General features: G+C 37.4%; 3 protein-coding genes and 1 long non-coding RNA gene across 5 annotated transcripts; 3 read left to right on the top strand and 1 right to left on the bottom strand.

The window, feature by feature from the left end:
* The first annotated feature begins 34245 nt into the window (after positions 1–34245).
* LOC139960422 (uncharacterized) lies at positions 34246–51882 on the top strand. Of its 2 annotated transcripts, none has more exons than XR_011790512.1 (5): positions 34246–34417; positions 44518–45012; positions 47024–47156; positions 48193–48385; positions 51238–51882. XR_011790512.1 is itself a non-coding variant. In XM_071958768.1 (5 exons), exons 1-3 carry the CDS (start codon positions 34493–34495, stop codon positions 47048–47050), a joined length of 525 nt encoding a protein of 174 aa, XP_071814869.1. In that variant the 5' UTR covers positions 34246–34492; the 3' UTR covers positions 47051–47156; positions 48193–48385; positions 51238–51882. The 2 variants fall into 2 exon arrangements, 1 of the variants encoding a protein (XP_071814869.1); XM_071958768.1 differs by having other exon boundaries at positions 34246–34495.
* A 5582-nt stretch (positions 51883–57464) lies between these two features.
* Positions 57465–61708, top strand: LOC139960559 (uncharacterized). Its single transcript, XR_011790561.1, has 4 exons — positions 57465–57801; positions 59918–60036; positions 60499–60660; positions 61490–61708. It is a non-coding gene; the product is annotated as an uncharacterized lncRNA (long non-coding RNA).
* Positions 61709–63219: 1511 nt separating this feature from the next.
* LOC139960058 (PRKCA-binding protein-like) lies at positions 63220–84668 on the top strand. Its single transcript, XM_071958093.1, has 9 exons — positions 63220–63378; positions 65470–65710; positions 66307–66463; positions 67024–67140; positions 69050–69183; positions 70926–71018; positions 76371–76471; positions 82237–82331; positions 83097–84668. Exons 1-9 carry the CDS (start codon positions 63326–63328, stop codon positions 83366–83368), a joined length of 1263 nt encoding a protein of 420 aa, XP_071814194.1. The 5' UTR covers positions 63220–63325; the 3' UTR covers positions 83369–84668.
* Positions 84669–94808: 10140 nt separating this feature from the next.
* LOC139960233 (GTP-binding protein Rhes-like) lies at positions 94809–141168 on the bottom strand. The gene is made up of 3 exons (XM_071958424.1): positions 140395–141168; positions 104375–104694; positions 94809–97682 (listed from the first exon to the last, which is right to left on the bottom strand). The coding sequence occupies exons 2-3, from the start codon at positions 104679–104681 to the stop codon at positions 97108–97110; spliced, it is 882 nt and encodes a 293-aa protein (XP_071814525.1). The 5' UTR covers positions 104682–104694; positions 140395–141168; the 3' UTR covers positions 94809–97107.
* Positions 141169–144179: the final 3011 nt, after the last annotated feature.

The following is a 144179-nucleotide window of genomic DNA, read 5'->3' as shown; positions in this document are numbered from 1 at the left end:
ACTCATGCCCCGGGTCAGGGCACTCCTGGGAGCAATAGTGGCTAAGGGGCGGCTCCACACTCCCCAGAACCTCAACTTTCCCAAGTCAAGGCCCCACTACTGGATGTAGTTTATAGTCATACCCAGGACAGAAATTATTGCAATAAAAACACCCTTACGTTATTACTCTTTTGCTCGGTGCAAAAGGCTGGGGAAGGTACCTGGTGAGTTGTGGAATGGCATGGTTGGTAGTACTGGTGGCTGGAACGTCTGAAACATCTATAAAATATAAACTAGAAATGAACAATCAGGCATTTCTTTAAGTAAATGATGCAATATGTTTTTTTTAAACACTCTTCAAATTGGCATATCAATATTTAAATCATTGCAATACCCTTACATTATTACTCTTTTGCTCGGTGCAAAAGACTGGGGGAAGGTAGCCGGTGAGTTGTGGAAGGTGGTGGTGGTATTGGTAGCTGGGAACGTCTGACACATCTATAAAATATAAACTAGAAAAGAACAATCAGGCATTTCTTTAAGTAAATGATGCAATATATTATTTTTTTAAACACTCTCCAAATTGGCATATCAATATTTAAATCATTGCAATACCCTTACATTATTACTCTTTTGCTCGTGGCAAAAGACTGGGGGAAGGTAGCCGGTGAATTGTGGAAGGTGGTGGTGGTATTGCTGGCTGGGAACGTCTGAAACATCTATAAAATATAAACTAGAAAAGAACAATGATGCATTTCTCTAACTAAATGATGCAATATATTATTTTTTTAAATACTATTCAAATTGGCATGTCAATATTTGAATCATTGCAATACAAATACCCTTACGTTATTACTCTTTTGCTCGTGGCAAAAGGCTGGGGGAAGGTAGCCGGTGAGTTGTGGAAGGTGGTGGTGGTATTGGTAGCTGGGAACGTCTGAAACATCTACAAACTATAAACTAGAAAAGAACAATCAGGCATTTCTTTAACTAAATGATGCAATATTTTTTTTAAACAATCTTCAAATTGGCATATCAATATTTAAATCATTGCAATACCCTTACATTATTACTCTTTTGCTCGGTGCAAAAGACTGGGGGAAGGTAGCCGGTGAGTTGTGGAAGGTGGTGGTGGTATTGGTAGCTGGGAACGTCTGACACATCTATAAAATATAAACTAGAAAAGAACAATCAGGCATTTCTTTAAGTAAATGATGCAATATGTTTTTTTTAAACACTCTCCAAATTGGAATATCAATATTTAAATCATTGCAATACCCTTACGTTATTACTCTTTTGCTCGTGGCAAAAGGCTGGGGGAAGGTAGCCGGTGAATTGTGGAAGATGGTGGTGGTATTGGTAGCTGGGAACGTCTGAAACATCTACAAACTATAAACTAGAAAAGAACAATCAGGCATTTCTTTAACTAAATGATGCAATATTTTTTTTAAACAATCTTCAAATTGGCATATCAATATTTCAATCATTGCAATACAAATACCCTTACGTTATTACTCTTTAGCTCGTGGCAAAAGGCTGGGGGAAGGTAGCCGGTGAGTTGTGGAAGGTTGTGGTGGTATTGGTAGCTGGGAACGTCTGAAACATCTATAATGTTACCTGATATTATTTCACCCATATTATTTCACCTGATATTATTTCACCCATAATTGGGACCCTAAGCAGGCACTCATGCCCCGGGTCAGGGCACTCCTGGGAGCAATAGTGGCTAAGGGGCGGCTCCACACTCCCCAGAACCTCAACTTTCCCAAGTCAAGGCCCCACTACTGGATGTAGTTTATAGTCATACCCAGGACAGAAATTATTGCAATAAAAACACCCTTACGTTATTACTCTTTTGCTCGGTGCAAAAGGCTGGGGAAGGTACCTGGTGAGTTGTGGAATGGCATGGTTGGTAGTACTGGTGGCTGGAACGTCTGAAACATCTATAAAATATAAACTAGAAATGAACAATCAGGCATTTCTTTAAGTAAATGATGCAATATGTTTTTTTTAAACACTCTTCAAATTGGCATATCAATATTTAAATCATTGCAATACCCTTACATTATTACTCTTTTGCTCGGTGCAAAAGACTGGGGGAAGGTAGCCGGTGAGTTGTGGAAGGTGGTGGTGGTATTGGTAGCTGGGAACGTCTGACACATCTATAAAATATAAACTAGAAAAGAACAATCAGGCATTTCTTTAAGTAAATGATGCAATATATTATTTTTTTAAACACTCTCCAAATTGGCATATCAATATTTAAATCATTGCAATACCCTTACATTATTACTCTTTTGCTCGTGGCAAAAGACTGGGGGAAGGTAGCCGGTGAATTGTGGAAGGTGGTGGTGGTATTGCTGGCTGGGAACGTCTGAAACATCTATAAAATATAAACTAGAAAAGAACAATGATGCATTTCTCTAACTAAATGATGCAATATATTATTTTTTTAAATACTATTCAAATTGGCATGTCAATATTTGAATCATTGCAATACAAATACCCTTACGTTATTACTCTTTTGCTCGTGGCAAAAGGCTGGGGGAAGGTAGCCGGTGAGTTGTGGAAGGTGGTGGTGGTATTGGTAGCTGGGAACGTCTGAAACATCTACAAACTATAAACTAGAAAAGAACAATCAGGCATTTCTTTAACTAAATGATGCAATATTTTTTTTAAACAATCTTCAAATTGGCATATCAATATTTCAATCATTGCAATACAAATACCCTTACGTTATTACTCTTTAGCTCGTGGCAAAAGGCTGGGGGAAGGTAGCCGGTGAGTTGTGGAAGGTGGTGGTGGTATTGGTAGCTGGGAACGTCTGAAACATCTATAATGTTACCTGATATTATTTCACCCATATTATTTCACCTGATATTATTTCACCCATAATTGGGACCCTAAGCAGGCACTCATGCCCCGGGTCAGGGCACTCCTGGGAGCAATAGTGGCTAAGGGGCGGCTCCACACTCCCCAGAACCTCAACTTTCCCAAGTCAAGGCCCCACTACTGGATGTAGTTTATAGTCATACCCAGGACAGAAATTATTGCAATAAAAACACCCTTACGTTATTACTCTTTTGCTCGGTGCAAAAGGCTGGGGAAGGTACCTGGTGAGTTGTGGAATGGCATGGTTGGTAGTACTGGTGGCTGGAACGTCTGAAACATCTATAAAATATAAACTAGAAATGAACAATCAGGCATTTCTTTAAGTAAATGATGCAATATGTTTTTTTTAAACACTCTTCAAATTGGCATATCAATATTTAAATCATTGCAATACCCTTACATTATTACTCTTTTGCTCGGTGCAAAAGACTGGGGGAAGGTAGCCGGTGAGTTGTGGAAGGTGGTGGTGGTATTGGTAGCTGGGAACGTCTGACACATCTATAAAATATAAACTAGAAAAGAACAATCAGGCATTTCTTTAAGTAAATGATGCAATATATTATTTTTTTAAACACTCTCCAAATTGGCATATCAATATTTAAATCATTGCAATACCCTTACATTATTACTCTTTTGCTCGTGGCAAAAGACTGGGGGAAGGTAGCCGGTGAATTGTGGAAGGTGGTGGTGGTATTGCTGGCTGGGAACGTCTGAAACATCTATAAAATATAAACTAGAAAAGAACAATGATGCATTTCTCTAACTAAATGATGCAATATATTATTTTTTTAAATACTATTCAAATTGGCATGTCAATATTTGAATCATTGCAATACAAATACCCTTACGTTATTACTCTTTTGCTCGTGGCAAAAGGCTGGGGGAAGGTAGCCGGTGAGTTGTGGAAGGTGGTGGTGGTATTGGTAGCTGGGAACGTCTGAAACATCTATAAAATATAAACTAGAAAAGAACAATCAGGCATTTCTTTAACTAAATGATGCAATATGTTTTTTTTAAACACTCTTCAAATTGGCATATCAATATTTAAATCATTGCAATACCCTTACATTATTACTCTTTTGCTCGGTGCAAAAGACTGGGGGAAGGTAGCCGGTGAGTTGTGGAAGGTGGTGGTGGTATTGGTAGCTGGGAACGTCTGAAACATCTATAAAATATAAACTAGAAAAGAACAATCAGGCATTTCTTTAACTAAATGAAGCACTATGTTTTTTTTAAACACTCTTCAAATTGGCATATCAATATTTAAATCATTGCAATACCCTTACATTATTACTCTTTTGCTCTTGGCAAAAGGCTGGGGGAAGGTAGCCGGTGAGTTGTGGAAGGTGGTGGTGGTATTGCTGGCTGGGAACGTCTGAAACATCTATAAAATATAAACTAGAAAAGAACAATGATGCATTTCTCTAACTAAATGATGCAATATATTATTTTTTTAAATACTATTCAAATTGGCATGTCAATATTTGAATCATTGCAATACAAATACCCTTACGTTATTACTCTTTTGCTCGTGGCAAAAGGCTGGGGGAAGGTAGCCGGTGAGTTGTGGAAGGTGGTGGTGGTATTGGTAGCTGGGAACGTCTGAAACATCTATAATTTTACCTGATATTATTTCACCCATATTATTTCACCTGATATTATTTCACCCATAATTGGGACCCTAAGCAGGCACTCATGCCCCGGGTCAGGGCACTCCTGGGAGCAATAGTGGCTAAGGGGCGGCTCCACACTCCCCAGAACCTCAACTTTCCCAAGTCAAGGCCCCACTACTGGATGTAGTTTATAGTCATACCCAGGACAGAAATTATTGCAATACAAACACCCTTACGTTATTACTCTTTTGCTCGGTGCAAAAGGCTGGGGAAGGTAGCTGGTGAGTTGTGGAATGGCATGGTTGGTAGTACTCGTGGCTGGAACGTCTGAAACATCTATAAAATATAAACTAGAAAAGAACAATCAGGCATTTCTCTAACTAAATGATGCAATATATTATTTTTTTAAATACTATTCAAATTGGCATGTCAATATTTAAATCATTGCAATACAAATACCCTTACGTTATTACTCTTTTGCTCGGTGCAAAAGGCTGGGGAAGGTACCTGGTGAGTTGTGGAATGGCATGGTTGGTAGTACTGGTGGCTGGAACGTCTGAAACATCTATAAAATATAAACTAGAAATGAACAATCAGGCATTTCTTTAAGTAAATGATGCAATATGTTTTTTTTAAACACTCTTCAAATTGGCATATCAATATTTCAATCATTGCAATACCCTGACATTATTACTCTTTTGCTCGGTGCAAAAGGCTGGGGGAAGGTAGCCGGTGAGTTGTGGAAGGTGGTGGTGGTATTGGTAGCTGGGAACGTCTGAAACATCTATAAAATATAAACTAGAAACGAACAATCAGGCATTTCTTTAACTAAATGATGCAATATGTTTTTTTTTAAACACTCTTCAAATTGGCATATCAATATTTAAATCATTGCAATACCCTTACATTATTACTCTTTTGCTCGGTGCAAAAGACTGGGGGAAGGTAGCCGGTGAATTGTGGAAGGTGGTGGTGGTATTGGTAGCTGGGAACGTCTGAAACATCTATAAAATATAAACTAGAAAAGAGCAATCAGGCATTTCTTTAACTAAATGATGCAATATATTATTTTTTTAAATACTATTCAAATTGGCATGTCAATATGTAAATCATTGCAATACAAATACCCTTACGTTATTACTCTTTTGCTTGGTGCAAAAGACTGGGGGAAGGTAGCCGGTGAGTTGTGGAAGGTGGTGGTGGTATTGGTAGCTGGGAACGTCTGAAACATCTATAAAATATAAACTAGAAACGAACAATCAGGCATTTCTTTAACTAAATGATGCAATATGTTTTTTTTTAAACACTCTTCAAATTGGCATATCAATATTTAAATCATTGCAATACCCTTACATTATTACTCTTTTGCTCGGTGCAAAAGACTGGGGGAAGGTAGCCGGTGAATTGTGGAAGGTGGTGGTGGTATTGGTAGCTGGGAACGTCTGAAACATCTATAAAATATAAACTAGAAAAGAGCAATCAGGCATTTCTTTAACTAAATGATGCAATATATTATTTTTTTAAATACTATTCAAATTGGCATGTCAATATGTAAATCATTGCAATACAAATACCCTTACGTTATTACTCTTTTGCTTGGTGCAAAAGACTGGGGGAAGGTAGCCGGTGAGTTGTGGAAGGTGGTGGTGGTATTGGTAGCTGGGAACGTCTGAAACATCTATAAAATATAAACTAGAAAAGAACAATCAGGCATTTCATTAAGTAAATTATGTAATATGTTTTTTTAAACACTCTTCAAATTGGCATATCAATATTTAAATCATTGCAATACCCTTACATTATTACTCTTTTGCCCGGTGCAAAAGACTGGGGGAAGGTAGCCGGTGAGTTGTGGAAGGTGGTGGTGGTATTGGTAGCTGGGAACGTCTGACACATCTATAAAATATAAACTAGAAAAGAACAATCAGGCATTTCTTTAAGTAAATGATGCAATATGTTTTTTTTAAACACTCTCCAAATTGGCATATCAATATTTAAATCATTGCAATACCCTTACGTTATTACTCTTTTGCTCGTGGCAAAAGGCTGGGGGAAGGTAGCCGGTGAATTGTGGAAGATGGTGGTGGTATTGGTAGCTGGGAACGTCTGAAACATCTATAAACTATAAACTAGAAAAGAACAATCAGGCATTTCTTTAACTAAATGATGCAATATTTTTTTTAAACAATCTTCAAATTGGCATATCAATCTTTGAATCATTGCAATACAAATACCCTTACGTTATTACTCTTTTGCTCGTGGCAAAAGGCTGGGGGAAGGTAGCCGGTGAGTTGTGGAAGGTGGTGGTGGTATTGGTAGCTGGGAACGTCTGAAACATCTATAATGTTACCTGATATTATTTCACCCATATTATTTCACCTGATATTATTTCACCCATAATTGGGACCCTAAGCAGGCACTCATGCCCCGGGTCAGGGCACTCCTGGGAGCAATAGTGGCTAAGGGGCGGCTCCACACTCCCCAGAACCTCAACTTTCCCAAGTCAAGGCCCCACTACTGGATGTAGTTTATAGTCATACCCAGGACAGAAATTATTGCAATACAAATACCCTTACGTTATTACTCTTTTGCTCGTGGCAAAAGGCTGGGGGAAGGTAGCCGGTGAGTTGTGGAAGGTGGTGGTGGTATTGGTAGCTGGGAACGTCTGAAACATCTATAAAATATAAACTAGAAAAGAACAATCAGGCATTTCTTTAACTAAATGATGCAATATATTATTTTTTTAAATACTATTCAAATTGGCATGTCAATATGTAAATCATTGCAATACAAATACCCTTACGTTATTACTCTTTTGCTCGTGGCAAAAGGCTGGGGGAAGGTAGCCGGTGAGTTGTGGAAGGTGGTGGTGGTATTGGTAGCCAAGAACGTCTGAAACATCTATAAAATATAAACTAGAAAAGAACAATCAGGCATTTCTTTAACTAAATGATGCAATATGTTTTTTTTAAACACTCTTCAAATTGGCATATCAATATTTAAATCATTGCAATACCCTGACATAAACACTCTTTTGCTCGGTGCAAAAGTCTGGGGGAAGGTAGCCGGTGAATTGTGGAAGGTGGTGGTGGTATTGGTAGCTGGGAACGTCTGAAACATCTATAAAGTATAAACTAGAAAAGAACAATCAGGCATTTCTTTAACTAAATGATGCAATATTTTTTTTAAACAATCTTCAAATTGGCATATCAATATTTAAATCATTGCAATACCCTTACATTATTACTCTTTTGCTCGGTGCAAAAGACTGGGGGAAGGTAGCCGGTGAGTTGTGGAAGGTGGTGGTGGTATTGGTAGCTGGGAACGTCTGACACATCTATAAAATATAAACTAGAAAAGAACAATCAGGCATTTCTTTAAGTAAATGATGCAATATGTTTTTTTTAAACACTCTCCAAATTGGAATATCAATATTTAAATCATTGCAATACCCTTACGTTATTACTCTTTTGCTCGTGGCAAAAGGCTGGGGGAAGGTAGCCGGTGAATTGTGGAAGATGGTGGTGGTATTGGTAGCTGGGAACGTCTGAAACATCTACAAACTATAAACTAGAAAAGAACAATCAGGCATTTCTTTAACTAAATGATGCAATATTTTTTTTAAACAATCTTCAAATTGGCATATCAATATTTCAATCATTGCAATACAAATACCCTTACGTTATTACTCTTTAGCTCGTGGCAAAAGGCTGGGGGAAGGTAGCCGGTGAGTTGTGGAAGGTTGTGGTGGTATTGGTAGCTGGGAACGTCTGAAACATCTATAATGTTACCTGATATTATTTCACCCATATTATTTCACCTGATATTATTTCACCCATAATTGGGACCCTAAGCAGGCACTCATGCCCCGGGTCAGGGCACTCCTGGGAGCAATAGTGGCTAAGGGGCGGCTCCACACTCCCCAGAACCTCAACTTTCCCAAGTCAAGGCCCCACTACTGGATGTAGTTTATAGTCATACCCAGGACAGAAATTATTGCAATAAAAACACCCTTACGTTATTACTCTTTTGCTCGGTGCAAAAGGCTGGGGAAGGTACCTGGTGAGTTGTGGAATGGCATGGTTGGTAGTACTGGTGGCTGGAACGTCTGAAACATCTATAAAATATAAACTAGAAATGAACAATCAGGCATTTCTTTAAGTAAATGATGCAATATGTTTTTTTTAAACACTCTTCAAATTGGCATATCAATATTTAAATCATTGCAATACCCTTACATTATTACTCTTTTGCTCGGTGCAAAAGACTGGGGGAAGGTAGCCGGTGAGTTGTGGAAGGTGGTGGTGGTATTGGTAGCTGGGAACGTCTGACACATCTATAAAATATAAACTAGAAAAGAACAATCAGGCATTTCTTTAAGTAAATGATGCAATATATTATTTTTTTAAACACTCTCCAAATTGGCATATCAATATTTAAATCATTGCAATACCCTTACATTATTACTCTTTTGCTCGTGGCAAAAGACTGGGGGAAGGTAGCCGGTGAATTGTGGAAGGTGGTGGTGGTATTGCTGGCTGGGAACGTCTGAAACATCTATAAAATATAAACTAGAAAAGAACAATGATGCATTTCTCTAACTAAATGATGCAATATATTATTTTTTTAAATACTATTCAAATTGGCATGTCAATATTTGAATCATTGCAATACAAATACCCTTACGTTATTACTCTTTTGCTCGTGGCAAAAGGCTGGGGGAAGGTAGCCGGTGAGTTGTGGAAGGTGGTGGTGGTATTGGTAGCTGGGAACGTCTGAAACATCTACAAACTATAAACTAGAAAAGAACAATCAGGCATTTCTTTAACTAAATGATGCAATATTTTTTTTAAACAATCTTCAAATTGGCATATCAATATTTCAATCATTGCAATACAAATACCCTTACGTTATTACTCTTTAGCTCGTGGCAAAAGGCTGGGGGAAGGTAGCCGGTGAGTTGTGGAAGGTGGTGGTGGTATTGGTAGCTGGGAACGTCTGAAACATCTATAATGTTACCTGATATTATTTCACCCATATTATTTCACCTGATATTATTTCACCCATAATTGGGACCCTAAGCAGGCACTCATGCCCCGGGTCAGGGCACTCCTGGGAGCAATAGTGGCTAAGGGGCGGCTCCACACTCCCCAGAACCTCAACTTTCCCAAGTCAAGGCCCCACTACTGGATGTAGTTTATAGTCATACCCAGGACAGAAATTATTGCAATAAAAACACCCTTACGTTATTACTCTTTTGCTCGGTGCAAAAGGCTGGGGAAGGTACCTGGTGAGTTGTGGAATGGCATGGTTGGTAGTACTGGTGGCTGGAACGTCTGAAACATCTATAAAATATAAACTAGAAATGAACAATCAGGCATTTCTTTAAGTAAATGATGCAATATGTTTTTTTTAAACACTCTTCAAATTGGCATATCAATATTTAAATCATTGCAATACCCTTACATTATTACTCTTTTGCTCGGTGCAAAAGACTGGGGGAAGGTAGCCGGTGAGTTGTGGAAGGTGGTGGTGGTATTGGTAGCTGGGAACGTCTGACACATCTATAAAATATAAACTAGAAAAGAACAATCAGGCATTTCTTTAAGTAAATGATGCAATATATTATTTTTTTAAACACTCTCCAAATTGGCATATCAATATTTAAATCATTGCAATACCCTTACATTATTACTCTTTTGCTCGTGGCAAAAGACTGGGGGAAGGTAGCCGGTGAATTGTGGAAGGTGGTGGTGGTATTGCTGGCTGGGAACGTCTGAAACATCTATAAAATATAAACTAGAAAAGAACAATGATGCATTTCTCTAACTAAATGATGCAATATATTATTTTTTTAAATACTATTCAAATTGGCATGTCAATATTTGAATCATTGCAATACAAATACCCTTACGTTATTACTCTTTTGCTCGTGGCAAAAGGCTGGGGGAAGGTAGCCGGTGAGTTGTGGAAGGTGGTGGTGGTATTGGTAGCTGGGAACGTCTGAAACATCTATAAAATATAAACTAGAAAAGAACAATCAGGCATTTCTTTAACTAAATGATGCAATATGTTTTTTTTAAACACTCTTCAAATTGGCATATCAATATTTAAATCATTGCAATACCCTTACATTATTACTCTTTTGCTCGGTGCAAAAGACTGGGGGAAGGTAGCCGGTGAGTTGTGGAAGGTGGTGGTGGTATTGGTAGCTGGGAACGTCTGAAACATCTATAAAATATAAACTAGAAAAGAACAATCAGGCATTTCTTTAACTAAATGAAGCACTATGTTTTTTTTAAACACTCTTCAAATTGGCATATCAATATTTAAATCATTGCAATACCCTTACATTATTACTCTTTTGCTCTTGGCAAAAGGCTGGGGGAAGGTAGCCGGTGAGTTGTGGAAGGTGGTGGTGGTATTGCTGGCTGGGAACGTCTGAAACATCTATAAAATATAAACTAGAAAAGAACAATGATGCATTTCTCTAACTAAATGATGCAATATATTATTTTTTTAAATACTATTCAAATTGGCATGTCAATATTTGAATCATTGCAATACAAATACCCTTACGTTATTACTCTTTTGCTCGTGGCAAAAGGCTGGGGGAAGGTAGCCGGTGAGTTGTGGAAGGTGGTGGTGGTATTGGTAGCTGGGAACGTCTGAAACATCTATAATTTTACCTGATATTATTTCACCCATATTATTTCACCTGATATTATTTCACCCATAATTGGGACCCTAAGCAGGCACTCATGCCCCGGGTCAGGGCACTCCTGGGAGCAATAGTGGCTAAGGGGCGGCTCCACACTCCCCAGAACCTCAACTTTCCCAAGTCAAGGCCCCACTACTGGATGTAGTTTATAGTCATACCCAGGACAGAAATTATTGCAATACAAACACCCTTACGTTATTACTCTTTTGCTCGGTGCAAAAGGCTGGGGAAGGTAGCTGGTGAGTTGTGGAATGGCATGGTTGGTAGTACTCGTGGCTGGAACGTCTGAAACATCTATAAAATATAAACTAGAAAAGAACAATCAGGCATTTCTCTAACTAAATGATGCAATATATTATTTTTTTAAATACTATTCAAATTGGCATGTCAATATTTAAATCATTGCAATACAAATACCCTTACGTTATTACTCTTTTGCTCGGTGCAAAAGGCTGGGGAAGGTACCTGGTGAGTTGTGGAATGGCATGGTTGGTAGTACTGGTGGCTGGAACGTCTGAAACATCTATAAAATATAAACTAGAAATGAACAATCAGGCATTTCTTTAAGTAAATGATGCAATATGTTTTTTTTAAACACTCTTCAAATTGGCATATCAATATTTCAATCATTGCAATACCCTGACATTATTACTCTTTTGCTCGGTGCAAAAGGCTGGGGGAAGGTAGCCGGTGAGTTGTGGAAGGTGGTGGTGGTATTGGTAGCTGGGAACGTCTGAAACATCTATAAAATATAAACTAGAAACGAACAATCAGGCATTTCTTTAACTAAATGATGCAATATGTTTTTTTTTAAACACTCTTCAAATTGGCATATCAATATTTAAATCATTGCAATACCCTTACATTATTACTCTTTTGCTCGGTGCAAAAGACTGGGGGAAGGTAGCCGGTGAATTGTGGAAGGTGGTGGTGGTATTGGTAGCTGGGAACGTCTGAAACATCTATAAAATATAAACTAGAAAAGAGCAATCAGGCATTTCTTTAACTAAATGATGCAATATATTATTTTTTTAAATACTATTCAAATTGGCATGTCAATATGTAAATCATTGCAATACAAATACCCTTACGTTATTACTCTTTTGCTTGGTGCAAAAGACTGGGGGAAGGTAGCCGGTGAGTTGTGGAAGGTGGTGGTGGTATTGGTAGCTGGGAACGTCTGAAACATCTATAAAATATAAACTAGAAAAGAACAATCAGGCATTTCATTAAGTAAATTATGTAATATGTTTTTTTAAACACTCTTCAAATTGGCATATCAATATTTAAATCATTGCAATACCCTTACATTATTACTCTTTTGCCCGGTGCAAAAGACTGGGGGAAGGTAGCCGGTGAGTTGTGGAAGGTGGTGGTGGTATTGGTAGCTGGGAACGTCTGACACATCTATAAAATATAAACTAGAAAAGAACAATCAGGCATTTCTTTAAGTAAATGATGCAATATGTTTTTTTTAAACACTCTCCAAATTGGCATATCAATATTTAAATCATTGCAATACCCTTACGTTATTACTCTTTTGCTCGTGGCAAAAGGCTGGGGGAAGGTAGCCGGTGAATTGTGGAAGGTGGTGGTGGTATTGGTAGCTGGGAACGTCTGAAACATCTATAAAATATAAACTAGAAAAGAACAATCAGGCATTTCTTTAACTAAATGAAGCACTATGTTTTTTTTAAACACTCTTCAAATTGGCATATCAATATTTAAATCATTGCAATACCCTTACATTATTACTCTTTTGCTCTTGGCAAAAGGCTGGGGGAAGGTAGCCGGTGAGTTGTGGAAGGTGGTGGTGGTATTGCTGGCTGGGAACGTCTGAAACATCTATAAAATATAAACTAGAAAAGAACAATGATGCATTTCTCTAACTAAATGATGCAATATATTATTTTTTTAAATACTATTCAAATTGGCATGTCAATATTTGAATCATTGCAATACAAATACCCTTACGTTATTACTCTTTTGCTCGTGGCAAAAGGCTGGGGGAAGGTAGCCGGTGAGTTGTGGAAGGTGGTGGTGGTATTGGTAGCTGGGAACGTCTGAAACATCTATAATTTTACCTGATATTATTTCACCCATATTATTTCACCTGATATTATTTCACCCATAATTGGGACCCTAAGCAGGCACTCATGCCCCGGGTCAGGGCACTCCTGGGAGCAATAGTGGCTAAGGGGCGGCTCCACACTCCCCAGAACCTCAACTTTCCCAAGTCAAGGCCCCACTACTGGATGTAGTTTATAGTCATACCCAGGACAGAAATTATTGCAATACAAACACCCTTACGTTATTACTCTTTTGCTCGGTGCAAAAGGCTGGGGAAGGTAGCTGGTGAGTTGTGGAATGGCATGGTTGGTAGTACTCGTGGCTGGAACGTCTGAAACATCTATAAAATATAAACTAGAAAAGAACAATCAGGCATTTCTCTAACTAAATGATGCAATATATTATTTTTTTAAATACTATTCAAATTGGCATGTCAATATTTAAATCATTGCAATACAAATACCCTTACGTTATTACTCTTTTGCTCGGTGCAAAAGGCTGGGGAAGGTACCTGGTGAGTTGTGGAATGGCATGGTTGGTAGTACTGGTGGCTGGAACGTCTGAAACATCTATAAAATATAAACTAGAAATGAACAATCAGGCATTTCTTTAAGTAAATGATGCAATATGTTTTTTTTAAACACTCTTCAAATTGGCATATCAATATTTCAATCATTGCAATACCCTGACATTATTACTCTTTTGCTCGGTGCAAAAGGCTGGGGGAAGGTAGCCGGTGAGTTGTGGAAGGTGGTGGTGGTATTGGTAGCTGGGAACGTCTGAAACATCTATAAAATATAAACTAGAAACGAACAATCAGGCATTTCTTTAACTAAATGATGCAATATGTTTTTTTTTAAACACTCTTCAAATTGGCATATCAATATTTAAATCATTGCAATACCCTTACATTATTACTCTTTTGCTCGGTGCAAAAGACTGGGGGAAGGTAGCCGGTGAATTGTGGAAGGTGGTGGTGGTATTGGTAGCTGGGAACGTCTGAAACATCTATAAAATATAAACTAGAAAAGAGCAATCAGGCATTTCTTTAACTAAATGATGCAATATATTATTTTTTTAAATACTATTCAAATTGGCATGTCAATATGTAAATCATTGCAATACAAATACCCTTACGTTATTACTCTTTTGCTTGGTGCAAAAGACTGGGGGAAGGTAGCCGGTGAGTTGTGGAAGGTGGTGGTGGTATTGGTAGCTGGGAACGTCTGAAACATCTATAAAATATAAACTAGAAAAGAACAATCAGGCATTTCATTAAGTAAATTATGTAATATGTTTTTTTAAACACTCTTCAAATTGGCATATCAATATTTAAATCATTGCAATACCCTTACATTATTACTCTTTTGCCCGGTGCAAAAGACTGGGGGAAGGTAGCCGGTGAGTTGTGGAAGGTGGTGGTGGTATTGGTAGCTGGGAACGTCTGACACATCTATAAAATATAAACTAGAAAAGAACAATCAGGCATTTCTTTAAGTAAATGATGCAATATGTTTTTTTTAAACACTCTCCAAATTGGCATATCAATATTTAAATCATTGCAATACCCTTACGTTATTACTCTTTTGCTCGTGGCAAAAGGCTGGGGGAAGGTAGCCGGTGAATTGTGGAAGATGGTGGTGGTATTGGTAGCTGGGAACGTCTGAAACATCTATAAACTATAAACTAGAAAAGAACAATCAGGCATTTCTTTAACTAAATGATGCAATATTTTTTTTAAACAATCTTCAAATTGGCATATCAATCTTTGAATCATTGCAATACAAATACCCTTACGTTATTACTCTTTTGCTCGTGGCAAAAGGCTGGGGGAAGGTAGCCGGTGAGTTGTGGAAGGTGGTGGTGGTATTGGTAGCTGGGAACGTCTGAAACATCTATAATGTTACCTGATATTATTTCACCCATATTATTTCACCTGATATTATTTCACCCATAATTGGGACCCTAAGCAGGCACTCATGCCCCGGGTCAGGGCACTCCTGGGAGCAATAGTGGCTAAGGGGCGGCTCCACACTCCCCAGAACCTCAACTTTCCCAAGTCAAGGCCCCACTACTGGATGTAGTTTATAGTCATACCCAGGACAGAAATTATTGCAATACAAATACCCTTACGTTATTACTCTTTTGCTCGTGGCAAAAGGCTGGGGGAAGGTAGCCGGTGAGTTGTGGAAGGTGGTGGTGGTATTGGTAGCTGGGAACGTCTGAAACATCTATAAAATATAAACTAGAAAAGAACAATCAGGCATTTCTTTAACTAAATGATGCAATATATTATTTTTTTAAATACTATTCAAATTGGCATGTCAATATGTAAATCATTGCAATACAAATACCCTTACGTTATTACTCTTTTGCTCGTGGCAAAAGGCTGGGGGAAGGTAGCCGGTGAGTTGTGGAAGGTGGTGGTGGTATTGGTAGCCAAGAACGTCTGAAACATCTATAAAATATAAACTAGAAAAGAACAATCAGGCATTTCTTTAACTAAATGATGCAATATGTTTTTTTTAAACACTCTTCAAATTGGCATATCAATATTTAAATCATTGCAATACCCTGACATAAACACTCTTTTGCTCGGTGCAAAAGTCTGGGGGAAGGTAGCCGGTGAATTGTGGAAGGTGGTGGTGGTATTGGTAGCTGGGAACGTCTGAAACATCTATAAAGTATAAACTAGAAAAGAACAATCAGGCATTTCTTTAACTAAATGATGCAATATGTTTTTTTTTAAACACTCTCCAAATTGGCATATCAATATTTAAATCATTGCAATACCCTTACGTTATTACTCTTTTGCTCGTGGCAAAAGGCTAGGGGAAGGTAGCCGGTGAATTGTTGAAGGTGGTGGTGGAATTGCTGGCTTGGAACGTCTGAAACATCTATAAAATATAAACTAGAAAAGAACAATGATGCATTTCTCTAACTAAATGATGCAATATATTATTTTTTAAATACTATTCAAATTGGCTTGTCAATATTTAAATCATTGCAATACAAATACCCTTACGTTATTACTCTTTTGCTCGTGGCAAAAGGCTGGGGGAAGGTAGCCGGTGAGTTGTGAAAGGTGGTGGTGGTATTGGTAGCTGGGAACGTCTGAAACATCTTTAATTTTACCTGATATTATTTCACCCATATTATTTCACCTGATATTATTTCAACCATAATTGGGACCCTAAGCAGGCACTCATGCCCCGGGTCAGGGCACTCCTGGGAGCAATAGTGGCTAAGGGGCGGCTCCACACTACCCAGAACCTCAACTTTCCCAGTCAAGGCCCCACTACTGGATGTAGTTTATAGTCATACCCAGGACAGAAATTATTGCAATACAAACACCCTTACGTTATTACTCTTTTGCTCGGTGCAAAAGGCTGGGGAAGGTAGCTGGTGAGTTGTGGAATGGCATGGTTGGTAGTACTGGTGGCTGGAACGTCTGAAACATCTATAAAATATAAACTAGAAAAGAACAATCAGGCATTTCTTTAACTAAATGATGCAATATATTATTTTTTTAAATACTATTCAAATTGGCATGTCAATATGTAAATCATTGCAATACAAATACCCTTACGTTATTACTCTTTTGCTCGTGGCAAAAGGCTGGGGGAAGGTAGCCGGTGAGTTGTGGAAGGTGGTGGTGGTATTGGTAGCTTGGAACGTCTGAAACATCTATAAAATATAAACTAGAAAAGAACAAGCAGGCATTTCTTTAACTAAACGATGCAATATGTTTTTTTTTAAACACTCTTCAAATTGGCATATCAATATTTAAATCATTGCAATACAAATACCCTTACGTTATTACTCTTTTGCTTGGTGCAAAAGACTGGGGGAAGGTAGCCGGTGAGTTGTGGAAGGTGGTGGTGGTATTGGTAGCTGGGAACGTCTGAAACATCTATAAAATATAAACTAGAAAAGAACAATCAGGCATTTCATTAAGTAAATTATGTAATATGTTTTTTTAAACACTCTTCAAATTGGCATATCAATATTTAAATCATTGCAATACCCTTACATTATTACTCTTTTGCCCGGTGCAAAAGACTGGGGGAAGGTAGCCGGTGAGTTGTGGAAGGTGGTGGTGGTATTGGTAGCTGGGAACGTCTGACACATCTATAAAATATAAACTAGAAAAGAACAATCAGGCATTTCTTTAAGTAAATGATGCAATATGTTTTTTTTAAACACTCTCCAAATTGGCATATCAATATTTAAATCATTGCAATACCCTTACGTTATTACTCTTTTGCTCGTGGCAAAAGGCTGGGGGAAGGTAGCCGGTGAATTGTGGAAGATGGTGGTGGTATTGGTAGCTGGGAACATCTGAAACATCTATAAACTATAAACTAGAAAAGAACAATCAGGCATTTCTTTAACTAAATGATGCAATATTTTTTTTAAACAATCTTCAAATTGGCATATCAATCTTTGAATCATTGCAATACAAATACCCTTACGTTATTACTCTTTTGCTCGTGGCAAAAGGCTGGGGGAAGGTAGCCGGTGAGTTGTGGAAGGTGGTGGTGGTATTGGTAGCTGGGAACGTCTGAAACATCTATAATGTTACCTGATATTATTTCACCCATATTATTTCACCTGATATTATTTCACCCATAATTGGGACCCTAAGCAGGCACTCATGCCCCGGGTCAGGGCACTCCTGGGAGCAATAGTGGCTAAGGGGCGGCTCCACACTCCCCAGAACCTCAACTTTCCCAAGTCAAGGCCCCACTACTGGATGTAGTTTATAGTCATACCCAGGACAGAAATTATTGCAATACAAATACCCTTACGTTATTACTCTTTTGCTCGTGGCAAAAGGCTGGGGGAAGGTAGCCGGTGAGTTGTGGAAGGTGGTGGTGGTATTGGTAGCTGGGAACGTCTGAAACATCTATAAAATATAAACTAGAAAAGAACAATCAGGCATTTCTTTAACTAAATGATGCAATATATTATTTTTTTAAATACTATTCAAATTGGCATGTCAATATGTAAATCATTGCAATACAAATACCCTTACGTTATTACTCTTTTGCTCGTGGCAAAAGGCTGGGGGAAGGTAGCCGGTGAGTTGTGGAAGGTGGTGGTGGTATTGGTAGCCAAGAACGTCTGAAACATCTATAAAATATAAACTAGAAAAGAACAATCAGGCATTTCTTTAACTAAATGATGCAATATGTTTTTTTTAAACACTCTTCAAATTGGCATATCAATATTTAAATCATTGCAATACCCTGACATAAACACTCTTTTGCTCGGTGCAAAAGGCTGGGGGAAGGTAGCCGGTGAATTGTGGAAGGTGGTGGTGGTATTGGTAGCTGGGAACGTCTGAAACATCTATAAAATATAAACTAGAAAAGAACAATCAGGCATTTCTTTAACTAAATGATGCAATATGTTTTTTTTAAACACTCTCCAAATTGGCATATCAATATTTAAATCATTGCAATACCCTTACATTATTACTCTTTTGCTCGTGGCAAAAGGCTGGGGGAAGGTAGCCGGTGAATTGTGGAAGGTGGTGGTGGTATTGCTGGATGGGAACGTCTGAAACATCTATAAAATATAAACTAGAAAAGAACAATGATGCATTTCTCTAACTAAATGATGCAATATATTATTTTTTTAAACACTATTCAAATTGGCATGTCAATATTTGAATCATTGCAATACAAATACCCTTACGTTATTACTCTTTTGCTCGTGGCAAAAGGCTGGGGGAAGGTAGCCGGTGAGTTGTGGAAGGTGGTGGTGGTATTGGTAGCTGGGAACGTCTGAAACATCTATAAAATATAAACTAGAAAAGAACAATCAGGCATTTCTTTAACTAAATGATGCAATATGTTTTTTTTAAACACTCTTCAAATTGGCATATCAATATTTAAATCATTGCAATACCCTTACATTATTACTCTTTTGCTCGGTGCAAAAGACTGGGGGAAGGTAGCCGGTGAGTTGTGGAAGGTGGTGGAGGTATTGGTAGCTGGGAACGTCTGAAACATCTATAAAATATAAACTAGAAAAGAACAATCAGGCATTTCTTTAACTAAATGAAGCAATATGTTTTTTTTAAACACTCTTCAAATTGGCATATCAATATTTTAATCATTGCAATACCCTTACGTTATTACTCTTTTGCTCGTGGCAAAAGGCTGGGGGAAGGTAGCCGGTGAATTGTGGAAGGTGGTGGTGGTATTGCTGGCTGGGAACGTCTGAAACATCTATAAAATATAAACTAGAAAAGAACAATGATGCATTTCTCTAACTAAATGATGCAATATATTATTTTTTTAAACACTATTCAAATTGGCATGTCAATATTTGAATCATTGCAATACAAATACCCTTACGTTATTACTCTTTTGCTCGTGGCAAAAGGCTGGGGGAAGGTAGCCGGTGAGTTGTGGAAGGTGGTGGTGGTATTGGTAGCTGGGAACGTCTGAAACATCTATAATTTTACCTGATATTATTTCACCCATATTATTTCACCTGATATTATTTCACCCATAATTGGGACCCTAAGCAGGCACTCATGCCCCGGGTCAGGGCACTCCTGGGAGCAATAGTGGCTAAGGGGCGGCTCCACACTCCCCAGAACCTCAACTTTCCCAAGTCAAGGCCCCACTACTGGATGTAGTTTATAGTCATACCCAGGACAGAAATTATTGCAATACAAATACCCTTACGTTATTACTCTTTTGCTCGTGGCAAAAGGCTGGGGGAAGGTAGCCGGTGAGTTGTGGAAGGTGGTGGTGGTATTGGTAGCTGGGAACGTCTGAAACATCTATAAAATATAAACTAGAAAAGAACAATCAGGCATTTCTTTAACTAAATGATGCAATATATTATTTTTTTAAATACTATTCAAATTGGCATGTCAATATGTAAATCATTGCAATACAAATACCCTTACGTTATTACTCTTTTGCTCGTGGCAAAAGGCTGGGGGAAGGTAGCCGGTGAGTTGTGGAAGGTGGTGGTGGTATTGGTAGCTGGGAACGTCTGAAACATCTATAAAATATAAACTAGAAAAGAACAATCAGGCATTTCTTTAACTAAATGATGCAATATGTTTTTTTTAAACACTCTTCAAATTGGCATATCAATATTTAAATCATTGCAATACCCTGACATAAACACTCTTTTGCTCGGTGCAAAAGTCTGGGGGAAGGTAGCCGGTGAATTGTGGAAGGTGGTGGTGGTATTGGTAGCTGGGAACGTCTGAAACATCTATAAAATATAAACTAGAAAAGAACAATCAGGCATTTCTTTAACTAAATGATGCAATATGTTTTTTTTTAAACACTCTCCAAATTAGCATATCAATATTTAAATCATTGCAATACCCTTACGTTATTACTCTTTTGCTCGTGGCAAAAGGCTAGGGGAAGGTAGCCGGTGAATTGTTGAAGGTGGTGGTGGTATTGCTGGCTTGGAACGTCTGAAACATCTATAAAATATAAACTAGAAAAGAACAATGATGCATTTCTCTAACTAAATGATGCAATATATTATTTTTTAAATACTATTCAAATTGGCTTGTCAATATTTAAATCATTGCAATACAATAACCCTTACGTTATTACTCTTTTGCTCGTGGCAAAAGGCTGGGGGAAGGTAGCCGGTGAGTTGTGAAAGGTGGTGGTGGTATTGGTAGCTGGGAACGTCTGAAACATCTTTAATTTTACCTGATATTATTTCACCCATATTATTTCACCTGATATTATTTCAACCATAATTGGGACCCTAAGCAGGCACTCATGCCCCGGGTCAGGGCACTCCTGGGAGCAATAGTGGCTAAGGGGCGGCTCCACACTACCCAGAACCTCAACTTTCCCAGTCAAGGCCCCACTACTGGATGTAGTTTATAGTCATACCCAGGACAGAAATTATTGCAATACAAACACCCTTACGTTATTACTCTTTTGCTCGGTGCAAAAGGCTGGGGAAGGTAGCTGGTGAGTTGTGGAATGGCATGGTTGGTAGTACTGGTGGCTGGAACGTCTGAAACATCTATAAAATATAAACTAGAAAAGAACAATCAGGCATTTCTTTAACTAAATGATGCAATATATTATTTTTTTAAATACTATTCAAATTGGCATGTCAATATGTAAATCATTGCAATACAAATACCCTTACGTTATTACTCTTTTGCTCGTGGCAAAAGGCTGGGGGAAGGTAGCCGGTGAGTTGTGGAAGGTGGTGGTGGTATTGGTAGCTGGGAACGTCTGAAACATCTATAAAATATAAACTAGAAAAGAACAATCAGGCATTTCTTTAACTAAATGATGCAATATTTTTTTTTTAAACACTCTTCAAATTGGCATATCAATATTTAAATCATTGCAATACCCTGACATAAACACTCTTTTGCTCGGTGCAAAAGGCTGGGGGAAGGTAGCCGGTGAATTGTGGAAGGTGGTGGTGGTATTGGTAGCTGGGAACGTCTGAAACATCTATAAAATATAAACTAGAAAAGAACAATCAGGCATTTCTTTAACTAAATGATGCAATATGTTTTTTTTAAACACTCTCCAAATTGGCATATCAATATTTAAATCATTGCAATACCCTTACATTATTACTCTTTTGCTCGTGGCAAAAGGCTGGGGGAAGGTAGCCGGTGAATTGTGGAAGGTGGTGGTGGTATTGGTAGCTGGGAACGTCTGAAACATCTATAAAATATAAACTAGAAAAGAACAATGATGCATTTCTCTAACTAAATGATGCAATATATTATTTTTTTAAACACTATTCAAATTGGCATGTCAATATTTGAATCATTGCAATACAAATACCCTTACGTTATTACTCTTTTGCTCGTGGCAAAAGACTGGGGGAAGGTAGCCGGTGAGTTGTGGAAGGTGGTGGTGGTATTGGTAGCTGGGAACGTCTGAAACATCTATAAAATATAAACTAGAAAAGAACAATCAGGCATTTCTTTAACTAAATGATGCAATATGTTTTTTTTAAACACTCTTCAAATTGGCATATCAATATTTAAATCATTGCAATACCCTTACATTATTACTCTTTTGCTCGGTGCAAAAGACTGGGGGAAGGTAGCCGGTGAGTTGTGGAAGGTGGTGGTGGTATTGGTAGCTGGGAACGTCTGAAACATCTATAAAATATAAACTAGAAAAGAACAATCAGGCATTTCTTTAACTAAATGAAGCAATATGTTTTTTTTAAACACTCTTCAAATTGGCATATCAATATTTAAATCATTGCAATACCCTTACATTATTACTCTTTTGCTCGTGGCAAAAGGCTGGGGGAAGGTAGCCGGTGAATTGTGGAAGGTGGTGGTGGTATTGCTGGCTGGGAACGTCTGAAACATCTATAAAATATAAACTAGAAAAGAACAATGATGCATTTCTCTAACTAAATGATGCAATATATTATTTTTTTAAACACTATTCAAATTGGCATGTCAATATTTGAATCATTGCAATACAAATACCCTTACGTTATTACTCTTTTGCTCGTGGCAAAAGGCTGGGGGAAGGTAGCCGGTGAGTTGTGGAAGGTGGTGGTGGTATTGGTAGCTGGGAACGTCTGAAACATCTATAATTTTACCTGATATTATTTCACCCATATTATTTCACCTGATATTATTTCACCCATAATTGGGACCCTAAGCAGGCACTCATGCCCCGGGTCAGGGCACTCCTGGGAGCAATAGTGGCTAAGGGGCGGCTCCACACTCCCCAGAACCTCAACTTTCCCAAGTCAAGGCCCCACTACTGGATGTAGTTTATAGTCATACCCAGGACAGAAATTATTGCAATACAAATACCCTTACGTTATTACTCTTTTGCTCGTGGCAAAAGGCTGGGGGAAGGTAGCCGGTGAGTTGTGGAAGGTGGTGGTGGTATTGGTAGCTGGGAACGTCTGAAACATCTATAAAATATAAACTAGAAAAGAACAATCAGGCATTTCTTTAACTAAATGATGCAATATGTTTTTTTTAAATACTATTCAAATTGGCATGTCAATATGTAAATCATTGCAATACAAATACCCTTACGTTATTACTCTTTTGCTCGTGGCAAAAGGCTGGGGGAAGGTAGCCGGTGAGTTGTGGAAGGTGGTGGTGGTATTGGTAGCTGGGAACGTCTGAAACATCTATAAAATATAAACTAGAAAAGAACAATCAGGCATTTCTTTAACTAAATGATGCAATATGTTTTTTTTAAACACTCTTCAAATTGGCATATCAATATTTAAATCATTGCAATACCCTGACATAAACACTCTTTTGCTCGGTGCAAAAGGCTGGGGGAAGGTAGCCGGTGAATTGTGGAAGGTGGTGGTGGTATTGGTAGCTGGGAACGTCTGAAACATCTATAAAATATAAACTAGAAAAGAACAATCAGGCATTTCTTTAACTAAATGATGCAATATGTTTTTTTTTAAACACTCTCCAAATTGGCATATCAATATTTAAATCATTGCAATACCCTTACATTATTACTCTTTTGCTCGTGGCAAAAGGCTAGGGGAAGGTAGCCGGTGAATTGTTGAAGGTGGTGGTGGTATTGCTGGCTTGGAACGTCTGAAACATCTATAAAATATAAACTAGAAAAGAACAATGATGCATTTCTCTAACTAAATGATGCAATATATTATTTTTTAAATACTATTCAAATTGGCTTGTCAATATTTAAATCATTGCAATACAAATACCCTTACGTTATTACTCTTTTGCTCGTGGCAAAAGGCTGGGGGAAGGTAGCCGGTGAGTTGTGAAAGGTGGTGGTGGTATTGGTAGCTGGGAACGTCTGAAACATCTTTAATTTTACCTGATATTATTTCACCCATATTATTTCACCTGATATTATTTCAACCATAATTGGGACCCTAAGCAGGCACTCATGCCCCGGGTCAGGGCACTCCTGGGAGCAATAGTGGCTAAGGGGCGGCTCCACACTCCCCAGAACCTCAACTTTCCCAAGTCAAGGCCCCACTACTGGATGTAGTTTATAGTCATACCCAGGACAGAAATTATTGCAATACAAACACCCTTACGTTATTACTCTTTTGCTTGGTGCAAAAGGCTGGGGAAGGTAGCTGGTGAGTTGTGGAATGGCATGGTTGGTAGTACTGGTGGCTGGAACGTCTGAAACATCTATAAAATATAAACTAGAAAAGAACAATCAGGCATTTCTTTAACTAAATGATGCAATATATTATTTTTTTAAATACTATTCAAATTGGCATGTCAATATGTAAATCATTGCAATACAAATACCCTTACGTTATTACTCTTTTGCTCGTGGCAAAAGGCTGGGGGAAGGTAGCCGGTGAGTTGTGGAAGGTGGTGGTGGTATTGGTAGCTGGGAACGTCTGAAACATCTATAAAATATAAACTAGAAAAGAACAATCAGGCATTTCTTTAACTAAATGATGCAATATCTTATTTTTTTAAATACTATTCAAATTGGCATGTCAATATTTAAATCATTGCAATACAAATACCCTTACGTTATTACTCTTTTGCTCGTGGCAAAAGGCTGGGGGAAGGTAGCCGGTGAGTTGTGGAAGGTGGTGGTGGTATTGGTAGCTGGGAACGTCTGAAACATCTATAAAATATAAACTAGAAAAGAACAATCAGGCATTTCTTTAACTAAATGATGCAATATGTTTTTTTTAAACACTCTTCAAATTGGCATATCAATATTTAAATCATTGCAATACCCTGACATTATTACTCTTTTGCTCGGTGCAAAAGGCTGGGGGAAGGTAGCCGGTGAATTGTGGAAGGTGGTGGTGGTATTGGTAGCTGGGAACGTCTGAAACATCTATAAAATATAAACTAGAAAAGAACAATCAGGCATTTCTTTAACTAAATGATGCAATATGTTTTTTTTTAAACACTCTCCAAATTGGCATATCAATATTTCAATCATTGCAATACCCTTACATTATTACTCTTTTGCTCGTGGCAAAAGGCTGGGGGAAGGTAGCCGGTGAATTGTGGAAGGTGGTGGTGGTATTGCTGGCTGGGAACGTCTGAAACATCTATAAAATATAAACTAGAAAAGAACAATCAGGCATTTCTTTAACTAAATGATGCAATATGTTTTTTTGAAACACTATCCAAATTGGCATATAAATATTTAAATCATTGCAATACCCTTACGTTATTACTCTTTTGCTCGTGGCAAAAGGCTAGGGGAAGGTAGCCGGTGAATTGTGGAAGGTGGTGGTGGTATTGCTGGCTTGGAACGTCTGAAACATCTATAAAATATAAACTAGAAAAGAACAATGATGCATTTCTCTAACTAAATGATGCAATATATTATTTTTTTAAATACTATTCAAATTGGCTTGTCAATATTTAAATCATTGCAATACAAATACCCTTACATTATTACTCTTTTGCTGGCAAAAGGCTGGGGGAAGGTAGCGGGTGAGTTGTGGAAGGTGGTGGTGGTATTGGTAGCTGGGAACGTCTGAAACATCTATAATTTTACCTGATATTATTTCACCCATATTATTTCACCTGATATTATTTCACCCATAATTGGGACCCTAAGCAGGCACTCATGCCCCGGGCCAGGGCACACCTGGAAGCAATAGTGGCTAAGGGGCAGCTCCACACTCCCCAGAACCTCAACTTTCCCAAGTCAAGGCCCCACTACTGGATGTAGTTTAGAGTCATACCCAGGACACAAATCATTGCAATACAAATACACAAACGTTATTACTCTTTTGCTCGTGGCAAAAGGCTGGGGGAAGGTAGCCGGTGAGTTGTGGAAGGTGGTATTGCTGGCTTGGAACGTCTGAAACATCTATAAAACTAGAAACGAACAATCAGGCATTTCTTTAACTAAATGATGCAATATGTTTTTTTTAAACACTCTTCAAATTGGCATATAAATATTTAAATCATTGCAATACAAATACACATACGTTATTACTCTTTTGCTCGTGGCAAAATTTTCTTTCGCTTTCCTAGATTTATCTGTCCAAGAATCGTTCTGGTCAATGGCAATAACACGCAAATTCTCAATTGAATTATTTTGGAGATTGAAGTGATTTGCAACAGGTTGGTAGATCTTTTTTGTTTTGATCGCCGATCTATGTTGAGTCATTCTCATTCTAAGAGTGTGTTTTGACTCTCCAATGTATCGTAAGTTACAAATATTGCAGTAGATGAGGTAAATGACATTTTTGGATAGGCAGTTAATTTTGTGCCGATTTGGAACGTGCGTTTGGTTTGGTTGCTCTGAAAGGCCCCGGTCGAATCGACAAGTAAGCACGTTTTGCAATTTTGTGTACAGGGCGATGATCCTGTAGTTTCTGTTTTGCTTTCCCCTAATGGGGTGTCATCCCGAAAGGATGCCCGAACTAAGATATCCCGTAGGTTGCTGGGTCTTTTAAAAGCGATGACAGGTAATTCTGGGAATACTGATTTCAGGCGTTCGGTGCCTTGAAGTAGGTGAAAATTCTTCTGAATGCCAGAATATTAGCCAGTGGTGGGAGACCAGGGTGGAATTCAGTAACCAATGGTACCCTTTTGGAACTGGTTTGACGAGTTTTGTACGTCAATGTTTCGGTACGGGGTTTGCTTTTAGCCTTTTTGATGGCATTTTCAATAGTACCCCGAAAATACTGTCTATTTAGGAGGTGTTGTGACAGTTCTTTAGTGCGTGAATCAAAATCGGAATATTTCTGGTACAGTGACGTGGATGGCAACTGCTTGGTAAGAGGTAGTTGTGCTTGTTCGTGGGTTTATTGAACAAGTCTGTTTTGAGTGAACCATTTTGTAGGGTCAGGGTGGTGTCCAGAAAGTGAACGCCATGTCCAGAAAAATCAGCAGTGAATTTGATAGTGTGATGAAACGAGTTTTAGAATTGCCTCACCATGGGTCCATATCATAAAGATATCGTCAATGTAACGTAACCACGTGTGTGGTTTCAAGTTTTGTCGAGATAAAAATTCTTTCTCGAGGTTTCCCATAAAGATGTTGGCAAAAGACGGTGCCATATTGGTACCCATTGCAGTGCCATGAATTTGGAGGTAGTGTTTGTTGCCAAATACCAGATTATTGTTGGTCAAGATAAGTTGCATTAATCAGTAGAGCTGATATTATTTCACCCATAATTGGGACCCTAAGCAGGTACTCATGCCCCGGGTCAGGGCACACCTGGGAGCAATAGTGGCTAAGGGGCAGCTCCACACTCCCCAGAACCTCAACTTTCCCAAGTCAAGGCCCCACTACTGGATGTAGTTTAGAGTCATACCCAGGACACAAATCATTGCAATACAAATACACAAACATTATTACTCTTTTGCTCGTGGCAAAAGGCTGGGGGAAGGTAGCCGGTGAGTTGTGGAAGGTGGTATTGCTGGCTGGGAACGTCTGAAACATCTATAAAATATAAACTAGAAACAAACAATCAGGCATTTCATTAACTAAATGATGCAATATGTTTTTTAAACACTCTTCAAATTGGCATATAAATATTTAAATCATTGCAATACAAATACACAAACGTTATTACTCTTTTGCTCGTGGCAAAAGGCTGGGGGAAGGTAGCCGGTGAGTTGTGGAAGGTGGTATTGCTGGCTGGGAACGTCTGAAACATCTATAAAATATAAACTAGAAACAAACAATCAGGCATTTCTTTAACTAAATGATGCAATATGTTTTTTTAAACACTCTTCAAATTGGCATATAAATATTTAAATCATTGCAATACAAATACACAAACGTTATTACTCTTTTGCTCGTGGCAAAAGGCTGGGGGAAGGTAGCCGGTGAGTTGTGGAAGGTGGTATTGCTGGCTGGGAAGGTCTGAAACATCTATAAAATATAAACTAGAAACGAACAATCAGGCATTTCTTTAACTAAATGATGCAATTTGTTTTTTTTAAACACTCTTCAAATTGGCATATAAATATTTAAATCATTGCAATACAAATACACAAACGTTATTACTCTTTTGCTCGTGGCAAAATTTTCTTTCGCTTTCCTAGATTTATCTGTCCAAGAATCGTTCTGGTCAATGGCAATAACACGCAAATTCTCAATTGAATGATTTTGGAGACTGAAGTGATTTGCAACACGTTGGTAGATCTTTTTTGTTTTGATCGCCGATCTATGTTGTGTCATTCTCATTCTAAGAGTGTTTTCTGACTCTCCAGTGCATTGTAAGTTACAAATATTGCAGTAGATGAGGTAAATGACACTTTTGGATAGGCAGTTAATTTTGTGCCGAATTTGGAACGTGCGTTTGGTTTGGTTGCTCTGGAAGGCCCCGGCCGAATCGACAAGTAAGCACGTTTTGCAATTTTGTGTACAGGGCGATGATCCTGTAGTTTCTGTTTTGCTCTCCCCTAATGGGGTGTCATCCCGAAAGGATGCCCGAACTAAGATATCCTGTAGGTTGCTGGGTCTTTTAAAAGCGATGACAGGTAATTATGGGAATACTGATTTCAGGCATTCGGTGCCTTGAAGTAGGTGAAAATTCTTCTGAATGCCAGAATATTAGCCAGTGGTGGGAGACCAGGGTGGAATTCAGTAACCAATGGTACCCTTTTGGAACTGGTTTGACGAGTTTTGTACGTCAATGTTTCGGTACGGGGTTTGCTTTTAGCATTTTTGATGGCATTTTCAATAGTACCCCGAAAATACTGTCTATTTAGGAGGTGTTGTGACAGTTCTTTAGTGCGTGAATCAAAATCGGAATATTTCTGGTACAGTGACGTGGATGGCAACTGCTTGGTAAGAGGTAGTTGTGCTTGTTCGTGGGTTTATTGAACAAGTCTGTTTTGAGTGAACCATTTTGTAGGGTCAGGGTGGTGTCCAGAAAGTGAACGCCATGTCCAGAAAAATCAGCAATGAATTTGATAGTGTGATGAAACGAGTTTTAGATTTGCCTCACCATGGGTCCATATCATAAAGATATCGTCAATGTAACGTAACCACGTGTGTGGTTTCAAGTTTTGTCGAGATAAAAATTCTTTCTCGAGGTTTCCCATAAAGATGTTGGCAAAAGACGGTGCCATTTTGGTACCCATTGTGGTGCCATGAATTTGGAGGTAGTGTTTGTTGCCAAATACCAGATTATTGTTGGTCAAGATAAGTTGCATTAATTCGGCCAATTCTTTCTTCGTGGGGGTTTTGCCACGTTTCGGTTTGAATGCTTTTGTGCAGGCCGAAATGCGCTCTTCGTTAGGGATATTTGTGTATGACGAAGACACATCCAAGGAAACTAACAGAGAAGATAAGGGAAGATTTTTTATTTCCCCAATTTTCCGGATGAAATCCGTAGTGTCCTGCACATAGGACGGTAGGGCCGAAACGAGAGGTTGGATGAGGAGATCCACGAATTTGGAAATTTTTTCAGTCGCTGTGCCATTACCCAATTTTATGGGCCTCCCGGGATTGCCTTCTTTGTGAATTTTAGGCAGAAAATAAAAGCGACCAGGTTTTGGGTAGTTTTCCAGGAGGTTTTGGCCTAACTTGCGGTCAATGGAACCGTTAAAGACTATCTTTTGGATGACTCTTTTCACGTTTTGTGTGATTTCTTGAGTAGGATCAGAATCTAGGAGTTTGTAGTGTTGAGGGTTGCCGAGTAGTCTGTTAGCTTCCTCTGTGTAGAATTGAGAATTTATATATATATATATATAAATGATACCACTACTACACCGTTGTTTGTTCTACTTCTGTGTAGTTCATAACCTGGTTCCTTTTGTTCTTCCGTCGATCTTTCGTCTTGGTCCTCGTCCGCATTGTCATCGTTCTAGAAGCAAACCAGTAGAATTGTACGTTAAGTTTCTCCTTAATTTTGTTTCGAGTATACCTTAAATTTAAATTGCAATCCTTGTAGGTTTCCTGGTCCCAGCAAACGTATCTAAGAAAGAAAGTCCCATAAAATAAGAAACGTTTAAGAACGTATCGTCAAAATTTTCATCTTCATGGATATATATTGACATTTTGCAACAAAATGAGAAATTTCTTTAATGTAATAAGTGAGGAATTTCAACTTTTCCTACAAAATTACTAACAATTGTCACTCATTGCAACATTTGGAAACAAAAAGACAACTTATGCTCACGTCAGAAACTCATTATTTCCACAATTTGCAGCAAAAAGTGATGATCTCCATTCAACATAGGCCTATTCAACAACATTTTTGATGACGCTTCCATCAGAATGCGATCAGTTCAACATTTTGCAGCAATTATCCAGAAAAAGATCTTAACATTTGACGGCACCTTTATGTGTTCAGGGCTGTGCCCTCGCTGGGCGGCACTGAGCCCCGCCCAGCACTAAAAATTACCGCCCAGCACTGTCTTAAAAATCGTGAATCCCACCCAGCACTATTTTCATCTAAAATCCTGACATTGTTAACAATATATTCAACATAAATTGAAAAATAAAATAAAAAAATGTAAATTGTTAGCAAAACTAGTACTTGTGTGTGCTGAAAAAGCTACACAAGGGCCAGGGTATTTGGCATCTGAGCCTCGCCCAGCACTAAAAATTAACGCCCAGCACTGTCTTAAAAATCGTGAATCCCGCCCAGCACTATTTTCATCTAAAATCCCGACACTGTTAACAATATATTCAACATATATTGAAAATATATTGAAAAATGTAGATTGTTAGCAAAACTAGTACTTGTGTGTGCTGAAAAAGCTACGCAAGGGCCAGGGTATTTGGCATCTGAGCCCCGCCCAGCACTAAAAATTACCACCCAGCACTGTCTTAAAAATCGTGAATCCCGCCCAGCACTATTTTCATCTAAAATCCCGTCATTATTAACAATATATTCAACATAAATTGAAATTTAAAAAAAAAATGTAAATTGTTAGCAAAACTAGTACTTGTATGTGCAAGCTATACAATTGACAGTATTTGGCATCTGAGCCCCGCCCAGCACTAAAATTTACCGCCCAGCACTGTCTTAAAAATTGTGAATCCCGCCCAGCACTATTTTCATCTAAAATACTGACATTGTTAACAATACATTCAACATAAATTGAAAAATAAAATAAAAAAATGTAAATTGTTAGCAAAACTAGTACTTGTGTGTGCTGAAAAAGCTACGCAAGGGCCAGGGTATTTGGCATCTGAGCCCCGCCCAGCACTAAAAATTACCGCCCAGCACTGTCTTAAAAATCGTGAATCCCGCCCAGCACTATTTTCATCTAAAATCCCGACATTGTTAACAATATATTCAACATAAATTGAAAAAAAAAAAAAATGTAAATTGTTAGCAAAACTAGTACTTGTGTATGCTGAAAAAGCTAAACAAGTGCCATTATTTGGCATGTGAGCACCTTCATAAATCCAAAAAACACCCCTCCCCTAAGACCCTCCCCCAGGACGGCGATCAGTATACCCGGCACTCAGGAAATCCTGGGCACATCCCTCTGTGTTCATAGGTTACTTTGACTAGATTAATCAACAGTAACTTAAAATTTGGTCATGTCATAACATATATAGACGTATAGCCTACTTAACCGCACGAACAAGTATGGTGAAAGATAACATTTTTTTCTTGTCTTTAATATGAATGGTATCTAAGAACATCAATTAATAGTAGAGCAGCCTAGCTAGAGTTTGCACTACTCTTTTAAAAGAAGGCAATAATCCTAAAATCATTCTTGGTTCATGTGATAAATGCAAAGCATTACTTCTCCAAACATATACTGTAAGCAAATATCTCATTTCATTTGGGAGATATGATACAGATTTAATGCTTCTTTACACACAAGGCTAGATAACTAATCAAGTTTACATATATGACATCATAGAGCCACTTGAGATTCATTGTTCTTGTATTGGCCATTAATTATTACATTTGTCATGTTTGTATAAATGATGGTTTTTGTATAAATTTGGGTTGAACAAATGTTGCATCTCAACACAGTCAACAGTTTACCTTGGGATTATTTCGAAAGAAAACCAAAGGGAAAGTATGATTGAAGAGAGTCCAAGACACAGATGGACTAAACACCATGGATGTATATGCTCTACTAATATATTTCTCCCCTTGCATCTTTACAAACAGTAACCCAGGAATACGTATATTAAACGAGCTCGGGTAAAACAAGCTAGCTTCTGTGACTACAACAGGGCCTATTCACACTTAGCATTACCGTTACGTAAAGGCCAAACACGTTGCACTTAAGATATCTGACGTATGCCTTCTGTTTACAAGCATTCATAGGCATAGGAGGCGGGGGGCTGGGGGGGCTGCAGCCCCCCCAACCAATTATTTTTGTGAAAATTCGGGCAATATGCTGAGAATTTTTCGGGCACCTACTGGAAGAATAATAATTTGCAGTGTGTTTTTCATTTTTTTTTTTGGTGAAAATTTGGCAATATGCTGAGAATTTTTCGGGCATCTACTGAAAGAATGATAATTAGCAATGTGTTTTTCAATTTTTTGTTGAAAATTCGAGCAATATGCTGAGAATATTTTTTGGGCACCTACTGAAAGAGTAATAATTTGCAGTGTGTTTTTCAATTTTTTGGGTGAAAATTTGGGCAATATGCTGAGAATTTTTCGGGCACCTACCAGTGGAGGAGCGTCCATACAGTCAGAGGGGGCGGATGCCCCCCTGACGGACTCAAACGGACTGCTGGCGCCCTTTTCAGCTTTTTACCACTTTCTACTTATTCGCGATTATTGACTTTTATATTGCGCTCTAAAATACCTATTGACATTTGTCACATTTTGTTGGTGCAATTTTCTGACAAATGGCGATGACACCTATTTATTCTTCGTTTATCTGCAAATTAGCTAGGCCTGGAAAGGGTTATTTCCGGCGATCTAGGGAGTATCTTTACTCAAAAATTTTTTGCACGCTCCGCGCCAACCCAATGGGTGCTCCGCTTAGATAGTGTCGAAAGCGCCCCTACAGACCATTCTCTCCCCCTGACCAATATACCCCTAGCTCCGCCACTGGCACCTACTGAAAGAAGAAGAATTTGCAATGTGTTTTTCAATAGTTAAACTTATATTATTATTATGATTGTTGTAACGACTTCCCCAATAATTATAACCAATATGGAAGGGTAATAACACAAAAAATTATTTTATGTTATTGGCATGTGATGTAATAAGCGATGAATGCCTACATGATATGCATATTAACATGTGGAACGCGCGCGGAGCGCGCGAAAACTTTTGGTTATATTTTTCGGGCAAGTCGTTACAGCCCCCCCAAATCAAATGAGGCTCCTACACCTATGCAAGCATTTGGTGTTATAATTATTTTACAGTTAAGATGTTTTGCATTCCTCAGCCAAAACAAAAGTAACTTAAATAAGATTACTCACCTTCACTGCAAAGCAGCCTGCATTCCCAACATTTTATGCCAATACTGACATGTTGATTCTCATGTAGAAACCCCACGTCTTCAAGCAGCCCGCATTAGTCTGTAAAAGGTTACACTGCTTCTCTTCCGATCCTAAAGTCTGAAATGAAGTTCCCGCCAAGCGCGTCTGTCGCGTGCCCTGCCTCATTAATATGGATGTTTTCTAGTCTTGTCTTTCATCGAAGTCGGTCAACCATACACCCTAAGCTCTTGGAAGCTCGACGTACCAGTTATCCCTTGTACGTTCTGAAACTGACTCTACTACATCTATACATATATATGTAGCCTATATAAAACAATAACAATTACCGTATGCATTGTGTAAGTGTAGCTTTAAATATCTTGTTTTAAAAAAATGGGGAACAAAAAAAAAAGAAAATTTGGCAAAAAAATGTAAAATATCAACAAACAGCTGAAATGAAATCGAATTGAATATTTCAAGATGAACAGTCGACGTTTCGAGATAAAAAGTCTCCTAATTTCGAGGAAGCCGAAACTTTAGAAACAAAATGTCCGCTGAATTTGAAGTTTTAAAGTGTCGGCCAGTCCCCTTTCATGTTTAAATACGTCATTGAAACCGGCACTCCTAATTGGTCCAAAGTAGTACCAGTAATTATTATTGGAAAGTATGGTAAATAGCCGCGATGAGACGAGACGGGAAGTAAGGTTGCTAAATGCCGATTATCAGTTCGAAATGAAACAAGGAAAGTTGTGGTGTCTAGTTGAAAAGAGATGTATTTGAAACCGGTAGACATTACTTTGGAGTTAATATTGAGTATGTTTAGAACTTCTCATTAAAAGATAGCATACGGAGAGGCGGTTGTACGTGACTTCGGTCAGCCTACAGATAATGGTATTAGCCTACTATCAAGATACTACACCTTGTTATATGTGACTAGGCCTAGGCCCGTAGTACTACGCCTAGTTAATGACTATAATATATAGGCTTGAGCATAGTTTAAGTACCGTAGGACTAGGCCTAATGTTATGCCCATACTTATTGCGAACTTATGAACTAGTACTAGTAGTAGAACATACTTGCGGTAGGGTTGTTTGCCTACAAAACTAGTGAACTAGACCGGTGTGAAGTTAGATACTTATTCCCCATTCCTCGTTCGACATTCACGAATGAGAAACAGCTGCTACCTGTTCAGTTATACTTATTCGACAATCATGGTATCGACGTAACACCTATGGCAAAAATGAAAGCATTCTTACAAGATGTTCAACATTTGGCCGTGGAAAGAGGTTTATCTATGGGTCATATGAACTCGTAATGACAATGTACAAGGGTACGATAATGCATCTTGCCCGGTCCAAAGAGTTCTTGACCAATTGAAATGACCACTACTTCATCAGTTCTTAAATTAATGTAACGGGACCTGAAAAATCACTTTATGCCCTAATCAAGACAAGCACGCCTTGGACCACCTAACCAATGGGTTATATGAACTCTTAAGACAATTGTAGAAGGATACCGTAATGCGTCTTGCCAGGTCCAAAGAGTGCTTGACCAATTAAAATGACCAACAATTTTTGGATGAATGTAATAGGATCTGAAAGAAAAACCTTTAGGTCCCAACTACAACAAGCACCCCTTGGACAACCTAACCAATGGGTCATATGAACTCTAAGGACAATGTAGAACAGTACCATAATGCGTCTTGCCCGGTCCAAAGAGTGCTTGGCCATTTAAACTTTACAATAAATCATCACTTTATGAATGTAACAGGACCTGAAAAACTCCTTAAGGCCCTAATCAAAACCAGCACGCCTTGGACCAGCCAACCAACAAAACAAAAGCAACACCTTTGGCACGCAAGTTTAATGCTATAATTGGTGCTTTACAATCATCAGCATACAAAATTTCCTCCCCATTCCGGATAAACACACACGCACTCTTGGGGGGGGGGGCGCAACTCCATTTCTCAGAATGAAGTGATTTCTGTAGACTGACAACGCAATGAAAACCACTTCTTTTATTCGTTCACACGTCACAGATTTAAAGAACAGAGAAGTTTTCTTGCCTCTCTCCTTGAAAGTGGTTGTGAACGCTGTTACCCCCTTCGTAGATTATGAAAGATTGTACTGCTACATTCTAGAGCTGACAAAGACAATCTCGGGTCAAGCGGAGATAAACTTACTTTGATAGTTTATTTAGTAAAATAGTCTCCAAGTGAAAAAGTTCTACCCAGACATAAATTTTATTCCAACTAAACATCGACCAGAGTTAGTATGAGGTTTTATTAAATTTCTTTTTATTCAGTTTTTCCTAAATATTAATTATAACTTCAATAATCTAGCCATTTTACTCATGTTTACTCAATTCAACCGATTAACAAAAGTGCCAGATTTTAGGTCAATTTTGCATTTGTTAAATTAAGTCAAAATTGCACTTTCTAATCACAGCTTACAAAATTTTGTGTTTAATGTATTAATTCTTCGGTAAATATAAATTAGGCTATATGCTGAGTCAGTTATGGAAGTATAGAAGTCAGAAGAAATATTACATGCTTAATATCAACCCCCCCCCCCCCTCCCCATTTATTCTCTGATTGGATTGAAATGTGATTGCAGCAGAGAAATTTTCATGCCAAAATTACTTTTGCCAATTACTTTTCATGCAAAAATTACTACCAAGCTAGTATTGATACACTTTTACCAATCTATGTGCAAAGATGTTCCATTTCACTATTACTCAATACTTCATTAAAAAAAAAGGTGAAGGAGCGGAACAAAGACCATGCGTTCTGATTGTAATTGAATGATTCACCCGGGTGTTTTCTAGAAGATTTCGAAAAAGGGCGCTTGAACATTAGGCTAGAACTAATTGATACCGATGTACCAACTGACTGCCTACCATGTCCATGGAATTACCTTAAAAAGGCTGAGAGTTCATGCGTGATTGCTCCCTTGCGTCGAACCATTAAAATTCTTAAGTGATAGATAACTGAAAGAATCTGCAGCATGTTGATAGTTTAATTGCATTTTGGCATTTGTGTTCCCAAATGAATTAAATATCGGAAATGGTCACATTTTCCTTCTTTCCTTCTACGAATGTCTCTGACCCACGTTAGGAGAGTTAAGGTGATATTGTTCAGTGTTTGAGCGTTACTGCATGTGCTGTTAATGCATGGTAGCCCTAGGGAATGGTTTATTACTTTGATTGTTTGTCCGGCTGTACAGCCGATTCAGTGTGAGCTTTTATGACAGTGCATGCCTGCTACAAGCCTGCTACAGCCTTGCTACAGCCCTGAAAAGATACTGTCGCTTTATGCCATTGTGTTCTAATAACTGCCACATTGCAATTTTCCCCTTTGATATGGCTGAAAATTTGTAAGTGATTTGCGTAAGTAATGTTATATATGCTGATATATCGATGAATTCAAAAGTCATTTAGTGGTAACTTTCTTAAATTGTAAAAACTTTCCTACAGAATTTGGCCATATATAGTCATGCAGCCATTATATTGGAATACACTTAAAACGAGTTCTCTTTTTTTCATTTTTTGAGGGTCCAAAGTACAGTTTGTAATGCTACCGGTTGACACTAAAACGCACGATACATAACATGAGATGGACGTTAATTTAAAAAGTGATGATGTAGTGGTCATTTTAATTGGTCAAGCACTCTTTGGACCGGGCAAGACGCATTATGGTACCCTTCTAATATGTCTTTAGAGTTCATATGACCCATTGGTTAGGTGGTCCAGGCTTGCTGGTTGTGATTGGGGCCTAAAGGTTTTTTTTTCAGGTCCTGTTACATTAATTTAAAAAATTGATGATTTAGTGGTCATTTTAATTGGTCAAGCACTCTTTGGACCAGGTTAGTCGCATTATGGTACTGTTCTACATTGTCATTAGAGTTCATATGGCTCATTGGTTGGGTGGTCCAAAATGCTTTTTATTCGTGATCCTGTTACAGTAATTTAAGAAGTGATGATTTAGTACTGTCATTTAAATTGGTCAAGCATTCCTCGGACCGGACAAGACGCATTTTAGTACTCTTCTACATTGTCATATGACCCTTTGATTAGTTGGTTCAAGGCGTTCTGGTTTTGATTAGGGCCCAAAGGTTTTTTATTCGCAGTCGGGTTACATTAATTTAAGAAGTGATGATGTAGTGGTCATATCAATTGGTCAAGCATTCTTTGGACCGGGCAAGACGCATGATGATACTCTTCTACAATGTCCTTAGAGTTCATGTTAACCATAGGTTAGGTGATCCAAGGGGTGCTGCATGGATAAGGGCCCAAAGCTTTTTCGTGGTCCCTTTAGACTCATTAAAGAAGTAATGATTTTAGTGATCATTTAAATTTGTCAAGCACTCTTTGGACCGGGCAAGACACATTATGGTACCCTTCTACATTGTCTTGAGAGTTCATATGACCCATTGGTAAGGTGGTCGAACATTAAGGTGGTAGAAAATTTTTGCCCTCCGAAGGTGGGCTAGACGCCAAATGGTGCAACATTTGGTGCTATATTTGCCTTGCATGTATCTCCAGGAATTGCTAGTTTTTAGGCAGTGTTTTAAATTTTCTCTTTTGTTTGCCAAATGAAAAAAAATAAGAACACTTCAAAATTGTTGCTGAAATATGAGTAGTAATGAATAGGCCCTAAGTCCAATGAAAAATTATTCTACACTGTGCAAGGCTAAACCCAACACAGCCTGTGCTTGACTGGGATAACTGCCAAGTTCAGGCATATCAACCAATTATCAGTCCTTATTACACAGATGCACACAATGAATGAAAGAATGATAAATAGATGATCAAATAACAAATTAGTCTTTATTTATTTCAACACCAACAGGATAACAATTGCAGTGAGACATGTCTCAGCATGTAGCATGTTATGCAGGTAGTCTAGCTATTGACTGTCATCAAATCCTCCTCCTCATCATCTGCTATCTCCTCTGGGGCATTCAGAAGCAAAACATGTAGTTTCGATCAAATTCGTCACTCTTTAAGAACGTTGCGGCGTGCGCTACTAAGCTATTTGTCACTGATTTGACAGAAGTTTCGTACCTCGCGGAGTCAGTGTTTATTTACGATATGTCATGTGTGTAGGTATTGGAGAATTTACAGGCATACGGGGGTGATGGGCAAATCGAATCACGGCCGCGGCAGAAACAAAACATGTTTTTTCGATCAAATTCATCACTCTTAAAGAATATGAGTGACTTCTAGAAAATGTTTGACGAGGTGCCAGACTGACTGCCAGAGTATTTTTTTTGGTCCGGGCGGCCGAGTTTTTCGTCCGGGCGGTAGCTTTATGTCCGGGCGCTAGCCAGTCTTTTCAAATTTTTTCGGGGCGGCGCACTCGGACGTAACCGGTAGTGGAGAACACTGGTCAAGCATTCTTTGAACTGGGCAAAACGCATTATGGTACTCTTCTACAATATCCTTAGAGTTCATGTTACCAATTGGTTTGGTGATCCAAGGCGTGCTGCATGGATTAGGGCTTAAAGCTTTTTTTTGGTCCTGTTACACTCAAGAAAGAAGTAATGATTTAGTGGTCTATTAAATTGGTCAAGCACTCTTTTGATCGGGCAAGACACATTGTGGTACTCTTCTAAATTGTCTTAAGAGTTCATATGGCCCATTGGTTAGGTGGTCCAAGGCATTCTGGTGTTGATTAGGGCCCAAATGCTTTTTATTAGTGATCCCTTTACATTAACTTAAGAAGTGAAAATGTAGTGGTCATTTAAATTGGTCAAGCATTCTTCGGACCGGATAAGACACATTTTGGTACTCTTCTACTGTACATTGTCATATGACCCATTGATAAGTTGGTTCAAGGTGTTCTGGTTTTGATTAGGGCCAAAAGGCTTTTAATTCTCGGTCCTATTACATTAATTTAAGAAGTGATGATGTAGTGGTCATTTAAATTGGTGAAGCATTCTTTGAACCGGGCAAAACGCATTATGGTACTCTTCTACAATGTCCTTAGAGTTCATGTTACCCATTGGTTTGGTGATCCAAGGCATGCTGCATGGATTAGGGCTTAAAGCTTTTTTTTGGTCCTGTTACACTCATGAAAAAAGTAATGATTTAGTGGTCAATTAAATTGGTCAAGCACTCTTTTGATCGGGCAAGACACATTGTGGTACTCTTCTACATTTTCTTAAGACTTCATATGGCCCATTGGTAAGGTGGTCCAAGGCATTCTGGCCTTGATTAGGGCCTAAACTTTTTCGTAGTCCCGTTACATTAATTTAAGAAATGATGATGTAGTGGTCATCTAAATTGGTCAAGCATTCTTTGAACCGGGCAAAACGCATTATCATAATGCATAATTTATGGTACTCTTCTACAATGTCCTTAGAGTTCATGTTAACCATCGGTTTGGTGATCCAAGGCATGCTGCATGGATTAGGGCCCAAGCTTTTTCTTGGTCCTGTTACTCTCATTTAAGAAGTAATGATTGAGTGGTCATTTTAATTGGTCAACCACTCTTTTGACCGGGCAAGACGCATTGTGGTACTCTTCTACATTGTCTCAAGAGTTCATATGGCCCATTGGTAAGGTGGTTCAAGGCATTCTGGTCTTAATTAGGGCCAAAGTGCTTTTTATTCGTGATCCTGTTACAGTAATTTAAGAAGTGATGATTTAGTACTGTCATTTAAATTGGTCAAGCATTCTTCCTACCGGGCAAGATGCATTATAGTACTCTTCTACATTGTCATATGACCAATTGATTAGTTGGTTCAAGGCGTTATGGATTTGATTAAGATCCAAAGGCTTTTTATTTGCGGTCCTTTTACATTAATTTAAGAAGTGATGATGTAGTGGTCATTTAAATTGGTCAAGCATTCTTTGAACCGGGCAAAACGCATTATGGAACTCTTCTTCAATGTCTTAAGAGTTCATATGGCCCATTGGTAAGGTGATCCAAGGCGTGCTGCATGGATTAGGGCCCAAAGCTTTCTCATGGTCCTGTTACACTCATTAAAGAAGTAATGATTTAGTGGTCAATCAAATTGGTCAAGCATTCTTTGGATTAGCCAAGACGCATTGTGGTACTCTTCTACAATGTCCTTAGAGTTCATTTGAACATTTGGTTTGCTGATCCAAGGCGTGCTGCATGGATTAGGGCCCAAAGCTTTTTCGAGGTCCTGTTACTCTCATTAAAGAAGTAAGGATGTATTGGTCAATTAAATTGGTCAAGCACTCTTTTGACCAGGCAAGACGCATTTTGGTACTGTACACTTCTACTTAAGAGTTCATATGGCCCATTGGTTAGGTGGTCCAAGGCGTTCCGGTTTTGATTAGGGCCCAAATGCTTTTCATTCGTGATCCTGTTACATTAACTTAAGAAGTATAGTCAAGTGGGGTAAAAAGACAATTTACCTAAAGTTTGCTCTAAAAATTGATGAGTAAGAGGTATTGTTACGGTTCCAATGTTCCAGTGTGTTTGGAGTGGGATTCTTTTAAAGAGAATCTAACAAAAATAACTTTTTTGTAAATGGAACTTGTGTCGTTTTTTGCGGAAAATGTTGGGTTTTTTTTACCCCCAAAATTTGCTCAATTCGGGGTAAAAAAAACACAATGCAGGGTTAAAAAAAACAATGCTAGTAAACAGCTATTTTCTTCATGAATGTATCTTAAAATCATGTTTGCATATAATTACATCTAAGTATGAGCTACTACCTTTACATGAAAAAGGAAAAAAATTGTAAATTGTCTTAATTCAAAATTATGGATGGCTTGTGTCATATGTCGTGCTCGGCCGTATTCATACTGTACAGTGTGTATATGATGCTACACAAACGTGGTGTAATATAGTAGAAACATTAGAGTTGAGCCAATTTCAGTTACTTCTGCCCAATTATTTAACATTTTTGACACATGACAGACATGAAAACTATTTGCCTATAGCCTCTAAAATCAACATTATGGAAAAATTTATCCATTCGGGCAAAATATGGAGTACATTGGAGCCGGAAAGTACTTGTTTTTTTTTACCCCATTCGCATCATTTTTTGGGGGTAAAAAAAAACAAGGCCCCCCATGAAGCGTGTATGAAGTTGGAGTAATTCTATCATGTGGGAGTGTAATATCACTATAACTGCTATGCTGTAACTGCTGGAATAATCTCCTCATCATATAAGCTGGGTATGAAGGAGAAAGTTTCGGATATGTGGTACAAACTTCAAATTTCGCTATTTTAGCATTCGCTTGATTTGATGAAGTGGTGATTGGCAGCGAAGTGACATACAGTAGTAGTCCAGAAATTGTATAATAATAAACTAGACATACACAGTAGGACTATCACCCAAAATAAATTAGAACTTTGGCTAAATATTCCCCTTCTATAAAGGGGTTGTTTTTTTTACCCCAACTGACTATAATAATGTAGTGGTCAATGGTCATGTAAATTGGTCAAACATTATTTGGACCGGGCAAGTTGCATTATAGTTCATGTTACCCATTGGCAGTCCGGTTACACTCATTAAAGAAGTAATGTAGTGGTCATTTAAATTGGTCAAGCACTCTTTGGACCAGGAAAGATGCATTATAAATGGTACTTTTCTACATTGTCTTAGGAGTTCATATGGCCCATGGGTTAGGTGATCCAAGGCGTACGTTCTGGTCTTGATTAGGGCCTAAAGTTTTTCTTGGCCCAGTTACATCCATCTAATAAGTGATGATGTATTGGTCATGTGAATTGGTCAAGCACTCTTTGGACTGGGAAAAACGCATAAATGGTACTCTTCTACATTGTCTTAAGAGCTCATATGACCCTTTGGTTAGGTGGTCCAATGCGTTCTGGTTTTGATTAAGGCCCAAAGTTTTTCATGGCCCTGTTGCATCCATCTAATTAGTGTTGGTGTATTGTTCATGTGAATTGGTCAAGCACTGTTTGGACCGGGGAAGACACATTATGGTAATTTTCTTCATCGTCTTCAGAGTTCATATGACCCATTGATAAAACCTCATTATCTTTGGAAAAATACACTAAAATGTACTTTTTCGACGAAAAAACCTTGATTATCTCGTAAGGAAGCAAAAGGCTTAAGTTTCCTAATAGTTATATCGAATCCATTATGGAATAAGTAACATGTGTACTACAGTTACTTATTTGCGAATGTCGAACGGGGCACGCAGAATAAGTATTTAACTTCACACTGGTGTAAACTAGCACTAGTAGTACTGGCACTCTTTGGACCGGGAAAGACGCATTATGGTACTTTTCTACGTTTTCTTTAGATTTCATATGACCCTTTGGTTAGATGGTCCAATGCGTTCTGGTTTTGATTAAGGCCCAAAGCCTGAGACGCGCTCGAGCAGTATTTTAATAAGCAAACTCCAGATAGAACTCGCGACTAAGTTATTAAACCCAGAATATCGCACTATAAATGATGAGGCTAGCAAATTCACGCTGTTACGCCTTTGAAAATAATTTCGAAAGTAGCGTGGTTTTAGGGCCAAATCGAGTGCTAGGGAGTTCGTATCCTAATAAAAATAACGTGTCTTATCTGTTCATGGCACTGGATGGAGAGAGAGCGTGGTGGTTTATATACAGTGAAGTGAGGCCAATTAAAGGTCGCGAATCATTCCATTATTACGACCCGTTATGTTGATTTGGACGTCTCCAAGCCAACATCTATAGTTAATGGAATCTTAAATCTACTACAGGCCTACTCTTTTGAAATGACTCTTGGCAATTATAATTTTGGGCCAGCTATTTTGCCAGAATTTCTGTGTACTGTATCCTTAATTTCATTAAATTAATATTTTTAAATAACCATTCATATTGTTGAAAAACATGATGAATGATCAACACAGTTCCTTTGTACACTTTATCAACACAGAAGCTGCAATTTTCTGCAGGGTGTATTTTTATATATTTTATAAATCCACATTGCAACTTGATCTCAAATGTTGTCTTTAGTCTTCCCACCACTGCTTTAGCCATAGACCCATCCAGCCGTTCATTAGACGGGCGGCGACCCCCAACACCCTCCCCCCCCCCATTTTTTGGGGGAGGGCTATAACAGTTACTACAGTACCACATACTACACCACTGTATCCATTCTCAATATTCAGTATGTTGGTGTGGTTAATGTGCACCCTTCTCCCTGGGACGTGAACTCATCTCATGGTGCGAACTGGACTCCCTATCAGCCATTTCTGGCTAAAGCCCTGTTTCCCACACTGACAGTCATACTGACTGATATCATCTATACAAGCACACTATTTAACTTCCAACACAGAATCATAAAGTCTCTTTGGCCCTTAAACTGTTTTGATTGTAGTACAGTAGGCCTACAATGATAGACCTGTAATGCACTATTAATCAATTCTATTGTTAGCGGGGCCTATTTTTATACAAAATCTAAAAAGGTGATTAAAAATTAATGATTAAAAAAAATTGATTAAAATCGGAATTTAAATCAGTGATTTTAATCAAAGTGAATAAAATCAAACAACCCCTTATTTTCTGCAGGATAACTCAAATGATCACAATGGGTTCATGTCATTTTGTATTTCGTTATTTTTTTGATCAATATTCATTATTTACCTGAGTGAAAAGTAATACATTCATCTTTCCTTTGTGAAAGTATTTTGCAATTAACCAATTGTTTAAAAAAAAATCATGTCATTTGATTTCAAAGACATATAGGAATTGACATAAGGAAATGCAAAATGATATGTACCTTTCATGGCCCTTTAAAGTTGTTATATTAAGGCATCATTTTGCTCAGAAGATGGCAGCCCTCCACATTAAGTTAAATTCTGCTTCGATTAACTTGCCTTTTTGGTCAGTGAAGTCCAATTTAAGCATTGCCATCAAACTCTGAGAGGACATGGCAGTCAATTCAAAGGGATCAACCATTTATTATTTCAATTATTATTATTGTACCTTGCAGAAAACTGATGCAACAAAGAAAGCAAAGTCTACTGCAGGACATGACATCATTGCTCAACTTCTGCAGCAGAGGGACAACACCCTGGATTTGGGTCAGGATGAAGTTGAGCTGGTCAACTTTGTAGAGGATGAAGTTATCCACCAACCACCAGCTCAGGCACAGACCCCACCACAGAAGCCACCATCCCCAACACCAGCACACAAACTACCAACCCCAAAACAGGCTTCACCACAACATAAACAACACAAGAAGCCATCAGCCTCAGCACATAGTTCACCAGCTCCATCACAAAAACCACAAACCCCATCCCAGAATCCACCAGCCCCAGCAGATAAACCACCACAACACCAACCAGCAGCACCGGCCTCACCACAACAGCGACCACCAGCCAGACCGCAGCCAGATTGGTTAAAAATGATGCGGAATCAACTGTGGAAGGCAAAGGAAAGAATCAAGGAACTTGAAGAGAGAAATGAGATTCTTTTGAGGAGTACAGTAACTAATCTGAAATTGATCAGGGTTTATGCTCAGTTAGCAGCAATCATGTTATAGTCAGATCTTGAATATTTTCATTTTGGTAATATTTGTGATGTCATTTCACTCTAGCTACCGAAAATCTTCTGGAGACAATGCAAGAATGATTACTATTGTGAGTTCCTATTTAATAGGGGTTTCCAGTAATGATAGTATATATTTGTATCCAGTTTCATATTAGCTGATGTTAAAGAGCTCATAAAATAACCAATTCCCAAAAAAATATATATGTGATAGAGAATTATAAAATATATATAGTCATTGGTCCAACTCCCATCATATTTTTTTATCCATTGTTGAGATATATATATATATATAATATTTTATTAGTTGCAAAAAAAGAAAAGATTATTGCAGCATAATCAACTATGATGTAACAAAAGGAACACTCATGAATTAAATTACCTTTGTTTTTCATGATTGTTTATAATTATTTTTGGCAGTCTTTATAGTAAAGTGATGTTACCATCCATGTATACCAACAACAGCGTGTGTTGCTACAATTAACCTACATAAAACTACAAGGCTTCTAATATAAGAAAGCAGGCAATTTAGTGAGTGTTCCTGCTGAATAAACAACCAATAAATTTAAATATTCCAAATCTCAGCAATGGATCATCAGAAAACTGCTCTAATGAAGTCACAGACATCGCTAATCATCATATCATTTGGGGCGCCTCAGTGACCTATGTGGCATTCTTGTGGTGTCAGTTAGTAACTGGGGTTGAATTTCCACAAAGAAAAAGTATAAATGCATTTCAATTTGTGTTTCAATGTCATTGAAGTCCACTGCACACGTAGATAATAAAATATGTTTCAACGGCGGATGATTTTGACCCCGGCGATATTTAGCTGAAATAAATGGACAACGCCAAAAAGAAAAAAATTGCTAGCTGGGCGAAATCAGTTTGCATATTATTGTACACCAAAATTTACACTCGGCATCCAGATGGCGGGAAAATGTAACATGCACGTTCAATGTGTTGTGTCGTTCCCACGGTGCGATGAACTTGGGCAAGTTGGAATGTCGATGACCTACTTATGTTCTGTGAGAAAAGTCAGTGGGAATTATGTGTATAACAACTCGGGTTTTTCCACGTGTTATAGAAGTTTTACGTAAGCAGAGAATATTTTGGGGTGGCTCGTTGATTGTGAGGAATTAGCACTCATCTAAGCATCAATATTTGTGAAAATATCGTAAGAATTTTTAGATATTCTCTTTGAATGTCCCCTCCATATATATCTCTCTTTCTCCCTCCACTCAAAGCTCGACATTTACGCTAATGCTGTTAGGGGAAAAATTATCGTAATTATCAAAATATCGCGATAATTTTTGAACTATTTATCGTGACGGTAAAAAGCTTATATCGCCCAACCCTACTTGTGTGTGAACTTATCAGTTTTGTTACTGACTTTCAAATATGCCGCATCCTACTTGCTTTTGTTTTTACTCAGGAAGACTAGCATATTGTATACATGATCGGTAATGAGCCTGCTTCTTTTATGATTAACGATGTTTGTTTACATATTTTAAAATAAATTTCATGTTTAAAATGTATTCGAAATTTAAAAAAAATAATTCCATTTATACGGGTTGTGATTTTCTAAACGGATAGTGCATTTGCGGCCGGTTAAACGGTCACACCCTTATATAGTAGCGATGACTTGGAATTTTTTAATGGGTCTAGGTCAGCCCCTCGCCCAGCCTGGATGTCCCTCTTTTATTTTTCACTGTTTTCTGATGTAAAGGTATGGCAATGGGAGTTGGACCAAGGAGTGTATAATTATTTAATTCTCTATCATATATAGATATATTTTTAATTGGTCATTTCATGGGTTCTGTACAGGTAACTGCTAGGTTTGTACGTGTCTCATTCAAAGGAACACACAACTTCTTTAACAATGATTAAAGATATAAAGGACTGTTCATATTTATTTAATTTGAATTATTTTATCATTCTTCACTTATTAGGATTACCTGCAGCCATTGCAAGGTTAGACAGGTGTCCAGTTTCTACCTCAACACCAAGCAGGGAAGCATTTCCAACCCAGACAGCCTTACAACTGAAAACAGTTTTAATGCTGACTTATTTGAGGGCTATGAGGTGTGTACTAATGTATCATTCTCGGTGGTACTGTAACCCCCACCCTTCCCCCCTCCTGTTTGATTAGGTTCATTCTTGGTACATAGTATTGCAGGAAAAGTAAAGGTGTCATAAGTCCAGTTTTGGCTAAATTGAGTTTTTGATGGGAAATTGTTCTTGAACATGATAAGGTGCCTTATCTTTTCCAAATATTTTCCTATGTGGAATGATAAACTGTTAGTATGTCCATTTTAGGGAAAGATAAACTGTCCTATGTCCTGGACATAGGATTTTTATTTTATTTCCAAAAACAAATGTGTATATATGTCATATTTGTGGAATATAAAAGTTCATTTCAGGCCCCCCTAAATACCCCATATAGCGGTCAAAATCTAAAATTTTGACAATAATGCAACCTTAATATATTTTAGCAAGTTGAGCATATTTTATACACGATTAAAATCTTTAAATGCAATTATCTCAAAATGGCAATTTTGGACATAGTACATCTTTACTTTCCTGTGACGATACGTTGACGGCATGAACATAATGTAGACTGTATAAGCCACAATTGTACTAGCTAGTATAGGTCCCCCCCCACCCATGCTGCTAAAGTCATACCTCACTAATGATGTATCATTGATGATGATTTCAGCATCATATCTCGGTGTTAGCCAATCCCCCCTCCCTTTTTTACAACTTTCTGGCAGGAAAACTGATGGGTGGAAACAGATTTTAGATTCCTTGCCGAAGGTTCAAGAAATCTATGCTGTCACAACATGTATGTGTGTATGATGCCAAGCTTAATGTTACCACTTTTTCTCAACAGTGCCACATTGCATTCATACCTGGTAAATATAAAGTTGTGCATATATTGGGCAGATGATCGTTATTGCTTTTGGTGCTGTTTCTCATGAATATTAATGCTTGGCCAGTAAAAAAGTTGTTACTAAACTTGGAAATGGACCATCAATAGATCTGTAAGGAATTACAACTGCCTCTTTTGGCTTCCTGGTTTCAGAGCTGCTCTAAACACATTTATAATTTGTCTTTGCAGCTAGAAGCCTTCAAAATTCCACAGGAGATCCTACACAGAGCTCTACAGGCCAAAAATGAAAAAAACTCATTTGCAACTTGATGAGAACACTTTTTACTAGGGAGCTCCATGGCAACATCCTCCTTAACTGGCAAATCACCCCACAGTGATAATAAGAAGCAGTTGCACAATGGGAAAAAAGATGCCATAACAAGTGAGTTTGATTTGAGTAGTTTATCCATGATTACATGGAAGGGATTTATGGCTAGGTGGCTCTAATTTTATGAGTAATCACTGAAAGTCATATTAATTTCAATTAATATATAATTCAGGCAAAAAATATTCAGATTAGTTAATGTTTTTTTACAGGTGATTGCTGAGGTCCGACAAAAAACTGCATTAGTATTCCCATGTTTTTGATAAACAATGACACGAGCCATTACATCTGCAGTGTTCTCCACTAGCTGTTTGATCCGGGCGCCGCGCCAGGCAAAATCTGAAAAGGTGCGTCAGCGCCCGGACATAAAGTTACCGCCCGGACAAATTATTCGCCCGCCCGTACAAAACCATTGCATTTACTATTTGGGAAAATTTTCCAAAGTGTTGCAAAATATATTGCCGTTACCGGCAAAATACCGGTATCGGCAAAATTATCCAAACTTGCCGATCCAGACCATCCGATATCAGCCCCTTGCAACCAGCTCACCTGTTAAAGCCTATATATTATAATCATCACTTTCAAATACAAGTGTATACATTTTCCATATTTTAAGTGTTCTTATCAGTGGCGTAGCTAAGGGTATTGGTCAGAGGGGGCGAGAATGGTCTGTAGGGCGCTTTCGACACTATCTGCGCGGAGCGTACAGATTTTTTTGGGAAACACACTCCCTAGATCGCAAATAAACGAAGAATAAATAGGTGTCATCATCATTTGTGACAACTCGGAAGTTTATGTGGGTGTTTATATGAGCATTTTGTCAGAAAATTACACCAACAAAATGTGACAAATGTCAATAGGTAGATGAGAGCACAATAAAAAAGTCAATAATCGTGATTAAGTTAAAAGTGGTAAAAATCTGAAAAGGGCGCTAGCAGTCCATTTGAGTCCGTCAGGGGGGCATCCGCCCAACCCCCCCCCCCCCGACTGTATGGACGCTCCGCCACTGGTTCTTATACAGTTCTGTTAAAGTCTTCTTTTACCTGTTATTAGTAACATTTAAAAAACATTTAAAAAGGTAATAACATAAAACTAATTAATTGAATGGATATACTTTGCAATCTACATTTTGAAGGTATATATTTTACAAAGTAATGACAAATTGCGCAATTGGCCAGCAAAACATGATGTCAAAACCTTAAAACAAACAAGTATGAGTATGATCTTTCCGATTGTGACATAAGTGTGCATTTTTTCTAACAATGTTATTATTATAAGTTAACAAACATTCAACGCTTAACTAAAATTTAAAACAAAGGTATTACAGTGGTACACGTAGGCTACAGAATTTGAGCATCTAACATTACATGCAGTAACGCAGAAATTCAAACGATGAAATGCTTTTGACATATTACCCTATCTAAGATCTTAAATGATACCAAATAATCAAACACTAAATTTATCGTAAATTGTAAACTGATCACTGATTGGATGGCATTATTTACATATGATTTCAGCCACGTGTGTCATAACTCATGACGTCAATATCAGTAATATCCTGGCCAATCACGTAATTGATTCAAATTTTAAGCAGCAATATATATCTGATATAATTGAAAGACAAACAACATTTGCCAACTTGGGAACAACCATTAATTTTAGCAAGTAAAGGGATCCTGGTTTCAAGCATGCCAGGGGTTATTTCATGGGTCACATTATGCCTATACCTATTCAAAATGAATACATCAGATTTTATCAAGTAATGTCAGGTGCTGGCAGCTTTTCTCCTACAAAGTGTTTTTACTGAAAAAAGTGAAAGAACTTGTGAAACATGAAATCTCAAAATAAAAAAATTGATGCAACTTATAAATGCCTGAAAAGTGTCATTTCCTGCAATCTGGGAGACATTTTTGGCTAAAATATTTGGGTACGCTACGTGCCAACCTATAGTGGCGCTCCGCTTAGTTATTACTGACAACAGCACCCGCGCTTAGTTAGTATTGACAACAGCACCCGGACAAAAAAGAGACAAGCGTAGAACACGTACTGCACCTATTATTATGAAAATGAGGTCACGATGTAACTAAAACTAGTTTTCAAAAATCAATTTAATGTTACAATTTGTGATAAAGTTCATGAATTCTGGGGTGTCGATTGGGGAGGGGGAAACTAATGTATGTTGTCCCACCACACTTTTTGTGACCTGAACCCCTAAAATAAGAGTGTTTTTTGAAGGGTATGCCCCTGGCAGTCAAACCTTGATTGTCGTTAGACAATTATAGTACCGGTAACCTAAATTTTCGAATATATATCAATATTTTCACACTAATTATCACCAAGATTTTTTTGAAAATTTTCTAAAGGGGAGGGGGAACTCCTTCAGGGCCTTTTTTAACATACATAATGGGGTCCCTTACACAGCCCACCCACTCAGCTCATTCCCCCCCCCCCTCCTCCCAGAAGGTCCACTTTTGGCATGTAAAACAAATAATGATAACACAAATCTAACAATTAATATACACCTAAATTCCCTACATGGCTTCTCCTTATCAAAATATGATTACCTTTAACTACCTGTGTAAAACAATGAATAAAGCAGAGCTTATAAAGTATCATAAGTCATTTTTCCTGGCCCTTCAAAGTGATTTTACCGAGTAAATTTATTTTGGGGGAAATGTTAATTTCTAAAACATGAGATCTCAAATACGGAATGTTTAGATGCAACTTCCAAGGCCTGGGACGTGCCATTTCCGGCAATATGGGAGGCGTTTTTGGCCAAACCCGCCAAAGGTGGCGCTCTGATAGTGTCTTATATAGTATCTGTCAAGCAAATGCCCCACCCTCCCACACTTTCAAAAGCAAATCAACACCCCTGCATTAATTGATCCATATTTTCATTTATTTTTCAGAGCTGGTAATGCAAAAGTATCCTGCCACTAAAAAGGTAATCATCCGGATGAAGATGATAGAAAAACTAAATGATGAGAGGAGAGCATGTAAGATGCAGAGCATGTAAGATTAATTAGAAATTACTGGCTTGTTTTTGGTTTCTTGCCATTGGTTTCTTGTACAGCCATACTTGGCTCCATGAAGAAAAACTTGATGCTCATCACTGACTTCTGAAAAACCCTGTCGCCAGGTACTTTTTTTATTTTATTTTTATCTCAAATCAACTTTTAGTGTGGTCTCACTGGGCCCAATCTTGTACAGTACTATAAATCGTGTATCCAGAATGTTCTTGTCAAGTTGACTTTCCATCGAGCATCAATTAGTCCGACACTCACTCAGCCATATTGGTACTGTACAACATGATCTCTATTACGAGAGAACTGTTTGATGGTGGGATTTGGTCAGTGCTTTCGGGCAATACATTAATTACTTAATTTACTTTCTTTACTTTATTTACAATATATTTTATTTAGTTATACCATACTCTATTTACTCTATTAACTCTATTTACATTTTAACTTTATTTACTGTATTTATATTATTACTTTGTTTACTCAATTTACATCATTACTTTTTTTACTCTATTTACATTATTATTTTATTTACTCTATTTACATTAATTACTTTATTTACTTTCATTTCTTTAATTACTTTATTTACTATATTAACATTATATACTTTATATAATTTATTCACTGTATACTTTATTTATATTTTTTTACTTTATTTATATTTTTTTACTTTATTTATATTTGTTTACTCTATTTATTATAATTAGTTTACTTTACTTTACTTTATTTTATTTATTTATTTTTATGTATATATGTATGCGTGTGCGTGTGTGTGTGGTTTGTATTTACAAAGAATTCTATCTATATGTGTGTGTGTGTATGCGTGTATGTGTGTTGCTTGTATATTCAATTGTATATAGAATGATTTATGTACTATCTATACAATTTTATATATATATATATATATATATATATATATATATATATATATATATATATTAGCCTTTGTCTTTCAATTTCATATAAAAGAGTCTTTTCGAAGTTTCTCTTTCGAGATCCGGCTTCTCAATACAGATCTCTAAGTAAGGCAATATTTGTCACCAAAACAGAACTCACATTGATCGATATGGTGACAAATGTGACTACGTTTACTTTATTTACTTTATTTGCTATATATTTTATTTACTTATACCATACTCTATTTACTCTATTAACATCATTACTTTATTTACACTATTTACATTATAACTTTATTTACTCTATTTACATTATTACTTTTTTACTCTATTGACATTATTTACTTTATTTACTTTACTTACTTTAATTACCTTATTTACTATATTTACATTATATACTTTATATTTTTCACTTTATTTACTTTATTTGTTTTTTTACTTTGTTTTTACTTTATATTTTACTTTGTATTTACTTTAATTACTTTATTTACTTTATTTTTTTTAATATATGTGTGTGTGCGTGTGGTTTGTATAAAACAGAATATACATTGTTCGTTACTAGTGACAATTGTGCCTACATTTACTTTATTCCTTTATTTACTTTAGTTACTTTGTTTACGTTATTTGCGTTATTTACTTTATTTACTCTATTTTCTTTAGTTACTATATTTACCTCATTTATTTTTTTTTTACTTAATTTACTTAATTAACTTAATTTACTTGATTTACTCTATTTACTTGATTTACTCTATTTACTTGATTTAATCTATTTACTCTATTAATTCTATATACTTTATTTACTTTATTCACTTTATATTTAATTTACTTATATCATACTTTATTTACTCTATTTACATTATTACTTTATTTACTCTATTTACATTATTACTTTATTTACTCTATTGACATTATTACCTTATTTTCTTAATATACTATATTTGTGTGTGTATGGCTTGTATACAATTGTATATAGGATTATTGATGTAATATCTCTTCAATTTTAATTAAATATTATATATTATATATATATATATATATGTGTGCGTGTGGTTTGTATAAAACAGAATAGGCATTGTTCGTTACGAGTGACAAATGTGCCAACATTTACTCTATTTCCTTTATTTACTTTAGTTACTTTGTTTACGTTATTTACTTTATTTACTCTATTTTCTTTAGTTCCTTTAGCTACTATATTTACCTCATTTATTTATTTTACTTAATTTACTTAATTCACCTTGATTTAATCTATTTACTCTATATACTTTAGTTACTTTATTCACTTTATATTTTATTTACTTATACCATACTCTATTTACATCATAACTTTATTTACTCTATTTTTATTACTTTTTTTACTCTATTTACATTATTACTTTATTTACTCTATTTACATTATTACCTTATTTTCTTTATATACTTTATTTGTGTGTGTTTGGCTTGTATATACATTTACATATAGGATTATTGATGTAATATCTCTACAATTTTAATTATATATATATTTATTTGCCTTTGTCGTTCATTTCTGATGACAAATGCCACAGTTGAATTCCGATCTCTGTACCGGTTTCGAACCTTTGGATATGTCCATAGCCTAGTGGCCATGCTGTCCGCTTATAAATCTAAATGGGGTGAAGATTGGGTTTTTAGTCCAGGGGTTTTCATGATTTTCACCACATTTTGTATTGCAATCTTATAAATTTGGGCAAAGTTAGTTTATCAAAGTATATGATTATTTTGTTATGTATAAAGAAGTTTACTTTCGTTATGTTAAAGATTGCACGATAACCGAAATAATTTGTGTGTGTTAAAATCATGAACACCTCCATGGTTTTCCCAGTCAATTAAAAACAGATTACCTCTTGTCTGTATGGTATAGGTAATAACTGTATCTCGTTTTCTTTACTTAGCATACTAAGATCTAAATTTACTTTACAGTATAATCCTTCGTTCTTTTATTCCTTCATATTTTCAGAAAATGCATATATTGTAATAGATATAGTACTTAGTAGGTATAGAGAATATATTCAGACACACACACACACGATATTTCCTCCATGGGTTATTGAATAGCGGTGTACCTAAAGTTGTGTGTGTGTTCGTTAACAGAGGTCAAAGTCCTAAAGCACTGTGAACCAAAATATCTCCAAAGTATCGTTTGTAGTGGAGGTAAAGGTCATTCCGTTATAGGTCTACTGGAGACTGGCTCCGCCAAAATACTTGAGATATTGAAATAATTTTGGGACACAGTACGAAAGATTCCTTGCTACGCATTCATCAAAGCTTGTATCCTGTATAAATGAAAATTAAGAAATAAAAATTTATATATATATATTTATTTATGTGTGTGTGTGTGTGTTTCTTTCTTTCTTTATTTCTTGTCAATGCGAAGTAAACCCATGCCACACTGCAATTTGGAAAATCTCAATGTTGCAGGAGAAAACAAATGTGCAGTGTTTGTTGCACGTGACCTTTCATAATCACCTCTTGTGTTGCAAAGGCCTTCAATTAGCTCAGGTCATCACATTCATAATAAGAATTAAACAATTATTTTTCCGATGAAATATGTTATATGCACATGTCTGGGTGAGAAGAATATGTATATATATATATATGTATGGCATTTACTGGACGGAACCAGGTTCTTTGTCAGTAGGGAATTCACGTCGCGATAAATCACTTACGTCCACCGTAGTACCCATATCTCCATATATCTCCATGTCTTGTGTAGTAGTAAAAAGATATCATCCACGGTATTGGCTCACGAATAGTGTTTAGGAAAACAAAGTTACTGCAATGAAATACATTATAAGGAATGAAACTTTATCAAAGTTGTCAGTGGCACAAGAAAAGTCAACTATGCAACTATGCCTTACATTGTTCGACTATAAACCGATATATGGAGTAAAACTGCACCTCCCTCCCCCACCACCACCCCATCCCAGACCCGTATCTATTCCCTTTTCAATGGATACCTCACTTGACTTAATTGGAATGTTCACACAAAGGCTGTTAAGGGTAAAGCCTGCCACAACTTTATTTCCTTAGAAAATTAAAGCAATGCAGAGTTAACTATACCATCATGAAATTATTCTACAAGTCAATCATCCAAAGTGTCATAGCGTCCAGTATTATATGTTTCTTTGGCAGTATGCCGAAGAAGTACAGGGCAGAGCTGGAACGTGGTCGGAAGTTAGCTAAACGTTGCATTGGTTCAAGTCTTCCGTCACTCTCAACCATATATGAAGAGAGTCTATTGAAGAAACTCAAAAATATAAAAGAAGATCACACACACCCTTTTCATAGTCATTTCATTTTCAACAGATCCGGGATACGATTACAGCAAGGAGTTGTTCCATAACAACTCCCTGATTACAGGTGCCCAATACTAAAACGTCCAGGTTCCGCAATTCTTTCTTACCTGAGGCAATACACTTATTTAACTTGCGTGCAAAGCGATTTGGCCACAGTGTGTGATCTGTCACTTGCAGCCCTCTGTGCTGCCTCTGTTACTGTTCTGGTTCTGCCTATTTAGTTTTATTCTCGTAGCTGTTCACTTATAGTTTGTTTATTGTATGATTGTGTTTGTATTCACTATTGTTTTATGTTTACTGTCGACGAGAAATAATTTCCATTTTCTGTTTTCTGAAATGGACAATAAAGTTTCTATCTATCTTTAAAAAGCGACAAAATCACATGGTTACAGTCTCGATGTAAGGGGACTGGGATTGAACGTGGATCAAGTTGTTTGGGTGATTTTTCTTTTTGACAGTTTGATGCATAAACATGTGGATTATATGTAAAGTATTAATTCCACATGTGAATTTTATTAAAGAAAACTATATTTAAAAATAAAATTAAATAACGTCAGGTAAGTATCTTTAATACACTTCTTTCTGCTTTTGTATTCATATTAAAGGGACTGTATATATATATATATATATATATATATATATATATATATATATATATATACCCAGTACGCATCACACTGGCGGTCCGCTGGCGTAAAAACGCTGGCGGTAAAACGCTGGAGGTCCGCCAACGGACCGATAGACATTGCTGCTTGGAAAAACCCAGCGTATTGCCGACAGCGGACCAACAGCGTATCGACGTCGTAAAAAAGCCGGCGGTTACACGCTGGAGGTCCGCCAACGGACCGATAGACATTGCTGCTTGGAAAAACCCAGCGTATTGCCGACAGCGGACCAACAGCGTATCGACGTCGTTAAAAAGCCGGCGGTTACACGCTGGAGGTCCGCCAACGGACCGATAGACATTGCTGCTTGGAAAAACCCAGCGTATTGCCGACAGCGGACCAACAGCGTATCGACGTCGTTAAAAAGCCGGCGGTTACACGCTGGAGGTCCGCCAACGGACCGATAGACATTGCTGCTTGGAAAAAACCCAGCGTATTGCCGACAGCGGACCAACAGCGTATCAACGTCGTAAACGAGCCGGTGGTTTCACGCTGGAGGTCCGCCAACGGACCGATAGACATTGTTGCTTGGAAAAACCTAGCAGAATTCCAACAGCAGACCGACAGCGTAACGCCGTAGAAAATTTCCCACAAATATTATGTTATGAAAGTCACTCAGCAGTTTACACAAGTTCACATACACATTGGCCATCGGGTCTGTCCAAAATCTTAAGTCTCTATGTGAAAGTTTAGTTAAAGATGAGTTTCTATTAAACTAATTTACCCGTGCTTTTTGTATATATTTGTTCCTGTGGAGAGAAAAATTAAGAATACTTGGATTTTGTGTAGTATTATAGGCCAGGTTCAGGTGCGGCTGCATGGGCTTATACGTTATTAGGCAACGGCTGGTGGTCCGCTAACGGACCGATAGATATTACAGCTGGCTTGTAAGTCCAGCGGAATGCCGACAGCAGTACCGCCGGAGGAAATATTGGATAGCTTTTGTGCAGAATTGGCGGGAAGTTACCTTACCAAACTGGCACAATTAACAGAATAATATTTTCCTAAAACCTATATTCGCCAATAACTATAGGGTAATTAAAGATTGAGCTAACTCAAAGTAGTTAAATTTTGCTTACCATCCAATGTTATATATATTATCATACACTACATAATATTTGAAGGGGAAAAAAATACTGATCGAACGAGTCTGACGGATACCACATGAAGAAATCTTGGCAAGCATTTGGGCAAAATGGGCGGGTAATACCCTTAAGCACAGGAACACTTACAAAATAATATTTTCAACAAATTCAAATTCTGAAATAAATATTAGCAATAACGTTATAAGCGATATTCAAATACTTTAATAAATTTCAACTATCCCAAGAAGTATTTATTAATCAACAATTTAGCGTAGTTGAGAGAAAACAGTTCAGAAAACATTTTTCACTGATCGAACGAGCCTAGTATAACTGGCATCCAATCGCTAAACCGCACTGCTCAGTGTCCTCAGATATAGCAGCTAGTTTGAAAAGCGGTCGCTTTCGTAATCCGTTACAACTCTTTCGATGTTGGATATCCTGATCAATTGTTTTGAAAGTACTTGCAGTCTGCAGATACAAATTTGCTTAAGAGGTATGTACCTGTTTTTTCTTACTAAGGGTTGACAGTTGTACATTTGATTTCGCAAGTATTTGAAGTGACTATTTTTTAAATAAACTTAGACGTAATCTAGCGTTAGGCTAGAATGTATCGCTTAATGAGAAGCCTTTCGCGGTGTATGAATTACACCTAGCCTACATTTGTAGGTGTTAATTGTGTTAGGCTGAGCAATAACGATCACACATAAAGGTAAACTAATGACCGTTGTTTGTATAATAGCTAGGTTATGCAATGTAATGCGGAAACATTTGTTTGCTGACTGTATTAGAAGAAAACTGTTATCTGCAGAAGGTTAATACTGTAAATATTACTAGATGACTATGGAAGGCTTCCTCCTAATTTTAAATATCATATTCTGAAATATATATTACTTTACTAGTAGTACAGTACTACTACTAGTTACTACTAGTAGTGGTAGTACACTAGTACTAGGGGCCTAGGCCTAGTTTTAAATCATTTGGTATGTTACAGTATTGAAAAATCATGGTCATCCATAACTTTTAAGAAATAATGTGCTGTTTTATTTGTTTATAGCTAGGCCTAGGCTAGTTAAGAAGGTAAAGACTCAATGTTAAAACCTTATTAATAATATAGGGCCTAAGTATGGTTGTTTTTAAATATCAGGAATGGGTTGGTGGTTAAATCTTTTTGGATTTCATGTTTAGTGCTTAGGCTTCAAAGTTTTTGTGACCAATTAAGCATTTTGGAGAACAATAGGTCATCGTCATCATAGTTTATGAGTACTCATGTGGAGTATAGTGATACCCAGTAGCGTAGGAAGGTACTTTTGAGTGGGGGGCTTAAGAGACTGATGGCCGGCCTGGGGGGAGGGTGCAATATGGCACACTTCAACACCCACTCAATTTTGTAAACTTAATTTTGTATTTTCACCTGGCCTTAGATGCAATTTGGTGCTCCAAGTGAGATTTTTTTCTCATTTGGGAATGAAAAAGGGGTTTTCTGACTTGCGAAGCCAGGGGGGAGGGCGGAATGATACTTCCGCCCCTCCACAGTTTTCACTGGGGGGCTGGCGCCCCCATCCCCCCCCCCCCCCGGTTCCTACGCTCTTGGTGATACCAACCAACACGATAATGAAAAATATTTCATATCTAGCCTCTAGGCTTCTAAAAAAATTGTGGTTGCCTTATCTCTTTTTGTTGCTTTTTGTCTTAGCTACTGTCAATTTGAAATATTTGCATTGGGTCTATTCCATGTGCTCAGTTTCTGGTGAATCATTCTGCACATGATTTCCAAGAAAATAACTGCCTACATTGAAGTGATCCTCAGTTAAAGTAAAGTATATTTGCCCAATAGCTGAACTGCCTCTGTGCTATGTCTGTACTGCGTTTCTATGGAAAGTTACTTTAAAGGGTTCAAAGTTTAAAGTGCTGCGGGGAGAACTGTTTAAATTCCTTGGCAATAAATCATTGAAAGCATAGTTAGTGGAGGTAGTTTAGGTTCAATTTGCCCCTCTATTGTATTCCCAAATGAATTAAATGGCAATGAAAGTAGATACAACTTTCGGCAAGCAGGAAGGTATGTTATTCTGTTTAAAAAGCTCTGCAGACAGAGTAACGAATAACATGATTTGTCTGTATTTGATGATGTAAATTTGACATTATATAATAGTTCTCCCCCCCCCCCCAAAAAAAAATAATAATAATCCAAGGGTTAATGCCCATTGTAAGTAATGGATACAGAATGAAGAGCTCTAGATTATTGTTTTTGGTTCTTTTTTTGCAGTAGATTAACAGGGAAAAAATGACTCATGTGAAATCCCTGGCGAACTAAACAAGGAAAATACAAAATGAGGTTGATGGGCATGTCAACACTGTTTTACAAGAAACATGCAATAATGATAACAACTTTGAGCTGCATGATGACACAGTTGAAGTTATTAGTGAAAGGATTCTAAGTATATAAAGGAGCCACAGATAGCCATTCCTCTCCTGCACAATATGTTGTTGTGAACTTATTTACTGTTTTTAACTTTAATTTGAAGTATGGAAACACCAAAGTATGCTGCTGTTGTTGTTTTTTGAGGAAGATGGAGTCAGCAGATTAAATCACAATTTATCAATTTTTCCAGATCAGGATTTCAGGAACTAAGTTAGAAGCCAGCGCGTTACTATTCCTGTGGGATCTTTGGAGGAATTTAATAACCTGGATGACTCTATTGAAACAAACAAGGCTTTGGAAAGATATTTGGTAAGTCAGTTTAAAAGTGTAAGGAAAGTAATCAGAAAACAGTTTTCCAGAGTGTAATGTTAGTTTATCATTATAAATTTGAAGCCAAGTCAGGTTTTATTGTGTCAGTGGTCTGTACAAAATAAAATATTTCCTGAGGGGCTAATTTCCTTTTCCTGGGAGACAATTAAAACTCTAAGGTAGTAACAGACATGAAAGCATTTAGGTAACAAGAGTTTGGCCAGAAATGATTTTACATTGCGGTGCATTCTACAAAAGTGGGCTGTTAAATCAATCTTGTTTTTGACTGGACCCAGAAAGGAACATTGCAGCACTGCATTGCTAGTTCCTCTTAAAATATTGATAAGAAATTAGCAAAAGATGCCAAAGTTTGGATGAAATAGAATTACTTGAATATTTCTGTTTGTATAATAATTATTGAATGGTTTCTGATTAACTTTTCTTTCTTTTTGTTGTTTCAAGAAGAGAAGACTATCAATTCTTGGTGGCAACACGTTGAAGGAGTGCGTTAAAAGAATCATGGGTGATTTATTGGCAAATGCAGTTGCTACCACACTGAACTGGACATGTACCACTGGGAAAACAGCCTTTGCGAAGCTGCATGTATGAAATACATAATTGAAAGTGAGTTTATATGTGTCATTTTTGTTTTCAGCAGCAGTGAAGAGAACCTTGAGTTGTGGGGAGGGGGTTGTGCATTTGACTCATGGATCGGCCAGCTTTTCAATGCAAAACCCCATCAACGAGAATTCTTGCTTTAATATACATTGAATTCTGGTCATTTAAATAAGTTACTACAAATATATTTTGATGTAAGATGTGTTGTTTCAGATGCAGTTGAAAAGCAGCATTCAGCATTGATTTTAAAGTTAATTCACCATATGATTTTATTGACCCGTCCATTGTCACTTTCTTTCCCAATTGATGGGACCTGGATTTGCAACAGTAATGCATGTGTTCAGTATAAAATGAAAGAAAGTGACTGTCAAATGCAAAGGAAATATTTCGTATATCACTGAAAAAATGGTAAATGTGTGAAAATGTGAATAATGTAGTTTAACCAATTGTGATCATAATGTGAGACCCCAGCCGATACTCATAGCTAGTGTTACAGTTGGCACAGTAATTATCAAAAAGCTGTGACACGTTGAACTAAGAGTCAGACAGGTGAAAATTTGCAGTAATTTAAAAAAAAAAAAAAATTAGTATATTAAATTTTATAATTTAAATTTTTTTTTTTTAAATTTGCATTTACAAAAAACTTGCCACCTGTAACACATGTTACTGTGTTACGAGCAGTTACAGTAGTAACTGATGCATGGTTGTGGAACATGAACAGTAGTAACTGTCCTAGCTATGAGTATCGGGTAACCCATTATTGGCTTCATTTTATTGCTTGTGTAGAATGCAATCTTTTATGTAATGTTTTGTGTAATGTGTTTTGTATTAACAGAAGCTGTACGGAGGAACTGCACAATCGACTTCATCTGATATTCAGGCGGCGGTGGTTAGATTTCTGAAGGATGCATCAGATTGTGAGGGAGGGCGAAAATCTCGGACTTCACCACAAACAGTTGACGAGTGAATTTCTTTAGTGCTGTTGCAATATTTAACGCTGGAACTCATTTTCTCGCTTTGTAATTTATAGGCGTAATAAAATGATAGCAACTAATTTCACTGTGTTAGTCATTATTTCTTCATATGTAACCGCATGTGTAATTCAGTAAAATCTGCAGGTAGACCAATAGCTCTGTTCTAGTAGTACACCCCAAACAAGCTGGCTCTCTTGCTAGCATTCCCTTGACAATGTGCTGGGACAAAACCAGATATTTGACGGACAGTTTTCTACCGGAACACAGATATTTGGTTAGCAATTCATGTGAAGATCTCTGCCTAGCGGGTTGCTGGCGAAATACCAGATTTGGGCTAGCAGGTCGCTTGAACACTGGATATTAGCTAGTGGATAGCCAATGGCTCTCTCTGACAGAAATTCAGCGGTACTCCGGTGGTAAGCTTGCGTTTCTCCGGCGGTCTGCTGGTAGTACACCGGCGGAAAACTGGCGTTTCTTCGGCGGTCTGCTGGTGGAACACTGACGGTACACCAGCGGTACGCTGGCATTTCTTTGGCGGTCTACTGGTGGAACACCGGCGGTACGCTGGAGTTTCTTCGGCGGTCTGCTGGTGGAACACTGGCGGTACACCGGCGGAACGCTGGCGTTTCTTCGGCGGTACACTGGCGTTTCTCTGGCGGTACACCGGCGGTACGCTGGCGTTTCTTCGGCGGTCTGCTTGTGAAACACTGGCGGTACGCTGGCGTTTCTCCGGCGGTCTTCTGGCGTAGTCGCCGGCGGACCGCCGGATTAAAGCTGGCCAAATCTCTGGCGTTCCGCCGGCTTTCCCCGCCGGTGGACCGCCAGTGGTGCAGCTGGCGGGCCGCCGGTGGACCGCTAGCATGATGTTTTCTGGGTATATATATATATATATATATATATAATATTTATATATATATATTTAATATTTATATATATATATATATATTTAATATTTATATATATATAATATATATGTATTGTCTTGAGTTGTCGTGAAATCGGCCTGTTGATGCTAATTAGTATGACCCTTTAAGCACTATGGTTTACGCTGGGGCCGCTCGTTATGACCTTGTTAGTGAGAGATAAATGATTATTGTGATGGTCGGTGGAGAGAAGTTTTACTGATGAACAAAATACGCATCGTCCTTTGTAAAAAAGTTTTGTATGAGTATTTTTGTTTAATACTACGAATCGGAGGGGAGGGGGGCACACTTGGCGACGCCATTGGATTCTGCATAGGCCCTGTGCCTAAATGTTTTGCGGACCGCAGGTGAGTACGATTGTAACTTTTGAAATCTGCTGTTGGCCTTCATGGTATCCATGTGTCAAATGACCTCTGGTTTTGTCCACATTGCAAGGGGAAGGGTGGTTTATAAGGAAAACTCAAAGACAGTTCATCCTCCATTGTGAACGGGGAAATTACCAGCTGGTGACCAATTTGTCTTCTTGAGAAAAGGCCATTGGTAAAATAACCCCAATAACACTACTTCGTGCACGGTACTAGAATTTTCTGTCATTAAAAACGAACAGTCGTGGTAGTGATATACAGTCTGTACACAGTACAAAACAGTCAGAAAATGATAGACATACAGTTATAACAAATGATAGCAGCGCAGTCTGGTTCAAGTTGTTTGGTCAGTCACCCAACACTTACAAGCTCTCATTCACAACATCTGCTGGTAGATGATTAAACGTTAATGCTAGCTGAGATAGACAGTATGTTGGATTATGAACTCGAGGAAGACAAAATGTAAGATTCATATTCTTCTCGTTCCACCAGGTTTTACACTCTAAAAGCTTGTTTTATTATGAGGTGTTTAATATAGAGTAGTGCCTACTAACACAACGTTACGTAGGTTAAGCAATACATGTACAATAATACATGCATCGGAAGGCTAGGTTTAGGCTAGACCAAACTTAATAAAAGGCCTAGGCTAGGTCTAGCCTAGGCCTATAATATAGTTAACCAAAATCTGCAGCCTATTGTAGGCTTTTGTTACTGTTACTAGTGTTACTGTTAGGGAAGAACAGGCCCACTGTAAAAGTGTACAATCAAATCGCAATCTGCTTCTGGGTAAAACAAACTGAACTATTAAGTATTGCTTCTTAATGGCAAGAACTAAGTAAAGGCTAAAGTGGTATAAACTTATGTCACTCGTTAGGCGGCTAGCGTAGGTCTACGTTTAGTAGTATAGCCCCAAGCATAAATTATCTAATGTGAGACAATGCAGGCTTAGTCCTAGCCAATAGCCATAGGTCCTACTCCTAGCTGATAGCTAGGAAATGTGTCTTCCATGCAGCTTTGGTTTGGGGCCATTCCATACAAAGTCAACAAGTTAACAGATATTCTGACAAGATCACCTCTTGGTCGTACAGTATCATGTAACATTGTGGTCAAAGATGCACTTATATGTTATTTGATAGTGTATTATGTATGTGGATTAAAGTGTGAAACGTGTTTAACAACTTGACTTATAAATATGGCAGCTACAGTACAGTGTCTATCAGTATCAGTGCAGCAATGTACATGTGTTAACACCACACAAAGCTATGGAAGATACAAAATTACAGTACACCATATAATGCATGGTGTACTGTGTCAGTTCTGAACTGGTTCATGCATTTGTAATCAGCTGTTTGATTATTTCAATGAAGATAAGATCTTTGAAAGTGAAGATTGTGGTTTGCTGTTGACAAATGTATCACTGACGTAAACCTGAGACTTGTGGTTCACATATTTACGCGTGGACTGTGGCTGATATATGATCATGACAGTAGTTATGATAACAATGTATGTACAAGGAGAGGGCCAAGTGTTCAGTGGCTATGACAGTAGTTATAACAAGAATGTACGTACCAGAAAAGGGCCAAGTGTTCAGTGCTACCGTGGAACCCTTCTAACATATGTCCCTCAGTGGAAAGTAATGAGCTTGTTTTTAAGATGGAAACATCACCAAATACATCCTGTTTTTTATCTCATTCACCATATGGCTAGGGTGGCTGGCAAAAGATATTCCACCGGCCAAAGTAAAAGAAACACAGGCCTGCCACTGATAATGTTACGTTTTAAGTTGCAGACATGTACTGTGCAGTGTGGGCTAATGAAAGTTAGGCCAACATAGTATTTCTTGGCATTAGTCAAACCTTTCTGAACTTCAGTAAAAGTACTCAGTATATTTACCCAAAAATATGACAAGGTACAAAAGTAAGAGCATGTGACAGAATCGTGAACATGTTCAACACTCTGCTTTATCTCAAGCAATCTTGAATGAACATTGGCAGCTCTGCTGCTTTCTTTGGCTATGAAGGTTGTTTGGCTTCTGTCAGAAAATGAAAGAAGCAAAAGATATAAGGAAGTCTGTACATATAGGTATTAGAAAGACTTAGTACTGAGCGCTAGGTAAGACTATAATGGGAAGGTAAGAGGACTAAAGACTAACAAGGTTAGGGAGGTACTTAGACCCACTTTTTTTTTCTTCATAAAAGTAGTTTTTTACCTCCTAGCTTAATTAAAAAAATTAAGAAATTTGGTAATGATCTAGGATCACTAATGCAGACAAACTTGTCAGCAACATTTCCACCAGTTGCTTCTTGAAATGAAATAAGTAATTGAGCAACTGCTGTGATAATTCACATATTGGCTGTAACAAGTTTAACCTTGTGTTTTATCAATCAGTGCAGTATGGACTGTCATATAACATGAACTTCTGCAGGATAAGATCCTACCACATTCACCTTCTCTGTAGTTCAGTCTCTTAGCATTTGCCAGTGACTTGCCATATTACACACTCATTTAATAATGATATCATTTATAATTTATATTCCTTCTCGCATGTTGCAGGGGAATGCAGGCTGTACCTGGCTCAGTGACTCTCGCAAAGGACTCTCAGAACCTAATTGGTATCAGTATAGGCGGTGGAGCACCCCTGTGTCCATGTATTTACATCGTCCAGATATTTGACAACACCCCGGCTGCCAAGGAGGGCAGTCTGGCAGCCGGGGATGAACTTGTTGCAGTAAATAATAAAAGTGTCAAAGGTCGCACAAAGGTAGAGGTTGCTCGCATGATCCAAGCCATCAAGGTAAAATATGTTTATTTTATTTTATGTTTTGTTTTTTTTGTTACCAAGTCATCCACTTAAATTTTAAATCTGATGTGATCATAAGAGTATAATTTTCAAAATGAAAATAAAAGATACAAATTAACACTAAAGAGATGTATGCTACTGTATCTGGTTCATTATAAAGTAGAATCATTAGGTCCTTCATGATACAAAGTGACAATTCAGAGTATGAACTTTTTTTGTTATCCTTTTTAGAATGGTAATTTGGAAACTGCTTTTGATGTTCTTTGAATAGTTAAATGTTATGGAAAGTTGTTACCCAAAACTGAACACATTTCTAAGGCTTTTGCTAGGGTTACCACTTACCAGTTCAATTTGTACTACTGTAGGTACAGAAGATTGAGTGGTTGTCAACTTGATAGAATGATTGAGGGAAGGTGGGGGAGGTTCAGGACAGGGGGTTTTCTTGCAAGTAATCAAACCAAATGAGGACTTTTGAGTGATGTTCTTTCTGCTTTGATGTTATTGAGTCTTCTCATAGACATTTAATAATATGTACAGTATGGAAACACTGAAAGTAAAATCTGGCCTGCTGTTGTCTTTTTTCTTTGCAGACAGAGGTCACATTGAGTTACAACAAGTTGCAAGCAGACCAAAAGCAAGGGAAAACCTTGGACATTGTCTTAAAGAAAGTGAAACATAGAATGGTTGAAAATATGAGTTCCTCCACGGCAGATGCTTTGGGCTTGAGCAGAGCGATCTTGTGTAATGGTGAGTCTATCTTGTTAGGCACAAACAGTGGGAATTGTTTTGTTTACTGTAATCTTGTTGGATAAACTTTGAGATCCAGTCAAAGTGGATGCCAAATTTGTTAGCATCATAATTAGTCCAGATTTTTCAAGCAGACCTCTTCTAGGCAATCAACCATCTAGGCTGTAAGCTGCTATTTTGTGTAAATTCATCTGGAGTGTGTGCTTACCAGGAGGATAGATTTGTAAGTTGATGAAAGAAAATGGTAAGATTTTCATGATCCTGTTTGGACTGGAAACAATTTTGCACTCATAATAAAGATACATCTATGGTGTTTTGGTAAACCTCATCTGCAGTGATGATTCCTCACTCTATGATCTGGTTCCAGAGATATCCATAAAATTAAAACCAAGCTTAGTTCAAACAAAACAAGAAAGATTGACACCTTTTGAAATGTAACATGCTATAAATTTGCTGATTCCTGGAAATAGGAACTAAGTTTGCATCAGTGATGATCACTAAATCTTCCAAACTGTTTAAATTATGGATCATTTTTGGATTTTCTATTCCTTTATTTGTAGATGTACTCATCAAAAAGTTAGAAGAGCTGCAGAAGACGGCTAATCTTTACAAAGGCCTGATCGAACACAGTAAAAAGATGCTGAGGTCTTTCTACGACCTCTCACAGTCCCACAAAGGTAAGTTCTGTTCGGGTAACAGCAGCAAAGTCCCACACCACGTCTTTTGGAAAGTTAGAATAAGAGGGCTATTCCGGAGGCAGACTATGTATTATACTCATTATATCTAGAAAGAGAGCGTGGTGGCCAATTGGCTAAGGCGTCGGACTCGTGATCCAAGGATTGCTTGTTCGATTCATGCCTAGTTCATTACGTTGTGTCCTTGGGCAAGATGCTTCATCTCACTTGCCTCTCTCCACCCAGGGGTTAAATGGGTACCTGTGAGGTAACTTGTCATTGGATGCAGTAAATAACTGGGGCCGACTGGAGGGATTGTCTCTGGGACAGGTTATCATTGACCAGGAGTAATGTAACGTCTGTAAAGCGCTTTGAGACCTATCGCTGGTGTAAAGCGCTATATAAAAATCAAATATTATTATTATTATCGTTAGAAAGAGAAAAATATTTTACAATTTTATGTGAAACCCCCATCTCAATATCTTGTCCCTGACTCGAATTATGGCTGATTGAATGTAACCTATTTTGACTAGCTAAACCTGTTAGTACACCTCGATTGAGTTGCCGTGATGGACATCACTTGCTCTGCTGTTGATAGATCTGCACTCACAAAATCTTTTGTCATACAAAATGCCACGAGTTATGCAGAAATTTTTCCAACAATTTTGTTAAGCAATTAATGTCGGTCACCAGAATATCTCTTTTCAGAATTAACATATGGCTTCTCCAGCAATCTGTCGCGTTGCTTTCAACCGATACCATAAACCTGACAATGTCAGCCGTTCACTTTCATAATCCAGTATCAAATAAACATAGCAAAGGTCAAATTGTTCAAAATTTCAGAATTGCATTTGTTTTGCATGTAGTCCCAATAATATTTAAATGAAACAGTGTCTGGGCGATGAGAGGTTGAGATCAGAATCACATTAGCCCCTGGCTGATTAGCATTGGGAGAGTGTCACCATTGCGATCTTATGTTGAGTGAGTGGTCGATAAGTTTGGTAAACTGTTCTTCCAGTCAAACATTGGCATATCTCTGGCATAGTCACCAGTGTTGTATCCTATCTAAAACCCTATAGAGCAGGGGTTCCCTAACTGGGGTCCATCCCAGGGTTTTCGTGAGACATTTCTGAAAGTCAAAACTAGAGTACTTTTTGTTGAACTAAAATCTGATATATCATATAATTTAGTAATGTACAAAAATCGTACCTATCAACAAACTCTTTTCGCGTGCCATACGCATATGTTGCCATAGTGTAGTACAGTACCGTGCATGTGATAAAAAACTGAATTAAGAAACAGACACAGGGGGCTGTTATACGTATTATTGTATAATAATGACCCAGCTCGTGTCTCGAAAAGTTGGGGGTTCGTGGATAACACTGACATCCACAGGGGGTTCATGGGGATAAAGTTAGGGAAACCCTGCTATATAGCAAATGAAATCTTCTTGGGTTGTTAAAAAGGAAGCCTGTGAGGAGGGGAGCATGTAATGCCTCTTCCCTTTTTGTCCAGATCTCTGGAGCCCTCCTCCCCTCTCCCCCTCCTCCCCACTCAGGACCTTAACGGATTGCTAGGTTGGGAAGTTGAATTCTAGCAGTGGCTGTTTGTATTTAAACCATACGATATCCCAGAACCATTTTGCACATGCTTTAGAAACTGGTTGGTGTTTATACATTCAGGAAGCAGTGTTACCATACATTGATATCTATTTATTAATACCATCCATCCATACTGCTATTATAGTATTGCTGCTTTGCATAATTGTTCAATATTGAGCAAAACATAAATTTTGTGTAAAAATTTATAACGACAACAATGATTATTGCAAAACCAATGAAACAAAGTAGGCTCATAAATAATTTCTGCGGAGATGAGAATTTATATAAAAATTTGTCAATATATCTTGCAGCATTTGGAGATCTCTTCTCACTGATAGGAGCAAGGGAACCCCAACCCAAGGCGTGCGATGCATTCCAGACGTTCGGAGAAGCTCACAGGAATATGGAAAAATATGGCATTCATCTCCTCCGGATATGCAAACCTGTAAGTTTAAAAGTGGTCTCTTCCCCTCGGGCTAGTTTACGTGGACGACCAGTGGTTTCCTCATTACAGTTTACCACATCAAGATGGAAGGTTACAAAGCGAATTAAAAGATCGCTGAAGTTGTTTGCAGAACTGGACAGCTTAGCTTGCCATTTATGCTTTGAAGATTGACTCTCTAATTTGTGAAGACCTCACCTCTTGAAAATATTAAGAAAAAAAATAAAATTCTAAGGCCTCCCAGCAGTTGAACGTGAATATATAAAAGACTCAAATATTGTTTGGTATCAACCATAGTTCTGCATTTGGCACCACACTTGACTGGCCGTGACGACTTTATGTCGGTGTTATCAGTGTCTGTGTTATTGGTGTCATCGATGTCAGTGATAGAGATCATCAATGCCGACGTAAGCCATATTGTGCTGTTACCAACAAAGCTGCGACTCATGAAATTTATGAGCCGAGTACATCTGTCCCTAGAGTGTTTTTACAAACTATATCCAGAGTTGTAATGAATTACTTCATTTTAAGATCGGGTCAATTCACTACAAGTCATTCATCTGCCTTGTGTTATAGACTCAAGTAATTGCATTATCTCAGATATGGGAAAGAATTTTCACTGTCTTGAAAATTTTTCTTATCTTCTCTTCTTTTTTAGTGTTTTTTTTTTTTATGACGTAGTAGCACCTTCGATTATGTTATATGGAATTGTTGTGCTTTATTTATACATTTTTTAATCATTATTATGATTATTTCATTTTGAAAAATAGTGACACAAGTAATGCCTTTAAGGAACTCTGAAATTGCTAAAGGAATGAAATGATCATGTAGATTCTTGTGGAATGATAGAAGTTGAGTCACTAAGAATTATTGGAAAAGCCAAATTTTAGACTAGACTATGCTACTGTACAGGTGTTATTAATCTATCTGCCACGCAGAGATGTTCATTGTCAGTTTCATAGGAATCCAAGAACTAGATAATAAATATAGAGAAATGTAGCATTTATTGCAAAGAAATTTCCATTTTGAAATACTCCCATCTCTATGAAGTCTAGGCATATGTCTTTTAGTGTTAATCCACATGTTAGATGCCATGAATTATACTTCCACCACGAAAAAAAAATCATTTGATCTGTAAAAGAGAGACAACGTTTGGTTCCATTTTACCTGACATTCTATATTTATTTAAAAAGGACTGTATCAGTTCATTGATTATTCACGCCCAAATCTTTGGAAAGTACCTTAACTTTCTTTTGCTAAATGAATCTTCAGTGACTCCTCCAATGAAGCTTAAATGTTTCACAAGACATCAGCAATCACCATCTTAGTTTGCCCACCACCTTTTACTTTCCCATTAGCATATTCAGAAATAAATACCAAAAAAATAAAATAAACTGTGACTTAAAAATATGGTCATATTATTGGCAGAGAATATTTCGATACTTTAGGTAACCCTGCTTAGCTATTGCCAATCCTTAGGCGCCCTGCAAAGGGTATTTAAAATATTCCTTACTCATTTCTACTCCCTGTTTTGCCCCCCTCCCCCTCTACTCTTTCCTGTTGTTTAACATCAACGTCAACACCACCTCTCTCTGCTCGATACAGTCTTGTACTTTTTACATGTATCTAGGGATCATATCTGGTATTTTATCTCTAGGATCTCTCCACTCTGTATCGCTCGAGGTCTGAATCTCTCGATTACGATCACGCTATTTTTACTTTTTATTTTTTTTTCACTTTTGCAGATGTTAGCTGATCTCGGTACATTCCTCACCAAGGCCATCCCAGACACGAAGCTGACTATCAAGAAATACGCTGACGTCAAATTTGAATATTTGGTAAGACGATTTTAGGATTACAATTCACGTCGGCATGATGGATCTTGAATCGTCTGTATGACAGCTGTGGCTAACGGTGATGTGATTGATCAGCGCAATGAAATTTAAATAATTGGTATCATAAAGATAATTTAAGATGACAACATATTTTCAGTTCACTTCAAAGAAAAAAAAGGAGAAAATAGGAAGAAAGCAAAAGCCCTTTTGTTTGGCCATAACAGGATTCAAACCGGTTTATGATTAGAAGTCATTTGCTCTGCTAGCAACACTGAGGTATCCAAACCCTTAGATGCAATCAATATGTAAACATTGGTTTTCTCGAGGGGGGGGGGTATAGGGGGCGCAAGATGCATGCCAAAGCACCTTGCATTTGGAATAACCATGCATCGCATCAGAAATTAGTAATGATGAGGTTTCACATGAAATTTCAATTGGGTTTCTAAAATAACATGTAATTTATAAGGACAATGGAAATTTCACTAAAAGAAAAAATTATGAGCAATTTGACAAGAAAGGAACATTTTAAAGAAAATAAATAAGTAACTAAATCAATCAATCATAAATAAATCAATAAATAACTGCAAGCATAAAAACGTTTTGATGAAAAGTCTTCACAGTAGCAGCAGGGTGTCTCTTTTAATTAGCAAAATTGTTCAACCCTGTTCAACCCCATTTTCAGTCATTTTCAGTTGGTTTTCACTCACATGCCTTGTTTATTTTATTTTGGCATGTCTTCTATTCCTTGGAAGTAGATACTGTTTGTAATTATCCTAATATAACTAACTGACTGATTACCTTGATTCCTAAAGGTAATGAAGTTTGGTCTAGGCATCACTTCTAGACTTATCTTCAATATTCGTAAAGAAGGTATTGACACTTTTGAGCTGTCAAATACTATGCTACTACGTCAAACATTTACATATGACCACTTAAAGGATGTAAAGACTCGCGCAAAAAGAAACGTCTAATGCCGGTAATCTGACCTAGTTTCAAATGAGGTGTAACAGAAGTGTTAGACACCACCATCGATCCCAGAAAATATGCACACAGCTTGCTACCTTCGGTAATTAGACACTTGTGTACAGTCAGTATATACAGCTGCGGTCAAAATGGACATTTCAGGTCCAGCTGAAGATAACAAGGTATCACGTTTCATTACTGTCTGCATTTTGTAGTGACAATCAGAAAACTTCACTTGCAAGCAACGGAAAGTTAACTTTTACAGAGCGCGGCACATGGTTGGGGCGAGTCGTCAATGCCTTTAAATAGTTTCATACTGCCTCTGTAGTAATACCATCTGCTCAACAAGCTCCTGTCAGGTTTTTGCAGGTTTCGTATCACGCAACAATTCACACCTCTGCTTGCAGATATCCGCACGAAATGTCATACTTTGTGAAGAATATACATGACAGAAGCATGTGTTTTTTGCTGGTGGAAATGATTAATTTTTTCCCTCATGCATATATGCATAAATTTATGCCCAACTGTGATTAATAAGGTGTTCCTTTTCCCCAAACTCATAAATATTCAAAAAATTCATGTTTTGCAATGTAGTTTGTCGTTTTGCAAATAAATATTTACAGATGTTGTCAACTTTCACCATCAGGTAACTAAATTTGATATATCCATAGCAAGGCATTGCGTCACAGAAGTGCTTTCTGGGATTTGAATATTAGGTTTTACCCCAAAAATAAGTATGGTGGAACAAGCTATAAAACCTCCAGGTATTCAACAGTTCAGAATACAGTAGCACCGCCTGTGTGTCTTCATTCGTAAGCTCATTTAGCCTATAGACAAGGAATGAGTTGTTACAGTAGGGTGTGCATTGATTGCCAAACTGAGTCTTTTTTACATCTTGTCTGAAAAATTGATATCTAAATAAAAAAAGTAAAACATATTGACATACTAATAGGTAGGAGAGCATTTTGGCAGCAGAAATTCCTAAGCTTTGCCAACAGTACATATATGATTCTGAATAACAAGGTTGTCATCAGGTGATTAATCATAATTTATGATAAAGCTATTCAATATTCAGGGTTGACCAATCACCTTGACTTTAAATCACTGATATAATTTAAAGCTAAAACAAATTTACATAAAAAACTATGCTATACTAATTAATTTACCATGAAATAGTTCAACTAAATTAATTGGCTTTATCTAACAGAAGAGTACTATTATTAACCACAAAAAGAAAGAAGAAAAAAAAAAACTATAACAGCAAAAGATGAAAATGCATTATTGAGCAACACTTGGGTTTTTACCATGTAACATCTCACACACAAGAACATGCCTATCCCAAGTGCATTGCATAACTGATGTTACAATTAAAGTTCATACAGTGTATGTAACTCATCAAGATAGACATCAAAACTTTAGCATAGTTGAGTCTTACACTGTGATATTAACAGATATAACCATGTACAGTAAGACCCACATATTCTACAGAAAAGCATGATGAATATTCATGTATAAAGTACTACTTACTTTCATTTAGTGAATCGTAGGGTTAAGTGGAATATCTATACATATGCACCTATTGTACTTTGCTGATAGTTAAAAAGCGTTTTACAATATCCAGCGCTTTGTAATCTTAAACTACTGTGGGAGTGAGGGCTCTTTGAGTTCTACTACTGATAGATGCATACACTGTGTTGACACAACAAAGCTGGTAAAAACATAACGTTTGGTGACAGTTCACAGTTGCTCTGGTCAGTAAATGACTACTGCACAAAAAAACCAATGTAAGTCTATACTTGAAAATTCATGACAATAAAAATATCATGTCATGTTTAAATATATATATATATATTTATTCAAAATTTCAAAAGCAATCACCAACCATGTTTAAACTGTTAACTTTTCAAGTACCAAAATACCAAAATCAATTTTACTACTCATTCTGCAGGGCGAACCCCCCTTCCATCCCCCAGTCCATCCCCTCCCCTGCCACGAAAAAACAGCAATATCACAAGAAAACCGTCTGTTTAAATGTGAATGCTCTTATATGGTTAGGAATACCTTGTGAGCGTGTAATATCTTCAGTAAATGATGATTGTTCTTTGGGATGTCTATCTCAGTAGATTCTATCAAATTGTCATTATTCTTAAGTAGCTTTGTGGATGATTCATCTGTAGAGGAAACATGACAGGAAGCCGGCCTGCAGCTTTGCCGGCTCAATCCAGCGTTCAAATTCCATTAAATACAACTCTTTAGTTTTATTGGAAATTTTTTTAAATTTTCATTTTGAGGCCTTTTATTAAAAACAAAAATCATGAGGGAGAAATCTGACATCGTTAATACATACTGATTCCTTCCAGCAGAACTGTGTCAGTTTGAAGTTTCCCTGTGTTACACACACACACACACAGAAAAATGGAAAATATGATGTAGTACTCTTTTGTGTATGTGATTAAAAGGAATTATTTGGTTTGCTCATATTTGAAATCTCTTAAATATGTTTTGTCATGTATGTATTTAGATCCTCCTGCAAGCAGGAACTCACGAAGAAGCCTCATTGGCTTATCAAAGCCGCAAGCTGACCGAAGTCAGTCTCTTAGATTCATATTCACGTCCATGATTATAAATTGTCAATCGTCAACAACTCTATAACTGGACGACATACATTAATCTTGGAGTGACTCGAACTAGTGTCATATGTTAAGCAATCATGTCCCAGATAGGACTGGTCAGCATGATCAGTCTAATGTTGAGAGTTGTAGCAGCAAACTTCAAAGCTCCTACCAAAATGACTTGATCTTGTGCTTTTCATTATTTTGGATAAATTATTTGTAAAAAATGAATTGCTTGTCTCTCCTCCTGAAAGAGTCTAGTATGATTCTCATCAGTTTTGAAGAGTTTAGGAGATTGAGCAATATAATTTTTTTTTTCTTTTTTTTTTCTCTATTTCTCCCTTTCTCTCTCTATATTGTTTGTTCTTATTTTTGGTTAATTCTGCAACTGTAAATTATGGCAAAGAAATGAAAGTTCAGGCAAATGCCTTGCTGAAGCCACAGGGAAGTAAAAACTACTAACATCCCATGCAACAATCGTGCGTTCATTCGGGGAATATTCTTTTTCCAGTATTGCATAGCAAAATTCTATGCAAAATGTCCATATAACTGTACCAACTTTTCAACCCTGCCTTCCTCCCTTTGCTTTTTGTAAATTACAAATTGAATGACTCTTTTCATGATTGTAATGTACCTAGTGTAAAAGCCATAGGACTTTCTAGATGATACGTTTATGTAGGTAAGGTTACCAACATCATTTGCATTTGCCTAAGGAATCTACTGTAGGTTCCTCATGTTCAGTAGAGCTAACATTTCACTCTGCCTTTACATTTACAGTTGACATTTACAGTAGTAATTTGTAAGGGTTTAGCATTCCTTCACTTTACCAGTGGAAGGATGGCATCATTCTTTTTTTTAATATCGACCGCCTGCTGTACGCAATTAGTCTGTCACAGTGTGTTATGACTTAGGATGACTTTTACTCAAGAGTCTCAACCACCCCCCTCCCTATGCCCCCACTCCCACTACTCATCTTCCTTTAAGAAACATTAATATAAAAAATCCTTCCAATGGTTATACCAGTTTCAGCAGTTGCAAGAAGAAGAACTTAGGTTAGACTGGTTAGCCTTCAAAAATCTGCCCAGTAGGGACTGTTCGGTATAGAGTATTAAACAACATTAATTGAAATTGACTATTGTTCAAAGACTGTGTTCTGCACATAGTTCAAGACATTTGATTTCTGAAAGGGTTGCTGCTGTTTTAAAGCCCTTTTTTTTGGGGGGGGTGGGGGGGTTGAGATGAATAAGCTGATTAAAAGTCTGTCAAGTATTAGACGCAGCGTTTCCATTTACTGAGAGGAATAATGCTACAAGGCATGCATCTGTTTCAAAAGGGAAACCATTCTGTACAAGGAAATTGGTAAAAAATATTGTTGAAGAGTTACAAGTTCACAGAACTTCATGGGAGACTTTAAATACGTTCTTTTTTGGTTAAGAACTTTGTCTCATGGGATGTTTAATAATTTGTTTTAATTGTTTAAAGATTCGTTTTGCAGTAGAAGACAGTTTTACATATATCTTAGAATATGAAATTGTATAAATTTGTCTCGATAATCCTCAGTGGTGTGACTATCATGGAATGATTAAAAAAAATGGATTCAATCAAATGTGGCATATCCAGTACCTCGATGAAGGGTTTTACTGGTACTCTGTGGAAATTTTTGTTTTCCTTGCTGGATATTCGACATAGTTTTGGTTTACTTTTGTCTCAATCAGTTTTAAGCTTGTTTATGTTTATTTATTATAATTAATTACTTTATTGTTATTTATTTCTTTATCAGTCATTCTGCCTGAAGGTGAAGGAAATGGATGATGAGGAATATGCCTACGCTACCCTGGGAGAACCTCTCTACAGAGTAGAAACTGGTAACTATGAATATAGGTAAGGTCATCAAAATTAATCTCAAATTTAGATCTCACTGGAAAAAAAGCTACTATGAGGTTTCCTCTCTCCTAAGTACTGAATAGATATTTATCATTGCATAAAATAGTTTGCATAATGGAGAATTACTATCTTTTTACATATTTTGTTTCTTTCATAAAAGTGGACAGATTGTACTGTACATCAGACTTCCAACTACAGTAGCACACATACATACTGTATGTAAGGTTACACAAAACTAAGTGCTCAACATACAATCATGTTACTGCAATGTCATAAGAGTAAACAGGGGGGACATGCATGGGGGAGGGAGATAGAGTGAAGGATGAGAGGAATGTAGGTAGAAGAAGGAATGAGGAGAGGGAGTGGGGAGATGGGAATGAGGAGAGGGAATGGGGAGATGGGAATGAGGAGAGGGAGTGGGGAGATGGGAATGAAGAGAGGGAGTGGGGAGATGGGAATGAGGAGAGGGAGTGGGGAGATGGGAATGAAGAGAGGGAGTGGGGAGATGGGAATGAGGAGAGGGAGTGGGGAGATGGGAATGAGGAGAGGGAGTGGGGAGATGGGAATGAGGAGAGGGAGTGGGGAGATGGGAATGAGGAGAGGGAGTGGGGAGATGGGAATGAGGAGAGGGAGTGGGGAGATGGGAATGAGGAGAGGGAGTGGGGAGATGGGAATGAGGAGAGGGAGTGGGGAGATGGGAATGAAGAGAGGGAGTGGGGAGATGGGAATGAGGAGAGGGAGTGGGGAGATGGGAATGAGGAGAGGGAGTGGGGAGATGGGAATGAAGAGAGGGAGTGGGGAGATGGGAATGAGGAGAGGGAGTGGGGAGATGGGAATGAGGAGAGGGAGTGGGGAGATGGGAATGAGGAGAGGGAGTGGGGAGATGGGAATGAGGAGAGGGAGTGGGGAGATGGGAATGAGGAGAGGGAGTGGGGAGATGGGAATGAAGAGAGGGAGTGGGGAGATGGGAATGAAGAGAGGGAGTGGGGAGATGGGAATGAGGAGAGGGAGTGGGGAGATGGGAATGAGGAGAGGGAGTGGGGAGATGGGAATGAGGAGAGTGAGTGGGGAGATGGGAATGAGGAGAGGGAGTGGGGAGATGGGAATGAGGAGAGGGAGTGGGGAGATGGGAATGAGGAGAGGGAGTGGGGAGATGGGAATGAGGAGAGGGAGTGGGGAGATGGGAATGAGGAGAGGGAGTGGGGAGATGGGAATGAAGAGAGGGAGTGGGGAGATGGGAATGAGGAGAGGGAGTGGGGAGATGGGAATGAGGAGAGGGAGTGGGGAGATGGGAATGAGGAGAGGGAGTGGGGAGATGGGAATGAAGAGAGGGAGTGGGGAGATGGGAATGAGGAGAGGGAGTGGGGAGATGGGAATGAGGAGAGGGAGTGGGGAGATGGGAATGAGGAGAGGGAGTGGGGAGATGGGAATGAGGAGAGGGAGTGGGGAGATGGGAATGAGGAGAGGGAGTGGGGAGATGGGAATGAAGAGAGGGAGTGGGGAGATGGGAATGAGGAGAGGGAGTGGGGAGATGGGAATGAGGAGAGGGAGTGGGGAGATGGGAATGAGGAGAGGGAGTGGGGAGATGGGAATGAGGAGAGGGAGTGGGGAGATGGGAATGAAGAGAGGGAGTGGGGAGATGGGAATGAGGAGAGCGAGTGGGGAGATGGGAATGAGGAGAGGGAGTGGGGAGATGGGAATGAGGAGAGGGAGTGGGGAGATGGGAATGAGGAGAGGGAGTGGGGAGATGGGAATGAGGAGAGGGAGTGGGGAGATGGGAATGAGGAGAGGGAGTGGGGAGATGGGAATGAGGAGAGGGAGTGGGGAGATGGGAATGAGGAGAGGGAGTGGGGAGATGGGAATGAAGAGAGGGAGTGGGGAGATGGGAATGAGGAGAGGGAGTGGGGAGATGGGAATGAGGAGAGGGAGTGGGGAGATGGGAATGAGGAGAGGGAGTGGGGAGATGGGAATGAGGAGAGGGAGTGGGGAGATGGGAATGAGGAGAGGGAGTGGGGAGATGGGAATGAGGAGAGGGAGTGGGGAGATGGGAATGAGGAGAGGGAGTGGGGAGATGGGAATGAAGAGAGGGAGTGGGGAGATGGGAATGAGGAGAGGGAGTGGGGAGATGGGAATGAGGAGAGGGAGTGGGGAGATGGGAATGAGGAGAGGGAGTGGGGAGATGGGAATGAGGAGAGGGAGTGGGGAGATGGGAATGAAGAGAGGGAGTGGGGAGATGGGAATGAGGAGAGGGAGTGGGGAGATGGGAATGAGGAGAGGGAGTGGGGAGATGGGAATGAGGAGAGGGAGTGGGGAGATGGGAATGAAGAGAGGGAGTGGGGAGATGGGAATGAGGAGAGGGAGTGGGGAGATGGGAATGAGGAGAGGGAGTGGGGAGATGGGAATGAGGAGAGGGAGTGGGGAGATGGGAATGAGGAGAGGGAGTGGGGAGATGGGAATGAAGAGAGGGAGTGGGGAGATGGGAATGAGGAGAGGGAGTGGGGAGATGGGAATGAGGAGAGGGAGTGGGGAGATGGGAATGAAGAGAGGGAGTGGGGAGATGGGAATGAGGAGAGGGAGTGGGGAGATGGGAATGAAGAGAGGGAGTGGGGAGATGGGAATGAGGAGAGGGAGTGGGGAGATGGGAATGAGGAGAGGGAGTGGGGAGATGGGAATGAGGAGAGGGAGTGGGGAGATGGGAATGAGGAGAGGGAGTGGGGAGATGGGAATGAGGAGAGGGAGTGGGGAGATGGGAATGAAGAGAGGGAGTGGGGAGATGGGAATGAGGAGAGGGAGTGGGGAGATGGGAATGAGGAGAGGGAGTGGGGAGATGGGAATGAGGAGAGGGAGTGGGGAGATGGGAATGAGGAGAGGGAGTGGGGAGATGGGAATGAGGAGAGGGAGTGGGGAGATGGGAATGAGGAGAGGGAGTGGGGAGATGGGAATGAGGAGAGGGAGTGGGGAGATGGGAATGAAGAGAGGGAGTGGGGAGATGGGAATGAGGAGAGGGAGTGGGGAGATGGGAATGAGGAGAGGGAGTGGGGAGATGGGAATGAGGAGAGGGAGTGGGGAGATGGGAATGAGGAGAGGGAGTGGGGAGATGGGAATGAGGAGAGGGAGTGGGGAGATGGGAATGAGGAGAGGGAGTGGGGAGATGGGAATGAGGAGAGGGAGTGGGGAGATGGGAATGAGGAGAGGGAGTGGGGAGATGGGAATGAGGAGAGCGAGTGGGGAGATGGGAATGAGGAGAGTGAGTGGGGAGATGGGAATGAGGAGAGGGAGTGGTGGCGGAGAGAGAAGAGAGACTTGGTGCATACTGTAGATTAAGGTAGAGAGTTTACCAATAATGCAGTAGAAGCCACTCATCAGTAGCAAGGAATAATTTATTTGGTATCACATTGTAAAATTATAAGCAAAATGGTCAGACTGTTTTCATGCAATACAAATATGTATTGTTTGTGTTTGCAAAACAGGTCTTAGTATTCAGAAAAACCTCCAAATTTAATATCTAAAAACTTCATAATTTTCTGAGTAGCTGCGAAAAACTACAAGTAAACGGGAAATGGCAATGAGTTGCTGTACGTAGCAATCGGTGCTCATCTACCAAGTTGAACATCTGCCCTATCACTAGCTCCCACCTCAAATATAATGTAGAAATTGTAGAGCGTATGGAAATTTACCATAAACCTGGCAGCCTGACTTTTGCATAAATTTGCATTTATGTACCCCTGCCCCCCCTACCCCACAATTCCCAGCCCTCAACCGAATTAGCTTTTCACATTTGTTTGTATGTATCAAATTACATTGCCTTAGTGAAAAAAAAAGGTATAGAAGAAAGATAGAAGGGGAAAAAAAAAAAACCTTCCTTGTTTAAAATTTTATAGAGTAAATTTCTGTTAAGGAGGACAGAGTCAACGCCGACTAAATTCGCAAAGTGAGATGGATGGCAGTCTACAAAAAATAAAGTGAGTTTTGATATGACCTAGAGCGGCATATCACAGCATTCATCACCACCGACTAGTCTTCCTTGTGAGATAACTCGTTTACAATGATTCTGACCGCAATATGTCCGTCAAGAATCATTTCTGATTTGAGATAAATGTTTCCAAAGTCTATGAGAGACTCTCCAAAACCTCTTGGTTTGTCCCCACAAGTCACTCCATCTTTCTTCAATCATGCCTCAAATTTTCTCAATTTTTTTTTTTTCGGCGAGCGGTGTAGTTTTTTTTTCCGTTAAACAAGGTCAACTTCCCGACAGCTGCCTGCTCCTGAGAGGTTCCTAGTCTATTTTGCATATATAAAAACCCCAAGCAAGTAAATAATTTTTCTGGGCTTAAAACAGGTTATACTTCAAAATTGAAAAAGAATAGACGTTGAAAACCATTTGATGTGCCCTTGGCAAGACAAAAAAAGGGGCTGTGATTTGCAACAAGACATGAGATGATTTATCGCCACAAAGTACGAGTGTCGAACATAATTAGTATTTAATATAAACTGTTCTTACTGTATTCTTGAGAAAAGTAGCCACAAAATTAAAACAGTGATTAGATACAAACCCTTTGCAACGTGTATTTTTTGCATCGTGAAAGTAATATCTACATTTTCTGCACAGACTGATAAAGGTTTAATTTGATATTTTACTTCATCCTGTGGTTCTTTGGAGACTTTACATCCTGTGCAGAATAAAACCCACTGCACAGTGCCCCAACTGAATGAACTCGTCTGTCGTGACCTACTATTTGATGTTTGTGACGACTCGTATTCTCGCTACTGAACCCATCACACTGGCCGATTGAACAGCACACATAAGAACTGATTTCTGTTAATAACCGCTGCTGGTTTTGGTCACCTTTTTATTGTCTTTTCAGATAATTATTGTCTTGATTAGTGACATTGTATAAATTATGAAGTTAAAGTGGTAAACCACAACCCATTAGCAAATGCCAGTAAGAAGATAAACGCCACACGTTCAGTATTCCAGACATGACGTCAAAGTTATGTAAAATCGTGTTCAGTTGTAGTCTTAAGCACACACACACTGCCTGACTATCGACAATTTACCAGATTAGGACGATTAAGTTGATTTGGGTTACAATCAGGTGGCCAGTGTGCAAGTGTGCAGTGTGTAAGTTTTCACATCACATTAGTAGTAAAGACATCTGTTGGTATGAAATGTTCTTGAGCATAAGACAAGAACTGCTGCATGTTTCTAATGACCAAATTAGGGTTAAACAAGTTGGCTATTTCCACGAACAGAAAGCCCCCATACATAATATCTAAAGTATAATTTCATCTTTTCATGGCCATATCATACGCAAGTACACAAGCTAGTCCACCGGTTACATGAAATAGACAATTACATCCCATCAAAATGTGAACATTTTGTGGAAACAAAATGCCCCTTAAATGCTCCATGTTAAAAGGAACTGATATGGTCCTGATGTTTTTCAAAGACCTAAATTAGCCTTCACAAAGTTGCATAGTGGTCAAATGGCTAAGGCAGTGGAATTTCCTTCTAAGGATTGCAGGTTTGGGTCAAGGATTGGCATTAACGGACCTGCTCTTTCACTTGAAAACCCCTTAGTGGTAGTTAAAGGCCAATGTCCATAAATTATTCTCATTATTTGAAATAAAGATACTTTTTTTGAGACATCTATTTGATCAACTATTTTTTATATTTTTTTTCAGGATTTTCTGTTTTTATTTTTGTAAGGATAATTAGGAAAACAATACATTGAGTATTATCTTTTCTTTGTGTCGTGTAGGCTCGTTCTGAGATGCCGACAGCTGGCCCGGGCCAAATTTGCTCAGATGCGGTCCGACGTGATGGTGAAGTTGGAACTTCTGGATTCGAAACATGGTGAGGGATTTGGAATAGGAATGTTACGAGAGTCTTTAAAGTGTCTCTCCTCAATACTTGAGATATGCCTCTCGCAGATGTCAGAATGAATATTTTGCACATTATCGTGTCCTTGTGGCAGCCATGCTTTAAATAAATTAAAAAACAAAGCCTATCATCGGCCTCTGATTGTCCAGCTATTTGTCCACCTGCCCTAGCTCTCTGCAGAAAAATGTAAAAGGTTTTAATTTTGCCCTTTAAGATCATTCACCTTAGAGGTATGAAGGTCACAAACTTCAGAAAAGGTGCATGTAATGGTTAGCTTTGGGTAATGAAATGGGTTTTATGGGGGGGGGGAGGCTAAGAAGTGAAAAACCATAGACCGATATTTCCACAATAAAGCTTCTCAATTTGTAACCACGATAGCCATTGGTTAGTATCTTACATTTTATGATAATGTTTATGAAGTAGTGCCTCTAATTGAATGATTTAAAATGCACTTTTGGATAATCATTGGCTATCAAGTTCTCTAGACTTAAGTGGAAAGGTGATAGTATTTTATAAAGCATTTTAATACAGTCATGGTTAACACAACCATCAATGTAAGAACCACTCAGCTCTTGTTGGCTATCTGGCTGGACTGGCAGTTTATCATCCATTGGTTTACCAACCTTTATGGGTCCCTAGACATTGGGGACCCTGGTTCAGCTAATCACCTGAACCACCTATCTCTACCCCTCGGAGTATATGAAGGTAATTACATGTCCATCCTTTTCCCTTTCGCAGTCCAAGACCTGGTCTTCCATCTGAACAGGTTGGTTTCAGCGATGGCACAGTATCTAAGAAATTGTCATCTCCAGATTAAGAGAGCAGAGGTCTTCCCCATAGAAGTGGACCTCCTGAGGACTACCATGGACTACACCCACGCCCACGACTTTGAAGACGGCTACGACGATGAAGAAGAGGAGAATGGAGGCCAGAATTCCAAGCCAGAGGAAGGAGAAGGGGTCGACCTAGTCGAAGAGAGCCAGGATCATAACCTGATAGACACGTCCTGAGTTCTAAGCAGGATCACAAACTTTACAGGAATTATTCTTCGTCTAGTCCTGAGAGGTCTTTAGCACTGCTGCATGTGTTACATTATGCTCTGTATGTTAGGATAGGGAATCAAGACTTGAAGTTAGACCTAGGTTAACATAAAAACTAGTTTAGCAGTTTATTTTGCTATTAGTTCAGTTCTTCATAGGAATTTTTCTGTCATTGAAAATATAAACTGCTCTGCATGGACACCCACAGAAAGTATCCAGTGGGGATTGGGGGGTGAGGGGTTCGTTGGGAAGCAAATGGTTAGGTTTTTGATAGCGGTTTAACCCCTGAAGAACTCTCTTTTTGACAATGCATTTTATTTTTCCATGAGTATTTAGCTTGTAGTTTGATTAAACCCTCAACAAGGTTTGGAAAAATTATCTGAAGGATTAAAGATCTTCAGGAGTCCCAATTAGGCAAGATGTTTAGCAGCCTTAGAAATGTCTTGGCTAACTACATCATCGATGAACCACATGAAGAATGATAAATATACATTTGAAGTCGAGTGATCTGGCCAGAGGTTTTCTGTATATGAAGAGGACTGGGAAAATCAATGGCTTTATACAATACTATAGTCTGCTACTTGCAATGAACAGAACAAAACTTTTTACGGCATTCCTACAAAGTACTTCGGCATGAAACCCTTTTCTCCAGTTTTCTGAATGTTCTACTGTGACCGGGGCATCAACAACTAGAAGAATTGCAATATGATACAATTATGTATAGTAAGGGTATCGGATTGGGATAATCCGGGACCTGGATTAATACAGGTCTGGGTAATCCAACCTGTATTGATTGTACATTGATAGTCGTGTATTATTTCCAGAACAGTGAGTATTCTATACTACTGATACTGATTGTACAGTTAAGCATTCTTAAAGAAATAGTTATCAGTGTCTGGTTTGTTAGAAAAGACAAATTATACGTTGATGTAAGAAGAGAGCTCTGAGTTTCAATTTAGTCAGACACATTCCCTACAAAATGCACTAGGTTTTTTTTTTTTTTTTTTTTGTATGGTTGTATGGGTTACAGGTTGTGAGTAAGGAAGTCGAGTGGAGACAAACATAAGCTTCGTCATTCAACTGAATCTTTTGTTTAACTCGTTGTAAATATAGATGTTATTAATTTATTTAACTGTATTTTTACAGTACTAAGCAAAAAATTGTTGATTCATTCAAGCATTATCAATGGAATTTTCGTCTATTTTCTGTCTTCGGGATAGGTTTCTGTGCAATAGCCGAAGGTCTTCAATAAAATAATTCTAACAATTCAGTTCATTGTGTTTTTTTTTGTTGCCTGTCATTTCCGGTGTTGATCAACACTCCACAGTGTTTTCTTGACTTTAGGTAACAGAGAGAAGAATGGGTGAGGTGGGAGGGGGTTGCGGGGGGGGGGGGGGGTTCGGTTGACAAACTAACCTAAAAAAATAATAGTAACCAGCAATTATTTTTACGATGCTTAAGCCACCATATTGATTATATGTAAGTTCCACCAAAGCATTTGCCATCTATGTTTGTATGTGTTTTAGATCCTCCTGCAAAAAGGAACTCTCGAAGAAGCCATCATTGGCTTATCAAAGCCGTAAGCTGACCGAAGTCAGTCTCTTAGATTCATATTTAAAGTCCATGATTATGAATTGTCAATTGTCAACAACTCTGTAACTGGACGGCATACATTAATCTTGGAGTGACTCGAACTTGGGACCTTATGAATGAAAGGCACCGGCATTAACCACTGAGCTAACACTCCTATTTGCTATGTGAGGCTGCCTTGATGTTGGCCTGTTCAGTGGTGTTGCTCCTCATACCTAGTTGTCTTACCTTCCATCTTCCCCACATCTTCCTCTTTTGCTTTACCCCAGGGGGCATCACTATGGGAGTGTTTGGGAAGGGTAGCACCAACGGAATTTTTCCGACTGGCCAATAGACGGTCGTCTTTGTCGGGAAGGATTTGGTACTGACTGATTACATCTACAATGATTGGCCCCTTCCTCAACCCCTATTGGTAGATCACTTTTTTTATTTTACCCCAAAGCATGACAGGGGCGACATAATTATATTACCCCTGTGAGGGAGGGGATTGGGTGGAGGTGTTAACTTCCAGGGCTATTGAGGCATCTGACTTTCGATATGATATGGTAAACCACAACATTACCTCAAAGCTTTACGAAGAAAGTTATCCTCCATGTAGACCGAAAACTTCACATGAGAAAACATCGTAAGCGAGAAAGCACCTCAAACTGTTCAAAAAATAACCGTAATCTCAGAAAACAATGGGGCCATTATTACTTATGGAAAGGTGTATTTTGCAGAATTTTTCCTCGGAAGTATGCCACTGGGTTCGTCTCTCCTATCATTATGGTCCGCCACTCGGGTCCGTCGCTCCAAGCCAGCGGTAGATACACTTTAGGATATACAAAACGCCTCTGCTCTGTAACGCTGACATCATTTTCACAAACAAGTTGATAAATGTTTGCTGCTATCAACCGGTATCTCAGTGCAAGTATGTTAGACCAAGAGTTGGTCGGTTTCCCTTTAAGTCGCCACAAATAACGTTAAAATGTCAAGCCCCTCAAATTTTACCATCCTCACTGTCAACATGTCGCTTTTAGCATCCAGGGATCACTTCAACGTATGTTGCAATGAGCCGAGGTCTTTTTTTTCCCAGTTTAAACATATTTGGACGAAGGAAGAAAAGTACAGGAAAGGGTTTATGTACTTAAAACTCTTCAAATTGAGCTCGCTGGACTTCAATGTGTGAGGCCAGTGGAAGGCACTTTACAGTCAAAGACGAGAATACGTGAATAATACTCTCGTAATTCTTAAGAGGGGGAAATTTCGCTAATTGAGTGTGTACACACAGATAACTTATTCGTGCCATAGATTCCATTCATGTCCGACCGAAGGAGCCTCACACTGACTAAGCTTTGAGTTAAAGACAGGTGGTTATGTATGTAACCTTAACGTCCACCGACCGTCCTACAAAATGTAGCACAAAGCTACTTACATGCCTTAATATCACGACAGATAATATATTCCATACCTTACCGTAGAGAATATATGAACAGGGGCGGCGGAAACCGGAAGGAGGAGGGGGGAGGGGTCATAAAAAGGACGTATCATCAAGTTTTGTGAAAATCTTACAGGTGTTCCTCTTCATAAATCAGAAGTGACCCTTTTTTGGTAATAAACAGTTACCGGCCTTTTGCCATCTTTGTAATTGAAAATTGCGCTTTTGTTGAAACGTACTTTGTTGTTGAAAAGTGATTTATTTTTCTTCTTTTTTATTGAAGCCAATAGTAAAAAGGGGCCTACGAAAATACACAGTATGTAAACTGGAGTATATATACTTTATTCCTTGCTTCTTTTAACTATAAGACGTGAGCCGTATATCACTCCTACATTCCCATAGCTTGCATAATCATTTATTGGGTGGTTTCCCTGTAGCTGTTACAATGTGTTATGAAACTTTTATTTATCCATTGAGATCTTTATCTGCAACTTTACACGGCCTAGGAATTGTCATTTCCGGCAATCTAGAAGATATTTTAACCAAAAAAAATTCTTCCTGCGGTACACTACACCAACCTTGGCTGATGCTTCGCTTAGATATATTCGAGAATTTATATACTTTCAAGCCTTCTTAGGCCCAGTGCCTAGGGCCTACGAAACACTAAATAGGGGCCTTTGTTGGAGTTACTAGAGACTGTGGATTTCATAAGAGATTGTGCTAGGATTATTTCAGTAGCGCCTTATTATTATGTTATCGCAAGGTGTAAATAGCTCGAATACAATTTAATCAAGCCGTATCGTCGTTTGATGAGAAATAGAGAGAGTAAAAGAGCATGGTGGAATGATGGGGTTGGGGGTGGGGGGCAAAGTATATTATGTAACCGAGAAAATGTGTCGTAAAACAGACATAATACAAACTTTTAACCTTACCCCGCTTTCTAGGTATGATAGACTGCTTCCGTCGAGAGCTTATCGAACTTCTCCCTCGTGGAAGCTATAGTAAGAAGCAAGAATAATAAATCACTGATAATCTTTCTTCTATTCTTTTTCTTTGAAAGAGGTCTATTAACGGTTGTGTAGCAACCGTTTCCTGCGCAAGAAAACATTAAATATTAATACCAACTGTCGTCTGTTTCGTTTCATGACGAGAAGGAAATAACCCAAGGGGAAAACATGTCAGGAAATGCTCAAGTTAGGGTTAAAGTGTATTAAAAGTTTTCATTAATCACAGGTTCGTAATTAAGGAGAAATAGATTGTCCTTTTCCCTTTTCTAGGGATTTTTTATTCAGATTGCTACCGACAGAAGTCGGTCTGTTTATTTTCAGAAGTAGTGCAGAGGTTGCTAATCCTGAGTGGCTTAACTGGATCCTTTTTTATTTTTCATCAGAATATACAGAAATTAATTCATAACGGAACTTTTCATCTCTCAAAAATTATCACTTTGATTTGCATTGTTTCATTTTAATTGCAAACAACCTCGGAGGATATATATATATATTTATATAATATATATGTACATATATATATATATATATATATATATATATATATATATATATATATATATATATATATATATATATATATATATATATATATATATATATATATATATATATACATATATATAAACATAAGTTGAAATAAAGCATGCACAAACTATAGTTAAAATGTCTGAGGAAGGAAGGGGAAAGGTGAGAAAGAGCAATAAAGGGATATTAGGGGGGGAGGGGACTTTAGGGAGACTCTGTACCTTGAGCAACATGCTAAATATCTAAGCCTTCCACCACCACCCACAAATGCATCGTTCTATCAAACCATAAACAAATAAACTTTTACAAATACTGCACTGATATTGAAACATCACGTTTTTGGAAAATTTATATTTTGAGTTTAAGAAATTAATCAATGTCATTCTCTTAATTGTAGTGGAAATTTTCTGCTCTCTTTCTCCCAACACATTAATGTGCAGCTGATTTATGTATTTACACTACAAGATGCATGATCATCTGTGTAAACACATTAATTTCAAATCTCTCCGATTTTATGATTTATTTGTAAGCACGAAGTCAACAAAGCTATACAACAGAGTATATATAGTGCGCTGTGGATTGAATAGTAAATCAAGACCGGTGAATTTATTTCCTGTCCTGTGTATTGGGAATACATTAACGCATGTCTTGCTTTTTATGTTCTATATAAAACTAGTGCTAATCCAACATGGACATTTACATCAATCAAGTATATAAATTAAACATCGCTAATAGCTTTTTTTCGTGTTCAAGCTGATAAAGTTGAAATAATATTTAATTATCTGCCTATACATTAATGTTTGCTAGGCGATAAAACGTTTGTGAGTATATATGAGCAAACGTTTCGTCGCATATAGTAGTAAAAGATGGATGCACGCTTCCTGAATACTCCCCAATTGAATGATGACAGTACAGAGGTTTATTTATGTATATACGTAGCTTGTGTATATACAACATGGAGGAGTAGTAATTTAGCGATTATCCTACAAGGCTAAATGTTGAAACACTCTTCGATTATATGTAAAGGTATTTATATAGATATGCAAGAGAATTTTGCCAAGAAAATTAAGGAAACTAAAGCTCATCAGGGTTACAGGAGCCACAGGAAAGGAGAAACGGACGAGGGGGGGGGGGGGAAGGGGATACGTTTCCCTGGATATTTGAAACTCCGAAGTTCTCCTTGTCATAACTAAGAACTGTTCATTTTGGGAATAGAAGGACCCTCCGTCCATTTTTTTGTAATTTAAACGTGCCCTCTGTTCTTTATAAAGTATCCTGTTGTTGAAAAGTTATACGCGGAATAAAAATGTAATTAGAAAATAACCTTTTTGATGAAAAAAAAATTCTGGTTAACATTACAAAGTGAATCCATTATTCCCGAACGATTTGAAATATCCTTGCGGTTTATTCCTTCAAACCGAGCTTTTGCCGTCTAGATTGAGCCCTCTTCCTCCGCCCCTGCTCAGGCTAATTGGAACACTGCATCTTTCTACTGTCCCTTGAATTAAACTGACTCATTCATTACTATGGTAGGGGCCACCTCGATGACTCGACGCTGTCAATTCCTGCTAAGAAGCACACACACACACAATGATGTTAATACGGACAAATGAACATAGGCTATTCTGTATTGCAGTGCCATCAACAAATAGAATGGAGGAATTGAAGTTCAGTCGAGACATGACAATTATGTTAAACTTTGCTGTCGATATTTGTTAAACCTTAAAAGTAAAAGCAAAAAGACAAAACAGAAATTGTTTATTTTCAAATTTGTCGCAAAGTAAAGGCTTGTATCGAACCAATAGATGTGGATCAACCACACACAACCCCACACAACCCCACACAACCCCACACAACCCCACACAACCCCACACAACCCCACACAACCCCACACAACCCCACACAACCCCACACAACCCCACACAACCCCACACAACCCCACACAACCCCACACAACCCCACACAACCCCACACAACAACACACAACCCCACACAACCCCACACAACAACACACAACAACACACAACAACACACAACAACACACAACAACACACAACAACACACAACAACACACAACAACACACAACAACACACAACAACACACAACCCCACACAACCCCACACAACAACACACAACCACACACAACAACACACAACAACACACAACAACACACAAAGAAAGTAAACGTAGCTATTATCAAGCCTATTCGTGCAGACCTAATTTATAGCCCAAGTTTGCATAAGGATGCACCGTTGCACGTCTAAACGGAATGATGGGGGGGGGGGGTCAGAGCCCCTACAGGTGAGTCGGTTTTATAAACCTCACTAACCCCCCCCCCCCTACACAGTTCTCAAAGTCCTATATCCGCCTCTGGTCAATACAATATGGATTCGTTTTTAAGGAATGACGTAAATGTAGTCTGCTAAGAGCCGTCTACTAAAGAAAGTTGTCTATTCGCAGGAATAAGTATAGTTTTGCATTCCTCTCTCGAGGCCCCTCTCATGCCCCTGGGCTCCCTCCAACATGTGAAGCAAAACACAAGCAAGAGATAATTAACTTTGTAGTGTCAGTAGATTGGATAATCATACTACAATTATATATAATTCATATTAATTAAAGTTGATAGCGTAGCTGCCGCTTCATCAAATTTATATTATAATTTGTTTTAGTTGTATTATACAATAAAACTAAATTAATACAACCGTAATTATAGTCATTAAAGCAAACCCAATCAAGCCATTACATGAACCAATGTAATATATTGGTTTTAAATAAATCATGACAAATAACTCTAACCGAAACATGTAATTTTTTTAAAAGTTTTATCTTTGTTAATTGACTTGAAAATAGCTTTTACAAAGTAATCCTACTTCTTAAATTGTTGAGCAATGTTTTTCCTTTAGTCCTCTACAGCTGTGTAAACCACTTTAAAGTTTTCTTCTGCCATAATTATATTTTCTCTTCGCCAGGCAGATTGTGTTTTATCTCTTCCCATATATTTGTGTCATCCATTCGTCTTCAGTGATATTAACTATCTCGAAGGGAATACTTCTCTATCATCCTTTCTGTTTCGTAAAATCAATTTCCTTCAATGCCATCCATTCATAATTTAAAAATACGGACATCTCAATTTAAAGTGCTCAGTATTTTTTTAACATCAACAAACCTTTAACGCTTAATGCATGATTGTAACAGTATGTTGACAAAAATCCAACGATATCATCACTGAGCCCCAGGAAAAACAAAAACAAACAAAAAATGCAAAGAAAAAGGAAAAAGCTTTCAACAACCATCCCGATAATATACTGTTGCCAGAATGAATTTTATGAAGAGGGAGGTGATTTTGGTTAATGGAAAACGAACCGCGTATCGCTTAAAGATAATATATACGTATTCATAGAATTTCTGTTTGAAATTTAAAAATTTTGATTTACTGAAGCTGTTATCATCGTTAATTAAGATATTATAAATTTGTGTTTGTCGGACGTAAAAGAGAGTAGTTACATAATTGAAGTTTTAAGTTAAAGGAACACTGTTTTGGTTCCCTTATGTATTGAATGGTTGCTTTCTTAATTAGCTTCATTGTATAGTTAGTTTGTAAATTCTACATCTCTCTACACGCAACTATACGTTATCAATGTAAGTTGTCGCGCTATAATATGCAATCCCGCCAACGCAAGGATTGAGACGATTGAGGGAAGGGGTAGGGGGGGGGGAAGTGGGGAGGCAGTGGTCAGACTAATCTTCAGTGGTGTTGAACGTGTTGCTAACAGTGGCATCACGCCTGTGTAGCGTGTACCCTGAGGTGTGGGGTCCAATGGCCCGCGGTAAGGTCCAAGAAAGAAGTCACGTGCATAACTCCATGTTGTTTATTTGTCAGAAGTATTTGAAAACATTGCTCTAAAGATTATAAGGGGTGGAAGGTGGGCGGGGAGAGGGGGAGGGGGGGGGGTTGGCATGACCCCCTGTCCACGTCCATAATTGATGTTATTACACTTAATACAACACCGGCGATATACACTTGACCTTAAAATGTGTCGTTCGGATTTGATTTGAGCATTTTTAAAATCCACATATAGAGGCCGAGGTACTGAAGTTCCTTTCTGTTCAAAACACAGACTCGCTGTCTACGACCTACAAATATAGATGAGCACAGGTTTTGCCCTAAAAGTGTCAACTCGACAGTAATTGTGCATGCGGGGAGTGACAGCGTGTTTTAAAGAAGGTGCACACACATTAGCAACTTCGAGTTATAATAGTCAGCTAAAAGTGCCGCAAGCTTCGGTGGAAAACGTACTAACGAGTAGTATATGCGAGGGTATGTATGCCTCCTGCTTAAAGAGAGAACTTGAGCATGTTGTCGATACTAGCTGGAACGTGGTTTATTATCAGGTAACATTTATCTCTTATCCACCTCGCGGGAAGAAATAGGCTAGATCTGTCGTTCTGATGTATCTAACGTTCCATCTGCAATTGTATTTTTAGATCCTCCTGCATGCATGAACTCGCGAGGAAGCCTCATTGGCTTATCAAAGCCGCAAGCTGATCGAAGTCAGCCTCTTAGATTCATATTTAACGTCCATGATTATGAATTGTCAATTGTCAACAACTCTGTAACTGGACGACATACATTAATCTTGGAGTGACTCGAACTCGGGACCTTATGATTGAAAGGCACCGGCGTTAAGCACTGAGCTAACACTCCTTGAGCTAACACTGTAATTACTTGTGATTCTAGTTTTAATTTGAGCATGACTATACGACTATGTATTACGAAACACCAATATATTGTAACTGAATTAAATAGAAAGTTCGAAGAGCAGAACCTTCATTTGAATGATTGAAATTATTTTAAATTATTTTCCAACTATCGAAATCCTACAGTAGCCCAAAAGTAAATTATGTTAACCTTTTACTTTGTAACCACAAATCTGGCCTTTTTACGTTAATATTTTGACCTTGAGATAGAAACTCGAAATTTAGTCATCATAATGTCGATATTTACGATTAAAAAGTTGTAAACTTTGAAGAGGGTGATCTCTTTAATTCCCTCCTCCCTCCCCCAACCATGTCCTTTCTGGGCCAATGTTAAATACACGGTGACCTGTTTCTGTATACTTGTTATTATTTATTACTATATATATATGCATCTTTTCATCAAACTGTTAGTATAAGCTGCGCCTGCAGTTAATAGAGACTTTCGCGCGTCAGAGGACCTAATTTCTTATTCTAAATGTTCAGGCTTGATTACGAAACAAACAAAAAATAAAAAAAATATCTCGCCTTAGTGTTAAGCTTCAAATTCAGTGTATAGCTAACCAAAAGAAAATTGGTGTCTTGGAAGTGCGTATTGTGAAATCCTTTTTAAGGTGTCCGGCCTATGTAGTCACACGATTACATACTTGATTTGGTTAACCCAGGCATGTCATTTCAAGGTTCTTAAGAGGCTTTTGATGGATATATTTTGATCTTTTACCCTAAGGGAGCGATCTCTTCAATCGTAAACAAGTCCTTTAGTATACAGTGCAACAAAAACAAGAATGAGAGAAAGGAAGAATAAAAACATCGTTAAGACATTTTTAACCAATTTGTTTTTATGGTTATTTAATTGACAAAATGAACGAAAATATACGTTAAGAATAGGTTTATGATTGAACCGGAGTTATTCCACTAAACTGCTTTTGAACAATTATCGAGCCTCAAATCACCCGTATTTTCGTCCTTTTGCTACATATGTTTTTATATAACGTCCAAAAAACGTAATAAACTGTCACGTTATCAAATGAAATGTAGCTAATAGCCCCACGTAACTTCATGCCACTCATGTATACCCCATTAGGGCCATTGGAGGTGCACCAACATTTTAAGGAGGGCACAATATTCATATCCTGTAACTTGGTATTTTGATTTTACTCATGATGGTGGTAAAGATGGGAGAGGGGAACAGTAGCCTGCTTTTGGAGGGGAGGGAGGGGAGGGAGGGGAGGGAGGGGAGGGAGGGAGGGGGAGGGAGGGAGGGAGGGGAGGGGGTTACAGTCCCTGCGCCCGGATGGTTACGGGCTTCCTTCTTCTGCACCGAGGTCACAACATGCAATACTCTCAAAGAATTCTGTGAAATTTGTCATCTAATCCAGAAAGGTGTTATCAACTGGTTATGCGATTAGCGAGTGACAATGAAAACTTCAGCCCGTTTTTTGTTATGCAAAGTATGCTAGGCTATGTACATATGTTATGTGAGCTGGCGTCAGGGGCTCTATCATTACCACCATGATAGACATTGCTGTACAGTTGTATAGTCATACATTCGCCATTATGCGCCCACGGCATACGGTAGTTGGACATCACAAGTGACGTCACGAGATCGCCGATAGCATGGTGGCGAGCGAACACACAGTAAAACAGTGGTGTCTACACGATGAACAAATGAAAGTAGGTCAAAAAGCACCCTCTGACACACCCCCTATTCGCATGGAGAGTTGTCCATCACCTAGGCTCTTACCCTCTGTGCATGGTTATCAACGTAACATAGCCCGATTCTTCTGTGCAAAGTAATGTTAGGATAGGTGGCCTATAGAGGCGTAGTCTAGATGATACATCTTTCTCAAGACATTGAAACAGCTCTTTGAGATTCTTTCATCAAGCCTTTATACATTGGTTTTATTTTCAAGCATGTTTAATGGTTACGAGAATTGACGTTACGAAGTAAGTTTAGCAAGTTTTTTTTCGGAATCGTACAGAAGGAAGTATAATAATAACTTTGAAAGACGTACAGTTTTGTTGCAAACACCCTACACAGGCTTTATATTTTTGTGTCCCTGACCCGAACTTTAAATTAATGAAAAAAACAATGAAAACAGAAATGGATAGTTTAGAAGAAACTTTAGGTTTATTTCAATCGTGTATTAAATGTATTACAAAGCGTTGAAAGCAAACATCCAAAAAAACACATTTATCTGTAATCAAATATGTCATTTTCTTATCTTATCTTATTTTTATGTTTAAAATTTTTATATTTACAACCTATGCAGTTAAAAGTAAAAAAATCAAATCAAATTAAAATCAAAGACGACTGATTTAATAATTGTACACTTTGTTTAACGAACAAATGAATTCTAAAGTTGCAGCTACTTTTTTTTGATGCACAGAGTGAAAGAATGTAATATTTTTTTTGCCTTAAAATTCTTTAATTTGTAAACTTATTTCGTTACGAAAGGATGACCATAAGTAGCAAGCTATTTTGTGCTTGTAAGAGACCAAAAATCCGGGCAGGTTGGTTTCAAAACCAAAAAGCACACATTATAATTACGACTAATTCTCAGAAGTACCATCAGAAGCCAAAAGGAGAACAAAAATAATGTAACCAACAAATATGGTCTCCGTTAATCAAACTTTGATGTGTTGTTGAAGCTGAGGGATCAAAACTAGCTTGGTGGATATAGTCTAAAAAACGTCCTTGCGAATCTTTGAAATATGCACTTGTGTTAATGAATTCTTGTGCTAAGCTACTTTTAATTAAAACTAAACAAAAGCAGGAGGAAAATAAAAGAAGAATGCAATACACATGGGAATTTCTATCGAGAAAGCATTGTTAAAAGATAAGTCTACATTGTCTGCTAGAGAGGAGTTATGCATTATATTCATTCAGTGACGTCATCGAAAGGACTTCGTAGAAATAGTTAGTTGATTAAAATTGCCAGTGCTATTTTTGTCTTCTTCTTCTGGAAATATCTAGAGGCTCAATTACGTACACAATTTACCAAAGGAAATACGAACCATACCTTTAAATACAACGAAGTTATTGGATTTATCCTAGTGTAGGTTGCTGACGTTTCATATTTCCGACCGCAAATAAAGTTAAGGATGACATTTTTTATTAATAAAGAGTTGTAGAATTTATTTCTAGGCCAAACAATAAATCAAAGTTAACTGAGAATTGACTGGTGGTCAAATAGCTAGATGGAACTAGCAGATAGCAAGATAATAACACATAGAGAAGAACCGGACGAGGGTCTTCACAGACGAACAAACGTGAAATTGTCAATCATTATAATATAGTGTTAAAGCCTGTCGAAGTTTCAGCAGGTATGCCCCCAGTAACTCTTCCTTTCTTGAAAGTTTCCACTGAAGTACATCTTCAAATACTTTATAACGCCCAGAATGAATTTCTGCCCCTTGTCGGAAGTGCTAACCCATTAGTTGTCAACTACATTTGTTTTAGTATTCCAGGATTACTAAACTGACATAGTTCAACAAAAATAATTTTATATTTGTGTGTACAGGCTAACTTATCCTAACGTGATATTCTGGCTTATATTCGATTAGCTGTCATGAATCCTTGATCAGCTTATAAATTCTTAAGCCATTAACGAGATATTCTGTATACTGCTTTTCTTGGGCCCCCTCCATAATTTCCCGTCCCCCTCATTTAGCCCTAGCCCAGACCTGTATCCCCTAAACCTTCCATCTCGCTTCATGGCCGACTGTGTTTCGAAAATGCGGTTAAATATCCTAATTAACCGAACTTAAACTGACCCTTGATTAAGAATCTATCGAATGAATTGTAACTGAAAATGGCGGCCCCTTTTCGTCGCTTTCTCACATCATGGAATGCAAAACAAGTGATGCCATTCAACTCCAAATCTTGTGTATACTTTTCTTATACTGTTAGACGTATACAGGCTACATATTACCGAATGCAAACATACGGTCACATCTTCATATATGCCAAACTCTAACACACGACTGGCTCATGGACGTTTCAATTCAAAGGTGTCTCCATTATAAGAAAAAAACTTACATCTTAAATCGAGTGAAAATGTTAATCAGTAAATAGTAAGAAAATGTGTCGACCAAAAAACATGTTACTTCTATGAACTGAAGTTCGCGATAAGCCTTTGTATAGTTTTTTATTTTCTTGTATTCTGTATGCTAGTTAAACCGAGGTCTACATCTTTTAACCATCGTTTGTTCATCTCAAATTCCTCAATCGGTCTTTCATCTTCCTATTGAATATACTCATCAATATGCAGGTTACATCTCTCCGATCTTGAGAACATTTTCCCTCTTATATATCCTGGGAGACATTTAAACATGTCATTTTTCTGGCGTCAAAACCAAGTACCTGGGAATTTGGCTCTCCTTTTTTTTTCCCCTCCAAATTTCCAGGTCAGGATATGCAACACATCAATTTACGTAACTTCCTTTGAACGGCATCCGTCTTGTGTTCTTCGTCTTCATCTTCGAAATCGAAGCTGCTCCCGTGAATCGCCTGAAATCTCAGTTGCATCAGATCACTCCTCACCGAGGGGCGTCTGGCGTTTGGCGTCACCATGCCACACGCCTCACTCAGCCTACGACGAATACCCCATTTACCAGGTCCGGAGGGCCTCAAATTAGGGCTCTGACTTACGCTAATCTTTCTGTGCAAAGATGGGCTCATTTCGCTGGGTAGTTTGGCGTTTTCGAAAAGAATTTTGAAGAGTACGTCAATGTTCATGAGTCTTTTAGCCGACGTTTCGATGTAGGTACATCTCCGGGCGGTATCAAACATCCTCAGGGCCTCTTCCGAATTCACTTGTCTCTCCTCCTGCGCGAGATCACATTTATTGCCTGCTATCACCATGGGAACGACTTTACTCCCTTTGATTTGTAACTTCGTCTCAGCAATTTGATCACGTAGTCGAACAACTTCATGGAAGGAGTTACGATCCGCGAAGCTAAACACGAGGATGAAAATGTCTCCTATAAATAAATAAACAAAAGGAAATAGATAAACATTGGTTGAATGACAGACGGTCTCCGAAACTACTAACAGTTATATTAATGATACATATTTACACATGCGCCATTAAAGAAAATGAATGAATAAATACACAAGTAAATAAAAAATCGTAATAGTGTATGCCACTGTCAATGGTGAATCCAATATTCAATTAACTTTCAAACTTTTAGTAAAGGCACAGAACAATAGAACAATATTATGAATATGCATGGACCTGAATATGTGTTATCATCATTTTCATGAATATGAGTCCTAACCTGCATATTCTGCAGGCAACAAATGTGGTTAGTGCATGGTATATGCACAAAATTGCGAATCACTGTGAATTCAAATGTCACGTGGTTTCGTGGATGCTGGCCAACGAGATTTGATACCAGGCCTGACGAGAATGGGAATTGTTATACAGTCACGGGCTCTGGGTTAATTACCTTTATTTTCAAACCTTTCACACGCAATTTTAACAGAAAGGTATATTGCCTCTTGTAATTAAATATTTTTCATTTCATTATTGTTGATATATAAATATCATGGACATAATTCTTTTGTCTCCATTTTTTTGATAATCAATGTACTAATATACAGTGTATGAAGGTAAATCATTTTTTACATGTAAAGGTTAGTCTGGGCTTAGTGAAGTAACTAAGTTCACGAGATTATTGCACCCACTGATCCACCGCACAACATCACACCCCTCTTTCCCACTTGCCCTATTTACTCTCTCAGTTTACATGTTTCTTTGACCAAACAAACTGCGTCATTCATTTTCATTCCCAATCTTTCTGAAACAAACTTGAAATGATACCTTTTAGTTACGTGTTTGAACCTTGCAGTGAATCTTCACTCCGCACCACCCTCCCCGCCCACCCCCGTAAACTCGTCAAGGGTGTACATATCATTTCTCTATGCTCATGAAATACAGTATCATCGATATTTATATAAAACCTTGTAGCCATGATAGAACGAACCTCAATGAACCCAATTGAAATGGAAAACTAAAAAATTATGAAATGCAAGATTTCATTATACCAATTGATATACTTGTCAATGTACCTCGCTATATAAGGTTAGCGTGAAAGATTCAACACGGCTTATCACGAGAAGCACTGAGAATTCCATTACTCGATTAAAACCAGCAATCCTTAGCTATGATCGTCCGTCTTATGACGTATGAAATATCTTTCCAATGGTATAATATACCCCGTCTTTCGGCCCTTCACCGTTGCAAAGTATTCACACACAATTTTTGTTTTTAAAAGCAGCCTCGCCTTGAACTTTATCAACGTCACAGCGTCTCCATCGTTAAAAAACAAACAAAAATGAAATGTAAATTTCTGTCTCGTAATAACGAATTCGATCAATCTTGTTCTATAAAGAATATGAACAAATGTCCTAACTGATGGCCTCGTACCGCTCCAGGAAATAAACTAGAGGTATTTATTTCACGTTTATGGACTTTCAGTTTATCTTATAAGATTGTTCGGACATATTGGTTGAATTATTGTTATTACCCCTGCAGCCATCATTTTTCCCCTTTTAGAAAACTGCTGCATTGATATGCGGATGAACTTGCGTTAAAAGCTTTGCAGGGGTCATAGGTCAACATTTAAAAACATGAGCTGGTATAGACGAAACCAAGATTATTTAAAATGTGTCTTTGTAAAATTAAAGTGTTAATAGGTTTGCCATGCTAAATGTAACTTGAGTTTCATCAACCATTAACGTAACATACACAGTGAATAGGGAATACGAGTTGGAAAACAAAACAAAAGTATCAACAACAAAACTAAACAAGTAATTGCATAGCATGACGTCAGAACGTTATAATGGCTGATTTCAGCAGACGTAATTATGGTTACCAGAATTCGGTTACAGAACAAGTGCACTTCTTCCACACAATGTTTGTTTCTCCTGTCATACCTGACGTGACCTGTCCTTTCCGATTCCACTCTACCCTCATACTTTCCCTCCCATCTCCTCTACACCCATCTCCCGTTCCCCTCTCACCTCCCAGCAGCCCCTCTAATGTCCTGTTCACCTACCCTTGCCCATGAATCATATAAAATTGACATCGTCTTTCAGTCAGTTTCATTTAGCTTTCGAAGTTTCACATAAAAATAAAATAAAAAACAAACCCAGGACTATCACCACGTTGCAATCTACAAGACCTGGACATAAGTAAGACGGCGTTCCGTGATATTATAATGGTTGACTGTGTGCAGCATTACATTATACCTATTTCTCTCCCTTGCCCGACTTTTCCAATTATGCAGAGACTATTACATTATGTCGAAGAAAAAAAGGGTATCTAAACATCTCTAAAGGTGACCGATAATGCCGATGGGGAGAGAATTTCTTACCTACAGACGTCGATGAATCATTTTATGTAGATTGAAAATGTATTGTATCTTTGATTGTGTCTGACGTTTTAAAGGAATATATAGTCTATGACGAACAATAAAAGAGTTGTATACATTGCAACATTTAATTTATGACTGCTGACTGGTTTATAAGTTTGGGGGACCTGGCATCATTTTCAAAATGTCTTTTTCTCTCAACCTGTAAACTAAATGAGTAAATGCTTTTTGAAATAGTGCTGGTTTGTATTTGTTCTTGTTTTATGTCGATGAATGTGAATTAAAGAAAAAAAGAACTTAGCTCTTTAGTAATATCCTTTTAAGATTATAACATCGTTTGTACATTTTTATCCATACTTTCTATCCATTAAAGTTACTTTCTTAGAGTATAACTGAACTTTATTTTTTACCAAACCAAACTATATACGTCGAAATTCCCTCTTCTGAAAGTACGTATTAATATCATTTGTTTATTTACTACTGTCTATGTTTACAGAGGGCTAAGTTTGATCATTGTGTGGAAATATCTCTCCCTCCCCCACCCACCCCACCCTTGAGAAATTCGGGTAAAATAACGGTGCTTATAGATGCAAACTGCATGATTGTTATTATGAATTTCAGCTTTCAGTCAATAAGCAGTTTTGACTTTTCGAACTGTCACATATTTTAAACACCCAAAATCAGTTACCCTTCCCTTAATATCTTCATTTGTGTTTTTGTAAACAGTAAAGTTTACTCGACTTTATAATTTATTTGTAGCAAAGTATGCTAAAACATGATTATTTGCGAGGTGTTTTCAAATCAGTAATTGTCTGTTCGGTTGTGTGAGCATGTGTTTCTTTTCTGACAATGAAACAGACCGACTTTGATCCAAATATCATTAAAATAAACTAAATATACCACAGTTTGTACTGCATTTACTCATGAGAATATACAGCATAGTCCCGTTATAATAAACAGGAAAAAAGTCTAAAGCTAAATAGACTGCTTACGTCATATAGAATAATCCTCCGCTATCATTTTGTCGTTTATGTTGGCTTTTTCATTATGTGTATAGTTTCTGTTCTTTTCAGATGAATATTTTTTATAGACCGCCTATCAATCATCAACCTTCGATCAAACTCATGATTTGAATTTTGGATTTGGATGCAGCGAGTGGGTACTTTACTTGACGTAGCACTGTCAATGATCACATGTATGGTTAGGTTAAAGTCTCTGTGTCTTAGGGAACTTGGGCTTGAGATGAGAATTCAGATGTTTTGATTGCCGTGGCCCGGGTTCAATCTTGGGTGAATTTTCCTTTTTCGTTCTATATATATTAGTGTGAGACTGATCAATACAGCAAAGGTCTTTTAAGTATCCTGATCGAAATTCAATATGAATATTATATGCACGCACGCTTGTATCAAGTTAATATCTACTATCAAATGCTCATTATAAATTCATCTTAGGAACACATACAGAATAACCCATATTTTCTCATGAATTTAAGCAGACGAAACCCTAAAATTGGTGTAGAATTATACAATTTTTCAGCTTCCGTCTTTGCCCCCCCCTTTTTTTCATAGCTGCGTATTCTTACACGTTTTCAACCCCTGTTGTCTTAGACGATGTCTATAGATATATTCGCTCTTAGATTAAAAATCCAAAAATATATTTTTTCTCCCGTCTCAATTTTTCAAAAGATAGGTACTTATCGTGACAATGAAACGGCTGACTGTCCACTTGAAGACTAGTTGCAGATTGAATTACTCGGTAAAAATAAGAAGAAGAAAAAGAAGAAAACGAAAAAAACCGCAGTAATTTAAGGGTTTCACTCGCTTGGATGAAATTCAATCCAACTAATCGATACGAACTGTTTAAAGTCGAAGGTTACCCTATTCCGTGGATAAATGACGTTGCAGTTAGTTAAAAATCCCCAAAACTTTACTACTTATTGCTTTTGTTTCACTTCCATGACGTCTCTCAACGGTCAATGTTACATACAGACTTACTATTAAGAGAGAAAACATATACGTCTTCCGAACTAAAATTACCAAAAGACAAAAAAATGTAAGAAATTGACTTTTAACACACGGCTCTTGAGATTATGAGAGTGTGATTCAATTTCAGATAGCATGTCTGGTTAAACGTATGGCCCAAGATAGGGCATTAATAATTAGTAAGACGTGTCACGAAAGTAGGAATTTTGTAAGGTTAAATTGAGATATTTGTCGAGATGTTAACAAAAAGGTAATAAAATCATCAAGTTTTGAATCTGATTCGTCAAAAGTGGATTTTTTTTCTCAAAATTTTCCTGTTCTGTCAGAAATTTTAAAAGATTCCGTACAATTGACTGGTAAGAATTCGGTACCAATTAAGATAACTTAAAATTTTCATTTTTTTAAGTTTTAGTTCTTATGATTGCTTAAAGTGAAACTTCAAAAATACTTCAACAAATGGAAACTATGTCTACAAACATATTATTAATAACGTCATTATTGTGTCATAAACTCCTATACGAGTAGCAATGTTATAACATATTGAATTTACATTACAATGATCCTTTAACATTAATGACGCAAATCGAAATGTGCAAACAATTCTCAAGATTATTCCTAATTACTTCCTTACAGTTTCAAAGTTGCATGATTTTCCTAACTAAATTGGTCACGTGAGCAGTATTTTTCATCTTGAGTGATTCTTGAGTGTTTTACGAGGAATCATCTATCTTGATCTGTCTACTCACTGGTTGTTTGTAATGTTTTCCTGGAGCTAGTCTCGCTTTTTATGGACGCCGGAATAGTCTCGTCTGAGTTTTGTGTTGATTTTATGTAGTAAAAATTGCATTTCATGAGGCAGCTAAATTACAGGATAATTGGCAATAAAACTGAAAAACTACAAGTTTAAATGTCATGTGTGTGTGTGTGTCTTAGGGTGTAATTAATTGTGACATTCACAGCGCATGCGTATAACCTGTATAGTGAAAACATGTTTCCTAGTCAGCAATGAAGAGAAAGAACACATAGAGAACGAACATGAAAAGGTTTTAGTCAGTAATTGTTCAATTTAAACACAAATACCTTTAGGTCATTATTCAGTTGACCCTCATTGCTTAAATCTACGTGTGTATGTGACAGTTTCAGATGAACTGAAGGAGGCTGGGACGTTGAAACGGACAGCAACGAAAGTGAAATGACTAGAAGGGTATTATCCACTTGTTACACTGGGCCATTAAGTGGTAGTTTATCAGCTGTAGTCCATAGTAGGTAACAATACAAATCAAGTGTGTTTGGCTGGAAAATATGCCTACCTTGTCATGCATAAATCAACGTATATGACTGGTTATGCAGTGCGAAACATAATGTAAAGATGTCGCAGATGTTGGAATCTGTAGTTAACAGAATAACCCATATAAACTATATAACCCATATATCACGAGATACCAGGACAACTGGTACCCGTGCACGGCTATATAGTACTCTTAAGGTCTATATTATCTAGCCATCGTAAGTATAATGAAAAGAGAAATCTTCGTCATCGTCGTCATAGTCATCGTCATCGTCATTTAAATCTGCCCCATTATTATCGTCAACGTCATCAGCATCGTCATCGTCATTGTCCTTGTCATTGTCATCTACATCGTCATTTGCAATGTTATCGTCACCGCATCATGATCATCATCGCTACCGTCATCGTAACCGTCATCTGCATCGGTATTATTGTCATCGATATCTTCATGGTTATCCGCACAGTCATTGCATCGTCATCGTCACCGTCACCGTCATCGTCACCGTAATCGTCACCGTTGTCGTCACCGTCATCGTCGTCATCGTCACCGTCATCGTTATCGTCACCGTCATCATCATCATCATCATCATCATGGTCGTAATCGTCATCGTCATCGTCACCGTCATCGACACCGTAATCGTCATCGTTATAATCACCGTTATCGTCACCGTCATCATCATCATCATGGTCGTCGTCATCGTCATCATCACCTTCATTCTCCTTGTCACCGTCATCGTCCCCGTTATCGTCACCGTTATCGTCATCGTCATCATCATCATGGTCATCGTCACCTTCATCGTCATCGTCACCTCCATCGTCATCGTCATCGTCACCTTCATCATGGTCGTCATCGTCACCGTAATTGTCACCGTTATCGTCACCGTCATCATCATCATGGACGTCGTCTTCGTCGCCGTCATTTCCATCGTCACTAAACATTAATCGTCACCGTCACTGTTATCCTTATTACATATATAATTACTTTAAGCATCATTTTAAGACATTGCAGTCGTTGTACCATATCTTACCTGTTAAAAGAGATAATTTATGCATGGCAGGGAATGGATGATTGCCAGACGTGTCCAGGATATCCAGCTGATAGACTTGCCCTCTGATTTTGTACATTTTTCTGTGAAAGTTTTCAATCGTCGGTGTGTACTGATCATCGAACTTTCCTGTCAAAAACCGCGTGATAATCGCGGTTTTACCGACCTTCGGTGAACCGACAACGACGAGACGACAACAATTTTCTGTCGGTGCCGGTACGATATCGGAATCCGGTGTCGAGGCCTTGGATGTCGACATACCTGCTCCATCGGAGTTTGTTTCCTGCATCGAAATAGTAGATCTGTAGAATACAAACAAACAAAATAATTGCCAAAAGTTGTTCTTACTTTCAGATTTTGCTGTTCTTGTTGAGAAACAGAACAGCTCGTATTAGTCTACTGTCGTCTGCTAAAAGGCAAAGTATAACACTACAAAATGTTATGTTGATCGCCCGCCAAAAGTGTAGAGTACAAAAGTGTTACCATAGTGAGTGGGCCCTTGCCTAAATCAACCATGAAAACGGCAAAGGGGGAAATAATGCATGTCTTCCGACAAGCTGTCCTAACACTTCGGTGACGTCATTCCAAGTTATTCACGTGACCGTTCTTGAGTAGGAATGCTACTCATGTTCAATAACTACACGAGCTGATTTGAACCGTTTGGGCTAGACAAAAAAACAAACTAATTGCACGATTGAATGACCAGTCGATCTATTAGGATGGAAAGGTGATAGATTTGTGTGGGGGGGGGGGGGGCGGAAGGGCGGGACAAACGACTAAATGCTTTAATTTTAGCTGTGAAGTTACATTTATGAGTACAGTTACAAGTTGCAATCTATAGTAAAGTGCAAATCACATTCAACTTTAATGACTTGTAAAATAATTTTTTACTTTTGAGTAAAATTATGTTCAAAATTTGCAATTCCACGTCAAGCAATCCATCAATAGAGTAACCGACTGTCCTTATTAAGCACGATAATTTCACGTAGGGCGTGAATTGTCACACGACATATCAATTAAGATGAAGTCGAGGCATATTTTATGCGTATGGTGCAATGTTTTAACTAAAATGTCACGGCGTGAATTTGAGGGTAGGTTACCGATTCACTGTTGCTGACTTTGTAGGGAGACGCTTTGAAGGTTGGTCCTAATTCATTGTCTATACAAATTGTTTCCCAAGACAATTTCTAGTGAATAAAGTTAAGAACTACCCCAATCTCCATGCACTTCTCACTAACGTCTCATTAACCCCCCCCCCCCCCCCTCCTTTGCGTCGTTAGCCCATAATGCTAGTCTATATTCCCAGAAAGGAAGTCACACCGTATTGACATATCCACGCAATAGGATAGAATATCGTAAATAAAAGTCTGAAATTTGAAATAACTTTGACCTAGTGATCGGGCGATTAATCAACTAATGGAAATGTTATAAAATGACTCATTATTAGTAATAAATGGTTCCGTGCATGAAGTGCAGTTTTTCCTATATAAGTGAAGCATTGTAATTAATCTAAAATCATTTTGACTGAGATTGATTCCCTATAATGCTCTGCATATATATACTATCAGAAAATGTAAATAAGTTATTACAGGAGTGATCCAGTGAGGAGGACCAGTGGGCGGAGGGGGTGGGGGGGGGGGGGATATATGTACATATATATATATGATTATCATATTTTCCTCGGATAAAAGGAGTGTTAGCTCAGTGGTTAACGCCGGTGCCTTTTAATCATAACTTCCCGAGTTCGAGTCACTCCAAAATTAATGTATGTCGTCCAGTTAAAGAGTTTCACAATTCATAACCATGGACGTTCAATATGTATCTAAGAGACTGACTTCGGTCAGCTTACGGCTTTGATAAGCCAATGATGGCTTCTTGGCGAATTCCTGAATCTAAAATACATACATAAATACATACACACACACACATACATACATAACTATGAACTGTTCATACTGCCAGTGAGAGTGCTTTGAAGCAGGCTATGTCTGGAGAGTATACAGCGGTACTAGCATTAGAAAGTTGCCCCAACTCTCTGTCACGCTTTTTAAATGACATATAAGGCGTAGCATTAACTCACCGTCATATAGACTACACACAAAATGTATACAAAGTTCTACTACGCCTAAAATCGCGTCGAAAAAAACCCAATAAATAATAAATCAAAGAAGAGAGAGATTGTACAGCTCATTGCTTTGGGTTTCATTAATCTTCTGCCTCAGTAGATAGATAGAAAGGTTCAACGGAGAATAATCCTTAGGGGAAAATGTTCTCTTACAGAGGGGTACGATTTCATCTCTATATGCCACGAAAAAGGATTTGTTTTTGAAATAAAACCTTGCAATATAACTAACAAACCTCTCACTAATCACTTCCTGAAGGTTAAATGATTGAAGAAAAGATTTTCGAGTAACATTTTACTCTTGGTGTTGGTGACATTGAGTTGACCAAGGCACCGCGGTCATTAGTCGCAGCGAAACCCTAAAATTCACGGTTTAAACCGTGATTTCAAACCCCTTTGTCGATTTAAAGAAATCGTGTATTTTTTTCTTCACCCGAGCAGAATACTGTTTCCTAATCCAGATTGTTAAACGCACGTCTCAGAAAGACACAATGTTGTTAGCTGAATATTTCCAGGGGAGGGGGGGGGGGGGAGTGGGCGAATATTTTGACGAAGATTTAATTATAAGAGGGATTGTTATTTACGGCATTTGCTTGTTTTCGCCTCTAAACATTACTGTGCAAGTTTATAGTTAGTAAGACAACACTAAAAAGTGTTCAAACTGACTCATTATAACCAAATGAACTCGAAACAATTATACTTTCGATTTTGAAAGGGCGGTTGTCTGATGGTGGGTCATGGCTCAGTCCTCATGAAGCTCGTGGTTTGTGGGCCTGAAAGAGTTTGCGGACCGAAGGTTTATAGAAGAAATTAATCATATACATTTATTTCTTATTTTAGCTATTATATATTATTTCACAAATTTACTGCAAAATGCTATGGAAGCAAAAAACACGTTCCTTTATACTGGCGAGACTAACATGACTAATATTACAATCCCCGATTTTTCTTTCCGTCGATAAATCTTAAATGTTTGAAGTTTCTTTGTCGTAAAACGCACAAGAACAAATATAAATTTTGCTGAGAAACATTAAGAGCATCCTTATTTCCATTATATATATATATATATATATATATATATATATATATATATATATATATATATATATATATATATATTAAAAGTCATAACGCCCATTTCATCCTTCCATCAGCTATTATATTTATCGAAGAATAAACTCGGTTCACCGCGATGGTTACTCAGCTTATGCTAAGGAGCTGAAATTGTCCCTTCAGGCCGTCAGAAATACATTCCCTTATCGACGCAAATAGTATGCATCATTAACTTCTTAACTGTTGCATTTAGCAGGACTGAATATAGATAAGGTATGGTAAAGAGGTACTGCAAAAAAAAAAGAAAAAAAAAAGAAGGAGAAGCCAAAAATGATGGGAATCTCGCTTAATGGATTCAGATCCGACGTGTTGGAACTTATAGGTATGCACACTGGTGACAAGGCTATGACATTATCCTTGAAAGATCTTTTCCGGTGTGTGTAGAAGTGCAAGCGAAGAGCCATTATATATAGTGGATTTAAATTAAGATTAATTCTTATTCACTCAAAAGGGAGATGACCTAATTAAGTAACTTAGGAGACGGTCACAAACTAGCATTCAAGCACAGAGCAGTCTTAGATCTCAATGGTATATATCGTTATAGAGTTGTCGTGACTATATGTACTGAATACGCTGCACGCATATGTAATACAGTGCATACTGCAGTACTTAATGTAACCGTATAGTGATATATATATATATATATACATATAAATATATATACATATAAATATATATATACATATATATATATATATATATATATATATATATATATATATATATATATATATATATATATATATATACGCACGCATGTTATAGTGTGCCGTATGTTGCATTAGTGCGTTGTAAAGGATTAGCATATTCATTATGGATAACATCATGTTCAGAAACAATAGTCAGATTTCTATAGCTTAAATAAATACCGGTATGTTATGATATATTTTAAGATCTGGAATGCTTAGAGATCAAATTTGTTTGAGGATTGTGGTGATGCATTTTGCTCGTCCTTTAAAGAAAGAGATGTGTCCCCTTGAATTACGGCCAACCGAAAAGCCACAAGTTTTCTTATTATAAAGTTCATCAATTCGATAATTCGATAAATCGACAAATCGACAGGAAGTCCAAAACAAAGTATTTCAACTCAGAAATTCAATTGTGCTGTAGCTGAGATTTGTGTTCCCGTGGTTTATTACCAATGTCCCATTTTTACCAATCGGGGTGTATGTGGGGTGGAGGTGGGTTGGGTGGGGGAGGGTTGTTGGCGTTCATAAGTTTCACATTGTGTTTTATTTTTTCTTTCTTGTTGTTTGCTTAAGAGTCCACAATGCTGACACATATATAAATATCGCTTATCAAACATAGATAAATGAGTCCTGTCAAAATAGGTGAGAAAAACTTCTTCTAAATGTTTCGATCTGATTTCAATAATGTTGGAATAAAATCAAATAACATAAAAGCGGAATAGAAGGCCGGTATAAGCTGTTCTCACAATATAAATATAGAATTACTAACATCTGGTGTCGAAATCGATAATAGAATGGAAGTCAAAATATTGAATTACAGCTCAGATATCGCTTCTAACGATTCGTATAGTTGATACGCGGAAAACGAGGCTACAATTTACTACCAGTACTTCATCTCCTAAAGATGCAGGACGAAAAAAATAAGTCTCTTTGAGTGTATATAAACTTATACATCACGTAAAACTGTATACGGAGACTGCTGAATCTTCGTCTTCGTCTTCGTACCCTGACTACATCATTAAAGACACATACGCTGTATATGTACATTCAACAGTGATCACTTAAGATTCAAATATGGTAATTTATGGTTATTTATACAATATCAAAGGACGAAACACTGGCAGTGTCACAAGGACCTAATATATTCCTTTGGCAACGCGCCCTTGACACGTGAAATTTACCGTGGCAAGCCGGCGGCGTATATCAAAATACTCCACGATTTAATGTAAGCTTGTAATATTTCAAAGAATTTCTGAAACATCTTTTCCATTTTGAAAGAGGTCATTTTTTTTATTTTAAGATATGGGAACTTGGGAAGATGTATATATATATATATATATATATATATATGTGTGTGTGTGTATATATATATATATATATATATATATATATATATATCCCATACCCCATAGAAGTTGGCAAATTGCAAAGTTTACATCGTACTTTGAACTGAAACTTTGCCATTCACGCTAATGAGTTGTAAACTTGTGTGGGATAGCAGGAAGGACCATATGCAAACTGAAATTCCCCCCAAAATGCTAAATCCGGTGACTCCGCTGATGGTAATGCCTCTATCTTATTGTAATTATCTGAGTTTAGAAGAGATCAGAAAAGTACCTTAAACAGTTTTCATAGTTCAGCTAAAACTCATTTGAACAGACTAAAACTTTTGCATTGCTAATAAAGATGATTCCCATATGTATTTTTTTCATCATCTGAAATTAGAGAAATAATTAGAAAAGCAATTGTGATGTACAAAGCATCATTGTTTTGTAACTTGAATAATCAACCTTGAGTTCTTACATTATTACTGATATTGACAAAAAACCTGATAATTGCTATTTTATCGCCGGAAATTGCCATTTTTTGTTATTGGCAAAGAATAGTTTGTTTTGTCATTTATTATGTAATTTCAGTTCGTTCTAATTTCCGCTACGATCGAGGGTTCGTTGCCATAAGTTCTCTCATTATAAGTAAGATCTTGATAGATAGAGATATGGAGAAAAACCTTTTATTCAGCTAAATTACGAAATTTGGAGGGAAAAAGTGATAAGAAAGGTTAGTAGTGTTGACCAAAATTTAGTTAAAAATGTGTACCAGATAAAAGCCTTTGCCCGTTATCATCAAATGAAACTAATCTCCATAAAAAAACGAGAAGTCTTTTGTTAAAGAGAGATTAATATTCCCAAGCATGCGGTTCAGCAGCGACTCATATTTACACGCAAACACATGTGCGCACACACGAACACATGCGCACGCGCACGTACATACGCGCGCCATCAATTACTGATCGTTTAGATCAATTCTGCGATCCATTGGCAAGAAATCCCCAAATGTCTGTTAAAAACAGAGTTTATTAAGCATGACTTGAAAGCCGTCAGGGGTTAATTGGCATCTTCTTGATCACGTGATTTCGCCTCATCTTCCTTTCGAAATTGTTGAAGCCTGCAGTTTAGTTTATTTTTTCATAAAATGTAACTATACACATGCCTAAATTGAACACACGTTCATTTTATTTGTTATTAACACGTGACGATATTCTACAGATTAATACAATTGCGTTTCGAAATTGTTCGTGTTTTTGTTTTTACAAACGCATGCTCGTAACTATGTCGTATTAAGGTAAAAATGAAACCCTATCTGATGATACATAACAACTTTCCGGTATTTTTAACATGGCAATTGATTACAATAATTTAGGAAAAGTATTGATACAACATGCATATAGTGACGTAACCAGCCTTTTTCCATTGGATGGGAGGAGGGTGGGGGGGGGGCGGGGTACAAAGTTTTGGAGCTAAAAAGGAGAGTTTTCAAATGGCCTATAAATGTTTACGAAGATGAATTTTAGCAAAGATTGTATAATATGTCCAGACAGGTAATCCCCATATATTTTCATATGTCCCAAAATAAAGAGGGAAAGGGGGCGATCAGCAGAATTAGGAGGTTTACAGTGATCGTTATTTCCTCCAAGCCCCCTCCGCCCCCCCCCCCCCAACCCGTCTTAGTCGCACCACTTAGCATGCATAGTTTGAAAATATCTGTAAATTTAGGTAAGGAAATTACTATACAAAAATCAAGTAAATGAAGCAAGTAGCGAAATAAGAATCTTAATCAAACACCTTGTGTTTGTCTGAATTAAGTAATATCACGTGAACCTCACAACGTCATAAAGTCGGTAATATCACGTGACCCTCGCAACGTCAACGTCTAAGTTGATCTAAAGATGATTAGCTAACGCTAAGTAATTAGCTATATCGCTGTTAATACAATAATCACTGTACTAAATATACCTATTGAATTGTACAAGCATATATATTCAGACTATATATTTACCGATTATAGTAATGACTTTACTGGTCGTTGTCAGCTTTTAATCCAGTTTTTGTCAACGTCCTTGACAGCCATTGACCTGTTGCCTAACAAAGTCAGACTTTTCTAAAGTCTTCATTCCCAACCAAGTACCTTGTGTTACACCAGCCTGGGAATTTGCTTTTGCATATTAATCTAGGTAATTAACTGACATTTATTAAAAAAAAAATTAAAAAAAAGATCGTCCAGAATGGTCATGTGACATAATATAAACCAACCAGAGCAAGGGCTGACAAAATAACAGAAAGATATAAAAGGTTTATTGCAAATGAAGATAAGAACCTTGTTCCTCGGGGTAATATATAGACTTTATTAATTAGTTTGCGACTAATTTCCCATGTGACAATGAAATTCAGTCAACGTGGTGTACAACGCAGGGTATACTGTTATACAGTTTGCATTATACAATAGCCTATATCCCTAGGACACGATTACTTATTCCAAACTTTTCGAGCATGGGTTGGGGGGGGGGGGGAGGGGGATATCAGTCGTCGGCTTTTTAGATCAACTTCATGCAACTTTTATTTACCTTGCATTTTACCTAGATCGCTTGACAGATTATCTGTCGTTCTAGATATTGCAGATTTTTCTATATTTGTGGTACATTTTTTATTTAACACTAAAAATCCCATACTACCAGTGGAGTTCATTTTACGAGATTCATTTCAAAAAAGGAACCAAGAATTTCTTCTTTTTTTTGTGGGAGGGTGGGGGGGGGGTGGATGTGTGTGACATACTGGAATTAGTCATTGGTGTTAAAGCGTCGATTCATTTACTAACGTTATCATCATCTTTAAGCACTTTTTTTTATTTCAGGTCTCTCATTTGTCAGTTTTTGGCTCCAAACGTGACCTAAGATTTTGCTCAGGTATCGTTTTTCATCACGAGAATGATAGAGCAAGACAGAGAGCGAGACAGGGAAATATAATTAAAATATAAATATTCATGAGCGACTGAAAAGAGCCTAAGGTTTTCCGTATATACTGCATTATTTTTGATTAATACTTAATGCCATATATACAAGGGAATTTCATCGACCAATCAGGTAACCTGTTTCTTCTTATATTGGGTCATGTACGCCTGCACACCGTGAGCTCACACCTGAACTCACCTGAGAGGAGGAAAAAGAAACAAGTTTACATCCTAATTCAGGCCTTAGGGAGTATCTTAGGTCAAAATTAGGGGAAACGGTTATATCGTGAATCCTACAACTTATACATCGTGTATAGAAACATAGGTAAACCAATTATACTCCCTATGCGTGAATAAGCAAACTTTAAGGAGAAAAGGGGTCACGTGTGAAAGATATATACAGTTAAGCAGTTACTTTCCCTTAGTAGAAAGCAGACCCTTTTGAGTTTGGGTCAAATTTTATTCCCCGCCAATTTCTGACTACTTCTGCAAGGGTAGCTCCTCCGGGGTTAACAAAATTACGTCAAATTTAGAGCACAGTATAATTTTGAACTGGTTTGTTAAATTTTGCGATGTTATTCGAATACCAACATCAAATACATACCACAGAAAGCCAACTTAACTGCTTAGAGAATTCCTTTCCTCGATTTTACATGTGGATAAGTAACCTCCGGCAAAGAAATGAAACCAAGATGTAATTCAATAACTAATTGATGAGTTGAGTTATATTTACAAATATAAAGTAACATTTTATCGGCCGCCAAATATATGTTCTGAAAATTTCCAAAATTTGATTTTTACATGTGATTGATGCGAATTTGCAATGTGTCGAATGCATGGGCGAAGAACTTAACATTGTAACAAAAATAACGCCGCATTAATTTCTCCCTTATTTAACGTTCATTTTGTTGCAGATAATATAAAGATGGGCCTTAGTTTGATCGATTGAAATTTCATTTTTTTAAAGCTATAATTTGGTCATAGCTGTATACTAGCGAAAAAGGAGGGAAAAAAATAACATGACTATAATTTCGCACACAAATCTGGATAAACCTTGTATTATTCTCTGTTGTCGATGCTTTACGTATATGGTGATTCACATATCAATTGATTTACCGTGAGCCCTACACTTCTCAGGAAGTAAGCCGCCGGTGTGAAGTACCTGTGGCCTATATAAGATTAGGTAACTCTCCAAGCGACACTGTGATTAGTATGGGGGATTTGAGGCCTACTTTAGTCAATGGGTGTCAGCTGAGGACACTCACTGGCTTAGAGACGGTTGTTTCACAAATTGGGCGCAATTTCACTTCTGGGAAAGCGTTGTCCTCGATTTTGCCGATGTTAGCTTGTCGCCCACATACATATATACATACACACACATACACATCCCCGTGGTTTGAAGTTGAGGTAAATGATTCATATAAATGATGTGAAGTGCTCTTGACAAAGATATACGGTTGTCGAGAACGGCGTTCGAAAAGGCCGAGAGAGAGACACTTCTTATACGAGAAAACAAAAGTGAACCGTAAATAAATTTGTAACTGAGCTGTGTCCTATCTTGAGTCATTGCTATATCTGTGGTCGATTACCTTTGGCTGCAGTAATGATTCATGTCATCAGATGGAACCAAAAAATAAATAAATAGCGTCACTTCAGGTCGTCAGGGGAGACGGCAGCTAAGTCGCAGCTATACGTAATTTAATCTGGATAAATTCTACGATGTGGTAATTTAACTTCAATGAAGAGTTAATCCCTTTCGCGACGTTTCATGACTATATGGATTAGATCAGTTGGTGTACAGGGTCATTGACTCACTGTATATTTTGTAAGCTGTCGAAACTGATTTGGAAACTCCGACTTTATTTTTTTGTCCTATAAAGATGCTGATCTATCTTTGAAGTTGTCTGTGGTCGATGACATGCATACATAATCAGTAGTCCGCTCACATGACATATATATGTAAATATTTGCACACCGAAGGGTTATATATGATGATGATGATGATGCGATTAAGATGATGACAGAGCATGCTGTAGTCTGCACTTTATTTTATTGGTTTCGGCGGGAGAGACGGACGGACGGCCTCCAAATCGATTTTCACTTTCGTCAAGTAAATTACGTCTTTTAGTAGGTAATCTATTTGAGGCCAAAATCACGAAACGGCTTTTAAGGAACAAAAAAAAAAAAGCGTAAACGTAGACTAAACGACGAGACCAGCGTTTTGAATGTTAATATGTTCGTACGTATATATACACACGCATATATGAACGTATGTACAGATGGAGATATTTATGTACGTATATACGTTTGTGTGTATGTATGTGTGTTTATGTTTCTAAGAAACACCTACTTTGATTGCTTCTATAGTGATGTACTGCTATTTTCCATTCAATATACCTATTAGGTTACATCTACCTGAAGCAAAAGCCTGTAGTATATATACGGCATGTGTTTTATTGGCATTTATTTGTGGTATTGTACCGTATGTTTCCTTTAATTATTGTTCAGTCCTTGAAAGAATTTTAAATTTCACGTTACAGGCGAATAGACTCATTCACCGAGTGTTAATTACTTCGTTATAGATGTAAGCGTTTTAGGGAAATTCCTGTGGAGATTTCATTATATATGCCTAGTTAAATAAACTACCAATTTCCTGCCGGCGAGTGGCTTTGACCAACAGCTTGGAAGTCTTCCAGTTTGGATGATGTCATCAAAGCGCAGGCATTAAAAATAACCTTGAACCTAACAACGCTTGATGGGAAATTAAGTCAATAAATGTTGGTGAGTTTCATCGCAAGAATATTGTCGCAAGGGAATATTTTATCAAATGTAAACCAAATCTATTTATTGTTTTGCTCATTCAAAGAAGATTATTCACCGACGTAGTGGGAAAAATTTCACCATGAATTCCTGATCTAGCTAGTAAAATGCGCCTTACGAAGTTTTTTCTCCAGACTTGACCTTAAACTCTGTGTAATCTGCTGTATCTCGTCCCATATATCACAGAAGAAGCATTAAAGTTTGTACAAATCAACACCACGCTACAAATGAACACCATGCTACAAATCAACATCGTGCGACAAATCAACACCGTGCGACAAATCAACACCATGCTACAAATCAACACAATGCATGCCACACATCCAACACATAACCATGGCGCAGGTAATCCATGTTTTCACATTGCCCTTTATCTGGCTAATACCTTTACGTCATAAACATAGCCAGCTGCTTTTCTAACAATTTAACATTTATATACAGGAAGCTATACATCACATGTAATATCAATACAAGAGCCTCCGTGCTATAGTTTACTTCATTTTAAATGAATGATAACTTCAAGGTTAGTAAATAAGTATTGAGATGAAAGCAAGACAATTTAATCTTGATGAGACCGTATCTATCTGCGAATGATATATTTTACGTAAGTATATTTCTTTGACTGATATGTAATCATCTCAAGAAGATGAATAAAGTCAATAGCAAAACGTGTTCGTGTCTGCTCTTGTATGCAAAATGTAATTATTCACACCATATAATGTATATTGTTTAACAATCTGTATATGATTGCTTCAATCGTTATGTTAACAGGCCTCAGGCACTTTAAACTCAAAGAATTTATATAAGTTGAAGTTTCTGTAAATTACACCTGGAATTTTGTCTGAAATGTCGTCATTATGATTGACGACACACTTGAAATCCTCTCCCTGCAGTTGAGTATACACATAATACTTATGGAACGCGCTTTACTGGTAAACTATAAATATAAAATAAATCAAGGTTTTAGAAATGCATGTGCTGTATTGGGTGTTAAAAGTCATCATATTTTAGCAAAAAATTCTCAGCCAGTTTGCAGTTGTCAATTCATTAGTATTTCATGTTTGTCACAGGTGTAAAGACCAATGTTCTTACTCTTATCCCTCTCCTACCCCTCTCCTCCCACTCCCGTCCCGCTCCCCACCCAACCCTTCTTCCTTGTGGACATGCAAATATCATCTCATCTCTCTCTCTCTCTCTCTCTCTATATATATATATATATATATATATATATATATATATATATATATATAACTAGTTGGTTAGGGTATCCGCGTACAAAGCGGGAGGCCCGGGTTCGAATCCCGGTGGAGGCTGGAAGTTTTTTCACTGTTCTTGATTTTCCAACTCATTACGATTTTCAATTATATATATTCATTTTGCCTTTGCCGTTTACCTCCATTTCATTAACATAAAGTCTGTTCAAAGTATCTCTTTCGAGATCCGGCTTTAGGAATCATAAATGATTTCGAGTTGGTTAGCATCATGTTCGATCTCTAGAGTAAGGCAAAATATGTCACCAAACACAGAACTAGTATTGTTCGATATAGGTGACAAACGCCTACAGTGGAATTACGACCTTCCTTGCCGGTTTCGAACCTCTGGACATACAATCAGCGTCCATGGCCTAGTTGGTTAGGGTATCCGCGTACAAAGCGGGAGGCCCGGGTTCGAATCCCGGTGGAGGCTGGAAGTTTTTCACTGTTCTTGATTTTCCAACTCATTACGATTTTCAATTATATATATATATATATATATTTATATATATATATAGGTCCATGTGACCCATAGAACAGTTTGATACCTATATTGTTCACCAGTATACTTTGAAAACCATATACGCCGTGGTCGTAGGCGTGTGGGATGTTTTAACATAATTTCAACACTAGATGCTGATAGCTGTTTTGAAAAGTAGTCTTTCGGGTGATTCAACATAACTATGACGGTTTTATCTTACGATCATGATTAACAACCTGTCACTTGAAGACGTTTGCACTGCTTGAATGTTGAAATTAAATCTACTTTTGTAAAATAATATGAAAAAGGTCAAAATCAGATGAAATGTTTTGCGTGAGACATCATTTGTAACATCAGTATTTATGACGAGCGTTGAGTTGCTGAAAATGGCTACGCTTCAATATAAGATTACGATCATTACTAGTCTTCTTGGAGAAAAGCAAGAACATAAACTAAACGTAGAAAAAAAAAACCAAAGGGATGAAAACATTTACGACGTGCGTCTACCATGGTATCCATCCTTATAAGACTAGTTGACATGTCTAGTGCTCAAATGTAGCAATAAATTCGTTATTGCTCACAAAAATCCTATTGAAAAAAAAACTACCTTTCATTTTGTAGTTCCCGGTATTGCTTCTATCAACTATCTTGAAACAGCAACTTTGCTACAAAAGTTCGTGAATCTTAGTAACGTAAAGCAACTATAAAAGTAGTAACAGGTTGCATTATGAAATTTAACATACCTTTCGAGATTTACTGCATGCCTTTACATACGCGAATTCCTCTCTACTTGTTCTCTTTACGTTTATTATATACTCGCAATTAATATCTTTCAAACTCTGTAAATATCATCTCAGTCTTGACCACATCACCTCCCCTTCCTATTGCACGTCATCTCTACCTCATTATCCATTGCCATGGAGATATTCGTGATAGTTCCGCGGTCCACCTATATTGTATCTACATCCCCTCCAGGCAATCATCCCTGCTAATGTTCGGGTATGCACGCTTTCTCAACCTCTTCTCCTCACAACTTATCCCTTCTTTCTCTCTCCAAGCACGTTTGTGCCTTGCAATCTCTCCCTATTCAATCTCCCACGATCTTTGTCTCACCATAATATCCATTTCTTACTAATTCTTTTCATCCATGTCTGTTTTTTTTTTTGGCAACACCCACCCCTCTCACAATTCATTCTATAAATCACCCTCTATGTTTCCCATCCAAGTCTTACTTGACCTACATCTTTAACATTTCACATACATAGACTGCCTCTCTGCACATTCAATTCACGTGTCCTGACCCCGCATCCCCCTTCCCACTCTTACTTGCCACATCCCGTCTCCCAATGACTTCTCCTCATGTCAACTTTCCACATCTCCGCTCCACAATTTGGCGGACCTTTAGAGGCTTTATAGCTTTCACTTTTTTATTCAAATCAGCCGAGATTTTAGCCATGAAAAATTATATAAAAATTTTCAAATATATTGCAAAATATGATTAGCCTAATATTGAAACAAGGGGGTTAGAAATTATTCAATAACTCACTTAAAGTATAGAACCTAATTCTAGGGTAACCTAGTCAAATCCGTGGCACTATGGCAGTAGCCAGTGCTACAAAACAAACAATACAATAGTGTCACGGTGTGCTACCAGTTTGAAGTTGTACTTAGTTTACAGCCCTCAGCGGGGTTGCCAGTTTTTTCTGTAACACAACACGTCAAATTTAGAGAATTTACCAGCCAAGTCGAGTGAATAAAGGCCATAAACATTTTTGTTCCATTTCTGCCCCTATACATAGGTAGATTACAATTTGGAGGTGTTGCATTCCTTTTCAATAGTGTGACTCTATGAAGGCTACCGGCGTAGACAGCTTTTCAGAAGTGTATACCGCACTTAATTAATTAATAAGTAATTTCCACACTTCTCAAACTTTGTGTGAGATCTCTCTACGTTGGTCTCCAAATTCTCCCCGCTCATGGTCCCCCTTTCTCTCTCTCTTTCTCTCCTTCCATCTCCCCCTCCCCACCCCTTTTCTCTCTCTCTCCTTCCGTCCCCCTTCCCACCCCATACCTCTCTTTCTCTCTATCTTTTTTCTCTTTGTTCGGGAGGGGCGACATTCCCCACCGCCCCCTGGCTACACGCTTCTTGTAATCTCCCAATCTCTCCACAACTTTTGCCTCTCATCTTCTGCTACGCGATTCATCTATACACTGGCTCGCCATCTCCACACATCCTCTCCTTAATTGTTAGTCGGTACCTCGATTTCATGAGAGGCGACTTGTCTAAATTGACCGCGACCTAAATTTTGTATGCTCAAACCTAATTATTATCAACTGACTCTGTTTTTCCCCCGTTGTTGTTTTTCGATTTTTGCAGTGGTCAAGATTTCATCGTAAGTTGTTTTTCAAAGAACTTTAAGGAATATGTTAGACAAAATTACCTTAATTGGTGTCACGACGAACAATAAATACCATATCACGTGACCTCTTGATAAGATTCCCAATTGCATTAATTACACGTCATGAACTAATATAGTGAATTGCGATTTGTTTTTTAAGGAAGTGAACGGAAGAAGTACACAAATTTGAAGTCGATCAAAATCAAGTTAAAAGCTGGAATTGTCACATTCGGTGTAAAATATTAAACAATTCCATGCTCAAATTTGGGACACTTTGTGGTTATTTGTTGTTTTATGTTGTTGAGTATTGCTTAACTACGCAAGGTATTAATACCCAAACGAGAGAGAGAAAGATTGTGTATGGCAATTTGTGACATTTCAAATGATTTTAGAGAAAATTGTCACACCATGGAAATGTCATTAAAGTCAAGTCATGTCATTATGGAAATCGGTATTTGACATGGCATCATCTACAAAACAAAGTAATTAGGAACTGAGCATGCTCCTATTCAGAATGACAAAAATGTGTGTGTGGGTGTGTGCGTGTATATGTGTGTGTATGTAATTGCTCGTTGCTATGGTTCTTTTGACGTCATAAGTCTACATTACCTGTATATATATATATATATATATATATATATATTCAATATACATATATTCAAAATTGAAACGGAGAAACTGTCCCCTAAAGTTAGACATGCCACTATCCATATAGTGTATTTTGAAATTTCTGTTTTGTGATTATATATGTTTGCGAGTAATTAGTTGATATTATCCTCGTTATAGTTATTATCGATATCCCTACAACTTGAACTACATTTGTTCGTTGCTATTTGCAGCACATATATACAGTATGGTGTGGTTGCTATAACAAGCCGTATATGTGTGTGTCCTTCAAAATAATAATGGATTGAAAATTAAAATCGTCAGGAGATATCCTCACCGTGTGACTAAACACACTTCAACCTTGAGTGTATAACACTCCCCGGAGAGAATTGGTGAGAAGACTAAAAGTATGTCAGGTTATAAAATAATAGAAGAAAATTTCTAATTTTCTCAAAAAGAATTTTGAGGATGCCAAAATAAGTGATATGAAAGGTCAGAAGGGACATCGAAAACGTGAAAGGTGAAAATAAGCCTTTTATCGTTTCCCATGTCATGATTGTACTACTCAGAGTATTTGTGAAACTTGTAGTAAGCAATTGCACCCCTCGCCGCCCCCCCCCCCAACGGTCCACCTCCAGGAAAAAAACAGTATCATGATACCCTTTTGACTGCATGACTATCCCTATATGTTTACATATTTACATGACTTGTGCATGTCTGCGAGTGTATCTTTTACGAAATTTCATGTCTATCCCTTTCCGTATGAATAAACATGATATGTAAATTGGTCAAAGCTAACCCCTGCTTACCCACTCCTCCCCCTCACCCCCCCCCCCCACACCCACAAGATGTATCCCTAGTCAGTATTATTTCAAGAAGACAATTGGAAGACAAAAACAGACGTAGTATTATCAACTGCATCATGGACATGTTGCTCAGTAAAGCCTCAATAGAAATATGGTTTTGTATTCGATCTCATCAGTTGTTATACATATGCATAATGACATCACTATAGAACCTATAGAAATTCCTTTAAAGTCACCATACGATCTAATAGCCTCTAATACGGATAGCCTTATACGTTGCTTTTATGTGGTTGCGATAAATTCGCAGAATCAGCAAAACATAATAATTGCCTCTTTTTAAGACGATAAAAAGACGACGTTCTTTTCGTGTATGACCCACATTAGCCGTCAGTTTTACACACGAACTAGGCTTTTTTTATCCTATAGTACACAAATCGTGGCCTATATAAATGCTATACAAATACGCAGGTGATGCACAGCCGCTTCTCTCTAATATAGACATTATAGATAGTATAAACACATTCAGTAAATCCTACCACCCCTCCATATTTCTTCCGGTGAATGGTTATAGTGTGAAATTAAGCATGAAATTAATTTTTTGTTCTTTTGCATATCACGCCGAGATTTCCGTGATGAGATGGGTGCGTTTGAGTGAAATTTATACTAGCAATCACCTTTAGCAAGTCCCACCGCTGGTGTAAAAAGAGAAGAAGCAGGAAGACGAAAAAGGGACAAAAAAATCGAAATGAAATAATTTGAAGAAAAGCCAACCTCATTGGAACTTCTGGACCAACTTAAAGAGAACAGAACAGTATAATATGTTAGTTATACACTGTATACACAGTATATACACTGTGGGGTGTTAGCTCAGTGGTTAACGCCGGTGCCTTCCAATCATAAGGTCCCCGGTTCGAGTCACTCCAAGATTAATGTATGTCGTCCAGTTACAAAGTTGTTGACAATTGGCAATTCATAATCATGGACGTTAAATATGAATCTAAGAGACTGACTTCTGTCAGCTTGCGGCTTTGATAAGCCAACGAGGCTTCTTCGCGAGTTCCTGCTTGTAGGAGGATCTAAAACACATACATACATACATACAAATATACAGGGAGTTGTTATGGAACAACTCCCTGATATATACGCCTCAATTATAAAGCCTGCCCATACTTGCCAAAAAGAATGCGTAGCATGATTCTTTTTTTTTACTGAGAGGAAATAAAGTTAATATTGATATAGCCCAGACAGCCAGATGTGTGGGAGAGTTATTACGTATCGCATTTCCATTGTAATCTATATACTAATCTACGTTATATATAGTGGTGACGTGGCTTACATCGATAAAGCTAATATGACGGAGTGAGTAATATAAGAAGCGACCCAGAAAGGGTTTGTCTATTCGATCATCTATACCTTTAGGGTAGAGTAATTTAAGACTTGCTGGAGACAACAGAAACTTTACTCAGATGTATTCTCTTGCCCTCAAACCATCCACTCAAAGATAATTCCAATACCTCGGGTAAGCTGTCGTCAGATTTCTGCTAAAAACTACAAGTTGTTATCTAATCCAAAGATCAAAGAAGAGCAAAAACAACGAAAACAAAGTCGAATATAACTCCCATCTTACCCTCAAACTGATGGGTGACGCATGAATGACACCCCCCCCCCTACCCTCACCCCCTGTCTATTTCTTTCTTCTTCCACCCTGGATCCAGGGACTTCGAAGATTTGAAGATTAGATACTGTTTTTCGTTGTATACTCCTAACATAATCTTTAACTAAATAATCTATTAATTTATTGCAAAAATTGAATTGTGCTGACTTTGCACAATGGAACTCTGGTTATCATGCAGTTATATACATATAATGTATAGCTGTACAATCAAACTCACTTTATCATATAGTTGTGTAAAACAGGCTATAGCTGTACAATGAAACTAACTTTATCATATAGTTATATACTAGAATGTATATAGCTACACCACGAAACTAACTTTGTCATATAGTTATATACACATAATGTATAGCTGTACAATGAAACTCATGTTATTATACAGTTATATACACATAATGTTTAGCTGTACAATGAAACTCACGTTATTATACAGTTGTGTAAACAGGATGTATAGCTGTACAATGAAACTCACTTGATCATACAGTTGTGTGAACAGGATGTATATCTGCAGTACATTGAATGTAACTTTATGATATAGTTATATACTAGAATGTATAGCTACACCACGAAACTAACTTTATCATACAGTTGTGAAAACAGGATGCATATCTGCGGTACACTGAATGTAACTTTATGATATAGTTATATACACATAATGTATAGCTGTACAATGAAACTCACTCCATCATATAGTTATGTATAGAATGTATAGCTACACCACGAAACTAACTTTATCATACAGTTGTGAAAACAGGATGCATATCTGCGGTACACTGAATGTAACTTTAACATATAGTTATATACTATAATGCATAGCTACACCACGAAACTAACTTTATGATATAGTTATATACCTATAATGTATAGCTGTACAATGAAACTCACTCCATCATATAGTTATATACTAGAATGTATAGCTACACCACGAAACTAACTTTGTCATATAGTTATATACACATAATGTATAGCTGTACAATGAAACTCACTCCATCATATAGTTATGTATAGAATGTATAGCTACACCACGAAACTAACTTTATCATACAGTTGTGTGAACAGGATGTATATCTGCAGTACATTGAATGTAACTTTATGATATAGTTATATACACATAATGCATAGCTGCGCAATGAACCTAACTTTATGATATAGTTATATACCTATAATGTATAGCTGTACAATGAAACTCACTCCATCATATAGTTATGTATAGAATGTATAGCTACATCACGAAACTAACTTGATCATACAGTTGTGTGAACAGGATGTATATCTGCAGTACATTGAATGTAACTTTATGATATAGTTACATAATGCATAGCTGCGCAATGAAACTAACTTTATGATATAGTTATATACTAGAATGCATAGCTACACCACGAAACTAACTTTGTCATATAGTTATATACACATAATGCATAGCTTCACAATGAAACTAAATTTATCATGTAGTTATAAACCCATAACGTATTGCCACAGAATGAAACTTACTGTGCAGCGTATATGTTATGAAAGTACAGCGTAGCACTATTTTTCACGTACACATATATTAACAAGCAGGTGACCTCAAAATCAAACCAATTTGCAACATAATGATTCACATGCACGTACGCCTTTGAAAACAAAGTCTTTTGGCGAAAAAGATTGAAATTGGCAATTGACTTACTTTTCTAGGAAACAATAACAAAATTCAATTTTCTTTTTGATGCTCTTCAAAAAGACTTCATTTGTCATTTGAAGGCTCTTCGAACAAGTCAGGTTAAAATGTGATTTCAAGGACTCGAGAAGAATAGCAAAAAAGAAAAGGAAAAAAACTTCAAAACACAAAAGATAGATAACAGTATTCTTCAGAGATTGTATTTGAATTCTTCAGAGCAAGACAATAAAATTCCATTATAACCTTTGTTTGCTTTCTGCCTGCATGGCAACCTATCTTTTATTTTAAACGACGAGTTCAATTCGATTATAATCAAGGTATTTCCTATAGCACCAAGAGGATGGGATCACGTTGTATTTATCAAATGCGAAAGTGATTCATTGTGTCACCGACTTAACGTTAAATTAAAGTAATTACCTATTGTTTGTTTAGGTAGAGTGTGGCCTTTTTAAGGCAAAGTAATATGTCGCTTGACGCTGACCTTTTTTTCAACCAGACAGTAGTCGTTCGGCAATTGTAAACAAAATACATATTACCTATAAACCTCAAGGAGGACTATACGCACTGTATATCTGACGTTCATGTCAGCGTTCAAGCCTCTTTGAAGGATGTTTTCTTTAGGCTATACCTTTCATTGTTTACTCTATGACATCGTTACCTTTAGTAATCTTCTGCATTCAATTCATATACATTAAAGTATTTAAAAAATATGGAAATGAAAGGTGAACCAGGTTAGCAAAAGACGATTAAATGTGTGTATATATGTATATATATATATATAGTATATATGTATATATATATATATATATATATATATTTATATATTATATAAATATATATATATATATATAAATATATATATATAAATATATATATATATATAAATATATATATACATATATACTATATATATATATATATATATATAAATATATATATATATATACATACATATATACTATACTATATATATATATAATGTTTAGATATAGATATAACACATCACGTGATCCCACACCTCTGAAAATTTAGCTATAGTGGCAGAACTTTGAAAACGACCTTGGTAAGAGAGAGGATCATTTTCTTGTAGCCTATTTCGTTTTTTCATGTTTCATTTTAAGCCAGGCGCCATTTTTGACATTGTGACCGAACAACCTCGCGATGCGATTAATCGTTTCGCCGCTGGTAGCTACCACGAGCATGTTGCTTCTACAATTTAGTAGACCGTATAGCACCGTACATGCGCAACTTATACAACGCCGCCTCTAGAGATATTGGATAGATATCATTGGGCGCAATTACATATCATTGATACTGGCCTGTAAGCACTATAAGATATATTAACAAAGGAATAATAATACTACTACAGCAATAAGACAATTTTACAGAACATAAACAAGTATCGAGCCTGTATATATATGTATATATGCAAAGCACGCTGTATATATAGCTTTGTCACTATATGTTTGTATCTTGATATATACATATATACATATTGCGGGTCGATCTGCATAGTAATCGCCCATCAGATATCAACGTAGAATATATTATAGAATATACATAACATGAAATGACTGTGAATTAGGTCACAACTGAGATCATGTGATATCCGAAATAAGTTTTTCTTACGATATCAGCATATGTTAATCTGAAAAGGCACAATCGGTTTCAGATACCGCAACATAATACAGACATGCCACGATGCGACAAATGCGAGGTACACGTATGCCATAGGCGAAGTACAAAATCATATTCAGAAGTTAATGCCACGACGACACGTAAACTTGTTCCACAAGTATCGTCGTAAAAAAGAAACTTACTTTTATGTTTCCCTTAATTACGACATCTGTAGCATTTACAAACTTTTCAAAGAGTTACATTTTTATTAAGGATCAACTATACTGCCGTCTCAAATATCAAATAAGTACTTGTTTTCAATATCGTGCTAAAAGTGATTTCAAACAGAAATCAATTTCGTTTACTCCAGTACAGTCGTAATTCTAATTGACATGAAATCGAAATGTTACACTATCTTTAGTTTTAACCATAAATTATATCTTTTACAAACATCGCATATACTAGTCTACTCTACGCGCATGGATAAATATTGTGCGCAACTTTTAAACCCATCCGTGCTATGACAGACCAAGAAATTGACAAAGCGTGCAAGGAAATATATTTTACATATTATAATCAAGAACCTTTCAGATCCTGCGGAAGATCTAGATGAAAGTTTAGTTAAGTTATGTTTTATTTCAACCGTGACTTAAGCATAGTTGGGTGAGAGCTTTTCGTGACTGAAACATCAAGTTTTAATTAGAAAAAAGAGACAGGCCGAGGTTTTTACAATCAACTTGATGTGAAATCAAGAAGAAAAAAATGGAATTTGATACAGACAGCCTAGAAAGTATAAGATCATACAAGGGTTAGTCTGCTTGTTTGGGATTTATGGCAGAGAGGAAAATCATCTCTCTAATTAAAATATCAGAATGAATGAGCAAACGCTGTGAGAGGGAGAAAGAAGTATGGGGAAAAAATGCTTGGATATAGGTTATAGTATTGTACACGTGTAGGATAAAGGAGCCAAGTATTGTACACTTGTTAGGATATATAGGCTAGTATTGTACAGTTGCTAGCATATAGGCTAGTATTGTACACTAGTGTTAGCTAGTGGTTCAGAAGTGTTAGCTAAGTGCTTAAAGCCGGTGCCCTCCAATCATAAGGTCCCCAGTTCGAGTCACTCCAAGAGAAATGTACAGTATGTCGTCCAGTTACAGAGTTGTTGACAATTGACAATTCATAATCATGGACGTGAAATATGAATCTAAGAGACTGACTTCGGTCAGCTTGCGGCTTTGATAAGCCTATTAGGATTCATCGCGAGTTCCTGCTTTCAGGAGGATCTAAAATACATACATACATGCTAGTGAGGATAAAGGCCAGTATTGTACACTTGCTATTTGATATAGATAGTATCGTACACATGTTAGGATATAGGCTAGTATTGTGCACTTGCTAGGATATAGGTTGGTATTGTTAGAATGTATTACATATATCTGTATTGTCGGTTTCATTTTATTTACAGCCTAAGTATGGATATAGATACGGACTAATGAGTTTCAATATAATCAAGTTTTTAGACATAATTAAGGCGTATTTCTATTTGCAATGATTTCTTGATAGTTAAATGTGAAGGTAGGAATGTTACACCTTTCGTGCTATGCAACTTAACGTTCACCAGGCAAGGGTCACCATGTATACGTTATTAAACATGATATGAATCATTAACACGTAGAAAACGGAATTAACTCGCCCTGAATAACTGATCACCTATTTCATGTAGAGGGTGCTCTGAAATATGTTAATGAGCTACAAGACATTGAAGGCATACTTAAGTTGTATATAAGATATATTTTTTATTGCGCATGTCCCTTTTTTATTTATTGTATGTTACTAAGTTAAAGTAAGTGACCAGCTCAAGATGGCTACAGTATTCCATAACACAGCTTTACCGATTGTCGATTCGTATATATAGATTTTGTCTATCTATCCTATCATATTCGAATGTGTAAAACAGCAGAACAATTTAAGAAGGAAACATTTTCATCTAGCTGCGACGACTTCACATGCCTTCTCGTTTGTTCTTCTGTCAAGATCTTACCAAACCTAAAATTACTAATACAAGAAAAAAAGAAAGTAATACAGTTTTTCGTTTTACAGTCACATCTCTTAAATCCGTTAAATTTCTTGGTATCCTAAGCCAGTTTAATTTCTTTCGAAAAGATCATCGAAAGTAAGAGAGCCGGCGGAGAGAGAGAGACCTGCGTATACCCTTTGCTCATTATACAGAGATCCCCCCCCCTGAAGTTAACTACGTTTCCACTTATGTAACGACACAGTCGATTCATCACCTCGAAAAAGACCATTTATTAAATCTGTCCTCAGAGGGTGTCTTCTAATTATTGCGATATTCCTTTCCAATGAGGACGGGGGCGAAATAAACGCTAATAAATTTCTTGTTTGAATCCATTTGACTGATGATGGCTAAGTGAAAGAACGCCAAGTGACACTTGAGGTAATAAGTGGCACAAATATTCGAGAACTCTGATATCCAGGGTTATGTATATGCGTACCTGGATCCTCCCAGCCTTTTATACGTGTCATTTCTGCAGAAAAGTGACGAAGGTTCTATACACATTACGATAAAAATAGTTTGCGGTCAACGATGTCGCCATATCATATACGGAGTACTTGCTTTGTATGCGGTTGGGGGAAAGGGGGGGGGTGTCGAAAGTGTGAGAGAGGGTTGGGAACGGATGGAAAAAGTGGGACACCCATGGAGAGGCGGGGAAGGGGGGCGGGTCAGGAGTTGCAAGGGAACTGTTAGGGAAGTGAGAGGCTGCGTTAAAGTGGAATAGGGAGCGTGTAAGAATTGATCTGAAATACATCTTGGGTGTATTCTTAAAACCTTAATTTCATTCCAGATTACACAGACTTGTATACAATCATATATGGGCTGGACAATATATGTATTTTAGATCAGGAACTCGCGAAGAAGCCATATATATATATATATATATATATATATATATATATATATATATATATATATATATATATATATATATATATATATATATACATTATGACGTCATAACCAAATGTTTTCCTTTGACAGCAGCTGGTCTCAAATTACAGTTTAATCTACCCTGCAGCTTGAGGAATCAATTCTTTTATTTTTTATAAGTTTTTATGTTGTTAAAAACTAACATTGAAACACGAAACTCTTGTGATTATTTCGTTCTTTTGTCTAAATCATTGGATCGTTTGTAATAGGAATCATATATCAAGGTAACATCCATGAAAATAAACAATAATATATTATTAATTTATTCCAGCAGTACAAAGGTTTTTGCTTCCCTCAGATCCTCCAATGAGATTCAAATGCGAATCACGTATACAGGGTTTCAACCTGCACCTATATAGGCAATGAACTGATTGATATGAAATTTATTTAATAGGCATGTATAGTTTGGGCTGAGTTAGTATATTGGTTCTGCAAATGTTTGAAATAAAAAAAAAATGCTGTCAGTTTTGTAAAAATGAAGTGAAGTGAAATGAAATGAAATAAAGCAATTTGTATCAATTCTTGACAAATTAATATAAGTGGGTGTAAGGGGGAATCGGTGAGAGGGAGGGGGATAAGTATGGGTGACGTTGAGGGAAGAGGGAGGGTCGAAACCGAGATTCACAGTACGTCCACAACATGCGTAATGTAAGCTGACCCTGAAGAGGTTCTTGTATATAGCAAAGTCGTGAATCGCCTAAATGAGTAATACATATAATATTCTTATAATATTCAATATAATTAATACTTAATGTTCCCATTAGACGGTGGCTTAAAAAAACATGTTCCAAAACGATATTAAATTTGTCAGTTTGCCCAGCTAAACATTGTCAAGTGGTTTCAAGTGATTTCTTTATACACAGGTTCCATATGCACGTGGGCATGTTTTCAAGAGTTCACTTCATTTACCCTGCTTTTAGACACAAAGAAAAACAAAACCCAACTTAACTTCGAGCGATCACGTGCGATCACGATCACGATGGAAACTTCTGTAAGATTGTTTAGTTTATCTGCTGCCCACGCACAGTCATATTGCAATACTCAAATGTCTTGACTTGTAAATGTCCGATGAGTTCAATAAAATGACCGGCTTTATCACTTATCACAATCAGTATTAATATGGTTATTATTATTATTATTATTATTATTCTGGGGGTTGTTTTAACAGTCATATCATATTTATGTATTCATCTAAGCGATGTTCATTTTTCTCACTGGTGGTAATTCACAATGGAATGAAATAAGCATTCTACCAACCGCCCCCATTCCCCCACCCCGTGTTATTATTATTATTATTTGTAATAAACATTTAACATTGAATTACTTATTATTACTTCATATCTGGCGAACTTTACCATAACAGTATATGTAATAAAACTTATGTAATGTCCAGCCAATCATACAGTAGTTAAGCGGACAGACACGAATCCAAGTGTGTGTGGGTGGGTGGGTGTACATATCCCGCTACTAGGAATGATGTCAATCAAAAATTATCTCATGTTTAGGTTCACAATAATGAGATGAGATTTTCGACTAATAGTATATGAAAATAATATTAATTTTTATTCATTTTAAGTTTGGCATAGTCTGCCACCGGAATATCACTAGTAAAATTGATTATTTGGAATAAGGACAAAAAAATTATAAAGCTGAACTACAGACATATATTTCAACGATTCTACTGTTTATAACATTTCAGCATTAAACTTGCGACAAAATCCTTATTAAGACGGTCCTTTTCTTGTAGTTATTTTATATTGTAGAAGGAACTTGTGCAGTTCAAAGATAAACACCATAATAACACCATCACTTCAATACAATTAAGGTTTACTGTTTATCGTTACATTACATATAGTGTAAAAGTCTTTGTGCCTCGGCGTCAGAGGGCGTTAAACCAGCAATTCTTTCTTTTTACGCGATTTTCCGAGTTGATTGCTTATGTAAATATACCAATTACCATCAAGTTGTATTTCTAAAGAGACAAGGGAAATTGATGACAATACTTAGAAACTAAGAGATAAGAAAATAACGAAGATTCACATCTGACGAGAAAATGGGATAAGGAATCGAGATTCGGTATATTACTCAAGGAGGTGAATAGTGTTTGTAGGTTAATGCAACATTACCTTAAAATAGAAACTATAATATGAAAGAAGAGTTTCGGTAAAACTTGGACGTTTGTCTTCAAGCTGATGCAATAGTAAGTGTAAACACATTGCAAAAAGTTGAAAGGATAATGTATGTATCCATTGTTCTATCTTATACAACAGAGGACAATATAGTTAAGACAATAGACAACAAAGATGGGATGATATGGAGGGAAGGGTTATATATGCGGTCATTGTTCCGTCTGATGCAATGTCAATTATAAACACATTGTAAAAGGTTGAAGGATAATGTATGTATCCATTGTTCTGTCTCATACAATCAAGGATATATAATTAAGATACAATAGACAGCAAAGATAGGATAGCATGGAGGGAAGGGTAATATACGCGGTAATTGTTCTATCTGATGCATTGTCAATTATAAACACATTGCAAAAGGTTGAAGGATAATGTATGAATCCATCGTACTGTCTTATACAACAGAACACATATAACGATACAACAGACAGAGAATGGGATTGAATAGGTATAGAAAGTTAATGTTGTGCTCATTGTTCTACCTGATGCGATAACAACTACACACATATTACAAAGGTTGAAGGATAATGTATGTATCCATTGTTCTGTCTTATACAACAGAACTCATATAACGATACAACAGACAGAGAATGGGATTGAATAAGTAGAAAGGTAATATATGTGGTCATTGTTCTACCTGATGCGATAACAATTACACACAGATTACAAAGGTTGAAGGATAATGTATGTATCCATTGTTCTGTTTTATATAACAGAACTCATATAACGATACAACAGACAGAGAATGGGATTGAATAAGTAGAAAGGTAATATATGTGGTCATTGTTCTACCTGATGCGATAACAATTACACACAGATTACAAAGGTTGAAGGATAATGAATGTATCTATTGTTATGACTCATAAAATAGACAACATACATAAAGAGATTCAATAAATTGAGTTGTAATGTATCATTAATTCATTATATATTATCATTGTATCGGAAACAGTATATCTTATATGACGTGGCTAGTGTAATGTATCCATGCAATTGTCCTTTCTAAAATACAATACAAACCTTAGCTTGACTGAATACTAGGAAAGTGAATGTATGGATATTATATACATAACAGTATAAATTATACCTGAATGTTTCAATACTGCCATGTTTTTTCCGTTCATTTTTTGTTCTATTACAGATACTATAGGAAACGAAGTATAAAGAATAAATGTTAATACAAGATGTTGTGTCAGTGCCTACTCGGTAAACTAATTATACGATGTCTCAATTGTATAGCGTGCCAAGTAGAAATCGAACGACTAAAATATTGATTTACCGTGTTTATTCGGTCAGTGATTTGACTGGAATCGGTAAAAATGAGCTGATGACATTTACTTGTAAAGCACGCCTCACCACGAGACGAAGAAAGTATATACTTCTTCCAGTTCCAGCTAATCACAAACACTAGATTCGGTCACATGATAATGCGGACCAATCGGCTTGCAGTAAACATTACTCTGGAGCGCACAGAAATGAAATGACAACCCTTTATAATGCATAAGCATCAAAGCTTACCCGAGTCGATTTGTGATAAACAAAGGGGGTATTGTTGCACATACAATCAGTGGGTGCACGAGAATTTCAACATTAAGGGGCCAGGGCCAAAAACCAATTTGGGGGAAATCATCTTGGAAGTGCCAAAATACACATGAATAAAGTGCTTAGCATGGGCAAATTTAGAGGGCAGGGGGATTCAGTTTTTCTTTACCGGAACAAACGGGGGATGGGGGGGGGACTGCCATCATGATTGGGATAACAAAACCAAAAGCTTGAATGTTCTATGGTAATATAATTTGATATTGGTGTCTACAGTATATGTTAACGTTTGTGCGTGAGTATATACAATCAATTTGTCCGTGTTATGTTATGTTAGTTAATTCCAGGTATACACATAACCTTACTAAGCCTACGCTAATGACCTATGCTAATGACCTATGCTAATGACCTATGCTAAAACGGAAGTAATTCATGTGAACTGGTGACTAAAGCCAACAAGCTCTGTCCACCGTTAACGAGAAGAAATGCGTTCGAATACGAACATAACAATTTGAGCATATCTGCGTCATTCTAAAAAGAAAAAAAAGGCTATAATTTTAGGAAAGAAATACAAGCAGCAGGCATCTTACAGTGGATACATGAAAGAGATATAAACAAGATCAATTTATACTTTAATTTAAATGTTTTTCAGAAAAATCACGGACTCTTAGTCTTCTTGATTGTGTGATGTTATATTAACTCTGGCATATTAAAAACTTTTACCCGTTTTCCCCGTTTTCCACCTTTCCTTTCCGTTGTTTTAAATCCAATATAAGACGACGACAAAAAAAAGGGGTTTATGTTTTACTCGTTACCATGACGATATAAACATAGCGCAAAACAATTGGTAACTGCATTCGATGTCCGAAAATCAGCTCGACAGCGTTAAGCGAGAAAGTCACGAAAGTAATAGTTACTCGACTTATCGATTTGTCCGTGACGCTAAAAAATGAAAAGTATGCTTGACAGGATGAAGAGAGACCACGCTCTGTTGAACAGATGGTCTTTATATCCAATTGAAGAAGCAGAAAAAATGAGGAAACGACCTAGATTTTACCAGTAACTTATAATAAATCGATTAATGATCCTTTCTTTTTGCGACACTAGCTTCTTACTCTATTTGTTATTGTATCTAGACACGTTATGTCTCTCGCTCTCTTTAAATATTCATATATTAATATATTTATTTATATTCGAATTTTATTTTAAGTATCGTCAAAACGTTACCCGTATAAGACCCCAAAACGAACCTTTGCGAATAAACATTAAAAAAAATCAAAGTTTGCTCATCTGTACCGCAAACATCTTCTTTTGCTCAAATTGTGATACATTGATCTAAACTTTATAAGAAGCATGAGTAGCAGTTTTTTTGTGTAAATGTCACACAATGATTGCTATAATGACCTTGAATGACCTTCAACTTGTCCGAAACACTTTATTTCATAAAAGTCTACAGTTCCACAAAATTTCATTCTCATATTGCCAAAGATGAGCGAATGGGAGCATTTTTTTCTGGCTGTGTTTTGTGCGCTGCTGTTACAAATATTCTTGAAATTACTGTCCCTCGATTATAATAACTCACCGGTCATTCCGACCTGTGAGTTAATAAAAATGTTGATCATCGTAAAATGTCTAGTAATAATAGTAATAAAAACTCGTACCGTACATCTTGCTTCATTTCTCCATCAATTTAAGTGCTTTCCTCGGCTCTCGTCACGTACTCATTAAGTATCTTGAAAACGTAAAGTCAACAAAGTAAAAAAATATTAAAAAAAAAAAAAAACTGCATCGTATAGGTCTGAAAATACTGAGACATTAAACAGCCATGCACGATTTAAGACCTACCTTGTAACTTAAAATAAACATTACTTATGTAATAATGACAATAACAATAATAATAATATTAATAAAGTTAATTTTATCGTATAATACAGAGTAAGTAAAATATTAGGGTAACCTTGCAAAGAGAAGCGAACGAGTATGTTTGTTTCTTTTGTAACCAAAACCTGGCGAACGTTTCTTCAATATATTGTTTGGAATTTGAAGGACGAACCATTTTCTCATCATTTGATCGCTACGTATACATTAAGAAGAAACTGTTAGCTATAGGAATTAAGGAATCAGCAATAATAAAATTTCAGTTGTTGTTGGTTGATTCTGAGCAAAGTGCAGCTACTTCAACGGGCTGCACTATTATGCAAACCTTTAAGTGCCATCAAATTTGTGTTAAAATCTTGTTGTTGTTGTGTAATGTATATTTTGAACCATTTCCAGTGGAAAAGATGACTTCATATTAGCATCTCATCTCATACAATTGAAGAAAATGATATTTATAGAAAATGTAAATATCACGCATCGGTATTTTGTTTCCAACTATTTTCTAATGCAAATTATATTTAAACTATCAGTAATGCAGTATTTAGATTTGTACAGTAACTAAGTCACTAATTTATCAATTATCAATTTCTGTAAGTTAAATAAAATCTAAAAAGTAATCCAATTTGTAAAAGTTTGTATAGTTTTAATAAAGCCATGTTTATAAATCATTTAATGAAAAGTTATTTCATCAATTAGTTATATCACTTCTTTAATATGCTATTTACAATTATAGTTCGCCATTGTTTATTAAAGCTGCATGGTTACAACAATTTGTTATAAAATAATACTTTGAGGTCACGTCACCTCAAGGCTCCCGTAGTGTACATAAGAACGTCTGCATGGCGGATTGTAATTGACATGTAAGAAGGAATTAGTTTGATTGGGTAAATGACCTGTTAACACGTTAAGCGATTTATATTTAGTCTGTTGAAAATCAAAATTCAAGTTTGTCTAGGTTGTTCTTGCAACGTGAAGTCTTCTCCACCCCTTGCCCGCCTGTACCCATTCCTGCTTTCCATCCCTTCCCCTCCTATGACATCTTCCCTTCCCCAATCCTTCCCATCTTCCCCACCTCGACGCCCACTATCATGAAACGTACAATACGAGAAGTGCTCTATAGTGTTACAAAATGTTCTATAGCTTGGAAAGTTGAAGTCTTTACAAAATAATAATAACATGTCAAATAGCAACACAATGTGTAAGCCTAACACACTACAATTGTATATGAACACAGGCCTATACACATGTTGTGCCTAAAAGGAGCGGGAAAGAAGTGCATTAAACATTTAACTTGTTTCGACTGAGCTCGATAATATCTGTGTTCAACTGTGCAGCTAAATTGGCTAAGATGGATTATTATTAATCGTGACTCATTTACTCAACTGGCCGTACTCACTTCGCCTCCCCCTCCCCCCCCCCCCACCACCCACATCACAAATACTGCCACCCACGTCATCTTAAATATCAACTACACCCATATCACAGTTTGATTAAATCATATGCGTGCAATGAAATCAGACTTAATCAAGTCGATCTTTTAAGATCGCATCTCTTCTATACATCAAATCAATTATAGTCGGCGATTCGACAGAGAGGTAAGTCGAGAAAAAGTTTCCCAAGACCGAATAGATATTGCTAAAGGCCCACTTGATTCAGATTAAACCTACTTTTGTTTCATCCGATTCTTCTAAAGCCTCTTCTGACTCTTAAAACCACTTAATATGGAATAAACACGTGAATTTATGGTTCTTTTATAAACATTTAAAACATTTTTTTTCGTCTTCTCATTTGGTATAATGATTTTCCCAGTATTTACGTCGCCATTTCCATGCTCTCTAGATGAACAGCTGTGATACCCAAATTGATAAAAGGTCACATAGGAATTTGTAAGATCGTAGGATAAAATTGATTCTTGACACCCACGAGAATCCCAGATAAATTGAATTTTCATGATTCTATATATGGTGTCGTGTCATTATTCTAAACCGAACATGAAGATTTTCTTCTTGACAAGAAAAATAAAATGACAGCTAGTCTTGGGCTCCCATTTTTTTTACGAAAACGAGGAACACCGCTGCCTATAGCAATTTTCACTTCAAAATTTCTTCCCAAAAAACTTTACATTCTCTTTGCTGATTGCTATGAAAGTTCATATTAATGAAGGATAATTTTGATTAATGGAGGGAATAAAACTAAATCACCACCATCATCATCATCTTCCATTTTATACGTTAGATATGTTATTGGAGAACAACAGAACCAACGACTAAATGTGGAGGCTCCATGAATGATTTCGTTGCGGGAGATTTTAATGATTTGATATTTCTTGATTGATATGAAATGTTTCGAGGATTCCAACAGGCTAAACAAGAAGGAACCACTTGAACACTATCAATGTTTCAATGTTTGTCGGTTTGTCTTTCTGTGAATAGTCGGTTAGTTGCATTAGTGGAAGTCTATAGTCTTGGCACATACAGTTCTGCAGAAATCATACACGTGATCTGTTACTATATAGCAGTACTGTTGCTATATAAGGTCTTTACTTCACTCAGATTTTTTTTTTAAAGAAAAAAGAACTTAAAAATTGTTCACTGTGTTGTGACACTCTGAAACAAGTATTGGTCAAAACGACTGTGTAACTCTGCCTCCTATATCGCATGCTAGACAAAAAAGACACCCTAGGTGTTGCTTCTATAGCGTAAACCATTATTTTATGCATCTTTTAGACCAATTTCGAGCAACACGCATTGTACACACAGGTATAGAGATCGATATTAGTATTGGAAATTATTATGAATATTCATATCGTGAATACCACGCCCACTTGATATTCCGTGAAATGAAACCACGTCATGTCATATATCCCGAAGCTAACTCTCTGCATGCATAATTTACTCGAACGTCTAGTCTAACCATGTGTCACACACACACGACTTCAGTAACCATACGCAGAATTTATTACGATAGGCTGTAAAACGTACGTCATGACACGAACTGGTCAATAGCAACTTTACCCCTCTATACATTCATTTTGCACCAAACTACATTCCTCGCGGTTAACAAGTTTGAAGTATCTATTCTACAGCATTATAACTCTAAAACCTTCTCGGCTTTTTTGATCACATGTAGCATTATGTTTCCCTTGTAGGGGAATCGTGATACACACCCGACGATAATCACACAGTCACTGTCTCGATAAATTCAAGGGGACTGGGGTTCAGAGCGGATCAGTCGTTCGGTGTTTGGATTTTTCGTGCCCCAGGTTCTTTCCTGGGGGACTTTTCTTAAAATAACCCCATATTTCAAAGTATTCAATTTGATCACAGTATCCTACACCATCACACATACCATCATTACCACGGTAGGCCGCTCACTGACATTTAAACGGATCAATGTGTATAGTTTTGTATCGATTCCCTTTCGACGTATATAACACCGCCATGATCACTGCAGGGTTACAGTCTTAACCGTCTCAGCGTAAAGGACTTGAGAGAGGACGAAGATGTTTGTTTTTCGTGCCTAGTCTCTATGTAATTGGGCGACTTTTCTTAAAAAGTAATATCCCATCGCAATAATTCCATGACCACTTTCACAATGCACAAGACTATACGGCTCTGAATGGGGGTGGGTGTGTGACGGTGGGGGGGGGGGGTGACTAACTTGGTTTTCGTGCCAATGTGTTATCTTCGGTGGATTTCCTGAAGAAGTAGGACAACCGAATGTTCTCAAAATTGGCACAGATTCACAAAAAGCGCACTTGACATATTAACAGTCATGAACACCTACGTGGACGCATTTCTGTTGTTAAATCGATTAGGCAATATGACCTATAATGGAAACAACTTCACATATGATGACGTCATGTTTGTTCATAAAAACCGCCAAGAAAGAACGTTGAAAAGTTGAGGAAATGCTGGGCCAATATGTTCAACATTCAAGGTTCAATTATTTATGTTTAGCAGTAATATGTATTATATTCTCGATACCATGCTGAGCTATCCTTCTTATATGTCATCATGGTCACTAAATATCTCAATATCAGCAGCAACTTTATACACACGATCATTGTCTCTCAGCCAATCAACAAGCGGCTCATTTGCATGGACAGCGTGTACAGCATGTACACGTGTTCCTTGCCATCAGTACATACAGAAATACCGTATATAGTGATCTAACGAGCAGCGATAACGAGATTTGTCTAAACAAATAACTGCAAAACTGTACTTAATTTTCCGTTATGGAATATTTTCCTTTCCCCCTTGTCTAAACACTAGAAAGACTTTAAAAAACACGTGGGAAAGACGTGAAGTAGTGCTTTACTCTGATACAGACATAGACGCCAGAGTCGTGCTATGTTTTTATACGGTCACCGTAAAAACATTGAATTGCAGTATGCATCACATGATGGCACTTGTTAGGGCAATAGTTTACATCAACAAGAACTGAAAACAACGAAAAATAGGTATGGAGTGAATTGTCCTGAATGTCTCTGGAATATGTAAATAAAGCAAAGAAGTTTCAGAGACGCGTATATGGTATATATATTATATATATATATATATATATATATATATATATATATATATATATATATATATATATATATATATATATATATATATTTATATATATATATATGCCATATATACGCCAAGACTTTCGTCGCAAAACAATTTTTTTTTTGCTTCTTTGAATTTTGTTCACATTACATAGAAAGGATAATACTTGCAGTTATCGCAGTCTTGTATTCCTCGTTCTTGTTTCCTGTCGTTACCAATGTAATTAACTAAGTTGCTTACAATTATTAAAAAGAAAAGGGAAGATAAAACGATGTGTATATTTACTATAACGAATGCTATTATCGGGATGTGGTTTTTCGCCTTATCATTCAGACGTTATACGTGTGCAGTAAATTGCTTGAGGCATTTCAATTATTTCTGCTAGAAAAAAATTGTGTGAGTCATGTAAGAAAGGAACAACAACAAGTTTTAAAAAAAAATAAATGAAAAAAAAAATGCAACGTTTTCGTTATGTCATAATAACAAGAAATTGTGTATGAAATATCAAGAGATCTTTTGGTTGACTTTACTGTATGATTTTTGATATATCTTGAATGTGGATTAACAAATGAAATAAAACAAATTTTCTTTGAGGCGGGGGTGGGGGGGGAGGCCTATTATTCTACGCCGAATTCATTGACCGAATAATAGATTAAACGGCGACAATATAAATTATCAACAATGACAGATGGCGCCTCATGCAACACGCCCCTGCAAAACTCATAAGTACGTAACATACGTTCTCGTTGCGAAAGTACTCAAACTTTTAAGTGAATTTCGTTACTGAGAGGAGTATAGAAAGACTAGATCAAAATACGCCGTTTACCGAATGGCGGAGGCAGGGGTGGGGGGGGGGAGGTTGAGGTGGTCGGTGGTTACACTTTTCTATCCCACACCTGTATCATCAATGGAAAACTTCATTTCCTAACATTAACGACTCCAGTTTCAACGAATGATATTTTGTTGACAAATGCCTGTCTGAATTCCGCCATTTTTGTGTCTTCCATTCTGCAGTACATTTTTGTCTCTCCGTTGCAACTTCCACTTGTAAAATTCTAAACATAGTGTAAAGATGAATTTGAGCAATTGTTTTTAAAGCTATTTTGATATTAAAATCCTATCAACAATGTAGTACATTAGCTTAGAAAGGGTTATCACTTCGGCCCTTCTCAAAAACTGCCAATGTTCACCCAAAAAATGGAATTAAGTTTTTTTTTATATCACTTCCCTTTTTCTCTGGTAACATTTAATGAATCTCACGCCTCTATTAATTGGTCTAATGAAAGTCAAAATAGAAAGAAAACTTACCCCGCGAACGATGAGACGAACAGCCTTTCTATAATTACATAAATCTCTCGAGAATATAGTCTGGGTAAATGAATTAAGATTCCTTAATCACAGTAGAATAACTCCGGTATACCACGACTAATGATTTGTTCCTTTATAACTTAAAGTTGAAAATAACGCACGTCCACTACTTGTGTTTCCTAATTTGTTCCAACAATGACAAAATCGCTTTCTACTTTCCCGCCAAAAAGTATCGTCAATAATTGAGATAAGCTATTATGAAAGAGACGCGAATCTGACTATGAAGAATTAGATAACAAATATTAAAAAAGGAAAACCCAGAAGAAAACAAAACAAGTAGTTTCCTCGCAGTTATCGATCGAAAAAGAAGCTGAAAAAAATGTCGAAATTGTATTGATAATAACCTTCATGCGTGATACGTGATGGATATATTCCTGGACGTTGAATTAGAACAATGACAATAAATACCGTTCAACTGTCAAAGAGGAGAACGTTGTAGGGACAATTAGACTTTTGAAAAACAAATGATTCTTCCCAGATATCCGAAGAAATTGTTCTTCCGAAGTGCTAATATCAAAGTCATATGAGCTTCTGGTCGACGGCTAACGTGAGTCTGTATTACTTATAATGCCATCTGCTACGATGCTCAGCAACACGTCGTATACTCTACAGAGAGTTTGCTAAAGGTACTTAAAATGCGGATGAACTCACACACTGCATGATAACAGCAGCTCCTTTCCCAGAAATGTTGATCATGTGTTTTGCTGGTGCTCGGTTTGGACTGAGGCTGACTATAGCGATGACTTATTTTGGAGGTGGAGGTTTGAGATTCCCAGATTCGATTTTTGCTCTATTCGTTTCATTTCAAGGCAAAGTATCTCCATGCAACGATTGGTTTAGAGAGAGATGTGTGATATATGGCAGATGTGGCGTGAGCTCATTCGATAAATGAGATGTAAAGTAGGGAATTATAAGTGATTAATAGGAAAATAATCTTCTTAATTTTGAAAATTAGGTGACAAAATATCAGCATCAACATAGGCCTATATATGTATAGATAATATGAGTGATATGTGACAAGGTGAAACTCGTAGATTGGTTTCTCTTAACGCATAGAGAAAAACACTATTGAGTTGAAACCTTTCTTCGTTATGTTTTTCTTGGCATTCTTAATTTCGAAGGGGGAGGGGGGGGGGGCGGGATTCTGTACCTCTTTGAGACAGTTTACTGTAGCTGATCCTTCTTTCGATGAGTAAAGTTGAAATCTTTCCATTGTATTGAATGATTAGAAAAGAAATCTCTAAGTTATAGAGAAAGAAGAAAAAAAAACCGTCATTAACTAAATTGGTATAGTCTATGAATTCACCTAATATATACCTCTAAAGTCTCGACAGAGTTTTATGTTTTGGATAGTTATAGTTTGAACATTAATGTTTTGTACTTTTATGATTTATACATGAATGTTTTGTACATTTATGGTTTGTACAATCATGGTTTGTACATAAATGTTTTGTACATTCATGATTTGTACATGAATGTTTTGTACATTAATGTTTTGTAAATGAATGTGTTGTACATTAATGTTTTGTACATTTATAGTTTGTACATGTATGTTTTGATTTTTATGGTTTGTATGCCTTTATGGTTTGTCAAGATCAGTTTTCATTAGTTGTTTTTTAACTGGGGCCACTAAAACCCTAGTATACGCTACTGGCGAAAGAGCATGTGAGAAAGTGGTTTTGTTTACTTACAGTTTGTTGGATAACATATTTGTATTACGGCACATCGGCTGTGTGTGATAACGGCCTCATAGTAGCTGTATATATATATATATATATATATATATATATATATATATATATATATATATATATATATATATATATATATATATACAGCTTCTACAATTATATTATTTTAAGTCTTGAAAATCAAGCGCAATATGTCATAGTGAGCCAGCTGTAGGGCATGTGGTTTTATTTGATTTGTCTGGATCGCGTTCCGATCCTATCTAAAAGTGCATTGGCGCCAAATTAGCATGTTTAAAATATTCTACACGGTTTGCACAAATTCGTCCATCCAACGCCGTGCAGCTTATACTGCCGACAGAATAACTCCATCCAAAATATATCACAATTAAATCTGCAAGATAGGAAGATAAATGTAAAATATTGACGCTTTTATGGAGAGAATTAAATTTTCTGATGGAGATTATGTTCTCCCTTGAGCGAGATTATGATTGTCAGTGGTAAGCTTCTTCAATATATGATACAATGATTAAAGCAACCCCTATATAACTGTGTGTCGGTGTATGAGTGTGTATGTGTTTGCCTGTGTGTGTTTGCGCGCCTGTATGCTTACTTAAAACAATTATAAATTCTAGCGTTCTAAATAATCCTCTGTCTCTAATTAGTCAGATCACTTTAACACTAATCTGTTTTTCCATTTGTGTGTGTGTGGGGGGGGGGGGGGCTTTGCATGAAACACAAATCCAACTCAAAGCAAACCACCCTATACCCCCTTTTTCTCTTCTCTTGTGTACGGTACATCACATTATACGTTAGCCTATGTAAAGTCAATGTCTTTGATACAACATTGACTATGTTCTTCTATCTTCTCTTGCAGGTATTACATCTTTAACATTCAGGGTGTGGTTAGAGGGCGCTGTTAATAGACAGCAATAAAACAGCTAATTATTCTCTCTCTCTTTTTTTCCAATCTTTTCACACTGAATTGTTGTCCTAAAATAATATCATACACGTGACTGTTTATATCTAGTTACGTCTTTTAATCTAAATTAGAAGAATATTGAAATATATTTTCGTAGAAACATTACTTAAACATAAAGATTATGCACTAATGAAATATGATCTATTTACCAACCTTCTTGAGACTAAATAACATAATTTGAAGAGAAAGGCAACAATTTTTTGTTCTTCAAAGTCTTTGATTCTCCCCGCTTTGTTGATGCTGCTACCGACACCCCTATACAATTTTATTCCACTCATATAACTCCCTTCCCGTTGGTTCCCATCCAATCCTTTCCTCTTTCCATTCTACACTGAGTTATGACGTTATATCGATCAACAGAAGAAAAAAAGCAAATACTATAATATTCGATATGACTCATATTAATGAATCATTTCTGTCACTGCAATCTAATAAATTAAATGATTTATTTCTCAACTCATGTTCCTGTTTCCTCGTAAATTCAATTCAATCACACGTCTTTAGCTGATATTTAAAGCAACCTAATACCGACTTTTATACCTCTTGCTGTGTGAATTTCACCATAAATTTTACATGTTTTGTTTCTTCGTTATTTTTCTTCTTGAAATGACTAATGAAGTATATGTAGCCATCAATTTAACTGCAGCACAACCAATTATTCCTAACGTTCTTTTTAATCTCGTATAGAGACGGCACAAAGTAATCACTTGAATTATGTGTGAACTGTGAGGCTCAGTATCCGCCTTTATATGTCAAAATAGAACATCAGTGGGGAGGGGGAGGGGGTGCGGAGGGGGTGTTAGTCGGGATTTAAAGGTTCAGTCTGGGGAAGTTTTGCATTTAAACGCGAAAGAATTGGAAAACTCCACCGGTCTCAGGACGCTCTTCCATAAAAGTTCATCGCGACCCCTAGATACATCAGTCGCTGAGAATTTGGACCCCCCCCCCCCCACTTCTTCTCACCTTTGAAATCCTGCTGAAGTAACTATTTAGAAGATCACAGTTACTGTTCAATTATGCAAATAAACTTTAATTTCGTTCCAAAAACCATATTC

Source organism: Apostichopus japonicus, chromosome 19 (assembly GCF_037975245.1).
Source record: "Apostichopus japonicus isolate 1M-3 chromosome 19, ASM3797524v1, whole genome shotgun sequence".
NCBI lineage: Eukaryota > Metazoa > Echinodermata > Holothuroidea > Aspidochirotida > Stichopodidae > Apostichopus > Apostichopus japonicus.
This window is presented reverse-complemented; position numbering and strand designations above follow the sequence as displayed.

What these genes read in the sequence shown, in the direction of transcription:
- LOC139960422 (XM_071958768.1), top strand. An exon ending in AGATTCTTTTGAGGAGTACA is followed by an intron (nt 45,013 to 47,023) that starts GTAACTAATCTG and finishes TTCACTTATTAG; the next exon opens with GATTACCTGCAGCCATTGCA.
- LOC139960058 (XM_071958093.1), top strand. Translation starts at nt 63,326, where the DNA reads ATGCTAGCTGAGATAGACAGTATGTTGGATTATGAACTCGAGGAAGAC. An exon ending in ACGTCAAATTTGAATATTTG is followed by an intron (nt 71,019 to 76,370) that starts GTAAGACGATTT and finishes TTTCTTTATCAG; the next exon opens with TCATTCTGCCTGAAGGTGAA. An exon ending in ACTTCTGGATTCGAAACATG is followed by an intron (nt 82,332 to 83,096) that starts GTGAGGGATTTG and finishes TCCCTTTCGCAG; the next exon opens with TCCAAGACCTGGTCTTCCAT.
- LOC139960233 (XM_071958424.1), bottom strand. Translation starts at nt 104,681, where the DNA reads ATGCAGGAAACAAACTCCGATGGAGCAGGTATGTCGACATCCAAGGCC. An exon ending in TAAATTATCTCTTTTAACAG is followed by an intron (nt 97,683 to 104,374) that starts GTAAGATATGGT and finishes ATTTATTTATAG; the next exon opens with GAGACATTTTCATCCTCGTG.